Source organism: Struthio camelus, chromosome 3 (assembly GCF_040807025.1).
Source record: "Struthio camelus isolate bStrCam1 chromosome 3, bStrCam1.hap1, whole genome shotgun sequence".
Lineage (NCBI taxonomy): Eukaryota > Metazoa > Chordata > Aves > Struthioniformes > Struthionidae > Struthio > Struthio camelus.
In genome coordinates, this window is record NC_090944.1 from 38,779,204 (window position 1) to 38,923,382 (window position 144,179).

A 144,179-nucleotide genomic window follows, 5' to 3' on the forward strand; every position below is an offset into this window, starting at 1 on the left:
AAAAACTGTAGAAGCATGATTAAAAATACAGGAGAACCAAAACCAAATTTTTGTTTTTCCAGGGCCATTTATGACGCAACTGCACAGTGCAGAAATTCCTGATTGTGTCAGCACAAGTCAACATGGAATAATATCCATTGAGTAAATTTACTCAGTTGAACCGAGAAGCACTATAATTATGCTTGTGTAGTGGTATGACTAAACTGCTCACTTCATGAGACTTTGGTAATGGGACCATACTTCTTTCTTACCTATTTCACATTTATTGTGAAATAGTGTATCATGTCAGTGAGCATCCATGCCAAAGGAGCTCAGTCCCAGATTATGAATGTCAATTTGAAAAAGCTTAAACATTCCCTTAGAAATGGATTTGCTAATGTTGATGTGAGTGACTACGCCACTAGGCTATTGGTTGTTTGAATTGATGGGATTTGTCTCTATAGTAATAATAGTGGGCCAGGGCCATTCCTTGGTACTGAAGCCAAATGGTCAAACAGACCTGGCATCGCTGACCTAATTGGCGTTTCCAAAGTACACACTGAAATGACTAGACTTTCAACAAAGTAGCCACCATTTTATTTTAAATAAAGCTGGAAAAGAAGCCCCTTCTTTGGGCTAGAAATTAAAACATTTACCCAGAAAGTAGAAGATGAAGGCGGAGGTCTTCTTCATTTTTTATTATTAAAATTCCTGTTTCCCAAGAAGGTATTTAACCTCCACATTATATTTAAAGCAGAAAAATACACAATCATCAATGAAAGCAAAGACACCATTCAGAAGGGAATTCAGAACTCTATGAAAGAGAAAGAATCCTTATCCTGTTAAGACATTTGCTTGAGACTACAGAATTATTGTCCTTTTGCCTAGGACTGTTTAACACAACAACCAAAATCAAACTGTAGAACAGTGTTAGGACCTAAGAATCTTCGCTCACACATGAACAAGGACTGTCAAAATGGAAGGAAATATTCTCTCTAGGGACTTGACTCAATAGTTGCACTAGCGACTTCAGTGATGGAATAGAGAGTAGGAATATTGAATTTCCAGATAACACAAAATTAGTACAAGCTACAAGTACCTGGGAGATAGGATTAGAATTCAATTTGACTTTGACAAATTGGAAAGGAGGGAAAACTGAGAAAGTGCATGAAAGAGTAATTTAGGCCTAATCAACCTTTCATATTCTACATGGGGTATAGCTGACTAATATCAACTCTCTTAAAAAAATTCGGGAAAAGTTCCATTTTGAACATGATTCAGCAACATCATGCTCTTGCAAAAAAGATGAACATACTGTTATATATAGTAAGGATGCATAAGAGGAGAATTTGCAAGGCACATCTAGTCACCTTTCAAGTCTCCTCAATTCTATTAAGAACTCAGCTGAAATATTGTATGCAATTTTGAGTAATGAACTAAAAAGAAAGGTGTTGATCAACTGGAAAGAGCTCAGAGGACAGTAAGAATGAGCAGAAACTTGAGAAACATGACATCGATTAAGTAATGAGAAGAATGAGGGTGGGTGTGACAACTCTTATTAAATATCTAAGAGACTACTGCATAGTGATGTCTTTGTGGGAGGGGACATGCAGCAAGAGGCAAGGAGGATTCAAGTGAGTTAGTAGGAAAAAAAAATCTAATAATAGGTTAGTTACTAGAATACTTTAACAATTATTGTAATAGTGTAATAAGAATTTTAAAATCTCCTTCAGATGAGGTCTAAGAAAAGGCTAGGTTAGAAATGACATACACATTTCTGATGATGTTTGGTGCCTTTATGATAAAGTTTTGTGATGCATGAGAGGATTTCAAGTGGACAAATATCAGAGTGCATCTGCCTGCAATTCCTCGTGGCAGTGAGCAATGTGATAATGCAAAAAAGGACTCTGAATCTATGGACAAGATTTATCACATATAAATTAGAAGAGCTTCTATTATTGTTCCTCTTTTTTAAACTAGAAAAACAAGTCAAAGAGAGACAGAATTAAAGGTATTTTAAAAGTAAACTTCTTGAAGCTTCCTGCATCTAAAACAGAGAACTTCCTCTCCCCCAGGCATATTTTCAGTTCGGCAACACAAATTACACAGTCCCGTATGGGTCTCTAGAAAAGTATGGACCTCTGTGCTTAGTCTTTCTCTCTGTGTACAAGAAGTGGAAGCAGAGACAGGTAACCCAGGAGGAATGTAGAGCATGTCTGAGCATGCAGGGATGGGGTCAGGAGGGCTAAAGCCACCCAGAGTTAAAACCTGCAAGGGACATTAAGGGCAAGAAGAAGGGCTTCTACAAACACATCAGCAGCAAAAGGAAGGCTAGGGAAAGTGTAGGTCCTCCGCTGAATGGGGCAGGGGCCCTAGGGACAAAGGACACGGAAAAGGACAAAGTACTCAAAGCCGCCTTTGCCTCAGTATTTAGCGGTAATACCGGTCTTTAGGAATCACAAGCCCCTGAGACCAGCAGAGAAGTCTGGAGCAATGAAGACTTACCCTTGGTGGGGGAGGATCAGGTTAGGGAACACTTAAACAAACTGGACATTCACAGGTCCATGGGTGCCCTGATAGGATGCGCCCATGACTGCTGAGGGAGCTGGCCAATGTCATTGCAAAGCCACTGCCAATAATCTCTGAAAGGTCACGGCAATCGGGGGAGGTTCCTGGGGCCTGGAAGAGAGCAAACGTCACTCCTGTCTTCAGGAAGGGCAAGAAGGAGGATCTGAGCAACTACAGGCCAGTCAGCCTCGCCGTGTTCCCCAGGAAGGTGATGGAACAAATCCTCCCGGAGACCATTTCCAAACACGAGGAGGCCAGGAAGGTGACTGGGAGTAGTCAGCATGGCTTTCTGAAGGGGAAGTCTTGCTTAACCAACCTGCTAGCCTTCTCTGAGGAGATGACTCTGCCTTGGTGGATGAGGGGAGATCAGTGGATATTGAAAATCTTGACCTTATCAAGGCTTTTGACTCTGTCTCCTGTAATATCCTCATAGACAAAATGATGAAGTACAGGCTAGATAATTGGGGTTGAATCCCAGCTGGAACTCCAGCGGTCCCTTCCAACCCCAACTATTCTGTGATTCTGTATCTGAAAAATTCTTCTTGCTGGGCATGTCTGGTTGCTTTCAGGAAAGGCGGAATCTCTAGAGCCAGTTGCAAAGATCAAACAGATAGCCTTCCTCCCTGCTGTCCAGGCATGAAACAACAAAATATGCATTAACATAGAGTAAGTATGAATTAAGAAAGTAAACACTAATGGTCTGCTGCCCATTATCTAACTCTTAAGCACCTAAGTCATGTCACAATCTTTACATATCAAATAGAAAGATTTTTCAGAGATGAATTTCTAGTAGATTTGTTTAAAATGTATCTTGCTGCCTATTATTAGAAAGATAGATTTTTTAGGTTTGACTAAGTCAGTTTTAATATTGTCTGCTGACCCAGTGAGATTTGCCATGCACAACCTCCACTAGAAATCCTTGTAATCTTACTATTAGCTACTGATTAATATATTAAGCCAAATCCATTTTAGGTGAAGTAATGATATTTGTATAATTTCTGTCTCTAATTTAGTAAATGGCTGGACCCCTTACTTATTGCTTGAATTATAAAAATGTCTTTCAATAAAATAAATACAAATTGATACAACTCCATAGCTAAGAAATTCTATTGCATTCTGACTGTAAGAAATTTGAATTTGTTTTAACACTTCATTAGGAAATTCTTATTAACCATTTTCAATGGCAGATGCATTAAGTTCAAACTGCATTTACATAGATTGCTTTTCAATTCATAATGGCATAGTAATCGGTAGAGAGTATAGGGCAAGCTGTTGTGTTCAGAGGGGAGCAGAATTCAGCTCTGAAGAAGACAATTACTATTAATGTCTATCTGTCATATTTCTATCCTTTATATATTATCTTTTAGCTTATGTGATTATCTCTTCTCTCATTGCTACTTCCTTATTTTTTTCTAAAACGTTCTTTAATTTGAGTATTCAGTCAGTATACTGACAGTTTCATCAAAATGATACTTGATTTTCATTTTTTTCTTCTGAAAACAATTAAAATTTTTAATAAAATTTTCTAAATTATTAGAAACATTCTCAGTTTTTGCTGTCTTTCAAAGCAGAAGTCATTGGTGCTTTCCACTGTAAAGCTTAGTTATTAAATTCAAAAAAAAGTTCTGCCCATACAGTTTTGCTGCATTTGCTGCAGTTGTCTTTGCAAAGACATTTTCCTTATATTTGATAAATCTACTCATCAAAAAATAGAAATGCATAAGAGAAAATAGGTACCATTTTACTCTCTAAATTTCTTTCTTTTTTTGTTTTAATTTAGTTTGGCTTTTTAAATTTAATAGTGTAGAATGATACATGCTAGATTATCTTTCTGAAGTGCAATGTAATATTAAGCTAATAAACAGGATTGCTTACAAAGTGTAGTAATCACCAGGTTCAAGGCTTTGAAATTAATTAGCTATGTGTGCAAAAAGAAATGCAGAGCTTTCTTCTGACATTTTTGTCCTAAGGCTAAGATAGCAGTCATTCTTATCTTAAAATAAGTAGTTTTGATATTTAGTGTAGGATCTTAGAAGGTCAGTTTGGATTGTCCATGCATTAAACTAGACAGAGGAATAAGAATGAGCAAAGCTATAGCCTTTTATCTCATGACCAGTCAGACAGTGGTGTAGCTGTAGAGAAAAAAATGAATTCTTTCATCTACCTGGAGCTTCATACCTCTTGACAATTATTTTCTCTTAATCAGCTATCAGAATATAACCTCAGAATACAAAAATTATCTTATTCTGAAACATTCTATCCATGGACCTGACCTAAAAGGTATCTGATATTAAAGGGGGTTCATTACTCGCTTCCTTACATTGGCATATTCTTGAGAGTCACCAGCAGAAAACAGATTAAAGAATATTTTAGAAGGAAGTACCAATGAGAGTAGCGACTAATCACTTAAAAGAAAGAAGTGTGAACATTGTAATTTTTTTTCTGACAAATATTTTTAGGGATATATCTATAGTTATCAATGAAATAATATATTGATACTGTTATAGCTGCATTTTTCCAATTAATGAAATGAATAAAGTGCATCGGTCTCTGTTTGCAATACTTATATAACTAAAATAAATGAAAGATGGAGGCTTTTTCAATCATTCCAAAACTTTAAAATGTTGTACTTTGTCCACATGTAGGCAATCCCCTTATGTTTTCCCATGTTGCAATGGCTTAAACGAATTGTCCTGCTGGAACATGTACTTTTTCCAGGAGTGGAATCCTAGTTAAGGGCTTGACTGCTCTGTTCCAGTTATAGCCAGTAGAATATCTAAAGGGAATAGAATCAGCCTCCAAATCTTGAATCTTTACAGTGGAAACTCTATCCTAAAACCTTAGTAAAAACATAAATACATAAAACAGTTTGTTCCCAGGCAACACTTGGGCAGATCTTTCAATGTAATTACTCAGTCAGTGAAGACTGTTAACAATGGATTTCAACATAATGTCTTTATCAATTAAATAATATCAGTAAAAATAAGTCAGTGCATCATCATGTCAAATTCTGAGTTACTTCATCAGATCAATGGGAGGTATGACAATTAGAGAAAGGACAAAAAAAGTCATTGAAAGACTTTGAATGGTTTAACAAAAATTCATTCACTAAAGTTCAATACGTCATTTATACATTATATTTCTGAGATTCTGAATTAGACCCCTCAAGGTTCGGTTTGATATAAATTTTCTCTGGTGGCAAGAGAAGCTTAACAGCTACCTCCGTCCTTTGTTCTATCCTTCACCACTGGGTCTCACACAGCATATTATTTATATAGATATAATTGATTTATGAGAATGCACTATAAACCAGCCTGCATAAAAAAAAAATTTCCACAACAACAAAAGCTTTCATTACAGCACAGCTTCAGAGCACTGTTAACACAAGTGATAGGACAGTCTGCAGTGGTGAAGCATGAGATTAAATGACTAGGGAAATGAATCTCTTAAGATAGCTTTGTCCCTGAAGAAAATGTATTTAGCACATTATTTCTACTGCCAAAGAAAATGTGTGTGGACAGTATTTTTTTAACTTATCATTTCACTGATCTGGATTAGCATCATAGTCCCAGAAGAGTCTCCTAGTCAGTTGCATAGGTCCAAATGAAGAAGCATCAAACTACAAGAGGCACATATGAGTCAGTGGCTACAGAGGGAGCAGAGCAGAATCTTAAATGGTTTCTGCTGCAAGCAGAGGTGAACAATTGAACCATAGCCTGAGTCAGTTGGCCTGACGCAGGCCAGCTGTAATCAAAGTGTTATCAAAAAGCAGAGATGATTCAACAAGGTAAAGAAAAAAAAAAAGATCAGTGTATCTTCCTATGTTATATTCTAGGTGACAAAAAAGTTCTAGAATTCTTGAAAGCTTGGGTTTGGATTTGGATTCCTCCATTTATAATTCATTAGAAACACAGGTATAATATTAAAAATTGTACTTTGCATCCAAGCCTGCTTTATTGTTTACTCAGTCATTTTGACAAAGGAATATGAAAAGTCTAATTTTGGTTGCTTATTACACTCCCTTCTTATTTTCTTTACTCAGATGTAAATTATCTGTGGTGTGGACCAATAGAGAAACAGATCTAAAAACCTCAGAAGATTTTTGATATTCTCTCTGAGCTTTGTTTATTATAAAGAAAATGACTTTTTTTCTAATTCTGCTTCTTACCAAGTAAAAATTATATTCCTCCTCAGGGACAAGAAATATAAATATTTTGTGGAGAAAAGAAGTCTCTCTATATTTCTGCATGTATATTAAAACTGTATTTTTGTGCATTGCACCTAACTGCAATTTCCCTATACTAGAAGTAATAGTTTTACATTAAGAAGATAAGGACATTGGAATCTTTTTACAATTGTCTTTTTTTCCTGTCCTCCTTTTCTGTTCTTTTGTTCCTGTTATTTTCCATGACCATACTTCTCCAGCCACCCTCCCAACTTTGTTAGAACAATAGCTCTTTTGCCCAGAGCTTTCTTGATTAATGCTTTGGGAAAGTATGTATGAGATTATGCATATTAATTCATACTAAGAAAAATCTAGAATGACCTGAAGAATTTGTCTTGCAGAGGAATAAACATGACTCCATAAAATGAAAAACATTCCTCATATTATGCAGACTGATCTTCATATTTCTTTAAAAAGTATATATTTATGTATAAGTGTGTTTAGGGGGAAAGGGAGTTTGGAGAGGTGGAGTTGGGCTTTTTTCCTCAAATTACTGGAAGATTTTATTTGCTACTTAGCTATATTGTGTCAACATAGCTAATCAAGTTGTTTCTAATAGTTTCTAATCAAGCATATGCTGAGCAAAAAAATTATTGTCCAAAATATGTATTTTTAATGTTAACACTTTTTTTCACTGCTTCTCTTTTGCGTAATAGCCAGGTGCTGTTTTTCAGGTAAGTACATTTGAATGTAAAATAGGATTCATTCCCAATTAAGGATTAGGTACTATTAAAAAACATGATTAAGAAGAGCACTAGTAATGAACGACTCTAGGAATAAACTTTTGAAAGTTTGTTGTTGAACCTCTCTTTGACGTTCAGTTTTCTAGAAGAAAATCTGGAAAAAAACCTGGCTGCAGCCTTTTAGTTTCATTTATTAGACCCTACCTTTTTTTTGAAAGTAAATAGAATCCTCAGGATTTTGATTCCTTTCAATGTCACACAAAAGCGGATTTATAGAAAATGTCTTCCACACAGCTGTCTCCATATAAACATTTTTTTCCTATTAGGTGCACCTGTACCTTATACCTTTAGCCATATCACAGAATCATTGAGGTTGGAAGGAACATCTGGAGATCACCTCGTCCAACCCCCCTGCTCAACAGGGTCAGCTGGAGCAGGTTGCCCAGGACCATGTCTAAACGGGTTTTGAATATCTCCATGGATAGAGACTCCATAGTCTCTCTGGGCAACCTGTTCCAATATTCAGCTACGCTCAGACTGAAGAAATGTTGTCTTGTGTTTAAGCGGAATTTCCTGTGTTTAATTTGTGCTCTTATCCTTGACTCTTATCCTGTCACTGGGCACCACTGAAAAGAATCTGGCTCCATCTTCTTTGCACACTCTCATCAGATATTTATAAACACTGATAAAATCCCCCCAGAGCCTTCTCTTCTCCAGGCTGAACTCTCCCAAATGCCTTAGCCTCTCTGCATATGACAGGTGCTCCAACTCCTTGATCATCTCTGTAACCCCTTGCTGGACTCGCTCCAGTAAATCCATGTCTTTATTGTACTGGGGATAGCACTGGCAATAGCACTCCAGATGTGGCTTCACCAGAGATGAGTAGAGGGGAAGGATCACCTCCTTCGGCAAGCTGATGACACTCTTCCTAATGCAGCCCAGGATGCCATTGACTATTTTGCTGCAAGGAAATACTGGTTGCTCATGTTCAACTTATTGTCCAAGAGGAGCACCAGGTCTTTTTCTCCTAAGCTGCTTTCCAGCCAGTCATCCTGCAGCCTGTTCTGATGCCTGGGGTTATTCCTCTGAGTGGCAGGACCCTACATTTCCTTTTGTTGAACTTCATGAGGTTTCCCTCTGCCAAGCATATCAGCCACTCCTCCTAGTTTTGTAGTGTCTGCAGACTTGCTGAGGGTGCACTCTGTCCCATCATCCATGCCATTAATAAAGGTATTACATAGTATTGATCCCAGGATCAGGCACACCAGCAGTAATTGGCTTCCAGCTAGGCTTCATGACACTGATCATGCCCCTTTGAGCCCGTCAGTGCAGCCAATATTCAATCCACCTCACTGACCAATTATCTAGCCTGTACTTCATCATTTTGTCTATGAGGATATTACAGGAGACAGAGTCAAAAGCCTTGATAAGGTCAAGATTTTCAATATCCACTGATCTCCCCTCATCCACCAAGGCAGAGTCATCTCCTCAGAGAAGGCTAGCAGGTTGGTTAAGCAAGACTTCCCCTTCAGAAAGCCATGCTGACTACTCCCAGTCACCTTCCTGGCCTCCTCGTGTTTGGAAATGGTCTCCGGGAGGATTTGTTCCATCACCTTCCTGGGGAACACGGCGAGGCTGACTGGCCTGTAGTTGCTCAGATCCTCCTTCTTGCCCTTCCTGAAGACAGGAGTGACGTTTGCTCTCTTCCAGGCCCCAGGAACCTCCCCCGATTGCCGTGACCTTTCAGAGATTATTGGCAGTGGCTTTGCAATGACATTGGCCAGCTCCCTCAGCAGTCATGGGCGCATCCTATCAGGGCACCCATGGACCTGTGAATGTCCAGTTTGTTTAAGTGTTCCCTAACCTGATCCTCCCCCACCAAGGGTAAGTCTTCATTGCTCCAGACTTCTCTGCTGGTCTCAGGGGCTTGCGATTCCTAAAGACCGGTATTACTGCTAAATACTGAATGATAGGTTACTTTGGTTGAGACACAAACCTGGGACTACTGAGGAGGGGATGTATACACTGAGGGATGCACTTGGCTTACCTGTCCTCCTGCAGGACTGTCAGAGTGTTGCTATGGGTGTTCTGTGTATGGAATTAGGAAGTTTTCTGCAGATTCTAGATTTTAAGTCAACAAAAAATAAAATTCCGTAAGGTTAGTGAAAGCATTTAGTACCCATTTTTCAGAATCTTACTTTTGGAATTTAATTGCCTATCCCTTTAGGTTTTTTTATCCCCCCCCCCCCCCCCCCCACTGAATTGCTTTGAATTGTTTTCCTGTTTGTTTGTTTACCTTTTTTGCTTGTTTCTGGGAGGCTTTCTTGTTTTTGGTCTTCCAGATTTCTTTATCGTTTTAAATATATTCAGCCTTTAGCCTTTGCTTTCTCTTTCTTTTTATTATTTTTAGAATGATAAAAGAATATTTCCTTCAGACAATAACTTCAGTAAATCAACATCTCACCTAACTTGTCTTAAAGGCTGTAAATTTATTGATACTATAGTAAACAATTATAGAATTAATTAGGACTTTATAAAAAATAAAAGGGGAATAGTATTTTGCCTTTAAATATTTTATATCATATTATTAATAATGATATAATGATACAGCATTTTATGTCTTCAAAGCGCTCTGCAAGTAATTGCTAATTAATCATCACAAGATGTCTATGAATACTTTCTGCATTACTAACATTATAATACCAGCTTTCTAGCTAATGCCTTTAGGGCTAGAATGATAATAAAAATTTAGGTACCAGGAATCTCTGTAGGCACCAATGTTAAAAATTAGGCAATACTACTGTTTGTAAAAATCCCATCCAGCCCTGCAGTACCTGCAATCTCTAGCTGTTCAAATTTCTGATGGTAAAGTTTACCAGGTGCTTGCTCACCTTTGACAGCAGAGGAATTAAGAAGCAGTTGTCTGTTCCACTGCTCTACTGGAAATTACCAGGCTGAACATATCATGTATCTTTTCCTCACCCTTTGAAGTTAAAAATCTGCTCTTATCTACCACCAACGTCAATTTTAGTTTTTATTCTAGGTTATAACTTAAAGAACTGAGGAGCAAATGTATGTTATATTCATACCAGTTTAATCAGCTACAGAAAGGAGTTGTTCATATTGGCAAAGTACGTGAGTACAACTGCCGAATTCTTAAAGACAGTTAAATCTCTATATACTTTGCTAAAGGGAGCTAGCTTCACTCCTTCACCTGCTAAACACTCCAAGAACCAGAGTACACCAACTATTAAGGTCTTAGATTGAATTTGTTTACCTTCTGTGACACAATTAAGGGACATAGTAATCAAGGGCAAGAAAGCTGATCTCTTTGAATGCCCTGACCACTGAAGAAGATAATTATTTTCACAATCAACACACCACTTCACCTAATATTTATTTATTTCAGGGGTGCCTTGGCTTCTACCACTACGCTTTCTTAGACCATCTGAAAATTCGATGTTGCAACAAATGAACATTGCAAAGACTATGGTTCTCTCTGAATCCATCTAAAATATAGAAAAATGTTTACTTCCTAAAATAAATGTACCTCATAAAAACATGATTGTCACATAACTAAGTGGTCTTAACTTCCATTCTCAGAAAAGAAATTTTGAATTACACACATCCAAGTATAAAGGACTGTATCTGAAGCCATCAGTTGCCAGTGACTCCAATAGGATCAGATTTTAAGCGGTAACATATCAAGATGTATTAGCTCATTTGGATATAACACTTGTTAGAAAACTCAGACTCTAAGTCAAATGTCTTGAGGTCTTTTTCAACCTTTATGATCCTATGATCCTATGTCATCAGTTATCAGTTACTCAGGAATAGGGGACACTGGAATAAAATCACTGCATCTTGCATCCTTTATTACTATAAATAACACTGTACTGTTAAAAACATTATTTCACTCCATTTTAAAAACAGTTAGATTACTCCTTTTCCTATCCCTTTAATATCTCCTTAATAGTCTCTTTAAACCTAATAATTGGTTTAAGAGTCTCACTTCTTTCTGTTTCCTAGGCTGAATATATGATAATCACTTCCTGCAATTCTTATGTACCATTCTATAAAAACTGAGGAACCAGATCATGGCTCTAATTATATTAACTTTTCAAGTTCTGGAAGCTTTGGTTCAAGTGGTGTTTAACACACTGAGCATAAAGACAAGGAAGCCAAACATTAGTAAATAAAATAGATAACAATTTTAAACTGCAGAAAGTGAAAAGCAAAATTAGAGTACATTTACAGGAGAAAATAGTCTCATGCTACCAGGAGAAAATAGTCTCATGCTACCAGTAGAATCCCTTTTAATGAAAAACAGATCCAAAACTTAAAACCTCATCAAAGCCCGGAAAGTAAAAGAACTGCTAATAGGTGCTGTGTAGTGGTTTTAATACAAAATCTGCTGTATTTCTTGTGATTATCTGTGATAGATAGCAAACCATTTTTCCTATTCACTCATTGTTTGTGATGTATATTTTAAAACTTTTATTCAATAAGCCTACTGAGGATCTGCATTTTCACTCGCTTAAAGAATTACCTTTTTCTAGTTTGGTATCTTTTGTTCTAATAAAAGCTAGCTAGATATTGGAGGCTTTTGGTAGCCTTCAGCATAAGTCCAAGAAAGTTGGGACAGTTCCTTCTCATGGATCTGCTTGACTCATCCTGTGAAGAAACACTCCTTTGGACTATAAAATCATGAGAACAGAAAGGAATGTACGAGTGAGTTCCATAGCTAGGGACCTGACTCGATCCCAGATTGATTTCTGCACTGGGTTTCATACAGATAGCTGTAATATGTCTCCAAGCCTCATGTTAACTGAGTGAATGTTGAATATCATTATCTAATAGAGGGCAAATAAAGATTTCCAAGAAATACAATTAAAATACAAGATCCTGTTAGAGTGGCTTAATGTTACAGATCTTTTCTCTTGTCTTAGTGCAGGCAAGGTAGTCATATTCATCTTTTTCTTCAGAGTCATTACATCCTGATTTCTTTGTTCCAAAATGTCTAATGTGTATGCTTCGGCAGTTACAACCTCCATTTTCTCTTTTACTGTAAAACTTAGCATTAAATTTGTTGTTCTTGGAGGCTGCTGTAATACTATTTATCCAATGATCTAAAGGTTTAATCTATAAATGCTCAAAATGAATCTCTCTCTGTCATGATTTGTATGTAGTACAGACCCCAACAGTTTGTTAGGTGCTTTATATACATGTTAAGAAGACTTGATCTTTACTTTAGGTTGCATTTGAATTGGTCACCGTCACTGATAGCAAATTGCTACACAAAGATGAGGCAAAGACGTAAGTTGTGCAGTCATGCAAATTCTTTTAGGTATGTGTGCTTTGTAGTGTTTTCCTCAATCAGTTAATGAATGGTGAACAAGTTAGTGGCTGCCCCTAATTTGTTAAATTCAAGGTAATTTTTGTTGTCTACATATTTCTTTTCCCTTTAGAAAAAGATAGTTGGATATTTTTTGTCATGTTTGTACTGATATTTAGCTAAATAACTGCTTCAAATTTAACAGATGATTTTTTTAGCATTTAAAAAATGATAGTTGAAAGTAGCAATTGATTTTTAATATAGCATAGTAGTATATTAAAGTAACAGACAAAGCAGTCATTAAATAAATAATGGCTATTTCATAAAAGCCTTTCAGAAGAAAAGAATTTACAATAGAAATCAAATAATTTTTACAACACTTACATATGTAAGTGTTCATGAAAACAGAAACAAGTTAAAGATAATAAACTAGTAGGGAAATAACTGAGTCATGTCATTTCTCACTCAGCTATATAAAGACTTAAATCTGCAGTGAAGAACTTTTATCCCTTTGGCAAACACACCTAAATAACTGTTTAAACTTTTAATTAATTCACAATATTAATTTTATGCATTAGCACAGCATTATCAAAGATGAAACTGGCAGTCCTGTACAATGTATTATTCCCATCCATACACAGTCTTACATAATCTCCAATATATTTATTTTAATTACTTTGTGATTTCAGTCATCCACTCGATATATATCCCGTATTCATTAACAGCTTTGTAGCTCCATTACTGTCTCAATTGCCTACAATCTTTTTGTGAAGATTGATCAAATCCATGGGATAGTGTTATCTCTTGACTTATCTACTCATGAAATAGGTCTGGGACAGTACAGCTTCATCTTTTTCTTCACTAGTAACCTCTTACCTAGGGTTAGTTTAATATTTTTGTTTCTGTGGTATCTCTGATCTTGTTTAGCTGTCATAATCTCCGCAAGCCCTCTTTCATTCCTGTTCTTCAGTCATCACTTAGAAACCTGTATCTTGGAAACAACATCTGTTACTCCTGTCTCTATTTTAGAGTAAATTCTCAGAGACTTTTAGACATGACTTTTTTTTCAGTTTTATTTTGATAGCAACTGAGCTATTTGGGACTCAGCACACACTAGCAATGAGAGAAATTCTGGATGAAAATATATGAGTGTGTTTTGGGGAACTCCAATTTACTTCTGTCTGAAAAATCTCATTCCCACTTTAGAATAGAAATTCATTTGCTTTGGTATTTATGTGAACAGCAACCCAAGAAGATGAGCTTCTCATCCTTAAGAGAAGCTCAGCGGTGAAATACCCAATTTGTCAGAAGCTGCTGTCTTGAAGTATTCATAATACAGAATTCAGTTCATCAATATATTTGGAGTATACAAGGACAGGTAAACACTTAAGAATGACCTTCAAAAAAAGCTACACACTGAGTAATAAATCATCAAAACTAGGTACTAAGTCATGAATACAGAAGCATAGCAAATCCTCCTCCACCTTCCTAGGTTTATGCAAGTTACGGTGTGTTGTGCTCATGTACCTTCTTCCCCATGCTTTTGTGGAATGCAAAGCCAAAGAGAAAGTGTGACTCTCACATCTAATGGTTTAAGCAGTTCAGTTAGTAATATAATGTATTACACATCGGAAAGACTGGTATATCTTTCCACTCCCAGGATGAATGCCTTAACAGCTGAAATCACTTTCCCATTTTCTTTAGATTGATTTAGGTTTAATTTTTCCAGGCAAAATGAAGGATATTTGGGGAGGAAGTGAGTGAATTCTGTCTGTGTAACATGTAGTTTGGACCCTTTCTTGAGATGCAGAAATATAAAATGAGAGTTGAAACCCAGTAGAGAACATTAGGAATCACACTTACATTCTCCAGGTTTTTAAGTGAGTATTTTGACCTTTAATTGACTATGTAAAAGGGACAAAATGTTTCTCATGCAGTGCTATTTTTTGTGAAAATTAATCTATAAGTTATGTTCAGAAAATGTACATGGCACATCCTAGAAAGAGAAATTCATATTCCTAGAAAGTTTAAAGACAAAACTGAAGTGCTTGTAGAATATAGGTATCAATAAGTTTAGCTACGCAATGACCAGGAATTTTGGAGAAGCTTACAAACTGGCTGTAGCCAACAGTAATAACAGTTAGGCACCAAAGGCTTGGTTCAAAAAGATACTTTTTAATTAGCATGAAGTATGACCTAGGTGGAACTTAGGTGTGTGAATCTACTATTGCCTTTTTGGTAATGCTTAACCACACAAGTATCTAAGTTCTAGTTTAATGATATGTTTCTTAAAAGAAGAAATTTCACAATCTCATTAAATTCTTCCATATGTGTCTATAAAGTTCTCTGAAGTAAGTATGAGGGTACTACCTAAAGGAAATGAAAAGGGATGGCAATGACTGCTTTTAACACAATAGCTGAAGGGGGAAGAACACAACAGTTGTCATTCATTAATATATTTACTCAAAGGTTAGGACATTCTCCTGTGAAAGAGACAGATTAATTATCTTCTCTTTTTGAAAAAAAAAAAAATCACCTTTCTCCTCTCCTTTATAAATATCCTGGGCAGTAGACTGTTTTAAGAAAGTAAGACTTTCTATCCTTCTTTATGGAGCTGTTCCAGTATGTAAAAAAGGATTTCAATACTTTTTTCAGGGGTGGGAAAAAAAAAAAAAGTAACAGGCTGTATCCTAATGGTTACAGCTCTTTTCTGTAAGAGAGAAGCCTTGCTGCAAAAATGTGTATACATTCAAAATGAAAAAGGTCCATAGATAGAATGCATATACAAACCTGAAGCCCGAAATTTGGACACAGCACTCTGTCTGTTGGGTGACTGTCCTAAACCGCAGGGTCCTTTTTGCTCCTTCTATCTGATTCATTAAATCGGGTGTTCATTCTGCACAACGCAACGGTGCAAGTGGAACGGACAGCTGGGTATTAACATGTTCTTTAGAGTGTGGCCGAGTACAGAAATAAACCTAGCTCTTTACCATCTATCTGTTTAATGAACCAGAGGACAAGATTTGTGAGTGGTCATGTCCTTTCCCTCCACAAGCTGTGAACGAAGAGAAGCCTGTTCTCTGTCCCTGCTGAAGGAACTTCCAGTTCTTCTGGCTTCACCTGTGAGGTGCTTAATTCCAGCTGGGCATGCCCTAGGGAGCCTGGGCACTCAATTTTCGATGGTGAGTATTACTAGATAGCCTGCCTCATTCTTCTATCATTGGTCTGGTGCCAAACTGCAGGGGAGGGCTCTGGAAGGTCGCGTTGCTCCCTATAGTCTTTAGGGAAGAGGATAATGCCTGTCACCATCCTATCCTGAAAGGACTACGTGGCTGCTAACTTTTACAGAGAGTCGTAAATCCTAAGGTGGAAGGTGTTGCATCCTTTTAGTTATGAATAAAATGAATAGTTACAAATTAAGTTTATTTCTCAGCGATGGCTAGCACTTTAGACATGCAGTTTTCCTCAGCAATTTTTAAGGTTTCTAGGTGGATCCCCACTGCTTACCTGAATTATGTTTTGAAGCACCTACCTTCTTGCTTGCATTGTAAATGTATTGCACTTGATTTTTAACTCAGATCTGTCGCTTCCACTCCAATGGCTTTTAAAAGAGAGGTTCTATGTGGTACACTTTTAGCAGCATTTTGTTTTCCTGGTCACAGTCTCTTTTGATACTGCCTCTTAAGCAAGTATTATTAACTTTTTCATAATACTGTTGTGCAAATCCATACTCATTTGTGTCTTTCCCACTTCCCAGTATGACATCCAAACAATGTGCTAACTAATGCAACATCTATATCATTAAAGTCCATAATACTAGTATATAAAGCTCAGGTTTTTCTGAGCAAAGAATTTAGCTTGCTTCTACATCTGAGAATTAGTTTTGACTATTATAACCAAAACAAAACAAAACAAAAAGTCAAACTGAAAGATCTAAACACTCCAAAACAAATCTGAAAAATAAGATACAAATTATCCTTGGTGAATATTCTTGTATGTATTCAGCCATTAGTGGAGTGAAGCTGAACAAAGGTATTTTCCCACTCATAATATTATAGTTACTAAGCTTACAAAAATAATGTTCAGAAAGGATAAAGTTCAGACTTTAAAAAAAAGTAGGATAGGATTTTGTCAATAAATAGTCTAGGCTAAATAGTTTTGCGTGCTCTCTGGCCAGTGTAACGCTGTTTTACCTACAGCACTTGTTACAGTACTGAGTTTTCATATATTATATTTAATTCCCAAAAACACTCAGTGCTCAGGATTTCTGTAGAAAATTCAGTTACACTGCCAGTTCTTGTATCTTTTTTTTTTTTTTTAACAATACCATGGCAACAATAGGCTACTTGGCCTGACTCTTCTGTTTTCAGTTTCCAATGAAATCTGGCATTAACTACTTAAAGTCACAGATGAAAATAGTAATTTTAAAAACCCGCAAGCTCATTTTAACATTAAGTATTTGCTTTTTAGTGGCATACTTTCTAGTATGTAGGTTGCTAGTTGTTGCTCACAGCAAATATTATGTGTGGCTACGAGTAAGGATGTGACAAAACATGATAATTGATTGACATAGCTGTACGGGCTGAAGGCTCTGATCTAGATATTGTTCTGAAGCCTAAATACATTGTTCATATTATAGTTTGGTGGTGTGGGGTGCTGTCACCATTCTGAAACCCGTCCCAAGGGAGACGAGAAGGTCGCTGGTTGCTTGACTTGTTTGGTGCTGTTCTGAAGATGCCGTCGTTTCATGAGATGCTGGTGGTAAGGACAAAGCCAGCTAAAGAGCCTGCTGTACGCTCCTATCCCTTGCTATTCACTCCTGCTATAATATTGCAGTTTTCCTACCCCTTATTTGTGCTAGTACAGTTGTACTGTGAAATGCTCCAGTTTTTTCGAAAGGGATGGAAAGTGAATGAATGACAATGAACTACGCCACGTGAATTGGCATGAGCTACGAGGTAGGCACAACAGGAAACGCCTCAGACTAGGTTTCCTTGAGCCAGTTTCTTGTGAAACTGTGGTCTCAAGGGACAGTAGGAAGCTAAGTACAAAATGTACCTGGCTTCTTCAGTGCTTAGACTGTGAGACAAGGAAGAAGGATGCTAGTAGGAAATATCCTAATGAAAAGTTTATGCTATTCTGTCTGAGTTTCTAGTGGTTGAAAAAGGAAAGCAAAACCACACAAACAACAAAAAAGGAACACACAGGGCATAATCTTGTCACATTTTAAATAATTTTACTTCCTGCCTAGTCTATCACATGAAAACAAAAGCCTTCGGCAATTGGACCTTTTACTGATTATTTAGCACTAAAGAATGGCAAGTAGGATCTAACCATAAAATTCCAAAATAAAAGAAGAGGATTAGTTTTTGAAGTGTCAAGATTCTGATATTAAAACAACAAGTGTACAGTACTAGTTAATCATTAACTTGATATACACTGGTTTTGCTCATTATTTTTTTTCTATGGTCATTTAAGGTGTTTTATGCTCTAACTCCCCTTTTTACTGAAGAACGAAAGTTAAGGTATAGTATGTTAAGATGTAATATGCAGCCTGTAGAAGTGAGTATATTCTACTATATAGGAGGAGAAAATGTGCAGTGTTGTTTGGTAATTACAGAACAACAGATCCTTGGCAGTAATGTATAATGGTTTAACAGCTGTCAGGGAAAAACAGTATGTATCTTTTACCTTTTTGATTAAATTTTCACTAATTTTTTTTAAGAAAAGTTTGAAAAACACCAACAGATAATTACTGAGGTAGAAATAATTTATCTTGAAGCTGCTAACATGTTTCCCATTGACTTCACTAAGGCTGGGATAATCCATAACTATAATGTCATGATGAGTGATCTGTATAGGAAAGAAAAAATGGTTGCGGGTAATCTTTTTCAGATATCTGCTTTTAAAATGAGTAACTTTGAAAAATAATTTTTTGGTGGCCTAAAGTTAATAATAAAATAATTTCAATTCAGAAATCTGGAGCCTGCTTTTTAACCTTAATTCACACGAGTAGATTTTCAAAATTATTAATATTTAAATAATTAAGATTATTAATACAGCTTCATGTACACAGAATTGTGGGATCAAGATAGTAAAGCAACACAAAAAATGAAGAGGGAAATCTAGGTATCCTGTTCTCATTTACTTTGTATTTTTGTGGTAATTTTAAAAAGACTATGTTTTACAATTTTTGCAGGATTTTCTGAGGATTACAATTTAAAACAAAGCTTGCAACTTCACTTTTTCTTGTTACATGACATAAATGGCTACAGAAAGGACTTGGGTTCTGAAGATTCAAACCTGAAGATTATAATTTCACCAAATATTCTTATATTAAAAAAAATTGAAGTCACCTATATATATACTTTTCTTTTTTTAAAGAAATGGAAATGAATGGCAGAAATCTTCCGAGCATATATATCTTGGTCTTTGAGTATATTCTGGAATCTGTTATTCCTTTTCAGTAGTTATATCTCACTTATCAAGAGTTAGTTATATTTCACTTACCGCTATCACTTAAAAGGATCAGAATCCTTTTTCTTTCAAATACAGGTTAAATATTGACTTCAGAAAACTCATTTAATATTATTCAGCAATGGATCCGTTACAAAATCTGATAGCGTTTTGCTTTTTACTGTTACACAGTACTAGAAAATATGAAAAACAGTTATTGACTGCTTTTAATTGTTAATGCCTTTTGTTTTAAATTCCTACATAATTCACAGCCTCAACTAAACTATGAAATATAAAGTTCTGGCTGAGGACCATGGACATGAAAACATGACATAAGTAAGAACAAAAATGTGAATATGGAAGTGAAATGAGCTATAAAGGAAACAATTTGTTCTCCATTGCTGAAGGAGTTCAGCAGTCTCCAGAGGAATTTTCTCTTTTTCTTTACTTTATTGTAGTGTCTTGTAGTCCAGGATCTATGTGGGAATGCGAAAAATGCGGTAAGCTATCTAATGGCAACACTGATGGAGCTGCACAGCTACCGGTTCTTCAGGGGCTACTCTGATTTTGTGTTACTCTAATCTCCCACCGTGGGGAGCTTTGACTGCTGACAGGTGAGTCCCAAGGACAAAAAAATTGTTTGGAGACATATTGCTGTAGAGTGGAACAGAACAATTGCAGATATCTAAAGCCACTAAATTGTAGTAAGACCATTGACAGTTCTCTGAGTTAGGAAATTTGCTTTCATTACTACCATCCTTTTGAGAAATAAAAAGAAACTGCAAAGGTTTCAGGCCTTCTCCAGTAGGCAAGTTGAATAAATCTTAAACCAAGTTGTAGAAATGTGCCTAAGCTTATGCAGCCTCTTGAAATGCTACAGTCAATGGAAAGAATCTTTTAATAAATGCTGCCTTTCCAAAAATGCTTGCCATCTTCTTGTATTTGAAAAGAAGATGTATTTCCTGTTGGTCATCCCTATGGCTCCTTTGTCCTTCTTCACTTTTTTTTTTTTTTAATTATCTGATTTCTAAATTCTGAACTTTTTGAGTTCCTAAGTGTGAGTCAAGTTTATAATTTTAAAGTTCCTAAAGCCCATAACACTCCATATTCTTTCAGATAATATGCCATATAATGAGCCCCCATGTTTTTCTCTACTATTTCTACATCAGATAACACCTAATACAGAAAAGATATCACCTGGAAGTGCAAAAACTGCCTTTAGCTTTCTATTTGATTCTCTTTCCTTTCTGATTTAAAAACTAACTGCTATTCTTGAAAATCAGCTGTCTCCCCAACCAATGACACTGCCATACCCGTAACTTACCTCCTTTCTTACTTCATAAATAATCAATTGCAAGCAGGTCCTCCTCATACTTGTCCTCATCTCAAATTCTTTTTTTATGTTCCAGCAGCATTCTTCACCTGATTAGTGTGAATGCTTTTCAACAAAAACTGCTGCTCCCTAATGAAATGCACGAATTCTCAGTCTCGGGAGTATGAAATCCACAGTATGTGTACTTTCTTCTCTGGTCAGCAGTATAGAACTGCAAATAAAGTGTTCAGAACTTCTTAATTTCACTTGCATCATAAGTGGATTAACATACTATCAGATAGAGATTGTATTGTTTACATAATCCAGGAAGTTCAGCACTGCCTTGTAATTCACTACTACGTATCTAAATCCTTCACAAAGTTCAAGTAAAGTTTTCAAAATGTTAGACAAGAAACTCATGGAAAGCTATTTCTTTTTTTATCTATTTGAGAACAACCATCAGACTCTTCCTTGTTGCCACTGCTTCCACAGCATCCCACATCTTATTCATACCACAGGGGCGACCCAGTTCTATCGTATCTGTACCAACAGATTCCAAAGAGCTGGGAGGTCAGAGTTAGTTCCTATTCCTTTTAGATAAGAGGCACTATTGATATTTTGTCCCTAGATCCTTTTCACATGCACCTCAGGCCTTTTCTTACTTCGATGATCAACATAAATTCAGTGAACCAGAAGATCAAGCTTCATGATAGCAACTGTTAACCCTGAAGACAGTGTCATAGGCTGATGCAAAGTAATTCTCCGTTTCACACCAACAATTGTTAATCTTTTACCTTAGGATGATCATTAATCATCCTTTTTACCTCAAGAATTTACTAGAGAAGCATAGTGAGGAACCTTGCCACGTGAGGCTGTAGATATCTGGGTAAAAAGAGACAAAAAGCAATAGTGCACGTGATCTCTCCTTTCTGGTTTCCTAGGATGTTGAAGAAGTAACTTGGTTAGCTCTCAGACAACCTCTGGAAAGAATGAGAAGTGGGTAGATTGCATTTATTTCTCTTCTGCTTGTCTTTATGAAGAACTTAAAGACCCATGTGAAGTTCTAAGGACAAAATTTGTATTTTCTCTTCTTCCTGTGAGTTCTGTGGTGCACAAGAGTACATATACTTGCACATAGACATATATGTTTGCACACAGATATGCACATTTTAACATTGCTAATCTAATACACTTTCTGCAATTTCTTTTTTAGATGTAAGAATGAATTTATATGAACAAGTTCAGGTCAAAATCAAAGTAAGACTTTTCAGAGTATAAAAACAGGTATTTCCAAATAACTTGCTTGCCCTGATTTGTAGATAATTGGTATAAATTGGTAGAATTATCCAGGACTGCATTCTTCTGCAGAAAAATCCTTAGAGCATATCCTCTGAAAATTCTCTCTCTTTTACTCACAAATGTTCTTTTGTTGATTAGTAATTTCATGTTCTCACGGTAAACATCTGCAAGAAGGTCCTTGGGAAGGGGCACTGCTTATGCTCTGTATCAAGTGGAGAAGTAGTTCTCCTAAATAAACACTGGAGGGGGACTGTACCATATAAACTATACCACATAAACAGGCTATGACCTTTTTCCTTCAAACAATATTGCTTTTCAGACCTTTTTTGAATTATCTTTCCATTTTTTTGTTTGAATATCTGACTAGAAACATGAGAGAAAGATAATGCAATGTGATCATATTGTTAAAATTACATACAGAAATTATGACATCCCAGTAGCCTGTATAATCCATTTTAGGGAAAAATGGCTAATCTTGTCAATGTGCATTACAGTTATGTGCAAAAGTCCCTAACAGTAGGATGGAATTTTTTTTTGGAATTAAGAAATGTAACACAAATGCTAAAGAGATTAAACTGTTGAACTTGCCAGTTCTGAAACAAACTGCCAAAAGGAAAATTCTGCTCTAGGCAGAGAAATATATCTCATGAGAGAAAGGTACTGTGTGCCTTGCCTCAATTTCTAAAACATGCGTTTCTAATATGCTACTGAAGGGTAAAATATGTCTCCCAGTAGAACACGACATGATTCTTCTCACTTTATTTTATACTTCCAATCTACTGCTTCACAGAGTGCTCAGAATGGAGCCATGTAGAAATTTATGATCTCACTCACCTGTAATTTTAATAAACTAGCTAGGTGAAGAGATTTCATCCAAGCGTGAATAAATATGAAATACAAACGAATATTTGTAAGAAATAAATGATAAACACAAACTTATTGACTTCACAATTTTATGGGAATATACCCACAATAAATGCATCAGCTATTCCATAAAAGCACCATAATATCACAATGTTGCTAGTGGCAAAATTTGACAGTTTTTTTTTCCGTAGGATGAAAATGCCCACAGCACAGTGATTTTTATCTCTCAGTTAGAGGTCATTAATATGACGTCTACTGTGGATCAATATGGGATTGTGGATTAATGTGGGGAATAACTATCAAGGATAAATGCTAGAAGCAAAAAAACCTGATGTTTCTGTACCTCTGATTAGTGAAACAGAACCATACTGGTGAGCTTCACAGACTCATGAGCAGAACAAAGAGTTATGAAAACAGACTCTTGGGTTTACAGTTTCCTTATTGTCTGTGATGACTCCTGCTTTAATATGACAGAAAATGCACACAGTTAAAAATGAATTGCACATAAACAGCTTGATAAACAAGCAGGACTGGAATGCTGTCATCTCCTAATAGTGCTACATATTGAAAACATAACAAAAGCTAAGGCTCAAAAAATGTTGTACAGTGGTAAGGTCAGCACAGGAATAATGCTTACTTCCATAGCATCTCATCTGTTGTTGAACATTAATGAATGGTATTGCCTGTTCAGATTGCATTTATTTATCACAAGATCTTTGTTAACAGCTTAATCAAATAAGGACTCCTGGGGTCAGATCTGTGAATAAACTTGCATGTGGTGATATTCAGCATCTACAGCCTATATTCCTTATATCCCTATACTTTCTATGGAATGCATGGATAGAATTCAGGATAGTGTTCTTATAGCCAGGTTTTTCATGGTGAAGTAATATCTTTTATTAGGCTTACTAAAGTAGTTGAAAAAACAGAGTAGCTTCTGGGTTCTTACACCTGTGGTAACTGAAGTTTGAAATAGAAGTAGCAAATTTCAAAACTAGGTATGAATTAAGAGTGTGTTCCAAGCTGAACCAGATGAACTGATCTGTCAGACCAAGGCGAGAAGAAAACTTAGTTTGGCTTCCATAGACTCATCAGCATTATCACTATTATTAACAGTCGTAGTCAGGCCAATTAACCCAAGCTGGGTACTAGTTGAGTCTTTGCAGAGCACTAACCCACTGCTTGATTTCTTCCAAGACTCAAACAAACTTTGCTGGAGATTGCTCTCTAAACACTACATTGACATATTCTCAATCTTAATAATACTTTCAGCACCTACACAAGTTTTGAGTTAGACTTAGGATTAAAATCTTTTTCCCTAAAAACTCCCTTTAAGATGATTCTCATGAGGCTAAGCTTTGGCCCAGATGTCCTGATTTATATTCAGTATTTTGTTTAATACTAGAGATGTCAAATACGTTTGGAGAAAAGATATCTATATTGAATAAAGAAAGCAAAGATCATTTGTCAGCAAAGTCTTTTTCTGTCACACTGCAGTTACAAGCATTCGTAAGTCATGAAGAGATTGTTTGCTTTGACTAGTAGAGAAGGTTCCCATAAAACTTTCTAGTCATTTCTGTGCCTAAAATGCTTTAAAGTGACTCCTCTGTGAAAAACCTTAAGAAAAGGTTTGTTCAGCCCATTTAGAACTGTTTCTATGTATGACAAAAGATATATACCTAATTTCTGATTCCTCTCTTTCTATGTATGTTTTATGGGGCTACTATTAGAAAGAGAAGAAAAGGCAAAGCCGTTTCAAGACTCCCAAAGTCCACACTCCATTTTCCGTTTCTTGTGTCTTTAGAGTGAAATTTTTGTGAAATATTTAAAGTAGTCTTTTTCTGAAATTGCATGTAGTGACAAATGATCTTGTATGAATCAGAAGATCGGGTGATCGCTCTGTGTTCAGTAAATTACTTAAAAAGAGAGAGGGAGATATTGATGATGATTCTGATCATGAGGAATAATTCTGAGCATAAATAGATAGTAAAGGTGGCTAGGAAGTTGAGCTATTCTGTGATGTTTTAGCCATTGGTAATCTTATCTTGCCAGTAGGTAAACAGCTTGTTTCCTTAAAAAGTTTCCCTTAAGAAATACAAAAAAAATTGTACTGAAGCATGTTTAAAATATTTGTATAAAAGTGATAATAAATTAAGTGTTTAGGTGTTCCACCAAACTTAATCTTACCCGAAAAATAATCCTTAGAGAAGAAAACAAATCACTGTACTGTTGAAGTAACCTGTAAATACAACTATAAAATGAGACTTACGTCTGTTTGAAAGCAATAAGTACATTAGGTTAAGGAAAAAATAACACACAAACTGACATTGTTGATATAAGAATAACCCACTTGTGTCTGAAAGATGTGGTAGATGCTTCTAGATTATTTATCTCTGTAAAAATACTGCTTTTTTGTTATTGGGAAGTTCATTTTTAGTATGAGATAACAGTCCGATGAAAAACAGCTGAGTAGATTCAGCCTGTCCACAACTAGTCGAGTTATGTGTTGGACTTCTAAGAAATGCGTTACATAAAAAAAAAAAAAAAAAGCAAAAAACAAAAAAGCTGTGTAAACAGTCTGAGTCCTATGTGCCTAATCATTAAACTTGTCTTATTTTGATGCTATTGTGTGAATTTGTAATTCTGGTGGGATTCCAAATGTCAGGTAATTTGGTTAAGTAGATTCTGTGTATGAATCAGCATATTTAGAAATAAAAATGTGTTATAATGATAATGTTTTGCTGCACAAAGTACAAAGGAGAAGGGGGCTTTCAGTTCATGAGGACAGTATTAGCTTGTATTCATTCTTGACTGCAACATACTTGCACCAAAAATTATGAAAATTTACCTCACTATGTATAATTGTTTGAACAATAGGGATTGTATCCATATTAGACTAATTAATTCAGATTATGAGTTATAAATTGTACCGGGGGGCTGAATGAATGCACAAGGGATGTGCATGCAGAAGAAAATCCCCTCCAAACAGCTAGACTAATTGCAAGTCTTAACCACAAGTTATGTCCAAGGAGCATGAAGAAGACAGAGACTAGCTCAGCGCTTCTTCTTAGCTGATTGTTCTTCTGACAGTCCATTTGTGCAGGCCTATTAATTCAGCTAAGGATCCTAAATCTTCTTTTATACAGCCTAGTATTGATGTAACTGCTTTGTCACCAAGGCTGGAAGGAAGCTGCAAGCATTAATCAATACCATATCTATACCAATGACTACTAATTCCAGTATCCACTAGTATATATTATTAACTTTTGTAATATGTAGACACACAGGCTATGTCTGCCCTAGTAAATGAAAGGATCTTGGGCATTGCGAACAACTGGCTCAGCAAAGCTTGTGTCACAGTGTCCATACAGCGAAAGTCTTTTACTTTCCAAAACAGCATGGCTGTATCCAAATTGTTATTTGGAGTGATTTCCGGCTTCTGCTAATTCCTAAACCTTGCCTGGCCATTATCTGGGGGACTGCTAAATGTCCTGGGCCAGAACAATGCAAGGAACATGCTAACAACTTACAAACTTGTTGTGATAGGAAGTGATTTTAGACATACCCAGAAATTGCGTAGAAATGAATCCTATCTCCTGTTGCTGGTACTTCTGTGTCAATCTATGAATCTGATTCCAGAAAGAAGAATTAAGAATTAATGAGTTACTTCTATGATAAGGACAGATACTTGTTATCATGTGAAAAAGAAGAACAAACAATTTTTTCTAAAGAACAATTTTATAAAAGGAAAAGCCTGACAACTGTAATCTAAACAGATCTTGGCTGTGAGCAGGGCAAGATTCTGCAACGTGATAGAAGAGATCATGTGAACTTGCTTAAAAACTTCCTTACAGATTCAGGAATTCTCTGTTGTACAAAATACTACAACTTAAGACCTGTAGAGGTGGTGGGTATATCTTTTTAACCAAAAATTAATCTGACCATAGGTTCTATCACTGGCATTTACACCTATTGAAAGAGATGAATTTAAAAGTTTAGCCACAATTCTTTTTGTGAACTATTAAGTTAAATTAGTGAGGCAGTAAAAACGAAGACATGCAAACCAAGCCAGAGCATAACAAGGAGGGTTTTATGTTTATATTAATTCTTACAATACTCTTTGCAACAAAAAACTATGAAGAGGAACTGTATATTGATATATATTAATAATTTTGAGACCCCAAGCCAGAGGAAAAACTGCTTGTCTTTAAATCATGGAGTTGGCTTGCTGACAACACAGAAGTGCGAACACTTCTGTGTTCACCAAAGTGAATAGCGCTTAGGAAAATTGCAAGGTGCAAGGAAAAGTCTGTCTAGCTGTCGGCAGACAGCTAGAGAATAGCCATGTGAATGAATTGGAACGGTCCTTAAAATATATTCTGTATCCTTAGATTTGGAAATTTTCAGGCCAGAGCAGTTGCTAGGTGATGAGATTTTCTTCTGGGACTGTTTACGATGCCTCTAGTATACTTCCATAGGGAAATTGTAAAGATATTCTCCATATACATCTTTTTGCCATACGAGATGAAGGGTCTGTTAAAATTCATACAGTTGATGCTCATACATCAGCATTTAATGTTGTCTGAGATGCCTTCTGCTGGGCTCTAGCTGCCTCTTCAGAACGTCACAGGTGTCCCATGCATCCTTTGTCAGCCCTAAGTGGACTTGGACACCTTTAGCGTTTGAGAAACTTAAACGAGCTTAAATAGTTAATGCAAATGGGATGAATTAGGCTCACTGGGGATGATAGGACAAGAAATTGACTTTTTTAAAAATATTCTACAAAAATCACTTCCTATTTAAAAGATCCGGTATGTTCCTCGCTGTGCTACCTTCAGCATTCATTTGAATAGCTAGCTAGAGGAATTATCTGTCCTTCATGGCTGAACTTACTTACAAGGATTTGGAACCAGAATCTACAATCCATAGACTTTTACTGGGGAATGTGAGTGTCTTATTAGTATATACATGCACCATTGTGATGTCCCCTACTAACTCTGATATAGATATAACTGTTATGATGATTCTTTTCCCTTTCAAACCCCTACTGGAAATCTAACTTACATAGTTTTATATCTGCTAGCACAGGCAAATCATATTTGTTCCTATTAGTATTTTCCCATTAGTATTTTCCCAAATACTAATTCCCCTTAGTATTTTATTCCAACCACCCATGACTGAATAGGAAACGTTCTTGTGAGTTTTCAGAGACTATTAAACGTGCAGGACCCCATTCAGGGTAGAAGTTTGGTTCTCGTTAGGCTTGCCAGCTTTTTAAAGCATTGTTGGCTGGTCATGCCCTGTCTGACCAATTGACCAATATACAGACAGACTGGATAAGTGCCAAAGGGAGCAGTTAGAAATGTAAGAATTAAGGTTTTGCAACAGAAAGGCAGAGACATGCATTTGAATAGGCAGTGCTTATGGTGAAGCTTATCTCCTGGCATGCTGCCATACTCAGTTACAAAGACTGTGTTTAACACTATGCCTGCTTGAGTAATGCTTTCTAGTTTTCATTTCATTACCTTTCATTTTAATGCAGAAAGGGGAAAAGAAAAAGAGGGGTATGGCCTATTTTTCATAGCAGCTGTCCCTTATATCAGTAAAGATAAAATAACATTTGTAAACTGATAATCAATAAGAATTCACTAGGTGAGAGAAACATCTATGGCTAATCATTTTAAAGCAAATTCTCTATCTAAAACAAACCGTGTACACAAAAACCAGAGTTTCCCACCCATGTAAGAATTGCAGCTGATTAATAATTTTCATAATTTTTTCTCATTAAATTGTATCCAAGTCAAGATCTGAAAATACAAAATAAATAAATTTCAATATAAAGCTTAAGTGGATTTTAAGGTTTTGTAATGTATATGAACTCATATTTTGTATTTAAAATGATGACTAGCACTCCAAAGGTAGCTAAAGTACTTTATCGAATATTTGAGAAAAATTACCATGCATCCCAAAATACCCAAGCAGCTTGTGTTCATGGAGTGAGTTCTGCTAAATCCTAAGGTACAGAAGCAGATAGTTGGGTTGGGCTTCTCAGAAAAGGAAGCTAGGCATTGTCCAGGAAATCACACACTGGCTGCAAAATATTGTCTTGAGGACCTGAAAGCAGACACTGAGACCTGATACAACAGGATGTTGATAAGAGTCTAATTTTGTATTTTGTTTCTATCATGCTTAACAGGCTGGAGTCTTTCTCCAGAACTGTGTATCTTTGCTGTTACTGTAGTCATTAATCTGTTATAAACTTTACCATATTTAACGGACGTAGTGTAGTTTATGGGGTTCCAAGAAATTACCTTTCTTGTTCAAATATGACTCACCACAACCACTACTGCTACTATTACCACTATTGCTACTATTATTCTTTTTGCTTTTGCCTCACACATTATTATGCCCAAGGATCCTAAATCTTAATATTTTTGCAAATACAACTATTTAATTTAATAAATATTAAGACATTTTAAGAAGAATATATATTACCGGAGATTATAGATGCGGAATGAATTATTTATTTTGCAAGATGTTTTCTTCATTCTTTTTCATCTGAAATCTATAAATTCAAGAATGCATAGTATAAGAAATTAATACACCATTTTTGTTATAAAGCTGCAATTTTGTATTTTTGTCATGTTTAATATCATTCTACAGCTAAAAAGAGAATACTAATGTAGACATTTTTATTAAATAACTCATTTATTATGGGTATTTTCAGCTCATCACTCTTAGATTGACCCCTGTTCTACTCATCCACTAGCAGACTCCTCTCTTAAAAAATGTTCTGTAAAACTTCTTACAGTGTTCTATGAATTCAGGCAGTCATGCCACCATGGACTGTAATCCTGTCAGACCTAACAAGCTAAACAGATTCAGGCTGAATTAGTAGTACAGTTGGAGACCTCCAAGGAACACTTCAGTTTTACAGCAAGTTTTCTAGTGCTACTGACTCAGTGGGAGGCACTCTTCTATCTGAGTTAGCATCAAACTAATGCCCCAGCTAGGGAGTTCTGAAAGATACTATAATTAGGATGCAATAAATTAGAGCTCTCAGAAATACAGAATGGAGGAAAAAATGGCCAATGTGGCTGCAGGAGTCTTAAAGTATGGAACAGAAAAACACAATCAGAAAAGATTTTAAATAAATCAATTTTCTGTTGCTCACTGGAAAATTAAGGAAAAGACTAGCTGAGAATGTCAAAATATCTTAAGTTAGATATTAAAATATAAAAGCATTAAAAACTCATTTGGTGCGATGAGCTGCAGATCATTCTAGTGATGCATATCATGAATTTCTAATGGCATATCAAGGAAAAAGTACTAGCTAAAAATAAAGAAGGATAAAATTCATTCTTAATTAGTTTTAGTTTGTGTTGCTCCCATTATATATTAAAAATGGGCTTCAACAGAATCAATCCACCAGAGATCTTTAAACAATTAGTAAGAAAGGAATATTCTGCTGCAAAACTTAACTGTTTGTAAAAAAGACAACTAAGTGGATATTTAATAAATGCTATAGTAAAGAATTGAATTCTAGGAAAACCCTACTAATATTTTTTTTTTTTTTTAACTAGTGGGCAATTAGTGAAAAGTTATTTTTATTTTCATATATGATTTCAGCTTCCAAGAATGAAAGGTCTCATTTCCCTTCTCATAGATAAATCTCCTACAATGAGGATAAAAGAAGGTGAGCTCTGTATCACAAAATATTTTCTTTGTTTTACCAGGTAGGCAGTATTTGTCCACGTGTAGCTATGTCTCAGAACTAGCTCACTTCTTTTCATAACATGATCAGCAAAAAGCTAAAGCCATCTTTAATACCATACATTTCTGATTCTCTGCCTGGATTATATTTTCTTTAAACTGAAGGTGGAGTAGGTAGCGTTCACAAAAATCTACAGAAGTTGTTATCTGAAGATGCTGTTGGTATTAAATGTGTAGGCTGTCTGGATATGACTCCTTCTAGACCTCAACAAGGAATATGTCGTGGAATTCTGTGTTTGGGAAAATGGCTAAGCAGGATGATATTCTGCATAAGACTGAACTATATGTATAAGCAAAGAGGAAAACAAGAAATGGGAGATACAAAAATACATGTTGTGAGAGTCCTGTTAAATGTCCCTGAAGGACAATAAGTAGAAGCAGTACATAGTCCTTCCATTAGTGTTTCGGTGGACGCCATCTACATACAAAAAAACAAAAAAACAAAAAAAAGAGGAGGGGATTTACCGTATACATTTGTAATACTGAACTCCATTGGTCAGCTTTCTAGTAACTCAGATGATAAATGATAAATAAAGCTGACAGAATTCTTAGAAAGACACTGCTCATTTACATTATTAAACGTTTGCTGATGTTATTTCAATGAAGAGTATACAAGAAACTAGAAGTGCATTGAATATTTTAAGAATTAGTTGTCAGTACAACTTTCCAATAAGTACTAAATTTATGTGGAAGGTAATGTTTTTAAAAGATTACTATGGATGTTTTTAAAGTCATATATAAATGCTAAAAAAAATATTAAAACTCATGTTCTTGAAGACAGTAAAAAAGACTCCAGAACCAACAGCTTTCTCTCCCAAATATTCACAGGTTAAATAATATCACTCAGATTATTTTTATGATTGCAGTGCTACTGGAGAGTTCACACACGAGAAAGCCTGTTTGGACATTATTTTCCTGACTAAAATCCTTGATATTTTCACAGCTCATTGTAGAAAATAGTTGACCTTGGATATTAACAAAATTTCCACTCTCAAAAGTAGAAGTTCATTTAACTATTGCTAAAAAGAGCATAAAACTTTTCCTTGTATGAATGTAGCCTCAGAATTGTGAATAAATCATTATTACTGAATAATGATTTATAGATTGTGTGTGATGACTCCTTCCTAAGCATCATCCAAGGCAGCACTGTTGCTGTTAGCAAGTGAAAAAATGTGGTAGATGAAGGGGAAAAGTGTTATGCATTGTTGTATGTTACTTATTTGCATTCTACTGGTAACACTGAATTTGGGAAGGAATTTACTGGTATAGCAACAGTAAAGAACATTTTGAAAAAGCACTACATTTTTAAATAAAATATTAAGTGAAATAAAAGTTTTATTTAAGGTTTTGCGTTCTTAATTATCCAACTGATCACATTCCATTTGGACAATTCTATCCTGTCTACCAAGAGTTTTAATTCACTAATTACCAAATTCAATCTATTTTTTCTCATTTGGAAATGACTACTTTGATGTAGAAACTGTTTCTCAAGCAGGACTTGTGTCCAGTGATGCTTTCTCACCCACTCTCCCCATTACAGAGGCGCCTTTTTTCCCTTCTCTTTGAAGGCCTCTTAAATTCAGTGAGTTTTCTCACCTTTAGTTGTAAAGTTATAACAATGCCTATCTCTTTTACAGCACTTTTTCTCATAAAATCTCACGATGTATAACAGAGGAAGCCAGTATTACTTCATTAAATAACTATTGCATAAAACATATTCCTGAATTTATTGGCAAATGAAAGGTGCCCTTATGGCTGCTTTTTCTCCCACAGTGGGGGTAATAGTTGCTGCTTTGCAACACTGATACATTGGTGATAGATTCTATACAGTCTTTGTATATGTTTTTTTTTTTTGTGTGTGTGTTTAGTATCCATCAAGAAACATCGAGTAGTGCCCCTCAGTTGAAGAGACCCTCTTAGTACCTGCTCTGACTGCAGCTGCTTTCTAGCAAAAGACTATTGTAAATCTTAATTTATCTGAATTTATAGTGCCCCCACAATCCTTTTTGAATTTCACTATAATGAATAAAGGTACTGCATCCCCAGGGCTTTCAAGCCATTATTTCTGACGTAAAAGAGAATATGTGATTATCCCACTCCTTTATTGCTATTTTGTGGTTAGTTAACGTGCAAGAATTTAAGCATGAAGGGTGCTACATGGAACAAGACAAGACTGATAACGTGGGCTCTCTTCTATATACAGCTACTGCATTCCTTTTTTTATTATTGTTTACACTCTAGTTTTTTTATTCTGACAGAAAATTTTATGCCTGTGAACAGCAAAAATAATTGCTGTGTATACCTAATAAAATATACTATTTAAAAAGTTGTACTCCATGTTTACCCAAATTTCATATTCTGTATTTTTGTGTAAGTATACATTCTTAAATGTTTTTTGGTGGCGTGCTCGTGTTTCTACCTCTGCATTTTACAATGTGTGTGGTGGTGTCAGAGCATAAACAAAGCTGTAATGTTAGAAGATAAGAGTAACAAGGTTGTTTCTAGGCTTGTGCATATATATACGTCTTGTTCTCTTTTAGAAGATTGCTATTACTTTGATAATGTTCTAGCACATTTCCTGAAATACAAAGGAGTAAAAAATCCTTTCCTGAACGTTTTCCAACTGTATCACTGCTTTTGTTTCTGTTTTTATTTTGAGGAAAAAAGCCTGCTTTAGATGACAACATAAACTTCATATATAGCTAAAGTTTTGTCTGAGTGTGTATAATAGTATAATTTTGAAGAACCTCGTTCAGATATGAAGTTATATCCTGACATATGAATTCTCATGTAAAGTGCTGGTCTAATCCCTTTCAGTTCCATTTTATTTGATCTAGTCATTTAGAGTCTTCTTTTGATAAGGGGTTTATTGTTTCATCTCATTATTCCAGTAAAATCCTGATTTTCTGAGGATCTCTGCTATGAAGCAGAAGGATAGGCAAAAAAGCTGTGGCCAACTCATCACCATCACAATGCTGAATGTTATAGGGTCCTAACAGAGTTCCTTGCAGTACTTTGGTGATGGTCTGTTTCAACTGGCCACTTACTCCTAACTTCTATTTCTTATTTTAAGCAATTATTTCTCAATACAATAACTTATTTTTCCATGGCTGCTTAGTTTACTTAAAAACTTTTGCTAAGAGATCTTGTTGCAATCTAGGTAGGTTTTATCATTCAGATTTCCCTTACTTACACACTTTTTCCCGGAAGAATTAATAACCACTATGAGTAAAAGTATCAATGTGCAGTTATGTTCCATCATGTGCATAGATTTGCAAACAAAAAGATTAGGCTTATCACATATTAAAGTTTTTACATTAAAAACAGTTCCCAAATTATCCCTGTCAATGACTAATTTCTCCTGCTACGGTCAGATCTCTTTCATGTGGTACAATGCTGTGCTCCTATTTCTTGCTGACCTAACATAAATCTAACGCTCCCCAGTGTTGTACGTGTGAGGAATTTTCCAAGAAATGTGCTTCTCCTTTGTATACACTAGAATCAAATGTGCTAGAGAATAAGTAAAACCAGTTTTAGATACATTTAAGCCAAAGTGAGGCAGTGGAGAATGGAAGAAAAAGTAACACTTGTGTTTCTAAGTCTGAACATTCAAGGTGAAATTTCCAGGTTATCCTTAATCAGGCATCCATTTCTCAGGGTGGATGTTGTCAAAGATTTATGTTTCTACATTCCTGGCAGCAGTGGCAAAGAGCTGCAGGCATGGAACTGCACTACGAACAGTAAATGGGACCAATGCTTGAAATATCTAGCCCTTTGAGCAAAAATGAAATAACTAAAAATATGCTCAAAATACTAATAAAATTCTTAAACATAATATACACGTAGAAGCTAACACAACAGAAATCAACACTCTCACAAATCTTTTCCTGTTTGTACAAATGAAACCTAAGTGGATCCTAAGAAGTATTATGTGATCTAATTGCACCAAGCTAGGGTCTGAAGTCTTCATTATTACTCTACTATTTTGTAATGTTATTTCCCCTATTAATACCACAGGTGACACAGGGAAGGTTGCTAGTAACTAACTGTTAGGTACTGGCTCACAGTAAAATAAACTGTAATCTGAATTGAGCACTTCATTATAAAAAGGTATGCCAGCATTAGATGTTCCAGAATTGGACTACAAACAGGCAGCGAATGGTGTGAGAAGCTGCTTATTAAGCCAACAAGAAATGCTGAAGAAAGCATATATGTTTTCTGTTGTTTTGGAACCTAACTCAAAGTCTCAGAGATGCCACTAGTTAAGATTCACAACGTTGAACAACTCTTTGAGTTAGTATTTTTCATCAGAAGTTAAGGAAGGTAGCTGCAAATTTTAGAACATTACCATAAGAGGAATTTTTCCCTCTTTTTATAAAATTGCCTAGTGGTTATAGAACTGAGAGATGAGAATCAACTTAGGAACAAAATTTCTTATCTGCTTATGAATTTCAAAAAGTCTGTGACTTATTAAGAAATGTCCTTTGGAAAACCTCATTCTTTCTGTAATTGAGTATGCCATGTTCTAACCCTGGGAACACACACTAATGCGGTCCCAGCAGCAGCATTTTAGGGAACATAGAGATGTGCCAAAAATGTCAGCAAACACATTTTCTTTTTGGTTCATTTTTGTTTGGCATTAAGTTTTACTGAGCCATTAGGCCTTTGTCTCATAAAAGAGTTCATTTAGTATTAACAGAGAATTCTTCAGAAAAAAATTTTTCTACTAATATGAGTCAGTTTCAGCACTTAGTGAGAATTGTCTCCAAAGGTATATTTGGAAAGGCTACTTATGCGCCAATATATTCCAGAGACTAGTTTATCATTGTGCATGATTTTCTTCTCTTTTAATCATTTTTTGTTGTTGCACAAAAGGCTGCTGAAGGGTTTTTACAGTATTGTTACATACTTTCTTCAGTCTTACTTTTTTTCTCTCTCTCCTCTTTCTAGAAGATTTGTTAAGTCTTGGGACCTCTAACATTTGTATATGAATGGAACTATTTTGTAATGCCCCAGAAAGCACGAAACAAACGTAGAGCGAAGCACCAAGTATAAAATAGGCAAGTGCATTAGCTGCATGTCTCTGCGTGACAAGGTGTAAATAATGCTGGTGTGTTGATACGTAGAGTGTGAAAATGTAGCACGCTAATTTGACTGACAGCGACAGTATGGTCGAGCTGAGACTTGTGGATGCCCACAGGGAAAAATTGTCAGACACAGAAACAACAGATGTCAAAGAAAGAGCTGGCACTGGACAAGCCACCGAGCCGGAGTGGCGTCTCTGTAGCATGTGTATGCCAAGGCAAATGCAGGCACTAAACCCACAAAGTGGTGTGAAGATAAGAAATAGGGCCAGAGTATAAAGCTGTGACTGTGTTTAGGACTGATGAACACTACTGTTACATTCCAGTTGGGCTGGAAAGTTGAAGGAGAACAAAGACTGCTGAAAGCCAATAAAAATTGGATCAAATACATGATGAGTACTGGCATGTACAAGAATGTGCACAGTGATAGGTAGGCTGTGCCAGTTTCCATCTTCCACTAGATTAATTCTGCTCACTGTGCTCTACTTTTCTTTTCTTTTTCTTTTTCTTTTTTTTTTTTTTTTGCAAATGACCCTTCTGATTTTTACATTTTATTAACTTCTTCTACAGCTTGGGCAACCTATTCTTATCCAACACTGATCAATGTATTCATGCTTCGTTGGTTGTAACTGTGGCTGCCTAACTTTAATGATACTCCCAATCTGCAAACACCTGTGACTTTTCAAAGCTTCTTTTCCTCTTTGATTCCGCCAAGGTGGTTCAGGGTAATTACCATAAAATGGCTTTTGCAGGACAGATTCTTAAGCTGTACTAGGTCCTGAGTATGGCTGGGTATGTAGCATTACAAACTTACTATGCTGTAGTTCACTATGTATATAATTTAAAGCAGAGGATATACTCTGAGCTATCACAGTGGCCATCGTTGTATTAGTTCTTCCTTAGAGTTAATCTAACACTGTTAAAAATGAATCCTAATTTCTGATTTCACTGTTGGTATTCAAAATCTTAGAAAATAACACTAAAGTTTCTAAGCATTAGGACATCCCACGATGACTGTCTCTGGATGCTGTTTTAAAATTATGAGCTAACTGATCTGCTACCTCCCACCTGATGCTTTTTAGTTTGAAGATATTCGTACAAAACGTTAATTGCCATGGACTCTTACCTGCAGAAATCAGATCCAACTTTGAATTCACATTTCTCACTCATCTAAATAAGGCATATGATACTGATCCTTCCTCCCCATCCTCGATACGCTCCTGCACGTGAGGTTTGTAGCCCAGTAAATATGACTTTTGTCATTGCTGGTGAAAGGCCACAGGCTGTGCAGGGGGCTCAGGACTTGTCTGGCTGGGCTGAGCGCCTGCGCCGGGGCCCAGGGCCTGCTGCCTGCCCTGCTCCAGCCCCAGCCGCAGCCCCAGCCGCAGCCCCAGCCCCAGCCCCAGCCCCAGCTCCAGCCCCAGCCGCAGCCGCAGCCCCAGCCCCAGCCCCAGCTCCAGCCCCAGCCCCAGCCCCCGCCCCAGCTCCAGCCCCAGCCCCAGCCCCAGCCCCAGCTCCAGCCCCAGCTCCAGCCCCCAGCCCCAGCCCCAGCCCCAGCTCCAGCTCCAGCCGCAGCCCCAGCCCCAGCCCCAGCTCCAGCTCCAGCCCCAGCCCCAGCTCCACCTGCAGCCCCAGCCCCAGCCCCAGCTCAGCCCCAGCCCCAGCCCCAGCCCCAGCCCCAGCCCCAGCTCCAGCCCCAGCCCCAGCCCCAGCTCCAGCCCCAGCCCCAGCCCCAGCCGCAGCCCCAGCCCCAGCCCCAGCCCCAGCTCCAGCCCCAGCCCCAGCCCCCGCCCCAGCTCCAGCCCCAGCCCCAGCCCCAGCCCCAGCCCCAGCTCCAGCCCCAGCTCCAGCCCCCAGCCCCAGCCCCAGCCCCAGCTCCAGCTCCAGCCGCAGCCCCAGCCCCAGCCCCAGCTCCAGCTCCAGCCCCAGCCCCAGCTCCACCTGCAGCCCCAGCCCCAGCCCCAGCTCAGCCCCAGCCCCAGCCCCAGCCCCAGCTCCAGCCCCAGCCCCAGCCCCAGCCCCAGCCCCAGCTCCAGCTCCAGCCCCAGCTCCAGCTCCAGCCCCAGCCCCAGCCCCAGCTCCAGCCCCAGCCCCAGCCCCAGCCCCAGCTCCAGCCCCAGCTCCAGCTCCAGCCGCAGCCCCAGCCCCAGCCCCAGCTCCAGCTCCAGCCCCAGCCCCAGCTCCACCTGCAGCCCCAGCCCCAGCCCCAGCTCAGCCCCAGCCCCAGCCCCAGCCCCAGCCCCAGCCCCAGCCCCAGCCGCAGCCCCAGCCCCAGCCCCAGCTCCAGCCCCAGCTGCAGCCCCAGCCCCAGCCCCAGCTCCAGCCCCAGCCCCAGCCCCAGCTCCAGCCCCAGCCCCCAGCCCCAGCTCCAGCCCCAGCCCCAGCCCCAGCCCCAGCCCCAGCCCCAGCCCCAGCTCTGGTAGGTAGACATTCTCGAGTTTGAGCTATTTAATTATTTTAGTCACAGCCATACAGAGTATGTAAGGACTTTTCTAAGAAAAGGTGTAATGAATTAGGGTGTTACTTGCATACATTAAACAATGTACTGTGATATGAAACTATCTTTGTGAGCTTTCTGACTCACTAATGGCAGCATCCCATCAGAGACTATCGAGACCAAGAGAAATGAAAGCAGTTGCACCCTGACAAAGTATCTCACTCTCTAAAGAAGGAGCTGCCACTACAGAAGACCATATTTTTTTCTGTGAAAAATCTAGGAGTTTTAGTAAAAGCTAGATGACTATGCTTGAATCTAAGTCAACACTGACAGACTGGGACAAATAGTGGAAATGCGGAGTGACAAAGACACTGAAAAGCAAATGTGTGAAGAAGAATTCTTCCATTTTAACCTGGCTAAATGGATGCCCTGTTTCCACAAACCGAGAACCTTTTTTTTTACTCTCTGAATACAGCTCAACTATTTTCACTGAAATATGTTCAGTTTCTCCTGCTTGATTTGAGTTTTATGGGTCAAGGATTAGCTATCTTGTATCTGTAATTTCATTTCCAGCTACAGAATTAACCTGCTTCATTGACTGGTCTGTCTTTTCAATCTCACACAATTCTTCTCTGGGGAGGGGGGTAACACCCCCAGCAGTCCCAGCCTGGCAAACAATAGCCTTTTGTGTGTGTGAGGTGGAGGTGGGGTGGCTATCACACTGCCCGAGGGGGAGGTGGGCCGGGGTGGGGGAGATAAAGAGAAACCTCAGCGCACCCCAAGACTGAGGAGGAAGAAAGTCCCACCATGAACATCACACTCCTGCTGGCAAAGACCTCAGGATGCCACCAGCCTGTTTTAACATTCCCCTCACCTCCATGCCCCCTGTTCTTCTTGAAAAAAATGCAAACAGTCCAAAGGACATTGGAAAGGTGAGGATAACAGCAGAGAAAAAAAAGAAGTCTTGAAGGGCTTTTTGTATAGCAATTTTAACTATATTATTAACAGGGCTTTGCTATATTATTTAGATAATTTGTGCTATTAGACTATTGAAATACTAAGACCAAATTCTCAGTTCTCTATATATGAGGTTTTCCCTTTTTGCCTGTAACAAGATTTTGAGTGTAACAGATTCCTGCAGATTTTTACCCTTCGAGATATAGGTTATTATTATGTTAACTGGTAGGGCATTGTGTTCAGTGTAATTGCAATCATAAAAGTTAGAATTCTGCAAACCAAATTGTTTCATACTAAAAATTAAGTGAAGCAAAACGCATATAACAGAGCAGTCTGAGTATTAAATTTTCACATAGCTTTTCCAACAAAGTGGTATGTATGAGGAAGTAAATCATATTTCATTCTAAACTTAATCTTATATGAAGTGTCCAGAGGATTAGTTCTGAAAACAATTTCCTTGTCATCTTGTGAACTGGTGCATTATTAACTATCAACCAAATAGCTAATATTTCAATCTTGATTATTTTGTATTGAGGCAAGGATGTGATCCCAATATTTAATAATTTGTATCTGAGTATTCATAGTACATCTTTTGTTAATGCATTTATCAGTGATAGAAATTAGTTATTTAAGAAAAGTACAGGTAAAGGGCTTTTGACTGCAGTGGATATTCTGAGGGCATGTTTTGTCTTTTCTAAATCAGAAAATTAAGCATCTGTAGATAGTGATAAGACAGATTACCTAACATATCAATAGTAGGCAATTATGTTCATGTAATACCCCTTTTTCACCATGGGGTCAATATTAATACCTTTATTATTGAATTAGATGAAAGTCAGAGGAATTCCCCACACAGTATGCATTTTGTTTTTTCTGTGTGTAGAGAAACTTACGGTAAACACTGGTGGAGGTATGAATAATCTGGAGGTGTTCTGCTTATCAGCATAGTGTAGCACTGCATGCAGTTTCCTCCGTCACCGTTCTCTTGAGGTCAAAGAAGCTAAGATATTTTATTTTACCTCCTATAATATGTGGTGTTAGTTCTTTTTTTCTTGACTGGCAGAAAAAGAATTTAATATTTGTTCCTGAAATCAACTTTTAGCAAGATTTCATAACAAGATGGTGGACCCATCAGGAATCGTGAGTGTCTAACTTTTCCCTTTACTTTTCCTTCATCAGCTTGACTATATCCAATGATTGAATCTGTAAGAGATTGCAGAACTGCATATATATGTATCTTGCATGACTATTAAGTTAAGTTGTCATCTTTCCCTGTGATCATTTATTAATTAGTTGGAGAAACAAGTAGATGAAAATGAATGTACACAGGCCATTTGCAATCCAAAGCAGATGGTAATTTATCTCTGCTTTGCTCATTTTGGAAACAATTTTGTAGAAAAGTGTAGAGATTCAGGGACAGTCTTCATACTCCATGTAACTATTCCACAGCAATCAGTGGAGGCGCTGCTAGCCTCTGAAGCAAGATAGCTCCGGGATTTTTTGATGGGTATTGGGCATGACAGCTTTGACAATTAGTGCCTGATATGCTCAGCTTGTTGATCCATCTATACTCTAACAAACTTCAGGGTGTAGAACTTCAAATTAGTGCAGAGAAGGAAGATAACAAAAGACATCTTCTAATGAATTCTAACATGAACATACAGACATGTTTGGGATTCTAAAAAAGGACCAAGGATCTTCCAGACATTTTTGAGAGGTTGATGAATAAAGACTGTATTTCCTAATTACTACATGAATCTGATCCAAATCAACCAAGGCAACAAGGACTAAAGATTTTCCTGCTGATTTCACTGTGCTCTGAGTCATAATATTTTGTGCATGTTTCAAAGATTCAAATTACGATGTTATATAAGAAGCTTCACAGAGATACCCACACTCTTTTGATTTAACTCAAATATTATAGTTTCCCCAGGCCTGTGCAGTAGTAAGCACTTTCTGTTCAGGAGGCGCTTAAGAAAGCTAACTACTGAGAATGCAAAGGGAATGTTCTAAGCAACGCAGAACTTCTTCATGACACGCTAGACAATAGAATTGTACAATAAGAACAAAATGAGTTATTTGTATTCTCTTATTATTCTGGAAAAATCAAACACTGTGATTACATGTAGGCTTAAAGGACGTTACTTTCTGCAGTTTAAAATCTGAAAACACAGTCAGTGTAACAAGAGTTAAAGCAGTTGATATTCAGAAACAAGAACCCTGTCAGCGCTAATGGGTTGCTATGACATTTACTTAGTGGAGAAATAAGACAAAGAAGTATTTGCTTTTCTCAGCAGCCCAGCTACCAAGTGGGACATGAAGTGAGACCATCTGTGATGCTAATAGTGAGATGCAGTCCTGATTTTTCTCTACTTTCCTCACACTGAGTAGTTGGCTTTGGCTCAGAAAGGTGACTTGCATGCTGGTCACTGTGAGCAAGGGTAAGAGAATCGTGCCTTATACTGAACTGAGCATTTATATACTACTAAGGCCTACTCCAAAAAAATGGCCATCTTTCTCACACTGTCATATATTCACTTCCACGTCCACAGTAACACAGAATTTTACAAGAGAAGACCTCAGTAAAATGCCTAATTTTACTGATTTGGATGGAGCTTGATGATGCATTTTCCAGTACCTACATGTTCTTAGCAGCGCAGTGTTTCACTGGGAGTGTCCTAGACTCTAAATTCACCTATGTGGAGGAGTATCCAAGGCAATTCCTGGGGGTTTAGCAACAAGAATTGATAGGAAAAAAAAATCAAGAAACTACTGAGATGTAAGGCGAAGTGGGAAATATGTCCATAGATCAGAAGAATGAGAGAGTACCATCAGGAGGGAGAAGAGCTTGTTTGCACTGGGACACAAACCGGCTTTCAGCAGTCAAGTTACAGACAGAGTCCTGCTATTACTGGTCATATCTCCCTTTGCTGTCATGAGAATAATCAGTGTCATTAGCTGACGGGTGTACCAGCAAGTGGAGGAGGGAGCAAACCTGACATTGTGGCATTTGATCTTGCACCTCTCCACCAGCTCCTATGGATGAAGAATTGTTCTGTAAAGAAGCTATCACACTGTTAATCTGCAAACAGGCACAGAGTTTTGTTCAACCTTCCAGAAGCCAGTCAAGGTTGTAGGAGGTTTCTTTCCCATTCTGTGGACCTGGAATGCAGAATAAGAAACTGGAAATAAGAATAGTAGTAAAAAATAAAAAAGCTATATGTTAGGTAGGTTGTTTTTTTTGGTTCTCCTAAATCAATACCTTATTTAGATATCTTTGTAGATATCTGGAAAAAAAAAAAAAAAGGATGATGCATATATTGCATCAAGAAACCAAACAGAAGAAAAGTAATTTTATATGAAAAAAACTTTTTAAAAGTCTATGGAAAATGAACTTGTGGTGTATACAGAAGTTGGAGTAAATAGGTAAATGAATTTTCAGGATATTCATCAAAAATAGTCTTTACATGAATGGAAAATCTTAAATAGATAAATGTATTAAAGTTACTTTTATTGATGTAACAAGGAATTCTTTACTGGGAATAGGAATGATTTTTGGAGCTCTTCTAGGAAATATAATACCCAAAGCCAGAACAAGAGTATTAATACACTGTCTCACATTGTAACAGGTGTAGTCAGGAGGATCTAGAACCTGATAAATATTTTAAGATCCAATACAATATTCAGCACCAAAATAAATACAGTATAAATCACAAAATCATTCTTCTAGATTTTCTAATCTAAATTATCATAAATCTTTAACACTGTTTGAGGAAATGAATCAGTCTAGAATTTTGATTTAGAAGTGGCTGTGCCTTCTTCAAATAAGCACAGTAGAAGTACCTTAAAGACAACAGTACTCATCCTGCTATTCCAAAAAGGGCAGGAGATTTTCCTTTCTGAAGTTTCACATTACAGATAGGTGATGATTGTGCAACACTTACAGCCTGTTAGAATTTTTTTCTCTTTCCACTGAAACATGCCAAGAGACCACTTTAAACATGAGGCTGTATTTTTATATATAGTGAGTGAGGTGGTTATTTGCTGCTGAGCAGACAGGAATGAAATATTCATAGCGGGCTCTCATGTCGGCTGGTTAAGGCATTCATTTGGGACTGGAAGGGTCTAGGTTGTTCCACAAGCTGCTTATACATATTACCCAATGTCTACCTCATGCAAAATGTATAGTCTTTGGAACACTGAACAGAATCCAGGTCTCTTTTCTCAAGTGAGATTTTGAACCACCAGGTATCCTTATACTTGCTCTCTTTCTGATCCTATAAATTTTTAATTCTTTTCAACACAGTGAAACAGCTTCAAAAAGAAGAAGGAAGAGTATTCTTAACCTCAGAACAGCCTACAGCCCAGGTAGGACGCTGAGAGGCTTGGGTTTGAGGTTGCATCTCCTCCTTTCTAATTATTATATCACAGTCAAAATATGTAGGTGAGAATGCGTTTTAGGTAAGTACATGTGGCTTTATTTTCCTCCAAATGTGCTCTAGAAAAGGAACAGCTGATGCATTTTGTGAGTAGTCTGTTCCTGTGGAGATATATATATATTCACAGAATATCTAACCACTATGGGAACTTGACTGGATAATGTCTAATTTTTCCATCCTGATTGTGCTTAGACATTAGGTGTGTCATGAGTTCTTAAGCTTTACCAAGACTAGGACATGTGTGTATGAACAAAAATAGGATGTGAAATTAAGGAAGAACGTGCATGTCAGAAAAAGAAGCTTGAGTTCAGCGTTGAGTGGGTATCATTTTGCATGACTAGTAGGCTAAATTATATCTACAGTTTACTTTAGTCCCCTATGTCTTCTACATTTCAAGTGAAAGTCTTAACCCCTGAGTGATTAACCACTCCATCTAAGAGGGTTTATCTTTTTTAGCTTTTTAAGAAAAAAATCAGCTTAGCTATTTTTTCATCTCAAAGGGGTTTTTTTTTGAAAACGATACTGATGATCAACAGGTGAAGCCCATTATCTGAGAGGCTAAAATTTTACATAAGGTGCCACTTTCAGAACTAAGTGTAAAATGCACAATTTTGTTGATGCAATTTTACCAGACTTCTTATAATTTATATGGCCATACACATCATATTTATTCCCACACTGACACTTAAAATTAAAAATATAAAAATGTCCCTCTAAACTAGACAAGGCATTTAACATTCATCCTGGAAAAGAAAAGACTTTTTAGTTAAATACTTGGAAATAAGAACTCAAATTCGAATGCAATGAAGTTCCATGGAAATACCTGGACACATGGAATTTCTAACGTTACCATTACAGTTTTATTTTCTGTATCTTGAAGTCTAATGAAGTTAAACTGCATTTAGTCATTTTCTTTCTTCATACACTTTTCCTTTATTTTCCTTATGCCAAAAAAACTTATTTTTTTTACTTACACTAATTACGGAAAAAGTTAAGACAGAACTCACTAAAGAGAGAGAGGATGAGTGTGTTTACTGTAGGTCTCCTTTACTGCTCACTACCCAGGTTCCAGGATGCTGCTCCTTGCTGTCATTCATTAGGTTGCAGAGAAGGGGGTACTGAATATCTTGGGCTGAAGGCTCTTGATCTTGCATTAAGGATTACAACAGTGCACTGGAGCTGGCAGAATATCTCGTAAGGGCAACAGCTTTTATGTAATATTGGTGTGCGACCAAAATTGTAATTCATTGTAGACTAATTGAAAAAGTAAGGCCTGTTTTTAACAGATCAATCTGAAATGCCAAAAGTGATTGGTATACATTACATGTAAAATTACAGTATGATTTATGTGTTAAGGGACCCTAGGAGCTCTCCAGTCCAGCCCCCTGCTTAAAGCAGAGTCAGCTATGAGATGGAACCAGGTTTCTCAGGAGTTTATCCAGTTGTGTCTTGAAAACCTCCAAGGACAGAGAGTGCAGAGCCTCTCTGAGCAAGTTGCTCCGCTGCCTGGTTGTCGTCATGGGCAAAAAGGTTTTCCTCATATCCAGTTTGAACCTCTCTTTTTTCAGTTTATTCCTGCTGTCTCTCATCTTCCCTGCCATGCACAGCTCTAAAGAGCCTGGATCCATCTTCTTGCTAACCATCCCACAGGCACCCAGGGCTGCTGATAGGCCCCTCCAAAGCTGTCTCCTCTCCAGGGTGCCTAAGACCAGCTCCTTCAGCTTCTCCTCACACAGAAAGTGAGAAGAATCCCCAGCCATCTTGGAGAAAATGTTTCAGGCTGACTGCTGTCAGGCTTTTTAGGAAATCAATATCCCTTCTGAGAGATCAATAGGTAATTGATGTTTGTCTAGTTCTAATATCATGGAATTTGAGCAAGATACACAGTTTTATTAATTCTGTATCTGTTCTTTTTCAAAATAGATCTAATGTATGTTCCTTTATAGAGAATTTGGCCTGATCTAGCCTTATATTCATGTGTTTTTAACCAGAGGCGAAGTTGAGTACCTACGGTGGGATTTGGAAGAACTTGGCAGCAATGTCAAAGACTACAGTCCTTAACACCATTGACACACCTTTCATGCCTTTAACGCATCTATATTTTAAGCATGAAAGTTTTGCAAATGCTTAAAGGTTAGGCTTTCAGATATGCCTAGAACTGCTGCCATCTTTGAAGGAAACTCATACTCAGCATGCATTCTGACTGTGAGGAGTATTCTGTTTGAGATCTGTAGTCAAACTACTCAGGAACTAAAAGTTAATCCATCTAGAAGGTAGTCATTATCTTTCTTTGTGGCCATTTCTTATTGGCTTGTTAGATTGTACTCAGACGTTCGAGTGTGCTGGGTTATGACAATCTCAGTCCCCTTATTTTCTGAATGTATTACTTGATAGCTAGTTGCTTTTAGTAAGCAGTACAAAATTTTAGACATAAAATCTGCAATGCTCTCTAAACTACCTCTGGTGAATTTTATCCTAAGAACTGAAACCAATGATAGTATACCTGTTATGTTAAGAAGCTCAGGCCATGATTAAGTTGAACAGGCAGAATTTGTTATTCAGGTAATCATCATCTTTCATCTGCTCATTTGCATATCTCTTTGCAGCTGATTTTCCTAATATATGCTTCTTAGTCCATCCATGAATGTATGGCTTACCTGGCTCGTCTATTTTTTTTTTATTTATTCTCCTATCCATGTATTCCTTATATTAAAGTACCAAATATTAGGTAAAAAAGTAATGATGGCACAATAAAGAATGACTTTATGGGGTATACAGATTTGCAGAATCTGTAGCAACATTCTTGGTACTTCTTGGTGCTTGTTGCTTCAGGTGATTACTGAGTAATTCAGACTGTACTGGCTGAGATGATCTTCTGACGGATAATTTGAAAAATTCCTTGATGCCCATTTTAACATATGTTAAGCATGGGTACATCTCCAGTTTGTCTTCTCCACCACAGAGAGGACCAAACATCAACTGTGTAAACCACCCTGTCCCTAATATTTTAGAGACTATAAGTTCTGAGGTCTTTTCAAATATTTATGTCCTGTATGCCAGCACAGAAAACTGCTGCCATGCCAACCAGCCAGCAAGCATCTATTTTCCACAGACAGAATGCATATCTCCCCTGCTGATTTTGCCCAAAGCCTTTTTCATTCTTTTGACTTTCAACCTGTATAAGTTGACAATTAGAAAACAAGAGAGCAATTATTAACTTTTTTTAACAATAAAAAGTCTTATTAAAATAAAATATTGTAGTTTTCTCTTCTATCTTAATATTTATAATTTCAGACATTTTAGTATTTTATAATTATTCTCATGAGGTGCAGTGTGTGAGCTGTTTACATGAGATGAATGGAAGCATGAAAAGTGCATGCTCCATTACACTCATAGTATATTGCTTCTTAATTTATATCTTGCTTTGGGGCATGCAGGGGGCTGTTCTGGCAATTTCTGTATGGCTGTTTCAAATTCTGTAGATTTATCTCCCAAGGCTGCTTTTACTTCTGATTTGGAAACCGTTTGGTAGGCAGAAATTTCACCATCCATTTGTCAGATAAATTTCCTACTTATCTTATTTTGCTTATGGCAATATAGTGGTTTAAGGGAGGAGAGAAGCGTAATGACCATGACTTACTTTAATGGGACAGGAAAATGTAGAGCTTGAAGACAATGAATATAATTAAATTTTTATGAGCAATCATGTAAATATATTATTAAAATACCTCTCTTAAACAGCATATTCAAAATGAGAAAAAAAAAAGTCAGTAAAATCAGGCTGAATAGATCTTCAGTATATTTCCTAGATTATTCCTTCTGCATAATCCAAACCCAGGATCATTGGAAATAATTAGTTAAGTGAACCTCAATCTTATTAGGAAAATGCTTCCTTATCCAAAGTATACTTTTCTCAGAGTAAACCGCTGATACGTATAAAAAGCAGTTTTAGCAAGAAATAACAGCCTAACACAGCAAATTGGGGTATCCTTGAGATTCAATTTCTCTATTTTAACCAGAATATGTGGTACACTTCTAGGATTCATATAAGCAGCTTTTGATAAGAGAAATTCTGCCATGATAATGGGTATTTTTAACTTAGTCAAAGCAAAGATCTGTTTGGAATGAGAAGGCCTTCCACTCCATGCCAGACATCACACTTCAATAGCTCTGAGAGCATGAAAACTCAAAAAAGAAAGTAAATGTAGGAAAACCATGACTACGATATGAAGACCAATGCATCTTAACATGATTCAAGCAGAGTTTACTTTCAAGATAGTTTACAGAAAAAAACTATATATAAACACAACAATCTTTGAGTTAGCTTAAGATATTCAATTACAATGCTTAAGGTAGGAGCTCAGCTATACCTGAATTAGTTTCTGGAGTAGCCTGTCAGGGTCCGTCAGCTACAGTGTAAGACAGAATGGCAAGCGTCTAACTTACACAGCTAATTGCCGAATGTCAAATGGGATGAAACTGGCCTTTGCTCTTATCCCACAGCATTAATGATGCTGAAATAGATGTAACTAAAAAAACTTAATCACATATTTAAAATAAAAACATACGAATGAAAAGGTTTGCCACCATTGATTCACTCTATTTCTAAATATACACTTCAGAATGTTTAAACTGTTTCACATTTCAAAATCCCAAATATAATATTTATCTGTTTTGCTTTCATGTTTCCCAAGAGACTCTCCCCATGAGGAGCAAAGGAGAATTGTTTATGGTAGTGCAAAGAAAACATTTAAAAGAAGAACAACGCTGAATTCAGAAAACAGAAATTGAAGCTTCAAATTCAAGGAACAAGCTGTTCTGGAACTTTTAGAAAAAGTTTGGACAAACCCTAAAATACTTACTATAGAATAACAATTCAAAATTGGTTTAACAGGTCATTTGAATCTTATATTTCTGTTACTTCCTCAGTTTCTCTCTCCTGTGCCATCTTGCATGATACATGCAGGTGTATGTATATTCTCTTTTGCATCCCCATCTGAAGAAGTGATCCCCTCAATCTTATTGCATTGCACTGTATGCCAGTGGGTCTTAAACTACTAGTATCTTATAAACAGTTTGGCGTAACTCCAGTATCGGCAAATAACCTGCGGCCAGCTGTGGCACTGTACCCCGCATAGGTGGAAGCTTGCATCTTCCTTGCTGGGGCAAGGAAGAAAGTATGATGGGCTGGCAGTGCCAGCATGAACAGGTAGTTTCTGTATTTAGAAGCTAGCCTGATTCACTTCTCAAAGAAAAGGTGAGGAACTGTCATACTTGTTTGTAAGTGGTCTATTTTGATGACTTCTCCACATTTTATCCGTACAAGGTATGGGCAATGTATTCAATGGCTTTCAGCGATTTGGAGATTTTAGAATCAGGTTTGGAGTATCAGGAAAGCTGGTCACCCTGGATAAAATAGCTACTGAAAATTTTTAATAGCTCAGATGAATAATACCAGTTGTAACAGCATTATATAATTTATATTACATAATAATAAATATGAACAGCTGGGAAGTAATCATCTTTTATAACCTCAACTTCTGTCCTATTGTCAACTTGTTAATCTTAATTCAGAAGTGAATGAACTGATATAGACATAAATGAAAGGAAAATCACCACAAATGGTGATATTGCAAGTAAAGATTTAAGAGATTATGATTATTTAGCCTAAAAAAGAGAAAATGGGGGAAAAAATACCTGCATTATGAGATCTTAACAAACATGAATACTATCTTAAAGTTGGATTAAAAATATGACTTTTATATGTATATCTGGATAGAACGTATAACATGCAATGTATACATGTCTGGATTCACTATGAATGATGTAAAGGCAGCCATGAAACCAGTTTATCAGGATTCCAGGAAGGTTTATGTTTATGTAAATATGATTTTGTAGCTAGAGATGTGAAAACAAATAAAAGCAAATGCATTTTTAGTACTTATTGGCCAAAACCAGGATTTTAGTCATTCCGGAATGTTTTATGAATTCTTTTCAAATGTCTTTATTGCATCCAATAGGAAAAAACGTATTTTTTCTGCCATAGCTCACAATACTATCAGAGGAAACATAACGGGTGGTCTTCTTTTAAGAAGTAGCTAAATAATTACAGTTCTTATACTCAGTTAGAGGGGTTTTGAAACCTCTTTCCAGAGAATTTAATGTGAAACCATAATTGCAGTGAGGTAGCTACTCTCTCTCTCCTCTTAACATCTTTCAGCCATTCAGACTGACTTGCTGTTTCATACCTATCCGAATATCTGCAAAGACTAGAACTGCTTTAATGAAAGTTTAAAAAAGACCTTCTAAAATGTTCAGCAATTAGAACATTGCAAGTAAATCTGAGTCAAATGCATACGCTAACAGGAGCAATGCTACATAAAACGTGTAGACTGGTGCGTATAGATATAATTTGAACATTCAAATTAATTGTGAGGTCAAATTTATGACAAAACAAAAAAGAAGTACAAGCACAGTCAGAAAGAAATATAAGGACAGTGGGAATCATCTTGTGCTGTACATAGCTGAACATTCTCTCTTATACCTCTCTTATAATGAAACACATATATGTATAAGTATATACATATCAAACATATATTACTTAAAATGTCTTTTTATTACACCATTTTGGTATGTCATTGGTGATGTTATGCATTTGAGATGGTTAACTTGAAATACTTGGATTTAACTTTTGTAAAATTATTTGCTTTATCACTATAAGAAAAAAAAAAGTTCTATGAGATGCCTTTATAAACTGCAGTATTCTGCCTTTTCCTAACACCTTTAAAGTTTCAAACCACTCACATAAAAACATTGTTACTGAAACAGAAAGCAATTGTGTCTCTTCCTTAGCAAATAATGCTTCTCGTTCCTCTTTCTCACAGTAGTATTCCTCAAGACAACTATTATTATGAGGAAAGACATAAACTCAACTCTGCCAAGAAAATGTAAGTTTGAGATGGGATTACTCTTTCATTTAACATATTTTTGGATAACTGGACTATTTAAAGAGTATTGTTTAATTTAAACTTTAATGTTTCAGCAATTACTTTTCTTTCAACGTTAACTTTTGTCTGAGAGCAGAGAAATTGGGTATTAGTCTTATACTTAGGTTTAGAATTGTCTGATTTGATAAGTGTTAACTCTGTGGTATAAAAATAACATTCTAAATTGCTGCTCAATTATATATCAATTCTGAAAGGGCTATTTTGTGTTTGAATGTATTTCTAAATGCTAATATAGAATAATATAAAAATAATTTCATCATTTAGGAAAGGCACTTGAATTTTTACAGTAAAATCATGAGCAAAGAAGTTTATGAGATAATGTCTTGCAGTGGTACTTTTAGTGATTGACACCTAATTTAGCGATTGACTCATCACACCTACTGATTAGTGACCTAATCTGAGTGAGTTCATACTGGTATAAACTGAAATTGAACCACTGGCATGCAGGGATGATTCAGTTTCAAATGATGGGGTCAGGCATCCATTTCATTTCCAGAACTTCATTGCAAGTATACAGCAATACGGGACATGGAACATCTGTCCTACTTAAGGGGTGTTATATACCTAATATACCCTATTGCTATATATGTAAGGCCACACAACAGAAAAAACAGAATAAAACAAATAAACAAACAAACAAAACCTGCACCTTCATTTGTAAGCTGCTTGGTAGTAAAACTCCTTGAGAAGGATTTTCCACTCACAGATAACATTCAGTTCTATTTATGTTCAGCTGTGTATGCCTAAGCCAACAGTACAAAGATAGTCCAGTGCTCAGATGAAAGCCAGCTGCTAGAAACCACGATAACAGTACTTAAACAAGAAAATGATGGGCTGTGGTAGACAATTTGAAGAGTTTGCAGCGCAAATGTAATTTCTGATGCTCAAAGAGTAGTAAACATCATTTCTGGTCAAAGTTTAGGTGTACTCCTATGTTCTTTACTGACAGTAAGTTTGCACAGTAGCATCAATTAAAGAAGTATTCTCTAGTATTTCCAGCTGGCTAGAGGATTCTGGCATATGATGATCTGGCCTTGGTTATTCACATTTTGATCAATCTCTTGAATGGATTACGGAAAAGTGATATACCTGGGCATGAGGCCTGGAGTGTTTAGGAAACTCCAGCTAAATACAGAACTACAAACCGTTAAAAACATATAAAAGCTGTTTTATACTGTCTATACTGTTACCATAAAATTATGTTCACAACATTTTATGGCTTGGTTCCAAGATATCTAAAAGACCTCCAGAAGTTCCAAGTTGAAGATTGACAGCTTGGCTCTTCTAACACAGTGGACCTTTTTGCAACAAGAATATAACCAACATCTTTTAAGAGGCACAATTTTCTTAGGACTATTGAATAGTCCAGACTATGGAATAAATTCTCTTAGAGAATAAATCTCCTAGGGAGAATAAATTCTCCTAGGTACTATCACAGAATTATTAGTTGTACACCACAGCTATCATATGCTGAAATACTTTATAGGTTACAGTTAATATCCTCCCAGGGTTACTATTTAACTATCTGTACTGGTAGGATGATTTTCCATAAATCTACTGAAGTTCCTTATTTGTGATTTTTCCCATTACTTCTTGTCATACCACCGTGGCCATCTTCTTTAGAGATATATCTTCATATAAGAAGTCTCTTAAGCTACCTCGTTTTTCCCTTCTCCATTTTCCCCCTCCCATCTTCTTTCCCTTTCCTTCCTCCTTTTTTCATCCTTTCCTTGTAGATCATGTTTACTAGACTTCTGATCATTCTTACTCTTTTCTTGGCTCTTTACAATTTGTTTCACTTTTTTCTTAAGCTGTAATACCTAAAGCTAGACACTGTAACCCTCTCACTGTATCCCCCCCACCCCCGGCCAAGTATTTAGCTGCCTTTGAACGGGGATCCAGCTTTGATATGCCCCAGCTGCAAAACCTTGGCTCAAACAGCTGTGAGAAAGAGCTGTGAGAGAGTCTGTACAGGGATAAGAAAGGTGAAAATTACAGAGAGTGGTAGGGCTGCTGGTAAGTGATTGTTAGCAGATCAAGCATTCAAAAGGGAAATACCAACATGAAAAGGCAAAATCTCAAAGGTTAAAAAAAAAAAAAAAAAAGGCGAGTCGCCGAAGGCTGGATGGACTGATTGGGACCAGAGAGGAACTATGGGTCCTGGGTCAAGCCGTCAGGGTTGTTGGCGTCGGTGGAGCCTGAGGAGGGCTGCAGCTCCCCACCACTGAGGATCTGCTCCTGCCAGTTGTGGTGGCTGACCCTTCTCTCCTCACCAGTGCCTGCCTGGCCCACAGGGACTCTCTGGCTGCTGTACCACATGGCGTGGGCACGCCAGTGCTTAGCCCAACAGCTCCCTAAATACTAGCTGTCTTCACTCTGTGTTGGCCAATAATTGCTCTATAGTTATAAGTTAACCATATTCCGCTTGCAAAGTGTCTTTGTGCCTTGCTAAAGCTGCCAGAACAAAACGACCAAAACCAGCTGTAACGACAGTGTCCTCAAATGGAGATCTTACAAGTCCTAACTACAGCTGCTTAATGACAGATAATTGAGTCTTTCAGCCAACTGTCTCTGACTTTGTGTACATAACAATAAGTGTTTTAAAATAAAGGCAAAAATGAAACTGAACAAAACTAAAAAAAATCCCAGTATACCACCCACTTTATTTTAGAAGTATGGTCCCTAGATAGAGGTGAAGTAAGAAACAAAAAGTGATACGTATTAATGATACTGCTGAATGAACTCTTGGTAGGAAAAGAAAAACTTAGTATAAAGACTAATATAGAATAAAATACAACAGAACTGAATTATTTCAAGGAGAGAGATGAATTTGGCTTTATTTATGAGAATGCGAGTACTAAGAATAGACTTGAACCATACTTCATGAGCTTTAAACCAGATATCTAACTTTAGATCCTTATCTTCAATTGCCATTAACATGGTCTGCTTTTTAAATCTGGGATTAAGTTCTATTCATTTTTCAGTTTTCTTCCCATCGTGATGTGTCAGGGAAGTACCTAATAACTAAGGAAGCATCTCCTTTCTGTGAGGGCAGTTTCTTTTAATCGCATTAGCAACGATGGGCGATTTTGGTCATTTTGATAAAGGGCATTTGTAACAGCTATTGGCAGCTCTTGTAACCTCACTGCCTTGAGAACAATAGACATTTTGAGAAGGGTACTCTTAGAGGAATTCTCTGTATGTTAGTCACTTGTTAATACTGCTAAAGAAAAAAATATATGTAAAGATGAAAGGAAATGATAATTCTTCATAAAAATAGCAAGCAATAATTAAAAGTTTACAAATGTTTGTCGTTACATATTAATTACTTTTTTTATGATACAGAAATTTAAAATGTCTCTTTTGGTCTTATGTTAAGCTTATTTGAGACAAAAAATAATAGCTTGGCTCAGAGTGCTTATTTTTGCTAGGAATTATTATTAGTTTGATTTAAAAATAATTGGTTTGCTTATGAATCTTCAGACCATTCGTATTCTCCTCAAAGATCAAATGCTGGATTCACAAGGTTTTTGTATTTCTTTATTCATGACATGCAACATTTAGGAACCTCTCATCAGTCTTAAAGACTTCAACACTTCTCACATGCCTTGTTTCAGCTTGTAAAGTCACATAGAGATATATGTGTCTGCTTAACAAAAAATACAGATCTGTCTCATGTTTTCTGGGATTATCCATGAGTTGCTGTAGTATGATTCCATTAACCCCCCAGGCCTGTTATGAATCTCTTTGTTGTATTAGACGTCTTTGGGGAAAACACTGGCTAGCAGAACATTATTGTGACATTTTAGTAGTATTTGGGCAAGTTTATCTTTATTCTTAAACAACAGTTTGACCAATGCCTTATTTTCCTTTATGATTTTTATGGCACTATAGTGAATCACCTACATTCCACATTGTTGGTTTTATCATCTAAATCCAACAGCAATACCTTGTTCCGACAAAATTAAAAAGCTGTCATTTATAGTCTTTTCCTTCTTCTCCTGTACCTAGTGAGAGCCTAGAGAATTGCTATATTAGAGTCTTGTATGTTTTTATTCCCTTTTAAAATAACATTACAAAAATAATCATGAAAGGATCTTATTACTGTTGATTTATACTAGGACAAAAGCACCATCCTTAAAAAGTGCACAGAAGATTAAATGATACTGTCATACAAGGCAGTTATGGGTACTAAAATTATTTGCAAGTCCCTCCACAAAACTTGTCATTCTAGTCAGTTGGCTCTGAGTAGTCTTACAAAAACATAATGATTTAAATATAGATAGTTTCTGGTACTAATTATTAAAATGATGTCAGATTATTTGAAGTCTAAAATACTAGTTGACTCTAAATCTCATGGTTTAGGTATATTCTGACATAAGTAATATAGTATTTTCTCGACTGTTTTATTTCTCTGAGGGTGAGTTCACTTCAGATATTTACTCAAGAATTACTAGAACTGTAAGAGTAACTTTTTTGATCTGAACATTTAGTTTAGAAATCTCCCTAGGTCTAGTCTCCCTACTAAGTTTCCCGTCACTTTAATTTCAGTCTTCTGATGGTCTGATGTGGTGCAGCTTGCTCACATATTCAGAACTCTGCTGGTATCTTGCATCACAGAGATAACTCCCTAAATCCTCAATTTATTGAGTCCCATCCAAAGTCTTTATCCTAGGAAAAACTAACCTTAAGGTTTTTTAAGTATCTATTAGTCTATTAGCAATATGATTCCCTCTTCCATGGGGCATTCAGATATTTCACTTTAAGGAAGGAAATGGCACAGAATTCCCACTTTCCTTTTAGGCAAGGGGGAGTTTCATTTTCATTTACCATGCGTGGCAAGGCGAAGGTTCTCGAGTAGAATTGTGGCCTTCTAGAAATTAAAGTTATTGTAACAAGGTCCTGCCATTGTCATTCTTTTATTTTCTATAAAGGAAGCCACAGCTATAGTTTTTGCACTTATCTGAGTGCAAAAATGCTTATCGTTTCTTTATTCCTGGGCTTTCATCATTGAAAATGGTCTGTTGAAAATAACCAGTGGATGGAACACTAACTCTGATTAACTGCTTTATTTGAGCAGAAATATTCATCCCAAAGGTATCAAATGCAGGACTGCATTGTTATCATTGGTATTCTGTAATTTTGAACACTTTCCCAGATGTGTTTTTGATATTCTCTTTGACTCCAATAGTATACTGTGTTATATTTTCTTAGACACTAGCTAAGAATTAGTACTACTCTAAATTCAACTCTGTATACTGTGATTTTCTTGTAGAGGGGAAAAAAAGAAGAAAAGAAAGCAGAGAATTTTCCAAATGTGTGTGATCATTCCTTTGTTTACAGATAATAGAACAGTGAGGTGGATTGTGCTGATTTTGCAGTATTTATCTATATATAACTTCTGAATTCTAACTGACGTTATAAAATTGGAACTATGACAATATTCTGGACATTTTCAGTGTATATAAGATAGACTTTTTGCTGTGCATAGACTTTGTTAAGGCACATAAAAACGAAGAAGGCAAAATAACTCCAGGTATATTGCTTTGTGATTGTGTTTGTTTCTTTTCCTAAGCAAGAAGTAGCTTATATGAGACTTGTGTTAAGCCTTTATGTATTGTATATCACAACTTCTGTGTACTTCTGTAGAGCAAAATTATAAACACAGACTACCCTTACAAATGCATGTCAAGGAAAGACTGTGCATGGTGTTTGAAGGATCTTTGCTGTAAAAGCATGGCCATCTGGGATTCAAAATTTTCATTTCTTCACTGTGTGCACAGGGGATACAGTAAAGTAGCTAAGGAAAGAAACACACGAATTAAAAGAAGATTCAAAGCATACAAGACCAATGACTTGTACCCTGTACTGAGAATAAAAAAGTGTGATTAATAACTATTTTCTTTAACCGGTGTGATATTCTCTTTCAGATGAAAGCAGCTGATCCAAAAATTCCATTCAGTACTCCTGTGAATGTAATGCGCGAAGAAAAGGCAGCTGAACAATACGTCAATCAAGTGATAACAACAGTATATACAATTTGTTCTACAAATCATCACGTCTTTTTTTGATCAACTAAATCCACATTTTACAGCTTTGACATGTGAGTATGTATTATTTTTAGTGTTTGTTTCCATTTTTATTTTATTTTTTTCTTATAAATTGATCTCTCTGGAGCCCTTAAAAAAAGAGAAATGATGAAGATACATAGTTGTGTATCACACTGTGTGAGAGCCTTCAGAAGAGCTAGGTTATGAATTATGTGAATTGCTATACAAGGCTGGAAATAAGCTGTTTTTGAGTTACGTAGGATGGAAAATTATGCATGCTCACATGCATATGCAGATATAGATGTACATATGTATGTAATACTGAATCTAGTATCTTCCGCAGAGTTTACAGATAGCTGAAAAGCCTGAGGAAAATCATTCATTTCCATATGTCCTTACAGTACTAATAAAAAGAATAGAAAAGCATTAGAATATTGCCAGTTATTGCTAGTTTGGAACTATTTTACTCTGTAGCGGCTGCCTCTGACCTCAATGGTTTGTTTTAGCACCAGGCTATCAAGCAGATGTAGACACCCTTGAACAAGAATGGCCATTTCTTATTATCATTTTTAAGCAATATTTCCTTTTTTCAGTAGGGAATTTTGCTTAAAATGGATATTATGATTTAGCTCATGGGTAGGACAGATTTAACATTTCAGCATTCTTTCTTTAACATTACAATATAAATAATGTTATGTGACTGTCAGAATTTACCATCAGCTGAAGAGGTGTAGTATAGAGAAACAGTAATACATTTTGAGATTATTTTCTTAATCAAAGTCTTCAGGGGCAATTATGAAAAATGTAATATGAAAATTTCTCTTTTCCTTTGCAAGGTCATTTCTTTTTCCAGAGTGTCCCTAGGATAAAATTTAGAACTACAAAAATGTTATTTTTAAACATTGTTTTGCAGTCTTCTAAGATTTTGTCCTTAAGGTATGAGAGTAGATTTTGGTGCCATATGGCAGTAGGAGTTGCTATGGGAATTATTCATTGTTACTGAACTGTAGGGTAATTACTCAAAGCAAATTCCAGCAACAGACTTAATTCATATGCTCCTTTTTCTTTGAGATTTAATCAGACTTTTTAAAATATGTGTGCTATAACCACAAAAACATAAAAGTATCTTGGAGATTAAAAAATGTAAATTCACTGAGTAGTTCACATTACTTCTCTGTTCGCTTACCTTTTATTTGTGTAATCTGAGTTCAGAATTAAAATGACAAAGACAGGGAATGTATCAAAATTCATCTACAGTATGATGCTGATAAATGACAACACTATAGCTTCCATCAGCTTTGATGACTGGGGGAAATATGATCCAAGCTAGTACCCAAAAGACACAAAGCATACTGGAGGCTCAGAACTGGGCTTGAAGACAGTTCTTTTTTAGGACCTTGTATAATTCTACGCAGTACTTACACAAGCATTGAAATTTCAAGCACTTTACAGTAAATACAATAGAACTGAATTATTTTTCTTTCCAAATAAGTCATTTATTCCTTTTCAAAATTTGTGTTCTCGCAATGGTGAATTTTTTTATGTGTGGAAAAAAGAAGCTTTTTTAAAAATACATGGCCTTATGAATCAAAATTTCCCTATTTGTTTTTTTTCTGTGAAAATGTATATGTGGCATTGATTTGCATTATGTACCTGGCTCAGATATTGTTGAGAAAATTATATACGCAAACCATATACGATTCAATACTCTCGGATGCATCAACTCTGTCAAATTGACTCACTTAACTCCAGGACTTTAGACCTGTAATCATTAGGTTAATCCATGTTAGCTTGCTCTTATGTTCCAGTTCTGAGTAGCCAATTTTTTGCCTTGTTGAGGTAACCTAGATACATAGCTGCTTCACCGGGGTCCATGCTTAGGTAGTAGAGGTGTACCTCTTGGCCTGAGGAACAGCATTCACTCACTAGCATTTCTAGCAAAGACAGTTCCCTCTTACTTTAGAGTTGTCTCAGACACCCTTAGAGGTGTCTTATATTTTAAATATAAAATAAATTTGCAAAGGAGTTAAGAACTAGATTACATACTCTTCCCTCTACTGAGACTATATGGCATGAAATACCTATTTCCAAGTATAACTTTAGTTTTTAATTTGCAAACATGCTGACTCTTTATAAACTACCTGGACTAATTTATTCTGAGGAAATTACAGAGTGGAGCAGAGTTTGCATGTATGACCCACAGTGCACATATACAGCTGACCTCTACTGCTGTCTATATGTGAGGAAGAATGAATTTTCAAATCAAGGTCAGGAAAGAATTCTAAAATCATAACAGTTTTCATGGTTATGAATGTCTAGCAGAAGGAAGAGACTTTGTCATTCAGATTAAGTAATTTTCTGATTATGAAAGTGCACACAAAAATATCTGTACATGAAAAAATACAATATAATTTGATAAGATCAAAAATAATCTGGTGGTTGAGTAAAAGCTTATGGATCAGGAGAGAATGTATGATCTTGTGGCTTCAGTGCAGATTTGAGCTTATGTCCTATTCTGACAGGGAGATCTCAAGGGCCTTTAACATAGTTATCTCAGGCATGATCCAGAATCCTATTCTGATAACTAAAATAGGGGTTCAGTAGAAATCATGCATGTAGGTCCAAAAGTAAGCAAAAAGATTTTTTTCTAATGCTTATTCAACTAACATGAAAATTTGGATGCAAGTGTTTATATTTCCCTGGCACAGAAATAGATAGCATCTACTCATACGTAGAACAACTCCTATATGGAGACCTGGGTACTTGGTTTTCACCTTAGCGTCATTGCAATCCAGATGTGAAGATAAAAGATATCTAAACTTCACCTGAGGCTGAATGGACCAAGGGAGAACTGAAATAAGTGCAAAGGACAGCAACATCAATCACTTTCTGTAGAAGATATGGTCAGTAACTGTGCTACCAGCTTTTGTACATTGCACTTATGGTTAGGAAATTCATATAGAAAGTTATAAAAAAAAAAAAAAAAAGGTTCAATTATATTTCCCTGTTGAGTGGACTCAACCCTCTTCCACTTATGAGTGTTGTACTTTTATCGCACTCTTTCTGGTGGAAATATGAATGTCCCTTTATCTGAAATTCTGTGTTTGAAAGAAGAAAGCTTGAGCTTGCACTTCTCCTTCAGAAGGATATAAAAATCTTTATTTCAGAACCATTTGTGTGTGATTTGCATCCCTCTGAATCAACCAGTTGATCTCCTTAAATGGATACTGCTATAGCTGTCTCTGGCCTTGCTTCCTTGTTCCAAGAGTTTTCTGTGGTATAGCATGTTTTTTGTTGCTGCAGACAACGGTATTCTTCATCTTCCTGTTTCCTCAGATATTTCATCAGCAGGTGCCTCTTTATTGGATGGCTTCTCTGTCACTAAGCAAGAATATGAGAGTCACAGTCCTTGCAGGTCCCAAACAAGAAGTCTTTGGTTATGCATGACACCCCATTTAAAGGAAGATACAGCAACTGATTTGTCTCTGGTAGTGTGTGCTTTCTGTCTGTTGGCTATTTCCCCTGTATATTCTTTCTAAATTTCTTTCTTAAAATATTTTTTCACAACATTCCTGTCTCTAGCACCTTCAGTAAAAAGAAAGCTATATGAATTGCATTGCATTATTCAGTTCTCCTCCTAAACCTAGCTCCAAACAGTGTAGGTGAATTGAGGGATACAAGCACAGCATTTCTGCATGAATTTAGAAGGGCCTTCTGAGTACAGAAAAGCTTGTTGAGTACCATTTCTTCTGTCTGCATAACTGATTTTAAAATTTGATCAAGTAGATTGTTCTAGCTTTAGAGCTAACACTGATAACATAAACAGGAAGGAAGTGAAATGATTATGGAAGTTTATAATCAATAAATAATGAATAGTAATTATTTATTGGACAGTAAATCAATGAAAAAAGCTTGTGCCCATTTTCCTGTTGTCACAAACATAACAGATAAGTAGGCATAATCAATATAAAGCTAATTTCTGGACATACTAAGAAATGATTGATTTTATGAATATTTATATGCTCAATACATCAAAGTGGCATGAACTCTTTCTGAGCAACTAAACATTTTGTAAATTGCTCATGTCTCTTCTTATTTCAAATCATAGTCTCTGCATTATAACATAATGGAAATACCATTTTTGTCTGAATAGAAATTCTACTATTTTCTTGGTTATTATGCCCTTAAAGAATTCATAATACATTATTAATAATGTTTAGTTTCCAGTTATGTTTTGGGATTTTTTTCTTCATATATTATTTTGTGACAAAAACTTCCCATCAGTATAAAAGTTTGACTCATACCTTTCGTCAGGTATTCAACATTTCTCCTGAGAGACTTTTAATAATCAGTAGATAACTGTGCAGATATCAGTAAAAGGAAGTCACAAGATGTTTATGAATATAACGGTGAGGAAGTGTACTAAATAATCTTTTAAAGTAATCAGCTATGATACTATAAATTAGTTTTCCTTTTTTGTCTATCCCATTAAGAGGGACATGGAAAGTCAAATATAACTAGTAATTTTAAAAATTGTGGTAAGGAGACATTTTCTCCCATTTTGCTTTCTTTTTTTTTTTTTTTAATTTAGAGATTTATAGAGGGCATTGCACAGCAAGAAATGCAATTTGCATAGCAATGTATGATTGAGAATCACGATACTGTTCTAATCCTGCTGTTTTATATTGATATTACTGCGTATATTTCAGTAGACTGCCAGCAGTGTATTTTTTTAGATATTTTCTCCGTTTGATCAAGTCAGTAAATTTTCCAGCTGTGATATGAATAGGGTGATGTAGTGCAGTGCTCACGATTTATTATATATCACCTGATTACCCACACAGGATAAGGTCACATTTCTGGAAGTATGAGAAAAATGTAATGGTGCTAATTGATAGTGTTTGTCTAAACAAATCCAGTGGGTAATTTCACACTTTCTTTACTGGTTCATATTTATCGCCGGATAGGAGGAATGTATGTGTGTTGATTATATGCTTAATTCTACAAGCTAAAAAATTCATATGGCAGGTATACAAAAAAAGAGAAAGGTCAGCAGGATGAATTGGCAGACTGCACTTTGCCTTAATACGACTGATAAAATAAAGTGCACTATTTCAAACTAGTTATAGACATCATATGATTTGTATATCATGTCTATATCACTGTTTGAAATTATTTGAATGTGTTAGGCAGTAGGTCATACCGAAATTGTAATGACTCACTTTGTATTAACATCTATCTGTCTAACTTTCTATCAGGCTAGGAGTCATCACTATTACATTTCAAGGGCTTTCAAACAGAGTGATTAAGAAGAGAACATTTTTACATATAAGCAGTGATGTAGCTTCGAAATAAAAAAGCAGAATCAGAATTATCCATTGTTAAGAGGCTTCATAGCAGTGACTGCTGCTGTTGCCACCAATGGGCTCCGGGACTGGGATCCCTCCTGCCCAGCTGCTGGAGCCCAGGCCCATGCACCTGGACCTGGGGTCTCTCCGTCCCAGGCCAACTAGTAGCGAAATTGAGCATGTATCCTAGAGAAACACAAATATGCACAGACACACGGAGGACACTGACACAGCTGGTTACAGACAAAAGCAATTAAATAACCGTCTAAAAAAATTTTACGAATTGCCCTCGAGTTTCCAGCTGACCATTGTCTGTTTGCTCATGTGAAAAAATGAAGCAGCACATTGCAACTGCAGAAGGGTCTTCTAAAAAACAAGTCAGTCATGTACAGGGTATTACGACATTGCTGCAGGATTTTACTGCTAAACTCCACAACTCCTCATGAAATTGTAGGAAAAACTAAACAAGCAAATATTGAATTTAACAAGGTTTCTGTTGTCTTGACAGTTTTTGATGGCTTAAAAGAGATTCCTTATAAATTTGAGAAAATGCATTCTTAAGACAGTATATAGCACTGATTTTGAAGACATTTCTGCCAAAAGTGAAGGAAGTGTTATCATTTTTCTATTTTTAGGAATATTCAGGGAATTTCTGAGGTAAGCTGACTACATATGAAGGAAAAAAAATTGTAATAAATAATAGTGGAATAGATGCTAGAGGATGCTTGAGACTTTTCTCTCAATGCCTACTTGATGTAACTTTTGTATATCATATTATTCTCTTTATAAAATGGGACTATTAACACTTGCTACTTCTTTCATAAAGCTAATGAGTTATAGTATAAGTACAAGGTGTTTGGGAGGCATTTTCAGGGTTCAGAGGTACATATGACCACAATGGAATACACCATACCCATGGGACAAAGAATTTATTTTTAGTCTGATTAATGTTTTCAAATTAAAATAGTGTTAACCATCTAGATAACACAAGAAAGATTCAGTAAGAAAATGGTTGAAATTGTTACACAAGAAAACTTACTCATACAATTCCCCTTTACTGTGTTTTTCTCTCATTTCCAATGTCCCTCTTGGTCCCAAGGTTGACAATTGCAGTCTTCCCTGAGCAGAATGGGGACTGAGGAGCGGTATGACAAGTTTTCAGGATCCTGCCATCTTTGCTGGGAAGAGCAAAGATGCTTTCTTCATCCTAACTGAATACCTTTCTGAAATTTCTATCTTATTTTTAGAAGATAGAGACCAAGTGGAAAAACATGTGAGATAAGGGGAATAGATATAAAGAATTATTAACTTGTATCAGAGTCCATTTTTCCCAGTAATCAGTCATAACAAAACATGATACCATGATTGTTCCTCTGTCGCGCCTTCTGGCCATCACTTCAAGAGTTTCCACTTCTCTTCCCTAGATGCAGCAGCACCAACACGTATTTTAGTTATACCTGACTTTTTCCAAAAACAGTAAGGAGAGAAATTAGTTGGATATGTCCTATGTATCAATCACAGATATACTTTACATGGGTTAGCTGGTGCAACTGCAAATAGATAGCTATTGCTTCATCTTTGATTTTTCTGGGATTTTGCTCTTTCCTTTTATGAATTTAAATTTTTTAAGGATATGAAATAGTGTATCTTGTGGTAAAGAAAAGTTGCAGCGCAACTGTTGTTTCAACATCATATTTATATGCATCTGTGAAAGATAAACGTAGCATTTGTGTGTCAGCTGGGGCAACAGAAGGACTGCCTTTTCTATTTCACAGAAAATTAAGTGTCTACTTTGATTTTATTTCTGGGGATTTGTCTTACACAATGTGTGGGAGATCTAAAAAAGGGGAACTAAGTTATGTGAAATGTTTAATTTAAAATAATTTAAAATAGAAGCTTAGTCACTCTTTAAAAATGCATTATGTACATTACTTAGTTTACTTTTCCTTTTTATGGTTATTTCTGTCTCTTAAGTCACCAGTTGTTATAGATGTCATATTTGAGAAGCTTTCTTTATCATAGACTTTCTCCTCTTGCTCTTTGATCACATTAAGGGATTGTAATTCTTTTTTTATGATCTTGCAGTCTGTTACTTGGAGTGCCTGTAATGTCAAAAATAAGAGTGCTATGTGCATGACTTGTCAATTTGAACAAGTAGCAAGCAGATGATAGAGCAGGGATACCAATACTGAATGTCAGTATTAAACAGTTCCAGGTTCTATTAAATACTTTAAAAAGCAATACTGTAATGATAAATTTAATAGGTTTATGTTTTAAAAACACCATGGCTCTTCCCAGGAAAAAAGAATCATTATTGTATGTCTTCCATATCTTAAAATTGTATAGAATTATACCAAAAAAGAATGTCAGTAATTAAAATTGTTTTTTTCTTGGAATTAAAGGTAAATTAAGGCTTTATTGATATCAAAACTAATTTTTTGTTTTTAACCTGGACTCATGCAGACTGTTTGGAAATGTGAGCAACCTGTTCCGTAGAAAGCCTATATGTTCCACACAAATATGAGGATTTGGCACCTAAGAATTTTTTAGTAAAGGAGAGCTAGGTATGGGAACGACAGCAACTGTAAGACAAAATGAAGTGAAAAAACTTCAGTCTATCCTTCTTTTCCTCTACCATTTTTCCTTCTTTAAAGGCTTAATATCAAATTGATAACCAGCAGTAGATACCATATTAAATGAGATCAGTTCTCAGTTGTAGGGTCAGTAAAATCCCAAATCACAAAACATGAAGAAAGCAGAAAAAAACTTTAAAAAGGTACAATTATTCTTACAGAGAAAAAATACTGTTGAGTCTATGTCTTATTACTATGCACCTCTGTCAGAAGTCCCAGACATTTTACGGTAGTCTACAATCCCACAGGATTTCCTCTTGATACCAGTTCAAGCCTGTTGCTGAAGTCAACTGAACCTGTTGCCATTTTCTCTCGTTCAAAAATTCCCTTAACACTGTCTGAGATCTGCTGCTATGTCAGTTTTATCCTCAGTGCAGTGGTAAACTGCAGCCCACCGCACTGCAGTTCCTGAGAAGGGAAAGAGCATTTGGTCAGTTAATGCTTATGTGATTTTTTTCACAGAATTTTGTATGTCCAGATATTTTCATGCCATATGGCACTAATCCATCTGCAAATATAAATACCAGTAGACTTTTCAGTTATAGCAATAACATAACTAGAATATGCAATTTCATTAAGACTGGAAAATATTAATGCATTACTGACCTATATACACAGCAATTATTTTCTCCATCATTGAAATATTCATTTATTTCTAAGTAGCCGGTTGAGTCACTTAGGAAAAGCCTGGGTATATGCTTAAAAATCACTTATTTCAAGAAATATGCAATATTTCTAAATGAGATTCAACTTGCACAGTAGCTAGACAGCGTAGGAAAAAAAAAAAACTTACAAAACTATAACTAGCAGTGAACAGTGTGAGTGACTATGGGGTTATTCCCTAATCAATATTTATCACTGGATGCTGATTGTCATTTATAGCAATGCAGCAGTCAGTTCAGTATGCTCATTCTGTTTATTAGATAATTGGTAAAGAGGATAAAAAGGCCAGTGACTCATTTCTGAAGCGGCATAACATAAAGTGAATTGATTGTGAATGTAGCTAAAGTAATCAATACTGCAAATGCAGATACCTACTATATAAAGATATAAGCCCATGCAATTAAAAAAGTTGGAACTTGCCTCACAAACTTGCAAAGTTATATGAATAATCTGGCAAAGCAGAAGTTGTTCCTATTTCTGGGAAAACTAGTTGTCTCCAAAAGGATTTATCTTAGTGTGACAGATTATGATACTTTATTTCTCCACAGTTTCCTGAGGTAGAATTACCCTACTGGATGATTACAAATCTATGCTCTTTAGTGATGTGAGTGGAGATTATATAGTCAGTGTGATGTTATATGGAAATTAGAGTTTCATTGCAATGTATTTCGTGGTTTATCTTTGAAATATACCTATCAGAGAAAATCAGATTTTTGGTTTTCACTTTTCCTACACTGATTTAGAAAACTCAAGGTGAAAACTTCTTCTCCTATTACTATATGTATAATTCTTCCTCTTAACATAACTCTATGCTGTCTCACAGCCAGGTGAAACAAATACTTTAGAAACTTTAATATCTAATTGTTCTGTTTGTACTGCTGCTAAAACTTAGTACATAAACAAGAGTAAAGCATTCTTTTTTCCTAATTTTGAGTGAAAGATTTTTATCACTTCACTGATATTCTAGAATACTGATGCAAGTTTTCAGAGGGCATTTATGATGTTGTTTAAAATAGAAGTTGAAAACTAATGAAAATATTTGAAAGAATTGCAGTTGTGCATTTAATAAGAAACAAAAACTGATTTATTATTCAGCAGTGAAAGTGTTACATTGACCCTTAGATTCCATATCCAACCTCAGCATATTATTCAAAAGTGAATCTAAAATGCTGACCATGAGAGCCATCATCTGATTGAAACTATTTTTTATCTTTTAGTGTATTAACAGGTTTTTTTTTTTCTTTATAATCTGCTTTAAGGATAAACCATATTTCAAAAGAATGATTCAGGAAGATCTGGATGTCTTAAGTTTTATCCTTTTATAGCTCAAATGAACAAGTGACTTGCAAGATAATGTCAATTATTGAATAACTGTTACTTCAGCATGGCATTTGGAGTCAGCAGGCTGTTTTTTGTTTCTGGAATTACCCCAGATTTTTAGCGTGGTCTAAGTTTAGTTACTAGGTAATATTTGAAAGTATCAAAAGAAAGTAATAGCTGACCTTTATTCTGTTTTTCTAACAGCTATGACTTAATGATCCAGAAGCTTAATTTGAGAGAATCAAAATCTGAATCCAGGGTCTTTTTGGACGGAGCTCTAGAATACCAGATTTCCAAGGACAAAATGCAGTCTTTTAAAACGGAAGAACTAACTGCTGTAAGAGAAGGAGTTACTGACTGGGAAACTTACGATTTGAATGGTATTTCTGAGAAAATCACTGGAGGAATCTAGCTGAAGTGCTGGAAAGAGATAAATTTGTAGATCAAATATACTTTAGTCTCAAAAAATATATGCATTTTCTTGAAGAAGAGAGTTTCCATAAAATAATGTTCCTAACACGATCTGAAGAGAATATAGAAATTTTGCGTTTATTCTTCAGGTAACAATTGACCAATGCCAGTAAAATTTGAAGTAAAATATTCAAATAGTATATAATACAGAATGTTGTGTAATTATCTTTCAAATAGTAACATTCTTATTGTATACATTGTAAATTTTGTTAAATTTGTAAATCATAACAATAAACATCAGGGAGGGAAAAGGAGAGGTAAGGAGAGGAGAGGAGAAGGAGAAGGAGGAGAAGGAGAAGGAGGAGAAGGAGAAGGACAAGGCGAAGGAGAAGGACAAAGAGAAGCCAAAACCTGTATGCTCTGAATCAGAAATTTCCCAAGAGGATGTCTCAATGAGCGAATCCTCATTAAACATTTTCAGATTTCCACTACCAGCATATTTCTAGTGGAAAATATAAATAACTTAGAATAGGTCATTTTCTCATTTTCTATTGAAAAATATGGTTCACAAGTGGACTTAGGATTTTTGATGCCCAGCATCAAAGCAATACCAAAATTCTGTTTCTGCCAAATCTACTGTTCTGACTCTGTTTTAGAGCAGGTGGGACTTATGCATTTGACTTCCTCCAAGATGTAAGTATTCATATGGTAAGACCTGTCCACATATGCAAGAGATTCCAAAACTTGTGATGAGAACCCCATAAGAATACTTCATTGTTACTAAAATAACTAGGGAATAATGCTATATTATTCCAGTTTTTGTTTTGAATTAAAATCTTTAACCTTCAAGAGGCAATAATTCCCTAAACACAATAAGCTTTAGTCCAGTTCCTTATATTTCATAATGAAAAAGCTACCACAACAGAACGCTAAGGTTTTACATAACACCTTTGCAACTGAGCAACAGAGAGAACATAATGTTTCTAGAGACTAGATATTGCCAGTCAAATCTTTTCAAATCATAAATTTAGTCAGAAAGACGAAAAAACTTCTCTTAGTGTCTTATGAATTTTCTTTCATGGCTGATTGACAGCTCATTTTTCTGTTATTTAAAGACTAATGACAAGAAGCTGAGAGAGTTTTTTGAACAGAGACTAACCAGACCACTGGTAGACATGCAGTCGTTCAAGCTCTTCTCCATCCTGACACAGATGTTCTCAGTTTCTTTTGTTTCACCAGGAAATAACATTCTCAAAACAGAAGGTATACATTAAAAAGCAGCTTAGTGTGAAACTAAAAGTAAATATATATTTAAAATATCTTTTTTATTTAGATTACTTTCGTATCCTCCAGAGATTAGCAGATTTAATTACCTATGAATGATGATGCTGGTAAACAGTTTTTGAGACAAAGGGGAAAACGACAACCTTAATCTGTATTTTGGGATGCCTGCTACCAGTGTTCAAGGTAATTACTCTGTCTTAATTTCCAGAGTGTATTATTTAATTCAGTTTTCACAGCTGTTGAGGCTCCTATGAGGTGAGATGGTTGCAAGAAAGGACCAGACTTACGCCTAATGTAATTCAGTCTGTGACGCTGGAATTCATATCAAATATGTCAAACATTAAATCAAGCTAATTCAATAACTAGTGTTCAATGGAAATAAATTTCCTCTTACATTCAAAGAATGCTTACTATAATATAAACAACTACTATTACAGTTACTACAGCAATAATAATTCATCCATTAACAAAACATGTCTGAACTGTATGTAATGAAAGTCTAATGTCATTGTCTGTGAGTTATCTTACATATATCACAGGGTTACTTGTAGTAGTTTGAAGAAGATACCATTTTTTTCCACTAATTTATTTTTCCTTTAGTACTGGGAAAGTCATACCAAATTTTATTTTTGGAATAAATCTAAATTTATTTTGGTATATCCTTAATGTCTCCATAGCATTCCAGTCCTGAAGAGCACTAGCTTGATTTTGGCAGTGCTAGATTAATTTTCTCAGATCGCTATTACTGATGACTGGCAGAAATCCCTAGGTCTGGAAGCTCCTTATTTGAAATGGCATATACAGTGATGTGAATCAGTAAGTAGCATTTGCTTCCGTCAGACAATAAATTCCAGTGCCAAAAAGGGTTCTTTTGCTATATGCATTGGGAAGAGGGAGGGGGGGAAGTTAAAAGGTCAGACAAAAGATTTGGTGAGATCCTGAGGCATCAACAGTGAAAATTCTTAAGGGTGTTGGAAGGAGTCCAGAGGGCGTCAGTGGCAATCTGCGCTACTTTACATCTTCATCTGCATCTCAGTTCTTTTCTCTGGAGTTAATATCTGGAGATTTTTTCTTCTTTTTTCTCTGGCAGTAAGATTATGACTTTCTGTGTTACATCACTCTATCTGGTCACAAAGTGAAATCCTAAAGAATCTTGTTTTCATTATTTATTACTACTGGATCAAATTTCTGTTCTCACCGTTTTTAATATGGAGGGAAATCAAAGATAAGCCAAAGGCATCTTGGTAAAAACAGATTTAGGGCCATCAGTTCCTCCCACAAAGCATCAGGCCACTTTGACATTATGCATCATAGTCTTAACATGTTATAATTTTTAGACTTCTAGATTTGTCAATGCATTCAATAATTTTCAAAATATGTTATCCTCATACAAAGAGTAAAGAAAATTTAATTTAAATAATTTGTTCAGATTTTTCAGCTATTTAAGCAAACCTTTCCTTATATTAAGAATATTCACCTATATTTTTATGTAGATATTATATCTTATGTTTTCAAGCTGCTTCATGTTTTGGGGTGTTTGCCTTCATAACTTCTCCCATAGTTCTTTCTCTATAAAGTAATTTATGGTTATGATATTACTTTCTTTAATATATTTTAAAAAACACACATTATACACACCAGATTCAGCTTCCTTCCTCTATCTCATCTACATATATACATTCTGGTAACATCTCATCAACTGAAGTAAATTGCTTTGTAATTTTTAACTGTATTTTTATAACGGTTACTTTAATTGTTTCAGTAAAATCATACTGTCTGAGTCTACTGGGCTTTAAAGAGCATGAGACCGCAGCAACTAGAATCTATGGAGTATCTGAATGAAATCTGATTAAGAAATTGTAAATATGCTCTCCTCAAGCTCTCTAAAACAAAGTAATATAATTCTTTTCAAATACTTTTGGTTTGCCTAAATCTTTTTAGCTGTCTTTCTCTATAGCTAATTCAGTTCTGTACAATTTTCTATAAATTTTTAATTATATTAACAGATATTGTTGCCAGTTTCTGATGTGCCAGCTGAAGAGAGAATTTTTCTGAGCAAGGTTTCTGAACTCACAGAGGCTTAACAAGCTGTTTCTCTAGCAGAGAATTGGTTGTAAAGGTTTTCAAATGGCTACTTAAATGTGATATTGATGTTAGTACTATACCTTGATTATCCTGTTTCTTCTAGTTTTACTTAAAATTCTACACACAGTTTCATAATATATATTCTTTGTTTTTACAAAGTCTATGCTTTCCAAAATCTAAAAATCAATGAATTTAGGAGGGAGTAGCAGCTCTGAGAAATAGCTTTTATAATTCTGATTAACTGTATAGCAATAGGCAGATAGATATTGCTGCATGATTAATATCTCAAGTGTATTTTTTGAGTTAGGCAGAGATAGAGGCAAATGCAACAACTAAAGGAAAGCCAATGCAACTCTGAGAACATTTCAGATTTACCCTTGTTTTCCCTGGGCTAGATAACCAGCTGGTGTATAGCTATCTCCACTGGCCATAACAAACAAAGAAGAAGATGGAAAAGTTCATAATGCAGTAATCTCTAGATGCTTATGTGGAGATGTTGAAAGCTCAGACATGACTGAGATATCATAGCTTTAAAACTTATGAGGTGACAGTTACGCCACGGAAACAGTGTGTGTTCTTAGCTCCCAAAACAGTACGGTAAAATGTCTTAGCTTAAACTTTCATGGAAGACATGCTTACGGATGAGTCCACCCCCTTATGTGTGGTTAGGGGACAAAAAAGCCTTGAATTCTTCTCTTCATCAGTAATTAATCATATGAATTTTACCTCATGCCAGTTATCAGAATAACATATTGTCTCTTATATGACTAACATATATATTAGTCATTACAGGTATATCTCATGTATATATATGTGTGTATATATATGTTATATATATATGATTCTACTGTGGGAGCAGGATCTAAAACCTAGATATCTTTTTACTCTTCCATTGAAGAATACCAAACAACAAGATTAGACTTGCTTGCTTCATCTACATAAAATCTTTTGGGTCTGAGCCGAGCAACAAATCAACTTGAAAAGCTGTATTTTGTCCTTCATCAGTCTTACCTCTGTCCAGGCAGATTTGCACACTCCTGAGGGAGGAGCAGCGCATTCAAACCTGCATGTGACAAGGAGTGCCCAGAATAAGGACTCCAGCGACAGACTTCTGCGAAAAGGGACAGCACCAAACCATCTCCATTGACGTGATCTGGAAGGAAAGCACCTGGACTGATTAAGTCCAAATAAATTAGGCATATTCTGAACACAGTTAGTAGGCAGGCCTCTTCTAGATCATGACACCATTCTTCCCTTCTCTGAATTGTGACAGGATCTTCACAAGAACCTATGTTTAAAAATGGAGGAACTGAGCCCAAAATGGAAATGCTCGATAACTTAATGTTCTGGAGACTAGACAGTATGAATCATTGTCTGAAAGTTAACTGCCTAATATGTACTTATGCTGGGATTTAAGTGGAGTTTAGCTAGTCTGCATTTAACCCTCAGCATTTTGTTAATAGATGTATTACATTTTAAAATGGAATTTCTGATTTGTATTACATTACATATTTTTTAAACTCACAATCAAAATAGCACAGCAATATCACTACATTACAGTACAGTAATAAGGCTAGTACTGTGTATCTGCCTTAGGAAGATTAGATAGTACCTGGACAGTGTATAAAGAAATGTGAGATACTGAGTTTGCTGCTATTCTGTCCTCAATTTGCTTATTAAAGACTGGTCTCTATTCTATCCTGCTGCTGATTATGGCGTTCACTACAAAATCATCTTTGGATATTGCTTGTGCGCTTACTGATAGATATACTACTTTTATTTAAATTGTTATTTAACCAATTCTTGCTACAAAACTTATTTCTTTTTTTAAAAAATTATGCTTATAGTTCACAAAAGTGATATTATAAACCTTTTTTGCACTAACAAAATTATCCATTTGATAATCGATCCTACTGATTCAGTACTGGATAGTGGCAGTATTCAACTCTCTTGCAGACTTGGTAAAAAGGGAGTTGAAACTTGGTTTGTATGGAGTAACAGATGCACTTTTATGGGTGTACTGGATGAAGGGAGGGCGATGAGCTTTTTGAACTAAAAGATAATGTTATTATGAAAATAAATGGCTATATACAGCTACGTACCTTTATGCTGAAAATTTAGAGAAGGTTCTAATCACTTAATTAATAGGATTATGGAACAACCTTCAAATAAGTATTAAAGAACCAAACCCACCTAACTTTATTGTGGTGATTTCTAGAGGCAAGGAGAGTGCAGATTTTGGATGTCCTTCCATTGTTTTCTTCTCATGTCACAGTGTGTTTTGTTGTTTAATATTTCCTTCTCTTATTTAAATTTGTAGAATCAAATTATATTTGGAGATATTACAGCAGTTTATTTCTGGAGACAGTAATTGCATTTCTATTGTTAAATGAAATGTCTCTTCTACCATACCATATGAAACCTAAATATTAATTGAAAAATACAGAATAAACCTCATAAATGTATGTATACATCTTCTATAAGAGTCCAAGCGGTATACCTGCTAAATGTTAGTACTGCAGGACTAAAATAATCTCTTCTTTTCTTTCCAAAATACAGTACAACACGTGAATATTATTAAGTCTTTTCTGTGAGATCCTATTAAGCAAGACTTTAGATATTATCTTTTTCTTTTAATGAAAGATAATATTTTGATAATTTTCAGACGTGAGCAATAGTTTCTATTGAAATGGCTTAGAGTCCTTCAGGATGCTTTTTCTGAAGAAATTATCATTTTCAAGCATAAATGTTCATTTCTCATTATAAATCTAATGCTCTACAACAGTATTATCTTCTCAGGTGAGGTTTAACTGATTAGTTTTAGACACCTTCACTGTAAATCTCTACAGCTGAGTTAGTCACCTAATTCTGACCTTTATAATCAGTGAAAAAAGCAGGCACTTCCTAAGTAAGATTTGTCCTATCCTAAAGTAAATGTCTAAAAGACACCTTAAAACACCTTAAAACTATCTATTTCTCTCTGTTATGTGCATGAAAGGGCCCTAGTGAGATCAGCTCAGCTATAATACTTTGGGTATAATACACCCATCTAGAAGGGGTGTATCTTACCAAGCTATTAATGTTTATAAAGTAGATATCCTCACCAGAGCTAGATTTCTTAGGTATCATTATACTCAACAGGAGTTTAGTTAATACAGTCAATAATGGTTAGGGTGAAAGCTCCAAACTAGCATAGGTTTCTATTTAATGTGAAATTAGCCGTGTCCAGGACTCTGACTTCTATGACTGCACTAGGAGCCAAGACACTTAGCTCAAATATGGGTGCTAACATTGTAGATGGCAAGTGAGAGGTTTTATGACCCTAACCCTTTTGTCTAGCTAAAATTCTCAGCTTGTACCGTTAACATTTCTTCAGTTCCAAAAGCTCAACACGAATAACATTTTTCTAACGCTCGTCATTGCTTCCTCACTGGTATCTCTATATGAAGAATACAACAGTACTTGCTATATCTCGAGCTCCTAATCTGCAGATTATATTTAACCCTTACTTCTGTCTCGGGTTTCCCATCTGGTTTATGTTTATGCCTTGCCTTACAAAGTAATTTGGCCTAACGTCTCTAAATAACAGCCTTTCTTATGTAAACATTCAGCCAAACTAATCTCTACAGTCTCATCATTTTGTATTTTCCATGATCATGACAAAGGTAATCCATTAGAAAACACTGTACGTTCCTAATCTCCTGCTTTGACTCAGTCATGGCTTTCTTAGCATTCACTTGATCCCTCTTTCCATCATATCAAATGTGACCACTTCCTTTCAAATGCGTAGTCTATTCACACTCTACCCGCTATCTTTCATTTAGTGGGAATAGTTTAGCTAATGAACGAATCATAGAATTCTATGACACCTTTTCCGAGCTGAATTTGGTAGGTGGCCCATCCACCCATGTCACGATAGTGAAGTCATATGGGGACCAGATCTCACATCCCAAAATAAACAGCTCAACCACATGGGAGCTGGGCAAAAGCAAAATTCAGTATTTCAGAAGAGAGAGCAAGCACATGTCATCTGCGTGAAGAATTTTGCTGTTGCCATCCACAGAAGGACTTTGTGACCAGGTCAAATAAATCAAGTTGACAAATTAAAATTGCACAATCTTACCTTTATTAGTAAAGATGTGCAGAATATCCACAGAAGATAGGAGAACACACTGTGGGAAGAGCCTTGCTACCTTATTCATGTGGCTGGTGGAGAGTCCGAGGTTGGCGAGGGGTCCGTCATTGCCCTTGTACCACTTCCCTCTCACACCAACCAGGAACCCCAGGAACTTGACCTTGACAACTCTTGACAACTCCTTTCACTTGTTCTTCCACATGCTGGTATTTCTGGACCTTCTCCACTGCTGCGTCACCTAGAGATGACAAACTATTCTCATAGCGAACTGTAACGTCCACTACCTTTGCCCGAGACCCCTTTACTACAATCAAGTCTGGCTTGAAGAGTTCACTGCTGTTACCTCTGAGGCGAGGCTCAATGTATACTTCCCACCTCAGCCTCTTAGCCTCTTCTGCCCGCGTACCACACAAGATGTTGTGCCTCTTTATCTGGGCGTCTTGGACAGCAGGGCAGTAACCAAAGATATGCAAACAAGTTTCCTATTCTGCAGGACAATGCCTGCACCCTTTTGGAACCCCTTCTCCCAGTCCTCATGCCAAATACTCCCTAGTGGGATAGACATTGGCACGTAACTGTATCGCTGTTAATAGCTTCCTGTGAGGAAGCTATTTTACGAACCATAGAAACTCTATGGCACCTTTTCCGGGTTGGGATGACAGGCGGCCCGTCCGCCCTTGTCAAAATTAGTAGTCATAAGGGGACAAGATCCCAAAGTCCCAAAAGCGAAGCTCAAACCACATAGGGAGCTGGGCAATAGCAAAATTCAACAGGTACAGAAGACAGAGCAAGCTCAGTCGTCTGTGTGAAGAATTTTACTGTTGCCTTTCCGAAGAAGGCGTACAATTAGTCATATCAAATTAAAACTAACACATCTTACCTTTACTCGCGAAGATGTGCAGTATATCCACTGAAGGTAGGAGAGCTCTCCGCGAGAAGAGCCTCGCTATCTTCTTCATGCGGCTTCCGGAGAGCCCAAGGTCGGCGAGGAGAGTGTCATTGCCAGCATACCACTTCCCTCTTGCTCCAAGCGGAAACCCCAGGAATTGGACCTCCCCAGCTCTTGTCAAACTTCTGACTTGTTCGTCCAAATGTTGGTATTTTCGGACTTTCTCTCCTGCTGCGTCACCTAAAGTTGACAAATTACTTTCAAAACGGACAGTAACGTCCACCACCCTCGCCCGGCCCTCTTTTACCATAATCAAATCTGGCTTGAGGAGCTCGTTGTCCTGTCCCCTGAGGTGGGGTTCAATAAATATCTCCCACCCCAGTTTCTTGGCTTCCTCCGCCAGCAAACCACATAAGACATTATGTCTCCTAATCTGGGCGTCTTGCACAGCAGGACAGTAGCCGATGATGTGGGCACAAGTCTCCCATTCCGCAGGACAATGCCTGCAGCCCTTAGGAACACCCTCTCCCAAGCCCCGAGCCAAATACTCCCGAGTGGGATAGACATTGGCTCGAAGCTGTAGCGCTGTTATTAACTTCCTGTGAGGAATGCCCCGGTGATGATCGCTAAATCTGATCTGCGAACAGTCCCACGCTCTACCCTCCACTTGCTTTTATACAAGCTGTTTTGTGCTTTCTCATGTTGCTTAATGTGCTTTAGAGGACATAAACTTCCAGTAAGCATCAGTAATGTAATGCCAGTTTCTTCCCCTTCAGATTATCTCTTTAAAACTCATTATTAATTCAGATCAGTCCACCCCGAAACTAAGAAGATGGAAACAGTTTGGCTGCTAATGTGCTGAGACTACAGCCTGACATACATGTCTCATTGTTTCCTTGTATTCCGTTATCTGCATCTATCTGTTATTTATTGCTGTAAACTGCAAACACTACAAGGTGGCCACCACATTTCTGCTTGGTATTTGTGTGGCAATGAGAATAAGAATTAAGTTCCTGTGCACAAGGGAACACAAATCATCTTCTTCACAATCATCAATAATAAAGAAATGTAAAACTAATTGATTTCAGTGATAAAGGATCTTGCTTCTACACTGCAGAAGGTGAAAGATAAAAACTTAAGTATGGATCTGAATCTGAAATCAATGAGAGTTGGAGGACCTTAGCCCCTCCACTTTTAACACCCTTAAGTCCTCCAGACTGCATCAGCAATTCTTGCAGGGATTTTTATTTTGTCTCCAATAAATTTTCTTCTGCTTTGATGGCAACATTTGCCAGGACGTAACTTTTAAGTAATGTCATTTCTCAGAACAAGTAATATGAAGATGTTTTCTATTACCTTTGAAATAAGGCTTCATGGACATTGTTATTCAATTTAGGTTTGTAATCCAAAATCAATTGTGGCCCAATCAACATTTCTAGCAACAAAGGCTTTGTTTCACAATGGATTTGGACTTTAAACAAAGGAGGAGGATTCATTAGAATGACAATTAGTTATATGAACACCAACAGTGGCATTAAATCAAGGTGCTCTAATGTTAGAAAGCGTTTCAAAGTTTTAAATAATTCTCTGCTACAAACTTTTCAGCAGCTTTCTCTTACAAAGACGTAACACACAAACAACGCCTGCCATACCTCTGAGTTTCATCCCTGTAGCTAGATCTCCCCTTTCTGTTTGAAATGGAGGCTCAGCGCTTTCCAAAGCAGTACTTATTCCATTGTACCCTCTGAAGATTTCTTTACCTTTATGAATTTAGGATTTTTTTTGAAAAATGTAGACAGTCAGGGCTGAAATGAAGGCATATTTTACATACTTACCAGGCCACACATCCCTATCTTTGACTTAATTCTATGTCATCTGTTATAGTAGCATTTTTAATTTTTTGCAGGGGAAGACAAGGGCAGGACAAGTTACTGCTGTTCACTGTGAGGAAGGACTGAGGCAGATGCAATCTGGAATGAACAGCTAGGACTGAAACACAGCTCTGTGCAGTTGGCTGTGGGTTCTTCTTCTTTTCAGTCACTATTAAATGCAAAATGAGGGAACAGAAAAACAAACAAAAGCAACTGTTTGAAAGTATCCTGAAGAGAAGCATTGTCAGTGATGTCATGACAGAGGTTTCTTGAGTTCCAGAGAAAAGATCTCAGTGTGATTTGATTGTGAAAGAGATATGAATGTACAGTGATGCCAGACTCTATGACTGATATTATTCATGTCATTTAATATATTATATCTCTGCAATAGTTTTCTGTCACAGTAGCTATTAAACTCCAAGAGAAGACAAAACTTTAGGAGCTGTTGAATGGATTAAAACAGTAAAATATATCAAGAAATACTGTCCTGAAAATCAATCATATTCAACTTGTACTTTATTGCATTCTATTCTGGTTTTAGTTTTACATATTTTGTTTTGCATTTTGAATATTTTAAAGACGATAATGAGAATTATAGTATCCTGTTCTCTCATTTGATTCAGTGGTCTGTAACTAACCTGGTCAATAGCCTGCTTCAGCTGCTGAATCCAGTATCTAGTTGGGCTGTCAGGAAAAATACAAATGAATCAAAAAATGCAAAACTGAATTTAAAATATTTAGAGTTTTTTTACTCACAGCAAGCAATCAATAGGTTTTACTGATATAAAAGAAAGAATTTGTAAAGAAGGCAAGGGCAAGGGCAAGGGCAAGGGCAGAGAGAAGAAGGGAGGACAGGAGAGGAGAGGAGAAGAGAGGAGAGGACAGGAGAGGAGAGGAGAAGAGAGGAGAGGAGGAGCCAAAATGCTCAAAGAAATATTCTTTCTAAAGCCTTCAGAGTTTGCTCAGTTTGCTTTGATGTGGGAAACCACACTGACATTTCTATAGACATGGACAAAAGTTTTATTTTGCTTTGTTTTCTGTTTGTTTTCTAAATGAAAATGAACATCAATTTCATCTGAATTTCGTCCTAATCGGTTTAGGATGATTGAAGCTATTTTTTCATTATTAGTATTGTTTTCTTATTTATGGTTTAAGAAAAACCTTAGCTGACTCAATTTTGTTAGTCTAAATTCGTTTAAGATTACATGGCTTGAGTCTGAGTAGCTCTTTAACATGGAATACAAGAACTAGTAGATTCTTATTTAATAACTGAGTCAGACCTGATTTTTGTCTGTATGAAATAGCTTTCAGTAGAAAACGGGTATGAAATTAAATGTAAAAACGCATATATTATGCATGCCTTTCACAAAAAATACTTTTGTTTTTAAAAGTGAATATCTGTGGAACAAATCAATTTCTATTTAAAAGTAATGACATTTTTTCCTCAAAACTAAAATATGCACATGCTCTTGCCATGTTTCAGGAAAGCTAAAATCACAAGTTGATTTTTTTTTTTCTTCATAGCAATTATGTCTTGTGGTCTGGATATTTTCCCATAGCAATACAGAAGATGTAATTCATTCTGGAGACTGTAATCCATCCAGAAAGCTCAGTCCATAGAGGATGAAAGTATGGGCCAATTGAACCACAAATTTTATGAGACATGGAAATAGCTTTCCTCATTTTAAATCCTGCTGCAAGCTCTAACAAGGAAACTTAGAAATATGTATATGCATATGTACGTCTAGTGTCTTCTTGGTCAACTGCCCCAAACTGATATGTATAATACTTTACTAAAATACATTTAATATGTGCTGTACTGTTATGCCATATATAAGTCAAAGTTTAAACAGGAAAAAAAAATGTTAAGAGAGAGAAAGCACTTCATCCGCTATACAGTTGGTTCATGCAAAGAATTCTTCCATTAAATGTATTAAGCTGCACATCTTTTCTAATGTTGCGGTGGGTTATGTTTCACCTGTGGAGATGACAGTTGGCAGTGGGATTCTACTGAGAGTCATTACTGGTCCATGCTACTCTTAATTCTTGTGCTTTCACCGAATTCTGTAAATATGTTGTAACCAGCTGTCTGCCAACAGCCATGCTACAAGGTATAGGAAATGGAAAGTGGTGTTTAGTCTACGGCATTTTACTCTCTTCTTTTTGCACCTTTCTCTTCTTCCTTCTCCTACCTTCTTTATGTATAAGTGAATACTTCCATATCAGCACACTCAGTTAGATATGGCGGTGGTGACACAAATAACGTGCTGACCTTTAACAGTTACAAAAGGGCACAGTTTGGGCTTCTTTGGATGCTAAAAAGCTTTGGCACATCTTGAAGGACAGCAATGACCCCGCTTCCTTTCTTGTCATATGAAACCAGCCGAGAACAATATCATCATACATTTTTCTACGTCTTTCCTGGTTGACGACTACCTCTTTGGCCAAGTGAATATGCATTGTGGTGGCAGGAATATAAAGAAATATGATAAGATTCATATGCATAAAACATGACGCCAAGAGCGGATAACTTTGCTTGTGATCACATGAACTGGGTCACTGTTCTAGGAAAGTTAAAGGCACGTAAAGATGCCATTTAGCATCTGATCATGCATTTCCAGATATGGTAGGTAGCATTTGACTTGCAATATAATTGAAATTGGATCATAAACATTGTATCTATCCTGAAAAGAAATTACAGCATTAGGCAATTAGACTAATTTTAAATTAAAATAAGGAATTTCACAGGAAACAAGATTGAAAAAAAACCCCACTAAATAATCCCAAAATGTTTAACAGCAATGTGATTAATTTTTTTGATAATATTGAAAGATAGCTGTATTTAAAATATACAGTCACAGTACCCTAGTTATGTTAGAATTAAATTAAATGCTACAAAGATAGTATGTTGGAAGAAATCAAAGGTAAAAATAAATAAATGTTCTGAAAGTAAAAGTTTTGTATTTTAAGACTACTGAAATGAAATTAGGAAGCCGATACAGTTCAGTAAGTGCTTGTCAGAAATTTTGTATTAAATGAGACTATTTACTGAAGAAAAATTGTTCCATGGATTATTTTTTCTAACAGTTTTTTCTGTGGTGTGATACTTACTTTGCTGAGTGCACCAAGATATGGGAGATAACTATAGCCTCTGAAGAACAATTTCAATATGCAAAAGTTCAGTGCCATAGCATAACTCTACGAGGAAATTGTTCTGAATGTGCTCCTGCCCTGGGGAGACACAGATATTATTTATATACAACAACAGCATCAGAAGAAGGAAAAGAAGACAAAGGACAGAAAGTAAAAGACGACATTAGCCCACAGGGTTACCTGAAGCAGACAGATGCAAGAACAGCACTCATGGGACCACTTGCTTGCTTTGCGTGAATCATTTACAGACACTGAAGACAATTGTAGCTCTTAAAGGAGAACATTTTGACTTACTTGTAAGAGTAAAACAAAGGAAGAGAGAAGAGATGTTAGTGTTCACAAGCAGAGCATTTGGTAGTTACATAGGCCAGTTTTGACAATAAAAGATGCCAAAATTGTAGTTCATCAGTTTGAGGTTTCTTGATATTTAGACTGATTTAAGCCATTGTTTGAAGACAGGAAAAAGCACAGGTGGAGCTACTTCTAAGTGCAGCAAAAACTAATAGCTGAGTTTTCTAGAGTTTTAAGGTCATTAATGATTAGGGCTTTCCTCTTTGTTATTCCCCTTTAAAAGCAGTGGGAAACAGAGATGGTGGATATTTGTTGATGTTTGGTGGACTGTGAGTTGTTAGAACTATTGTTCTCTTTCCTTAACTTGGCCCTTTATGATTTCTCAGCTTTTAGCTACGAAACTTAAGACAAGAAACTGGATATAGCTATAGGTCCATCTCCCATTTGGAGCTGCTTGGGTAGTCCAGCTGTCCAGGAGTTTTCTGTAGTGATGATTCACTAAGAAAAGAATGATAATTCAGCAACATTGAAATATGCTATGATAGGGAAATGTTTACCCTTCTGATTAAAACCTTCAAATTAATTATCTATTTGTTCACCAACACTATCAAATATATTATTTCATTTTGGATTAGGGCCATCTCCAACAGCATTTTGATATAAGAGCTGATGTAAGTGGTTTGATGCCACTTTAGCCTGGGTCTCTGTCACCTAATAAGGGCTGGTAGGTTTATTTCAATAAGATCTTTCATTTGTGGCTCAACAGTAAGTGGCTGGATTATGTCTCCACTCAGCAAAACCCCTCTGGTGGAATTGCTGCACTACATCATGGGAACTCTGGTCCATAGGTGAAACCAGGAACATGAAACAGCACAGATGTTCAATCGGTCATTATCCCCAAAGGCTTTTTTTTCACCATTAGAAATGTCAAAATATTTCAGTTAGCAAACTCCAGAAAGGAATATTTCTTTAGTTTCCAATGGATATATTTTTTCCTGAACTTTACATTCTTAACAATCAGAAAAGACATTAACCAAAACCAGCCAGCCAACAAAACAAGCAAACAAAACTTCTCCTCTCTAGTCAGAAAAAGAAAAAAAGTTCTCAAAATATATGATTTTTTCCATGGAAAAGAGATTGTTTTAATCAGCTTGATTATTGCCTTCATTCTAACTAATACCCCTCCAAGTGTTTCTGGCAAAATGAAGGCAAAGGATTATTTCAGGCAGATCTGCCTCTTTTAACAGAAAAAGTAGAGGAGATATCAGAAAGAATTGCAAAATTTATCTTCTGTTTTAGGTTTGTAGTGCTTCAAATGGGACTTCAATAACCCATATTTTCAATTAAATCTGTGTAAAAGCACTTCACCTCACTCTTTCCTAAGTTGCACCTTCATGAAAGGATAATTGAAGTTTGCAGAATTATATGAATAAATGATATTATTTAAAAAGAAGACACTTTTTTGGCCTCAAAATATGCATGTCAGTCTACTCTTTTTGCTTCAGGAGTTTTAATTAAGTCCTCCATCCCCAGTATATTGGTTAGGTGGGCTTTTTTCTTTGGAATAATCACCATAACTCCATAAAACCAATGACTCTTTTCTGTAAACTAATCATCAGAAGGTACTGATCTTATTAATATTTGGCTTTGCTCACAAAAAAATACATTTTTGTCCTTTTTTCTACTAAAATTAATGAAGCTTTAAGATTTTGTTGCTAATAACAATTTTTACAGAACCCTATTTATTACTGGATCAAAGAATATTTTTCTCTTGTAGCAGAGAGGCCTTGATCCACCTGATTGGTCATTTTAGTAATGGCCATTTTAGTAAATGAAGTCTGGAGGAAAAGGCGTCTCAAATTATGAAGAATTCCTGCTTAATAAATGAATGTTTTTGTTTTTGTTTTTGTTTTTTTTATTTTACTGTAATAAAGGTATTTGTTAAAGTATGGCATATTGATGTTAAATTTAGTCATTACGTTTTTATATTTTCTTTTAGCTGTGTATTTGTTTTACATTTCTGAAGAAATATGGTTGCATGTTTCCTTTTCATTTCTTAGAGCATTTCAGAAATTTCAGTTTGTGTTTTGCTTGTTAAGTGGAACATGAACGAGGAGTAGATATTAACTTTTCACTTGTTCCGTGATTAAAACAAGAACACAATTGCTGTTATAAAGTCAAGTAGTATTTTCTTTGGTTACTTGCTAAAATGCAGCCTGTGGCATGGAATTACCTTCACTTTGCATAAATATTAGACCAGTCACTTAGTCTCATGGTAGACAGAATTATTATTGTAGCAAATCTGAATTTTGTATGTTTAGGATTGGATATGCCTTTTATATATTACCTCCATATACGTTTGCACCGAGGTTTTTAAAAAATTAGGAGTCTATAAGAGTAATTATAATTCTGCCTTATGTTTTAGCTTGGTTGCCTGAATGTGCCTCTTCAAGTTAGTTGGTGTTCCATTTTTCAGTCCATGAAGACATGCCTATCCATAAGAGGACTTTCGGTTTACCTGTAAGTCAGAGACCACATTTTACACTATAATGATTTTAAATACTTTCATATTATATATATTTATAACATCAAATGGAAATATGTTTTCTGTATTGGTAGACATTGTATTGGTATTGGTAGGCATCTGTTTTTTTTTTTTTTTTAATATATGAAATATCAGTCTTTCACGGGGTTACAGGGAATTTTTTTTATACATAACATCAAATGTAACTTTTTTACACATAGTCCCTGGTCAGAAGGACAGGTTTATATTTTTCATTATTTATTTTTTGTTGCTAGCAATGGTTGGGTTTTTCTCTTTAATTCAAAATTCTGTAACTATCTCAGGCCAGGCTTCCTCTTCTTCACAATATTTTCAGTGGAGCCAGTTGCATTTTCCTGACTGAAAAACTGGTTTCATCCTTCAGCCTAAAACATTCTATTCTGGGCAGGAATTGGCCCCTCCAAGAGTCTACCAGACTGCAGCATTGCTCCAGCTGTGATCCCTTCCATCGCTGCCCTGCCTCCGGCATGTCCTCTGCACTCAGAGATGCAGACAGAAAACTGCTGGCTAACAGCTTCATCAATGTTGCTAAATGAACTAGTAAATCCTACATCCAGTATTTCGGTATATACCTTTTATGTCTAGAAAGACATGAAGCCAGTACAGAGACCAGGGGATCTCTAGCTCTGAGTAATCTTCTGACACCTAGTGGCGAGGATGAGAGAATAAAGGTATATGAGAAGAGCAGTTCATTCCTTGCATAGATCAAGGTACAGATTTAATGATTAGTGAAGTAATGATTTATTTGGACTACTGAGACACGTTCAGACAATCAGGAAGGAGAGTCGATTATAATCATAATAGAGCAGGATTATAATGGATTCAATTATAATAGGACACGATTTAGCTTTTACAACCGTGCAGTGAGAAGTGTTCAGAACCTGGGAAAGAATCTAGGGCGTGCACTCTGCTGGACTTGACTTTATATGTTCGTGTAAACCAGTAAACTCTCGTTTTGACTGATATATTGCAACACAGTGACAATATCCTATTTCTTGTCTAGACAACATATTTACTCTCAGGTGTGATTCAGCTGCCCAAACAATATCTATTGTCATTTGCAAAGTCCCAATGTCTCTGACTTATGCTGATAAATATGACACAAGACTTGAAGGAGATGCATGCCCTCCTGGATTAACAAATTGGAGCCAGGAGGGATACCCCAAGGCATCTCAGCTGGCTCTACCTGCCTATCAAATTAGACTGAAGCACACTGATACAGCTTTCCTTTGCCTGTGAATGTTTCTGTGTGAATGCCTGACTTCAATTTATGCTTGTGAGTCAAAAGTCCAGATAAACTCTTGGTCTTGTTACGTTAATGAGAGCTGTGCAGTTTTACTGCCTAATATAAAGACCACTGTTCTGAATAGCTTATGCAGAAAGACTCGCTATATATCATATACTGCACTAAGTGACTACTGTCCAGTGATGTTAATAGGAAAGAGACAATCCTAACATCCCACGTAAAATGATGGACTCTGTGCTAACCATTATCACTCAGGAATGAGAAGCTGAGGAATGATAAATAATTCAGGAAGATGTTAACTCGCTGCTCAGCAGCAATCAAAAAGCAAAATTAAGGCAAATATTAAGGCAATAACAGAGCACAATAAAGAGTGAAAGAGAACAAAATAGAAAACATAGTTATGGCACTGTACAAATATTTAGTTTCCCCACCCCTAAATACTTTGTACAGCAGTGGTTTCTCCATCTTACAAAAGATGCAGTTGAACTGCAAAAGGTTCAGAAAAGGTGACAAGGGTGATCAGAAGCATATAATGGCTTATGATTAAGGAATGGTTAAGTAACCTAGGACTGTTTGGTCTAGTAAAAGAGATGACTGATTTGAAATACGAAAGAATAACCAGAGTGGCATGAGGAGAAGATAGAAATAAATTGTTCTCTGTGTTTTCTTACCAAAGGAAGCAGGTGGAAGAGGTTAAAAAAGGCAGTTATTCATACTGCTTGAAATTAAACTGTGATACTCCGTAACTCAGAGTATAATAGATGTTAACTGGGTTAAAGGGAGATTACCGAAGTCCATGCAAATCCACTTAAGGTTATGAAATAGCTAGCTATCTGTCATCTCTGGTACAGGATGTCCTTGAAGGAACACGCACCCACAGGACTTGCTTGAAATAGAAGACTGTGGGATTCAAGGCAGCCCTCCTATTGGGAAGACATGTGGAAGAAATTGGGTGGGACATGATGTACAGTAAGCGAGCTGTGTGAGATCAAGTCTGTAGTCTGTGTGATGCCCATGAGGAACAATCTCCTGCACATTGATGGGGTATCTACCACCCACATATGAAGGTGAGGTGGTGCTGAGATTCAGCGAGTGGATCTTCCTCTGTGGTTACTCCAGATAGCTTGCAGATGTTGAGGAAGCCCTGGTAAAAGATAGGCAGCTCAGAGATATTGTGAGAAGGACCTCTCAAGTTAATAGTAAAGAGCTGCCAGTTTTCCTGAAGCCTTCAGAGATGGAGAAGGAAGGTGCACACCTGCTTGGTCCAGGCTGGACTTCCTCCAAAGAACAGAAGTCTCCAAGGGTCCCGCAGAGGAAGGTTTGGGCCTTATGGCTTGTCCTTCAAGGGGAAGCTCTTGCTATGTGAGATGATAAAGGTTTACAATCTGCTTTTTTTTGGTGGTGGGAGGGGTGGGGGTGGCATTGGTGTAGGTGTCAGTGACACTGGCAGAAGTGTTAGTAGCACTGTAAGAAGTAGCAGTGCAGTTTGCAGGGTGGTAAAGATTCTTGCAGTGGTGGTGAAGTGCTGCAGTGCAGCGATAGACCTCCCTTGTTCGGAAACAGAGAGAAGGGCGGAGGGAGAGGACAGGGTGTGCAGGACGGGGCAGCAGCTAGGGTAGAAAACCCAGGAGAAGCAGGAAGTGAGAAGCAATGGCCCTCCTCCTTGTCCTCCACCTCTTCCTTCTCCTCCTCATGGTTGCCTCTGCTGCAGGGCAATGCTGGGGTAGATGGATCTTAGCTTGACCCAGCAGAGATCCTCTTATGATTTTATATTAGTGTCATGCTTTGCCCACATATTCTTTCTTACAAAACTTGATAGAAATGGACTTCTTTTTCAAATTAATATGGTGAAATTAAAGGACATACATACACTTGCCCTGAGCTTCTTACAGATATATTTTACAGACATTTCAGGACAAAGCACAATGTAATTACTTCTTCCCGGCATCCATTTGCTTTACTCCTCCTTTATGCTTCTTTTCCTCTTTTCCCATCTCTCCCATGAAAAGTGAAAGATAAATACTCAATTTTGGTTTTCAGGATATGCTTAGTTTTTCACTAATAGAAATATACAGTGACAAAACAAGCAGAGATGTACTTCCAGTTGGGTTTTGGTATGGCTTCTTTCAAGAAATGATTTGATTTGGAGTCATTTCTAGGTAACTGTTAGTGGATTTAGGAGTAGTTTTCAATATTTTTTTTCTATAAACATTACTTTAGGGGAAAAAAGTAAAATTGGTATTTAAGAAGAGTTAAATAAGCTGTTTCTGAGAAAGTAGGGTTCCACCTGCAGTTCAGTTTCTTAGCCTGTAAGAATAGCTATGTAACTACTTGCTTTTGAGAAGTCCTGCAATTTAGATGTAGGAAACACTCTAAAGCACTTTCTCTCTTCTGGCAGAAAAATGAATGGAAAATTTTAATTTCAAAGCCTCTGGTAAACAATACTTCCACTATTAATAAATTATGTGTTTAAAAATAAACCCCTTTTGTCTTCTGGGTTTTCTTGTTTTTTTTTTCCCAACTAGTTAACTTAAAAGGAAGAATTTTAATCTAAAGAAGAAGCAGCTATATTACAGCAGTAATCATTTTTAGAAATTCTCAACAGTTACATTGCTTTTAGTTTTCCTCATTCAGATAGAGAAAATAAATATGCTGCAAGTACAAACTGGCAGTGCAGTTATCATGGCATGGCATGTCAATGACATGCAGGAGTTAAGCTCTCAGTAGGAATACTGCAATGACTGCATTGAAGCTTTACTATATCATCGATACTGTTGTAAAAATTTTTAAAACACTGCACAATTTTTTATTTGAATTGTTATTTCTACTAAAATATCAAACAAGCAGGAAAACCATAAAAAAAAATAAAAAAGACTTTTCGTCCTGCATATTTTGTAGGTTGCAAATCCAATTAAGTGATAAAGCAAATCCTTAGCAATCAAATGACATTTGGACTTTTAATACTAGACAAAATACCTTCCGTGCAGTTTATAATTATGTCTTACTGTCTATGCAAATTCCAATTTCTGCCAAGAAGAGCTAGCAAACCAGCTAAATATGGCAGACAAAACATGGAAGAAATAAATATCATCAACAAAAAAGATATATTTTGCAGTTAAGCATGTGCACGCATAATATAGATGCCAGACAGAAAAACGGTGCTTAAGGAACATTAAAGGAAAATAAAGCTAACATACACAGTTGACAAAAGGGAAGACACTATGTATATGGAGTAAGGAATTTATTATCTAGTGTTGAATAGTCCAGACTATCTAATTAAACACAGAAGCATCATTAACAGTGCAGTGAAATTTGTTAGAAAAGAAAATCCTTCAAATCATCTACCCTTTTATGCTCACCCTTCCAATGTCCTGCTAAGTCCTAAAGCCAACGCTTCAGTCTTCCCCAGGAAAAAAGGAGAGGCTGGTTATGGTGAGCTGTCTCTACCTTAAGGACTTTTGTTTTGGGAGTATGATCTGTCTGGTGGAGATCTCTTCCTCCTTAGCTTTGGGTCCACTTGGGTGTTATTTCATGATTTTTCTTACCCCAGCCTGCCTCCTCCTTGGGCAGTGTGGCAGCTGCCGCACCTCTGCCCCACACACCCAGAGGGCTATTGTTTGCCGGGCAAGGACTGCCTCCCCAGAGGGGCCTGGCCCGGAGCTGGGGCTGGAGCTGGGGCTGGAGCTGGGGCTGGAGCAGGGCAGGCAGCAGGCCCTGGGCCCCAGTGCAGGCGCTCAGTGCATCCAGACAAGTCCTGAGCCCCTGCATGGCCAGGTCAGCATAGAGCGTTTGGTGTTTTCATAGTAATGGCAAAAATCATATTTAGTGGGCTATGGGGGATAACTGTGTCTAATATTAGGGAAAGAGTAGATCATGAAAAGATGTTTTTGATAGTTGGAGGTATTAAAAACTTGCAAACGCTGAAGAAAAAATATAATTTTGGAAAATTTAGAAAGAATGGATAAAAATTAGGAACGGAAGATAAAGGCAAATATTAACAAAGTTTCTCAGTGAAACAAATTTCTGAGCTGATAAAATTTTTTGAAGAGGTAGAAATCCCACTGATTCAGGCATTCAGAACAAAATTTGAGCAAGTACTATCATAATGTTAAATACAAAATCCATAAATGACTATGAGTATGCATGAATGTGTGTGCTTATTTGCATATGTGTGAATATTTGCCAAAAAAAAAAAAGATTCTTCATTAGCAAAGAGATAAATTAGATAATCTAAGAGGTTCTTTTCATCTCTTTTGTAATTCTTCTTGTCTGCATGTTAATGAACCCTTATTTATCACCCTACCATTAATTTGCAAGTTATTAAATAATTACAGTGCGATTGATGAAGTAAACAGAGGATACAGTTCTAGAAAGGATTATTGCATGGTCATGAAATGTCCTTTTAAAATCCATTGCACATTCATTTCCATCTGTGAAAGTATTCTGGTGTTTGCAAGTATCTGTGAAACAATCTGCAGCGTGTGACCTGCTTTGGAATACTGTCCTATAGCATCCTTATGCATGCTTTAAATTCTTTTACCTTTCTCTATATTTCTGCTCTTTCAATCTCTTCTTGGACTTTCTCCTGTGATGAAATGTAAAAATAACACAGGTTTTTGCTGTTAAGGTGTTTTTTGAGCAATCTGTCTACATATGTGAAGTTTTTAATTCTCTTTTTTCCTTGCTAAACTCTTCTTTATCTTATCATGAAACCAGTCAACTGAGCATGTGTATTGCCATTTAAGATACTATAGGATATCTTACTTGATCTCTAGCTGCCACCAGAATATGACAGTCTCCTGTACTTCCTGTGTCATATCTGCCAACCACATACAGACATCCTTGCATACGCTAGGGTATCTCAAAAGGTACTAAACACTTATGTTCAGAGGGCTGAATAAAACCCTGTATGCCATGTTAAAAGCTACATAACTAATATAATGTAGCTTTCATACCTAAAAAAGTGTTATTGTATTATATGGGGGATTTTCTCTCATTCAGATAAGTAGTCTGAATCTCATTCTCAAATGGAACCTATGTTTCTCCACTGAATAGACAGAGACAACCAAACAACAGTTTGGTTTAGATGCTTAACTTTTAGATAGGCTTTATATAGGCTCATCTTCAAAAAATAAATTTTGAAATTTTGTAGACTTTGCTAATTGGAGGGATGAACATCTGCAAAGAGGTAAGAAGCAAAAAGTTCCCAATATTACCCACTAGGAATGGAATTAGGAAGGAAAAAATAATCCATGAGGAAACAAGGCTAATATAGCGCACAAGTCTACCTGCAGACTCTTCCAAACACTCTGAAGGGCCGACCTGATTATTCAGACATATGAGAGAGTGAGACTTATTGATGATTACATTTTAAACACACTGGAGGTGTTATACTTTATTTACAGGAGAAGAATTTCTAAAAATATATTTTTAGGAGAAAATATGATTGAACTGGGAAATAGTAAAGAACCAAGAAATAAGAAAGATTGAAGTCTCCCTTCCCCTGTAAACGGCAAATAGTAGGCTTCCAAAGCAGAGCCAATGAAAGAGAATTGTAAACCAGGCTAATCTCAGTAATCTGTGAAAATTATCCACTCTTTGATTTTTAGTATTCCAAGACGCAATTAAAAAAAGGTATAGTTAAAAATGGTTTCCACTGAATCTAAATGTAATTTAGAGGCTTGCGGATAAGATAAATTATTTTATTTCCTTCAGTACCTGACTATTTATTTCTCATTCTCATGCAGTGCTTCTGATATTTCATAAAGTTTCCCTGTATTTTTTTTGCCAAACATAACGAGGCCGTATATTCACTGCTCATACACCAACAGCCATTTTAGGTAGCAGTGTCCAACTGAAGTGATTCATTTTTTCTGCTAATGGCTGCATATAAATATTTTCCCCAGTGTCAAGTTATCAGCTGTTGAATGTTTAGAAAAGCATTACTATTAGTTTTATTACACTGATTCCAATTTCCTTTTTCTCTTGGCATACTGAAATATTAGATGACAAAATAATAAATAACTGGCTCTATTCTACTGCAACCTGAATGTAAAGCTAAATCGTTTATTTTATAATATTTTGTTTACAAAGTATACTAGATGACCTCATATAACAGAACTGCTTATATTAAATGTTAGTCTGGAAATTATTTCTTAATTTTTTAGACTTCATATAAAAGTTATATGCCTGCCACAGCAGGGACAGTAAAGGCCTTAATAGACATGGGACAATACTATTTGCAAAATGTAGCATATAGATTTTTATTAGAGATACTTGGGCTGACACTTCTTCCATTCCATTAAAGACTGGAAGAAAAGGACACACGATGACAATTGCAGAAGACCAGTTGCTTGTGGTATTTTCTTGATGCAGATTCAGTTTGTCTGGATACTAAGCCAGCCTCATGTGATCTAGAATCAGCCCAAAAATTGTATAGCCGTGCAACTGAAACATGAAGCTTGAGCTACTAATCTCTGGAGTATGTATTTATTAGCTTAGGTACAGCACAATTTGTACATAGCTTTTTGTAAGAGCTGGCCTTGCAATGGGAAATAGGCATAAACTTACTCATTGAAGCAAAAAGATCACATTTCTTTAATATGTTTGTGCAGCGTTAGCCTAATGCAGTTCTTCACAAGCATTCCAGATTCAAATTTTTAAAACACCTGGGCCTATGTGCAAAAAACTGAGTAGCCATATACTTAGAAGTATGCTCTTCTACAAAAGCTAGTGAAAATTATGAGCCCAGTTGTAAGTTGGAGCTCCTTTGTATAAAGGTTCAGCAATACTGGTAAGGTAGTTGAAGTAAAGGATTCAAATGTAGGTAATACAGAATGTTGTGTAATTATTTTCAAATAGTCACATTCTTGTTTTATGCTATCATCTCTTTGTAAAACAGCTCATAATACATGAGCAAAAAAAATCTGATGTCATATTTTACTAAAAATTAATAGTAAAAGGTGAGGGTGAAAGATGGATTGATGGGCTACATTTTTGCCTAGTGTATAGGGTATTAGCCTGGAAAGAAGTATTGGGTTCATCTCCTTGTCTTTGTCATAAATTAAAGGTCTAAATTTTCAGAGAGCAAGGCGTGAAACAAAGCTATGTCCTTTCCCTCCTGCTTCATTAAGTCATGGAGTCAAGGTCTAGTTTATTTTCTACCTTTATGGCCACCGGGTTTTCATTTCTGGCTAAACAAAAGACCTATTTTGACTGGAAAGTTTGTAGGTACTCTCTTCTAAAATTCCCTCCTATCAGGCATCTAGATGATCATTCTTCACCTGAGAGTTATGCATTCACATTGTAAGTTCACGAAGAACTATGAATATTCCCTTCTCTAAGCATCTCACTAATCATTGGCCTATTATGATGAAAACAGACACTTCTATCAATCAGCTGAATTTTTTAATCAACCTCATGTTTTTGGCCTGGATCAGGCCACTGAGGAGAATTTGGCATTGAGACATACAAACTCAATAGTGTAACGTAACTGAGAGCAATCTATAGTTTTCTAAATGGTACTTTTATGTAGGCACAATAACTAATGTCAGCAACTAGGGAAAATACTGGCCTAATCAGATTAGCAAATTTTAAGGTCCCTAGCTCCTTCAAAAGAAGGATTTGTATGTTGCAGTCTTGAATTTAAGCACCTAAATTCAACCACAGAATTATAGAATAGCTGGGGTTGGAAGGCACCTCTGGAGACTGTCTGGGCCAATACCCCTACTCAAGAAGGGTTAGCTCAAGCAGGTCACCCAGGAGTGTGTCCAGTTGGTTCTGAAGGATGGAGACTCCTCAGCCTCTCTGGGCTACTTTTTCTAATATTCAGCACCCTCACAGTAAATGAGTGGGGATTTGTTTGTGTGTTCGAGTGGAATTTTCTGTATTTCAGGATTGGTTGTAAATTCTGTCTACATCTCAGTTTAGGAAGTTTATATCTTGGTTTATAACACTCTTCTGTCAGTCTCTGACGAGGATCTTGTCTTTACCTTAAACTGCTGAATAACATCCTCAGAAGGCCAAACTTGTAAACATTTCCCTTTGGTTTGTGGGAACCAATATACAATGTTGCAATCCCCTTTTCTTCCAGTCACCAACACCAGCACTCCTCCTCGATGTCAAGACAAGGTTACCTGTTTATCTGAAAGAACAGAAACATAAGGGCCTAAGAAAGGTCTTTTTTTTTTTTTTTTTTTTGGTCATAACTAGAATGTCTACCCTCTTCTGCTGCTCTAGAGGACTTCCAATGAACTTGAACACATCAGTGAGGATGTTACAATTCTAATTGTAGATTAAACAAAATAATTTATCTCTGAATCTAGAGATCAGTGTAGCTTTCTTATAGACATTTGCTTATGTATGTAAAAAGAGTCTTGATGCATGGCCATTTCCCTGGGCGAAACATCTAAGTGCTGTGAAAGTATCAACTATAATCAACAGTAAATATCAACAATGCTAAAACCAATATTATCAGTCAGATTATTATTGTCTTGTCATGAAAGTGTTCATACAGCTAATCGAGAATCACATTCTACAATCACTTTCCATTACATGCATCTAGAATCACATCCATATACTTACACCAGGTTTTGGCTTTTAACAGCTATCTCTATGAATGGTTTTCAAAAGGAGCTAAAAAAAAATTAATTCAGCCTCACCTTACTTTAAAGAGGTGGAAACATTCTCTTATATGATTCAGATGATTTCTAGTCTGTAAGGGAGTATAATCTGAAACTAGAATTAAATCTCAAAATCTGGTTTCTTTTGATTTGTATTTTTGCTGTGAAAATCTGTTTCAAGTATGCTCAACATTCCTCTTGCTAATCTTTTAGTAAATTAATGAGGAGTTGGTTACTATCCTTTATCTCCAAACTGAATTAGCAAAATTAACATTTGCAGCCACCATTAAATTTGATTATAAATAAACATACTTTACAGATAGCAATTTCAAATCATACTGTCTTTGTCTTATTTAGTCTCTACTAATTGGGTCTTTATAAAACCAATATTTGTAAAATAAATAGTTCTGCTCAATTTAACTTCATTAATTATACACTAGGCAGTTGTGCCCTTCCTCCTTCAAAGATGCAACAAAGGTGGAAGTCAGAAATCTTCTTATATCTTTCTATAGCAAAAAAGAACTGATAATGAACCTACCTAATGGTGATGAGACCTTCTCCATTCACAGAATTATTTTTATGATTTTTATTAAAGAAAAAAAAAATACATTACCTCATTTCCATTTCGTTTTGACCTACAGCAATTTCCTTCATGAAGACATTAGCATTTTGAATCTATTTTTAAAAACATCTTCCAGCAACCAAACAATCTCATTTGGAGTTGTTGGCTTTCAGCTTTCTGCTCATCATTCATATACATTTAAATATTTTCTCTGTTAATTTAAAAATATCAGCTTATGAAAAATTCTGCTGTTAATAATTTAAATAAAATACATAAGATATGAAATTATAGGTTACTTGAAAGTGTTTTATGAAGATGTTCAGATGAAGGGCATTGTCAGGCCCTCATGGATACTTTAGTGATGTATGCCTTTGAAATATATGTAATACAGTAGCAAAGATTATATAATTTAAGTGAAAATATAGTTATTTGGCCTAGCTCTTGATATATATGTTTTTCCCCATAGACTAACTGTCTGGTTTAAAATTTTTAATGTGCAAAGGAAACATGTACTACCTTCCACAGATTTTATGTACCAATATATGAATGTGTTTACTCTTCTAGATGCTAGATAGAACATTAGAAACATGAAATTCTAGCATCCCAGAAAGATTTAGATAAATATTCAGCAGGTAATAAATAAAATGTCTTTTTTTCCACTTTGCGAAAACCAGAAGCAGAAATAGTTGTTCTCAGACAAAATTATATTCCTGTCTGCTACAAATAGGGAAGAGTCCTGGAGAGATGTCAGTTCATAAAGGGATACCTGCTGAACAGATGTATATTCAGCAGATCTGTGGCTTTTCTCTATCCAACCAAACTACATTTCCAAAAGCATAGGTAAAGGACATAGGTAAAGGTGGGTGGAAGTGTCATCATCAAGAAGAAAAAAAGCCAAAGTCCCTGGATCAGCCATATCTACAGACAGCATGTCTGAGGCTAGAATAAATGATCTTTTGTTGCCTTTTGGGTCCATCTTCCCCCAGAAAGCATGGGGAAAAGAACTAAATGCCCTGTTGCTGCATACCTATTAGAGATCGTCACTGTAGAGCACTGAAGTGAAGTGTCTGCAGCTTACTAATTATCTTGTTCCTATGAATTTAAAGCGGTATGTAATCTATATCTATTACTTCATCTAATGTCCCCAAATCACAAATAATGGGCGTTATTAATAACCTAAAGTGAGTGTAATGAGATGCAGATCAACCTAGAATCAGCTTAACAGATCAGCTAGGCACAAACAGTCCAGGAGGTTCCTGCAGAGCATTGAGGATAACTTCTTGACATAGGTGATGGAGAAGCCAACAAGGAGAGGTGTGCTGCTGGACCTTGCACTAACAAAGAAAAAAGATCTGACTGGAGATGTGAAGGTTGGGGGCAGCCTTGGCTGCAGTGACCATGAGATGGTGGAATTCAGGATCCTACGAGGAGGGAGCAGGGCAATAAGTAGGATCGCAACGCTGGACTTCAGGAGAGCTAACTTGGGCCTCTTCAGGGACCTACTTGGAGGAATCTCATGCAGTAGGACCATAGAAGGAAGGGGGGGTCCAGGAGAGCTGGTTAATATTCAAGCATCACTTCCTCCAGGCTCAAGATAGGTGCATCCTTCTGAGTAAGAAGTCCAGCAAAGCGGGCAGGAGACCTGCATGGATGAGTAAGGAACTCCTAGCCAAACTCCAACAGAAGAAGGAAGACTACAGAATGTGGAAAAGGGGACAGGCCACTTGGGAGGAATACAGGGATACTGTCAGAGTCTGCAGGGATGCGACAAGGAAGGCTAAGGCCCAGTTGGAATTAAATCTGGCAAGGGATGTCAAGGACAACAAGAAGGGGTTCTTCAAATGCATCAATAGCAAAAGGAAGACTAGGGAAAATGTGGGCCCGCTGCTGAATGGGGCGGGTGCCCTGGTGATGAAGGATACAGAGAATATAGAGGCCACACCTGGAGATCTCTGTCCAGTTTTGGGTTCCACAGTACAAGAGAGGCATGGAGCTCCTGAAGTGAGTCCAGTGAAGGGCTACAAAGATGATTAGGGGACTGGAGCATCTCTCCTCTGAAGAAAGGATGAGAGAGCTGGGCCTGTTGAGCGTGGAGAAGAGGAGACTGATGGAGAATCTGATCAATGTGTACAAGTATCTGAAGGGAGGGTATGAAGAGGATGGGGCCAGACTCTTCTCTGTGGTGTCCAGTGACTGGACAAGAGGCAACAGGCAGAAACAGAAACACAGGCAGTTCCATGTGAACATGAGGAGAAACTTCTTTGATGTGAGGGTGACAGAGCATTGGAACAGGTTGCCCAGAGAGGTAGTGGAGTCTCCTTCGCTGGAGATATTCAAAACCCGTCTGGATGTGATCCTGTGCAATGTGCTCTAGATGACCCTGCTTGAGCAGGAGGGTTGGACTACATGATCCCCAGAGGTCCCTTCCAACCTTGGCCATTCTGTGATTCTGTGATCAAAAGGGGTACCTCAAGCTGGAGTAATTTTGTCCCCTATTGCTTTCTCTAAGCAAAGGACATTCAGTCTCATAGAGCTGTTTTTGGAAGAGGTTAGGAGGTAGGGTACAGATCTAGAATACCAACACAGGATTCTTATGAACTGTGCTTTACCTTAAGTTTTTGACAGCTGTATTCTAGATTCCTGCAAGGGGAGGCAAACAGGAAAAATACAAAGGAAACTTCAAGAAGATTTTTTTCTCTATTATTAACAACCTGATGATCAGAATAGTCAGAAAATGGATAACTGATAAAAGAAAATATGAAATTCATATAACACAAAAACTCATGATATGGATCTGATCTTACTTTCATTTAAGTTAATACAAGTTTTGCCACTAGGTTTAGTGAAAGAAAATTAGCTTCTGTGTGCTCTATGACTGAGATGAAAGCATACGTAATATATATTTTAAAATGGAAAGAAAAATTGTTGGCATATGCAATTATCCTTTATACCTATAATTACTTTGGCACTCTGGAGAAGAGAAAAAAAAATTACACAAAAGTGTAATAGTGAAATTGATTAGTTTTCAATTTTGGAGGATAATTTATTGCAAAAACTGGCTATTACGGAACAGCGCATTTAATCTCAGAGTACTGTGCTATTAGGACACTTAATTGCTGCTTATATGAAAATTTGTAGAAGGTATTATGGAGAGCCGTATGAGCAAACTCCCATGTTTTTCTCATCACTTTCACGTCATAGAGAGAGAAATAGTTTCTTCCAAATAAGAAAAGGCACTATATGATACACAAACAAAAAAAAAAAAACTGTGGTGGTGCGACCTATACTCATTTGCAGAATGATGGTAACTTCCCTTCTGGAAGGTTGATTCTGTTGCATCTCACAGAGTATTTTTATGCAAGTTAAAGTATTATCTCAAAAGTTGAGAAACTGTAAAGTAGGAAAAATGTAGTAGGAAACCTAGCCAGAAATGTACAGTTTACTTGATCATTTCACTTGTTTATTCCATGTAGAGTAACATGCACTAAGTGATCATGATTTTTTAGCCCTAGGTCACAGTACACAAGTAATTAGAATTAATTGTCATAGTACTCTGCAGTGTGAATAAGTTTAACGATGTAAGTTCAATGCTTTTATCCTCAAAACAGCACCACGGGGCAAACTAGTGCTCTTTTCTTGGTTTTACATATTGTTAATTAAGCTGGAAAGGGGTAGGAAGGTACTTCCACCACTCTAGAGTACAGAAGTACTGGCTTACCATACTTTCTGGAGTACCCTTACTACTAGACTGTTCAAAACATCCCTTCTTGGCAGGTGCCCTTTGAGTTCCTTAATGTTTCTAGCATGCTCGAGCAATTATAAATAAAATAGTACTAACAGCTATTATGCCACCATATATCTCACTTATTCCCTGCCTCCTGCTAAATTCCATGCAAATCAAAGATTTCATCTCTAGTAGTTAAAGAAGGAGGATTAATGCCTGCCTTCTGACCTTAAGGGCAAGTGATGTGGCACAGCCCGCGTTCATATGGTGCTTTTCTTTCCTAAAGCAATCCCAGTTGTGTCTCTGGGACATTGTCCCAGACCTTTAAGTAAATTTCAAACTTTACTGAGGCGTTATTTGGGAGAATGCTACCTGCCTGAGCAAAATCATCCCTGCTCCTGGCCTAGTAATTTAATTATATGGATAATCATGTGCTAGTGCTTGGAGCCATGTCATGGTCCTGTTTATTGTGTTAGTAGAGGACATGGTGAATGAAACAAAGAAAGGTCTGGTGATCCTCCTTGTGCCGCAATGAATCAATCTACAGGAATGTTATTGAGGGAGATGCTTCTATGCCATATACTTCTTCTGCTTGGTGTAATCTTACCTACTTTGGTATGGCACCACCACCTAGGACTATGTTTCTAAATATAACATTAAATGTGGGTAAACTATTGTATTTTAAACTATTGAGTTTAAAACTTACTCACTGAGGCAAAAAGACTGTCATTCTGTAATGTATTTGTGCAGTATCAGTCTAATACCGTTCTTCACAAGCAAATAAGATTCGTATTTCTAAAAATGTCAGTATTTGTATGCTCTCCTGAACCAAATCTTTCTCTAGTTGAGTTCTCAGAACTCAACTAGAACTGAGTATTGTTTTGTCATTTTTCTCACTGTTTAAGATCACAGTGAGATCATGAGAATCATGAGGAAACCAACTCAGATTTTAGGTTTGTTAATTTGTTTATCTGTATTGTAGAGTTTTTAAACATATTTTGACACTAACAAGTAGTGATAATGCTGTTTATGTTATTCACCTTTGTAGTTAGTTTTCAATATACTTATTCTTCTGTCTATTTCCCTTCTTATGTTTTCCAGCCATATTCAGATACAAAAGCTGCAGGAAAAGTTGTGTTGCCATTTCCCTTTGCTGCAGCTGGTTTTAGATGTTTGAACTTCTGCCCTCTACATATAGCGCTACTGTTTTCAGCAAAAGTCTAATCAAGAACAAAAAAATGCAGCATAACATTTAAGTGCTTTAATTTCTCAGGTTTACCCATCTCTGGGTTTCATTTAAACTCTACATCAGGAAATTAAAGCCTAGCCTATTTTGATGAGTAATAAAAATGGATTAGGCACTTTCTAGGTTCATATTTTGGTCACATATTTTATTGAATTATTAAATAATCATTGCATTTGTCTTAGTTGCGTAGCAGCTCAGACCTTAACCCTTCATATGTTGCACAGGCACACAAGATAAAAATTTTGTTTGATTTACAGTTAGACATTGGCATAGAAGGATCAAATGTTTATTTCCATATCTTAATTACAAAACTTTACTTTTATTTTTATTTTTCAAAACTGAAGAAAAACAAATCTTGCTGTGAACTCATTTTACAACTATAATTACGCCAAATTGCATAATTACCAACTAAATACCTTCAGTCACATTCTGACAGCTTGTAATTATGTAATTGCAGTCTGAACTTACGTGGTTGCAATAGACAAAGCTGTGTAATATTGTGCAATTATTACCTCTTTATAGAGTTCACTTATAACCTTGGTTATTGTTTTTTAAAGAAGGTATTTTATAACCACAAAATTGTTTAACAGACATGTTGCTATATGATATTTGCACCTATACACATGGAACACTGTAAACATTTATAAAATATTAAAATTCTAACCCCTCCCAAAATATATCTATATGCATGCCTAAAGTAAAGTGCATACCTAAAGCCTAAGGCAAAGTATTTCAAAGGATGTCCAACATTATGTTTCACAGGTGATCCCAGTTGAGAAAATGCCATTATTCATGTGCTTAACTGTAGGCATGTACTGAAATATCCTACAGAATTAGAGTATCAGGACTTTTCATTGCAGTCTGCTAAACCACCTTGTAAAGATTATGGTGGGAGTATTTGCCTTAACCAGGCTCGCATAATCATTCCAGTCCACTGTTTTCATTTCTCTTTTTCATTTCAAAGTTAATTGTTTTACAAGTGGATTTTTCCAGATCTGAGGAGTAAAATTAGATTGGAAAATTTTAATGGTCCTTATGTATACTCTTCGTGAATTATTCTGTTGTTATATTTACTATCACTGGTTACTCTTTATATTGAAATGGCATTCACTATACAAGCATATAGTAAATGACCATCCTTGCCCTTAAAAACCTACAGCTAGCTTTCAAATAGATGTGGACCCTCAGAAAGCAAGCTGTAACTGTAGTGGTTAGAGAATATAATCCCTAAATGTTCATAGCAAGTTTCAGTTGGAATATTCAAATAAATTTATATCCAATGAAAACAAATTGTGCTAGATTTATTCAGAATACAAAAATGAAAAAAAAAAAAAAAAAAACCCTTTCCTAGTGTCAAATAAGTTTTTTTCCTGAGAATACAGCCTTAAGAATGTCATCTTAGAGTCCCTCTGAATCCTGGTTATAATTTGGCTTAAGATATTGGTCACTGAAAAAAATCACACTTAGATAAAGTATTTTAAAAAAGGATCTGAGATCCTCATAAGTACTTATATTTTATATCTTTATCTTTCTCTTCGAATCAGGTTGGTAAGAAAGAACGTGTTCCTGCTATGTACCTCATATCCTGTCTTTTGGCTTGATTTACTCTGTCTCTCCAGGAACATTTCTTCACAAGCAAATGAGGAAAAAATGAAAGAAGCCAAAGAAAGAAGCCAAAGAAGGAAAGTGGAGCCCTGTATTTAAACTGTAAGTGAAGTGTTGTTGCAATGAAGCTTCTTCTCATTGTAGAAGTGAGGTATATATGTCAGTCAGCCTTTTGAACAACAGAGAAGTTGTTCGGGAACTAAAGGAAGCAGAGCATACTTTTGCTTTTTGCTTAACGTTGATAGGATAAACAGTATTTTCAACTAAAAAATTGCAGATGTCTCTGCAAACACTAAATATGTTGTACATATTTAGTACAGAGGCATTAGTGTATAGCAGACAAGCTTTGTTTATTTGTGTGAATAAACAAAGTGATTCAGAACCGCTGGAGACCAAATGAAATCTAATACAATGTATAGATAGTGTGAAATATTATGAGCGGATGCAGAACAATCTTTACAGGAAATCAGGAACTCTACAGTTTGAGGTAAATATGATAAACCTACAATATTAAGAATATTAGAGATCTGCTCCTGCAAAACTGCAGTTAGGAAAACAATCTATTGAGAAATAGCCTTTTAAATCTGACAAGTTCTTTGAATAGTTTAAATTAGGCTTACAGTAATATTATGAATATTTAAATTTTAACCATACCTATATAATTTCAGTCTTAAGTGAAGTTAACCCATTGTTTCAGTCATATGAATCAGTACTAAAAGAATTATGAAACTTCTTGATAATGCATACTTACGTGGATATATTCATAAGCTTAGCCACATATGGATTGATTTCTAGGTAACTTGACCCAACGCATAGTAGCTACCAATAGTACTATAAGTCTCAGATCAACTAATGTTTTGATGTTTAATTGTGACATACATAGGTAGTCTCACTAGATTCAGTGGTCAGCGTAGCCTCTAGACCTGGCTTGACTTCCTCCCTGGATAATATTAACCATATGTTACTGTAAGGGGGCACACAGCAAAAAGCACTTTCTTCCACATTTTCCCTTGCCTGACATTCCTCATTCAAGCAATTTCATCTGTGAGGTACGAGCTTTCTGGATGTGCTTTAATGTTTTATTCCTGTTTATTATTCCCTATGAGCCTCAAAGTATTCTGTGTTATACAAATGAAAAATGAAAGACCTTGCTGACCTAAGTTGCTTACAAGTTCAAAGACCAGCACATGTGAAGAACACATGCATTGAGCATCCCAGAGTACACAACGTTCACAGTATATAACTTCCTCTGAAAATGGGAGATGACCTTAAGCAACAATTGTGCTTGCATTAATGGTGTAAGCTCTTTGAAAATTAGCCTTTAATATCTGTCTTAAAAGTGTTTTCAAAATTCTTTTCTGTACCAGACTATTCAAAGTATCCAGTAAGCTGTATAGTTCGTCACCTATCATATTTTTCTCATCTTATTTTGTTCTTTCTTCATATAAATGTTATATTCTAAATGCATGAGCCATGACACAAAGTACTTTATTGTACCGCATGGCTTTAATCTTGATATTATAGCAAGACTGAGTGGAGGTTTTGGCAACATTAGGTTCACTAAACTGAATAGAAAGCAGCACTCACTCCGTTGCATTTTCTTCTTCATTCTCAGGTATTGTTTCTGGATGTCATGACCCCAGCATGTGTATAAGATACATTTTGTTCTCAATTAGCAGTCTTAATATCTTTAATCCTGAATCTGCATACAGCTTATGTTGCTATTAATAGCCAGATAAAGAATTATGACTGATCTGGGCTTCAAATTCAGCTTATTTCCTAACTTCAGCTGAAGTACTTTCATGAAATTTAGCCATTAAAATTAATCACTTCACAGAGTTTTCAAGTTATCTGGTTCTGTAAGGTCCCACATATGGTGATCCCAGTGAAGGTTGCACGGAATAAAATTGTTCAGAGTCTTGCAGGAGGCTCAGAAAACTTTAGAATGTTAGAATCATTTCCCTTATTAACTTGTCTTTACAAATGAGATTGGAATTTTCTTTAGTAAGAAATATAACAATTTATTCATACTTCAGATGTTCTTTCTGTACTGGGATTTAAAATGAGCATATGTATGCTCATTTAAAATTGATATATCCACAAAATCAATGTGGTAGTTATCATTCTAGCAAACTGTCTGGCCATTCTCTAGGTCAGGGAATAAACTCTGGCCTAGAATACATGGCTGTACTCTAAGACTGTAATCCATTGAGTTGAAGGGCATAACTAATCTCAGATTCTGGAGAAAGCAATATCAATAAATAGAACCTGTTAAGATCTCGCAATTACTAAACTAGCTTTTTTTTAGCAAGATTTGACCATTCCAAAGCACCGGAGAAAAAATAATTTAGAAGAGAGTTTCCAGGATCTCCAAAATAACTGCTTTAAAAGTGTTCTGCAAGTTCATCAATCATCCAAATTTACATTTGTCTTCTGCAATAGCGGTTCTAGACGCATTTCACCCTCTCTAACCAAAGACTCATTTGCCAGCTCCTCAGCTGTCTGCTGAACTATATCTCCAAGGTTTTTGACCACAATATACTACAAGACAAAGCATTCTTAGTAGTCAGTAACATACTTCTTGGTTGTAGTTTTGGGTTGCTGTGTTTCAAAAACTATTTAACATTACAGTAGTTTATAACAAAATTAGTCACACCATGTTATTTGAATAGTGCAATTTAGAGACCCTATCTTGATGAAGGGTTGGTGATAGTAACCGGTTCTGTCTACAGTCCAGTGATTATCAGACAAGGCACGGTAACAAGTCAGGTCTGGAATCCATCCATGAAGTCCAGTCAGTGAGTCAGGACAGCAGAAGACTGTGCCAGAGATGGGACTGGAGATAGGCTCAGAGACAGGGCTGGTAACATGTACAGCGTAGTTCAGGCAGGGATTGGGTGCCTCAGCTGAAATGGATCCCCTGGGTGGACCCAAGTGAGGCCAGGCAGGGTCATTCAGCCTAGTAGTGCCCTCAGGGCCCCGACAGTGACCTTCATTTGCTTGGTCATGGCTTCCAGGAGGATTTGCTTATTGCTCTATCATTCCCTCAATTCTCCTTTTTGGTGTTCTGGAAGATGAGTAGGATATTTGTCTTTTTTCAGTTCTCAGGAGTCTCCTCTGATCACCATGACCTTTGCAGGACAAAAGAAAGTAGCAATACAATGCCAGCATTCAACTCCCTCCCTCACTGGGATACATTCCATCTGGTTCCACAGACTTCTGTAAGTCCATTTTTCTTAAACAATTACTAGTTCAGTCTTTCTTAACCATGGATAATACTTTAGTTCTCCAGATTCTGTCACTAAGTCAGGGACCTCTAAGGCCTGAGAGCAGTAAAGACTGAAACAGAGATGACATTAAGTACCTCAGCCTTTTTTATGTCCTTTGCCACTACGTCTCCTGACCCAATGAGCTGCAGGCCCATTTTCCTTGACATCTTTTTTGCTGTCCATGTTCTTGCAGGAGCCCTTCCTGTTGCCCTTCACCTCTATTGCCAGTTTCAACTTCAGGTGTGCTTTGGCTTTCCTAATATTGTTACTGTATGCCTGGGCAATGTTTCTATATTCCTTCTGGGTAGTTTGTCCTTCTTCCTACATTCTATACAATTCCATTTTATGTCTAATATCTGTGAGCATTATCTTGCTCAGCCAAGGAAGCTTTCTCCCATGGCTGCTGTACTTCTTCCACATCCAAATAGACGCTTGAAGATATTATCCTTGAAATCCAAGCAATTTGATTTTCTGAAGGGCCCCTTTGTACTTCAGAGAAGTCTCCTTTGGGAGCAGAAACCTGCTCTCCTGAAACCCAAGACTGTAATTCTGCTATTTCTCTTGCCTTCTCCTCTCACATCTTAAACTATACCATCTTGGGCTCACTACAGCCAACATTGCCATCCATCTTCGCATCACTGACCAATTCTTCATTTTTTGTGAGGAGCGGGTTCAGCAGAGCACTTCCCCTATACTTTCCTCATCCTCAGAGATGGCCCCATGCTCACAAAGGCCAAAGTTCTGTGAGTAACGCCCTGGGGATCCAGGTGCAGCCTTGTGTATGTGTCCACCCCTATGTGAGCCTCTTCGGCCGCTAGCAGGGTTGAGAATAACATCATCAGGGCCCCCATCCCCTTGTAGTCACTCTTGATATGTTAAAAGTATTCCTTGGCAATATCATGAGTTTGCGCATGTATGGGCAGGCAGGGATACCAGTCCAGGGGCTGGATAAGCATCCACACTCTCTTTGCAACATTGTAAGCCTCTGGAAAGCAATAAACCTCGCAAAATAGCACGTCTGGTCGAGCAGATGGGTGCCTCCATTCCCCGCAGTCTCCAGTCATGGTCATCCCCTGCTTTCTCTTGCCTTTGGTGCATAGATCAGTCTCATCTGGCATCAATATCTCCTCTGAGGGACCTTGTTCAACCTGATCTGCTGCCAGGGCTTTATGCTTATTCTGCAAGTGCGCGTCTGTAGGGGAAGAAAGATGCTTCTTCCTGTTGCTAGAAGTCATAAGCTTCCAAGATCCACTGTCATGGAAGGCTTCATCATCTGCCTATTTGAGTGTAACCTCTGGCCATTTTTTCCTTGAGTTTTGGGCTCTGACCTCCAAAGCATCTCTGAGAAGAAATTATCAGTCTTCTTCCCTGATGTTGTGCAGGCAATCAACAAAATGATAGGATATTATTATTTGGATATGTTTTTGTTCAGTTTCTTCTTTCCCCTAAAGCTCTTCGCTGTGCAGAATATCTGGGGAGAAAGCCAGAATGACAATAGCTCTGCCATCTTCGTTGGATGATTTGCCTAAAATGTTCACTTCCAAAGAAAAAATATTGTCAGCCAGAAGAGCTGTATGCTATAAAGAACAGACTAACTCCATGATTATAGCTTCAGGGATTTTAGTTGCAAGTCATATTATTCTGCCTGGCAGTATCTTGTGGACAAAATAATGATGTGGCTCATTAGCATAGAGGTAATCATCAATTGTTGAATCATTCCTTATTCACCATTCTTTATTTTATCATAACCAAGAATCTTATGTTAACATTATTTTTTATTATTCTTGTGTCTATGATATTGCTGTTATTTACAACAATCTAATATCTAATGCCCTCATCAAGGACCAGTTCTCCACTGTGCTATTGTAAAAACAATAGAAAAAAATCTCTTCCTGCTCCAAAGAGCATGCATTCAAATGTGAAAATAGGAAAAACAGAAAGAGGACATAAAGAGGAGTAAATATAATCATTGAGAGAATGGTTAACTTAGTAATCCAAAGAATTTATTTTAAGACTTTGATTTAGCAACCTATTGAATAATTAATGCATATATTTTATATGGTAGAGTTTCATATATACATATGTAAATATATTATTCAAAACTCTATAAGGAAAAGATTTTAAGCTTGTTATGGAGTGTGTCTTTTTGATACAAAATTCGTACATTTAAATCTGTATCTCCAGTCTTGTAATGCTTTCTCTACATTTTGAGTAACGCTCAAGAATGATTGCACAGGAATTAAAAGAAAAATAAAATAAATTTGGTAATCTGCTTAATTTCAAACCTTAGAGGGGAAAAATCTGTTCTGTATAGAAAACATATGGCATAGCTCTCACTGAAGTTTACTCTATTAGAAGGATTCTTATTGGTCTGTTGGGATTTTTAGAAGTAATAAATACATTTACATGTCCATTATGAAAATACAAATTTCCTAAAATCATCAAGGAATGAAAATGAGATGAGTACCAGCATATGTTTGTGCTCTTACAGGGTTATTGTTATTATGAAAGCATTAATGTTGAAGCACTTACAACTTTGGAAATAGATGGGTTTTTTTCCTAAAAGGAATAAAATGAAGATGAAATGGGTGGATGGGCAGAACTTAGAAAAATATTTTTCACTAATATATTAGATATATTGGTTAATGAATCAAAATACCTAAGAGATTTTTTTTTTTTAATTTTTATCTCTGCTTAACATTTACTTTAAGCTTATTTTTTCTGTATGTCAGGAACACAGGAGGAGAAGATTTTCACAGGCCCTATGTTGTGCTTTGGTGTTTGATATTTTTCCATAAATATCATGGAAAGGGACCACGTACTTTAACGTACTCCATTTGCAATAAATTGTATGAATACTCATCCAACCCAAATGTTCCCATTATGCACCTGAATGACCTCCATGGAAGATCACCAAGCAGAATTTAATGGAAAATGAAGAATTCTCCTTCTCCTCTTCTGCTGAGAACTGGAGTTATTCCTTTGGGAAATCCAGGCTTCTTGTCTCCCCCCTTGCATCTTTGGGTTGTTCTATGTATTTGATATCTAAATCTAGAAAAATGGTCCAAATCGACAGAGAATAGAGTCCAGAAGAAACAACAAAGGATAAAGGATATAACTAGCCCTGCTGTTCTTACACTCCTCAGCCTACCCAAATGACCCATCGGAGCTGCTGCCAATTTCAGAAATAGGGACCAAATTTTTAATAAGTGTAGTCATAAAAAAAATGACTTTTTTCCTTTTTCTTGCAGAGCAGAAAGTTCATAGGTAGAAATCATCCTCCAGGCAGCATATATCTCCTTTATGAGACAATATTCAGTCTGGTAAACCCTGTAACTGTATATTGTGTATCAATTAAATAATGAATGTATTATGCATCACCTTATATCTTTCCACTATGTGGATATGATACATACCTACTCAAAATATTCATCTGCCTCATTTGTGACAGCCATGCTTCATCACATTTTTGTGCTTTCTCAGATTCCACTTCTAACACATGCTATTTTATGGTCATGTAGACAGAGGTACTCCGAAGCCTAAATATGTCTACAGTTGCTAGTAGAAAAAAATGATAAGTATATAATATATTACCGTACTTCAAGATGAATGTGTTATAGATACAGAACTGTCATCTCACCTCTTAACAATTCCATTTTCACCTGCTCACAGAATACAGGCAGACCTGTGGAAGTAAGCACGGCCATATATCAACCCCTGGGTATTTGCAGCACCCAAGAGCTTAAAGATACCATTTTCTTTTGAGAAGTAAGATTATCCTCTTGATCTGAGGCTTTCTTGTGTTTTTTTTTTTTTTTTTTCCGTCTCTGTTCCACACTGGATGTTTCTCTGCAGTGCGGTTGTCTAAAATAAATCCTGCCTTTCTGGACACATTCAGCCAAATCATTCCTCATGCAATCCTAGCTTTAGTAGTACTCAAGGGATGAATCTGGTACATTACAATAGATATTTCAAAATTGCCTAATTATTAGAGTTCCAGTAGTTTTCAGAGTTACATATAACAAGCTCAATTAAAAAACAAAAAAAGAAACAAAAACTAAGCAAACTTTCTGAGTTGTTTTTGTGTTAGTGAATTTTCATTTTATTCCCATGGGCAAAATTCTGCTAGTTAGCATTTTATGTTGTGCTGCCTATGGATATGTGGGGCTGCAAACCAGGTTTTCCTATACAAACTTCCTCTCTGCATAGCTATAGAAATAGTGATAAATCTTTAAGGAGTCTCCAAGGACGTTATTTCATTTTCTACCTTCTTCTCCCTTGCCTGCCTCTTCCACTCAGCTGTTATCAAGCTCTGTCCTTCTGTTCTCTTTGACAGCTAGACAAATACAGAAATATAAAGGTGGTATTTATTCATACAGTCAGATAACTTGCATATTTTGGCATTCATAACAAGAAACATATGCCATTCAAAATTATATTGATTAGAATATTTGAGCAATGCAAGAGTGAAAAATCAATCTAAAAATCTAGATGCTAGTGTTTTAAATTCTGTAGTATGGATCCTGATACATTAACATATAGATTTATTAATGCACTGTTTCATGAACTGTATAACAGAGAACCGTGATCCTTTGAGACAAGAAGAGATACATCTCCATATTTCAAAGCAATCTGCATATTAGGATTTCCACAGACAGGATGATGGCCTGATCAAAAGAAGATTGAATTATTCAAAAACTGTCTAAGCATGGCCTACAATTCCAAGAGGGTCATTAGAAAAAAAATGGAAAAAACAACAAACAAGCCCTCAAATATAAATGCCATTTAATAATACTTTCTTAATTAAAAAAGAAAAAAAGACTTTTGAATTTTTAGCTTTGAAGATAATATTTTATTCATGTTTTTAATTAAATAAAACATTTACATTCAAAAGGTAGCATTATACAGCTTTGGCACATTTTCTGTGGGTTTTCTTTTTCTCAGCTATAGGATCTTGTGGCAACTTGGACACTAAAGTACTTCATTTACTTTAGGCTACCGAATAAATAAACCTAGACACACACTACTGATTCAATCTATTCTATTTATTATACAGCTTCTTCCAATAGACTTTGAAAAAATGGAACTTAAGAGCAAAAGTAATATTACTCTTATAAGCTTCACTATACTACTACTCTATATAAGCTTCCATATATAGTTATGGAGACTCTATTTGCAGAAGTTCCAAACACTTCAACTTCTTTCTGAATATGGTTCAAAATGTATTTCTGTACTAATCTCCTTGATTGCATGTGAATATGTTATCCATCCCTGTTTCTTTGGTCATGTAATTCCACCAAATGGATCTGTTAAGATGTAAAATGACAATATTCTCCTTCTAGAGAAGACTGTACCTGAATTTTCTTAGAAGCCAAAGTTACACAGTTCATAAAAGCCTATGGAGCTCTGCGCTGAATTCTGACAAAGCTCTTTTCAAATGATGATGTATTAAATGCCCCACAGTCTGAGCCACAGACCGATACCCTTATCTCATAAAAGTCATCACTAAACTAACTGCCGCTGTAACATAAAGTCGAGAAACCCACATACATTTTCATTGAGATTTGTTTAATTTGAAAAAATGTATCAGTATAAATGAGTTATATTGATAATGCAATGATGATTAATTTATTTTCTACTTGTAACTTTATAAAGGGTTAAAAATTACCTCCAGTCTTGGTTCTCTCCAGGTTAATTAATTAGTTATTCTCTTAGAAGAATTTTCTTTTCAGCCGAAAAATACTGGGTCACTTTGTGAGGAACTTCACTTCAGCAGCAAGTGTGTATCTCAGCTATCATCCAGCTGGTTTACTGAACTTCTCTGTAAGGGCAAGTAGGAGGGGAGCAGGAGGTCTTTTTACTACTGTACTAAGTGCCACAAGGCATCTCTCCAAAAATAAAACTGAATATCTGACTACTACCACCAGCACAGGTCAGAATGGGGACTTGTGCAAGTGAATAACTTGACTTTTGTGTTTTGAAGTGGAAGGTTCAAAAACAAGAAGACAATACCACTGCTGTTGATAAGTCACAGCTTTGCGTGACTTTTTCCCACCTTTGCTTACAGCCTCTTTAAATATATGTAAATGGATTGAGATGTGAAAGAAAGTTTGTCCAATAGAGTGTGAATTTCTGGCAGAAGACTTTGGAGATACCTCAGTTTAATGTTCTGCTGTCCTGAATTTACATTTAATTACTTTGAAAAAGTAGCAGGTCTTAAAATATCCTGAATGTTATTAAATGGAGCTTTACTTAAAGGTTTTGAGGTATGTCTCGGTCAACCTGCTCCACACTTTCTACAAAACATTACAAAAACATTAGTAGCACTGTAAGTTGCTAACTCCCATGCAGTCAAACTAGAAACAGCTTACCTCATTCTTGCCATGACCCCTTTCTGAACATACAGGACTGTGTCTGGAGGAATAACATAATTCTCTGTTTATGAAATCTCAAACCTGAGTCTTTCCTGATCAAAAGAGGCAAGCTGAGCCAAACTGTTACATGTATTGCATCTATGATGTAACTTATCTACAAAGCATTGAACAGATATCATCAAACTTAATTAGAGCCTTATGCAGTATACAGGTTATCAAATTCGAAAGGTGGAAGGGTAGCATTTGAGCAAGTAAGCTACTCTGCTTGTGAAAATTCAAAGCAAAGTTATCTTTCTGTAGCCCAGTAATAGTGACACTAGGGCCTTGAAGGCAAAGAAGGGCACAGAGCAAAACTAGTCAGAAAATATTAATCCTCACTTTCTTTTTGCATGTTTAAAAATGTGTTTTCTTTATAGAAGGATTAAGTAGATGACACTAAATGGAGAATAACATGCAATTTCATTTAACAGTCAAAATCCAGATTTTTCATAGTGCAACAGATTGTATTTATCTCTATAGTCTAATTAAAAAGTTAAACATTAGCATTTTGTTGCTACCTCAACCACAAAATTATGCAGCTTGAAAAACAATAGTTAAGGGGAGTCCTAGTGGTTGGTATTTCCAAGTGTGACATGAAGCATCTGCTCCCAGGGTTTCAGTCTTCTTGTACCATCGTTATCTGCAGTATGAACAAACAGAGAAAGATATCTATATGCTCTGTAATGCTTAAAGACCCTTATGTGCAGTAAACAGTTGGGAAAAAAAAACAGATCTGTCAAGGGCTATCTTGACAACTTAGAAAGTTAAGTTCAATTTGGAGCAACCTTTATTGCTGCCAGCAACCACAGGTGGGATAGCAGACGCAGTAGCTTCAAGTTTCCTGTTACAGTTCTTCTGCTCTAACAGATACATAGACTTTTTTTTCCCTCCTGATTTCTTAGCTGATGTTTTAAAAAGGTAACAGTAGAAATGCACTTGGAAATATATAAGGAAAACTATAAATGTCGTGTGATGAGAAACATCTTACATTGACAGAACATGTTTCTAAGAATAGTTTTTAAAGCCTTGTTGTGATGAGCTTTCCTGGAAACAAAGGTCATACAAATACTTGAAAATCTTAATCATTTTAAATTTCAAGGACAGTGTACTAGAAGATAACTAAAGCAAACTGTCTTTGAAAGACAAGGGCACAGAAAGGCACAGAATTGCCATACTGCATTGGCTGTCTAACCTAATATACGGTTTCTAGCGATGGCCCAGCAAGATTAATCAGAGACAGATGCGCCAAATTCTGAAATACACAAGGAATAACCTGTCCAGGGGAAAAAAAAAAATTTCTAACTGCTGTTGGTTTGTGGTTAATTTATATCTTAGAGCTTAGGGTTTCATACTAATTTTAAACTATTTTATCCTCTATTGCACAGATGTGAATTTTCTTACATTCCATATTGGATTCCTCATTATTTTCTGGTGGCAATGAATTTCACTAGTCAATTTTATGTCAGATACAGTCTCAGATACAGTCATATTACCTTTTATCACCTTTAAATGTATTGCCCCTGATTTTGATTGTTCTGGTTCCCAATTTACCTTGTACATAGTATTTTTTAAACCCTATGACATTCACATAGTAGCATTTTGCTGGTCTCCCATTTGAAGGCATATAGCCCCTCTCTCATATTTTTTTCTCTACTTTAGTAGAGCTGATGGTGACTGCTTCCTGTAGCAGTGGCAGAAAAACAGTACCTTAAGTATCTTACAATATTTGCAGTCTGTCTAATCTCAAAACAAATTATAATGATATTTATTGCATCTTTCAGTATCAAGTGAGGTGGCAGATAAGATGTAGAAAAAAAAAGGTTTTCTCCCTTTATTCTTTTTCTGCTCCATTTTACATGTGAATTTTCTTGTTTTCTCTTAAAATTCTAACTGCAATAAAAAGAGTTTCACCTTGAATCGAGTAACTGTACCTGAGACATTTTAAAATGTAAAGGTCATGAACCTTAATGTAATGGGTACATCCAAGATCTAGCTTTAGATGAAGGCAGAACATAGTTACTAAGGGAGTTAGATTATAATAGATTTTCTGCAGTAAATGGTGGCCTAGCTCCAATTCATTCTCTACCTATCCTTCTTCTCTGCTGTTTAAAAAGCATGCCAGCAATAGGGTTAGGGTTGAGATTTATGGAGTAGAAGTTACATTTAGTGAATGAATCCAAGTTTCTTTATATTGCTATATTATTTTAGGATGTTACATCTAATGCTTGGAACAGAGATAAAACTAGACTAGCAGGACCAGATTTTTAAAAGGCAAATACAATTCTAAATAATTGCAGCATAAAAGAGTCTTTTCTAGCAATATAAAAGAACTAGTGCTAGTAGCTTTTAGTACCTATTTCTGATTATGTTTAATAAGAATCAGCTAAAAAAGTTAGATTTGTACATTCTAGCTGAGTGAAATATATTTACTTCTTCTGTAGTGTTATTTTTAGTTAATCGTTCTTGTCAACTATTTATTGCTACAAAGTAAGAAAACTGTGGGCTCTGTCTAAAAAAGTAATGCCTATTTAGGATAATATGATATTCTTTGTATCAATATATATGGTTAAACGTGAAGTTTGAACCAAGGCAAATGGTGATTTGTTCATACTATTTCTTAAACTGAAGAAACAAAAATATCAAACTCGTGAGGACAGCCTACAGCTAGTAATTGAATTCACAGTTTAATCACAAAGTCGTTGTCCATTGCCCAAACACAAGGATGAATTTCAGAAGTTTTAATTCAGGCTATAATTTAAGCCTTCATTTAAGTGAACAAAAAATTACACATAATTATTTGTATTACTAAGGGTGCATTTGGGAAAAAAATCTATTTTACTGCATCTCTTCCTTTCTTTTTACTCCTTTCAATTTGTTCATAAAATGATAATTCTTCTGTTCTGTTAGTTCTTCCACAATGAAGACAGTAAATATTTTCTCATAGTATAAAACTAATATCTTCAATGTCTCAGTTTATTGGAAGATACAGATTGTCAGGGGTACACAGCAGATGTCACCAAATAATGATGACAGTAACAAAGACACGTAGATAGTTTTGTACATAAAATAAGGCTGTATATATTAATACGTGAATAATCACAAAATATAATAGATTTTAGTTTGAAAATTACCCATTTATATAAAAAAAAAAGACTGAAGAATATTGTGACGATTACTAGATTTTAGTCTGTAGACTTTCTTCGAAATCATCTGTCTAATGTTCCTTCGTCTGTAGGTAAAGCATGCTGCTGTCGAAGACAGCAAGCAGTAGGATGATGATTTTCATTTTACAATATGCATGATACTCAATACCTTTCTTGAATATTCTCTCCCTCTCTTACTTCTTTTGCTCTTCTAAAGCCCAAATATCTGCTTCACACATCAACCTCACTTTCCCCAGTCTCCAGTGTGTCTGTTAGGTTCACTGGTAGTTTTCTGACAAAACATTTTTTTTCCATTTTAAACAAAACCTAAAACTTTTAATGTTAATGTGAGTCAAGCCTTGACAGTAGTGGGCTTCTTAAGTCCAAGAATTTATGGTCAAAAAGAAACAGTGAAGTGGTTACAGAACTCACCTCAGGTTAAAAGACCAGCTTCAGAGTCCTTGTTGCTTCGGCTTCTGGTCAAGGATTTGGGCATCAGTTTTACATATTTCCAGAAAGTGGCCTGGTTTCCCCGCAGCTGCTATTCTATAAGTAGTTCTACTATCATCTCCCTCTAGAAGTGTTCTGTTTTATATGAAAAAATTAAAGCTTACTAAACCAATGTCACAGACCTAATGTCTCTGTGTGCTATAGAGAATTCTCCATGGAGAGTACTAATTCCAGGAAGAAGGCAATTCTCCCCATCTCTCTCCTTCTAAAAATATACAAAGTGTTGTGGGTACACTATAACTATTGGCACATGTGAACAAAGCATATACAGAAGTCATGGCTTTATAAAGCAATTGCTATAGTGTAAGAAAGACTCATAACATTGACCTATTGTAAAAAAAAGTTTGTTCATCCTTTCGGTGAAAACAAACAACAAATCTCTAATTTTTCCTGTTTACAAAGGCTATTGGTAAGTAGCTACTGGGAGTAGCTGAAACATTGTAAATTGGCACCTTTATTTAGTGTGAGCTAATCATTTACATATCTGTGTCCTCAAACTAAGGCTGGGCAGGTGACTGCAGAAATATCAACACTGTGTCTTGTTTTATAAATGTTGTCTAAATCAGTACATTTCAAAACTGGATGCCATCATTATGAAAACACTAGATAGTACTAAGACTAAAATGCACTGATACATGAGGGAAAAGATATATTTAAAGAAATTACCAAAATTGACAGGCTGCACAATATAGCATTAAGTGAAGTAACAATAAAACTGGCAGCTGCTAATCTTGTGCTGCTGGCAGTATACAGATTCTCTACTAGCTACAAAAACCATGGGGAATACTAAGGAATCTTGAGAAGGCTGATTCTTCATTCTGACCAGTAAAGAAAACTAGAAAATACTTATTTATTTAGAGACCACATGCTATCTGGAAAGAACTGTAGTGCCTGACTTGCTTTTGAGTTAAAAGAACACATGCAGTTACAGGTATTACTATAATCTATGTCAAACTTACTTTCAGAGATACAGGACAGCAGGGCAACACTCCCTCCCATCATGAGCTCAAGAGCATCATGAGTATCTGAATTTAGCTCAAAATATGCTGATTACTGTAACCTTAACATCTTCCAAGGCTTTGCATTTAGGAAGACCAGCTTTGAATCTTGTGATATCTTCATAGTAATAAGACAGGTTGCATTCATCTCACTCAGATTTTTACATATTTTATGTAGATTTCTGTTTATAATTTAGTGATCCTTTCATGTCAATTGAAATAAATAGTTGCTTCTTCAAGGGCATCATCTGACAGTTTGTGGTGTCAGCCTGCAATGAGAAGAATCATGCTATGAGACTACATTTCTGAGCTGATGGACACTGGTATTCTTGATGGTTAATAAAATTTAATGTTTGAAAACAACCTAATTATCTCATTTTTAAGATACTGAAAAGGCAGAAGGCTAGATCTGTAGCAGAGTCATTACACAGTTTTTATTTATTTGTTATATAACCAGAAATAGAAGTCTGACAGCAGTTATGCTAAGTTGCCAAAGGCAACTTTCCCATCAAATTTTTTTGATCCATAGATTTGCTGCATGATATTTCTGATATATATTGTCAAGGATTTTTCATCATAAAACAATTGTCCAAATTATCTGTGGGATTGAAAATTCACATCTGATAATAGAAAAAAGATTTCTACATACTTTTAAGAGAAAAAAAAAGAGAAGAGGAAAATGGGAGAAACCCCGACTAATTAGCACAACAGAAAACATGTCATAAAACTAGTAACAATAGGTCAATAGCCATTTAACAGGATTTTATACGAGGGCTATCAATTCAGTTTCAGATATTCTCTACCACAGAACTTGAAATCATTTAACCTAAATAAAAAGCATGAAAATTCAAAAATCCTCTGAACTCTAAAAACATCTGTGAAAATTTTCAAATATTTTCTTTGGATGTGAGAAAAGAAATATAGAAGAGGATCCTGCAAGGAAAGTCCAGGTTGCTGACAGCTGGAAAGTGTGTGGAGAAATACTGCTGTAAGCAAAATACTAAGAGGGAGGTTCAGAAAGGAAAAAAATATATATTAAAAAAAAAGACAAATGGAAGAAAGAGGCATCTAGAAAGGGAGCTGAGGTGGTCAGAAGGCGATAATTGTTACTAAAAGTAAATCCTTCAGTCAGTTCAGAAGGACTGGGAGATGGGAGTTAGTGAGAAGAGAGATCCTCATCTACAGCACCGCAAGCTGTGACCATTTAGCATCCCAGTGCCTCTCCCAATGATCTGCCACCTCTTCTCCAACCCAAATCTTCTACTGAAGCCACCCTTGACTCCTGCCAGAAAATCTAAAGCCTGAGAATAAGGAAAAAAAGTTCTATCTTCTTCTTTAGCTGCTGAATTTCAAGTTTACCTAGGTTCTCAGAAGCTCAGAGTTGGCCTTCATGTTAATAGCTGAAATGACCTGGGAAGCATGTAGCATAATTGTGATTTTCATCACAAGTTCAAAGTCTTCCCTTCTTCGAAACTGCAGGAACTGCATTTTGCACAGCTCTACTACTATAGTCAATAAACCTCCAATATAAACCCTGCTGCAGGGGTCTAGAGACTGTAATGCTCTTTTCAAAGCTAACGTGTTAAAAACCCCTAAACCTTACTGATTATTTAAATGTTCTTTCAGTAACATTCCTTTAACTATTCGGAAAACCTTTTACATAATCATGGTGTAGTTGACACACCCATTAAAAATACAAACATGTTGTTTATTATTACATATTTTTGGATACAAATTATAACAATGTGTTTGTTTCATCTTTCAAATAACAGAAAATATTAAAAGGAGCAAGATGGAAGAAAGATTAATTCTGATTTTCCTTTTTTTTTTTTTTTTTTGAGTAATTAGGTTATAACCAACTCATGAAAGAGAAATGTTTGTAAATTCACATGATCTAAGAGACTAGGGATTTATTTCAAAAACAATATTTTTTTCTTTTTGTGAGAGAAAAAAAATTGAGAATGTTAATTACAGGTCCACCAATGAGATTTAAACAGTAATGACAAAACTAGACTTTACTGGAAGAATACAAATGACATTCCACAAGATATTAAAATTATCACTAAGTGATTATAGTTTCTGTGAACTGATTGTGCATTTCCTTTGTTTGCCTTTATACTGTCAAAATTACCAATTTTCTAATTAATGTGTTATCAGTATTCAACGAAATAGAATTTTGATAGCTTTACAAAAGTACGCCTTACCATACAAAGCTTCAAAACTTTGCAGCTGACAGTAATGTGGAAGGTCTTTAGACTTTGGAATGTTGAAAATTAAATAGCAAAAAAAAAAGAAGAGGATGAGAGAAAATAAAGATTAAGATGAAACAGATTTTTATGTTACATCACACCCAGAAAAAAATATATGATTGTGATAGTTTTCCTCAATCACATTTTATGTGGATGTGGCCATTGTCTAAAGTCTCCACCTACCCAGTTTGTACATGATTTCATCCTTTTCCAGTCCATAAAAAGAGAAATTTCTACTACTTTCTGGTCTTTGTCTAGCTTTTTGCTTTTTTGCTTTTTTGCTTTTTTGCTTTTTTGCTTTTTTGCTTTTTTTTTCTTTTTTTTTTTTTTTTTTTTGGCAGGGGGTGGAGAGGGAGAAGGTAGCAACATTTAGCAGGTAGTTAATCCAGTTCTTTATGAATTCCTGAGGGCGGTTCTGGGAACTTGTGCTCTATTAACTAACAAAGGCTCCAGTGCTCCTTATGTAAAGCCACTTATTTCAGACAGATCACAATGCCTTACTTTTTCTGCTTGGCTCCTTTTACCCATTTCAGAGCTTTAAAAGGGAATATCTAAACTGAGACATCCGATTGCACTCCAGCTGCACACTAGGATGAGGTATGGGTGCCTCCTACCCGCTTGTGTGTTCAGGTCTCCTTTCGAAGGAAATTGTGTTGCAGGTGAGGAAGGAGCCACTATGAGTTCCAGCTGGGCCACTGCTCTGGGCAACAACAGGACTGAGAGGGATGCTGTGAAGCTCACTTGCCCCATAGTGTAAATACAACTTTCAGAAGCTATTTATGTTTTGTTCCTGCACAAAACACTTTTTCCTCACAAAAGGCGCATTGGTATGAATGTCATTACATGTGCATATACATGTCCATGCATGTGTGTGCAAAATTTTATATATATTTTATTCTTTGCACATTTTTAAATGCCTGCAGTGCTCTGTGCGTTCATTCTTGAAAGAGTAGGCCCAGTTAAAGAGCTAGGTCTGCAGCTGGTACATTTAAGATATTTTTCACTACCAGGACTGCGTCCTGAGAAGGAGCTATCTTTTGCACCCATGTATTTTGTCCTTACCATGGATAGTTTCATTGTTTTTGAGGACAAACATTGTTAACCATTGATTTTATCACAGTAATCTAGACAATTATCTTTGCCCAGACTTTTAAATGTGTTGAAAGTAAGGACCCAGGGCTTGAACTGAGCTATGGGAAGCCAAAACGGAGAACACAGGGAATGCAGGACAGTTACCTAACTTATGTTAGCCTAGGTTTTGAGAAAACCTGATATTCATTCTGTAATAACCATAATAAAATTTATACCATCAATTATTTTATGAACATAAAGATAAGTAGGTTCTCTATAGCAGAAATAATTCTGAAATAACATTTACAAGATGTTGTAGGGAGAATATTTTCAAAGGCTGAAGACTAAGCTAGAGATTCAGAGTTTAGATAGACAGAACAGACTGAAACAGAAAATTTTTGTCCAAGAGCTTGGAAAAATAGGTGGGCTGTCAGGCCCTAGATTTCAAATTAGGCAAGAACTACACGAGTAGGTAAGACAGGAGTAAGTGGTTCCCGGTGATTCTAGGCTTATTATCTAAGTAGACATCTAAAATATCAGATGAAGTTAATTGGATGATAGAAAGCTGTTACACCAAATGATTTTATATAGGAATACTGAAACATATTCCATTAATATGATCAAATTTATATAGATCAGTATTTATTCCATATGTCTTTTTCATCAGTAAACCATGCTAAAGAAAACAAACTAAATAGCCAAAACCAAAGCAAACCCTCTCAGGAAGGTTTGGATTATTCTTGGATCCTGCTGTGCTAAACTATATGTTTAAGAATTATTTTCCCCCACTGCCTGATAGTTATATTGCAGATTATTTTCTTCTCTTCAAAATCTCTGTATTTGTCTAACCACATAGTGTTTGTGATTTAAGATTTGTTAAGTAGTTGCCTGTGAACTACAGTAGTTGTCAGTACAAACCTGATAGTTTCAGGACATGTGAACTACTATTGTTTCCAGGAGAGCTGAACTGCATCTATCACACAATTTCTCTGAAATGTACTGTATTGCTAACTTCAGTCTCATCAGGCTTTATTTTAAATGCCTTTCAAGGTGTTGCACTAAGTATACTAGCAATTCCAGGGGTAATCATTCAAAATCAACCGTTAGGTAAGATATTCTTTATTCTCTGTAAGGATGAAGATGTGCTTATCAGCATCTAAGCCTTTTATCTGTCTCCACAAGGTAAGCATTGTCAAGGGAAATGGAGAGTGATATGCCACTCATACATTATTGAATTGCTGAGAGGCACCATCAAACTGCCCCAGATGAGATCAGGCATGCCATTCAGTGCAAACAGCAGAAGTACACCAACACACCCAGCAGGCATCCAGCTGACACCGCATTCTTCATTATGGGATGATTTTTCCCAAAGGTAACTAAGAAAACAGTGGGTGTTGATTTTCAGAGTTCTTTTTCTTTACTTTAATTTAGAAGTTCTGGTCCATTCTCATTGTATGGCACACTGACAATCCAAGTACAAATGTCATTTTCTTTCAGTTCTGTGTTCTATTTGGCATTCAAGGTATTTCATTGTTGCCAGATTCTTCTGCTGGCATATAAGAAAGGTGGAAGGGCAACCTATCCATACTTCAGTTTCATTTTACAGTATTTTGACATGCAGTATTTGAAACAGTGCTAATAAATAGTATACGGCCCAGAACTCCTAAAACAATGAAAAGAGAGTATCAGAAAAAGTGAATGTAGAACTGGTTCCATGTTGCTCCACTAAGCTTACTAACAAGTATGACTGTGGAAAGCAGAGCTAATGGAAGCTAATTCCATGCGGAATGGTATGTATTGTCTTGTCTTGTACTGTATTTTGGTTTTGCACCAGGAAGACTGTGCTCACATTGAGTTTTGCTATACATTGGCTATCCTTATGTATGTATACATAACGTAAATATATATGTATAAAAGTATGTACTGTCTTTTATGTAGACTCTGAAATACAGTAAAATGTTTAGCTGCATTCCCTTGGGGTGCCATCAATAAGATACTTTCCCCCTAACTGGCTCTTAGAAGCTTTTGATAATATTCATCAAACCAGATGTGGACATCTATACCCGACTTAGACATGTAGATTCACTTTACAATCAACTGATTCTAAATTCTTTAGAGTGTAATTCAACATTATGATGTCTAAAACATATTGTTAAAGAAATTTCTAATCATCTTTGAAATCACTTAACACTGTCAAATATGACTGAAATTGAGCAAGATGTTCAACACTTATGTTGGCCTTGCACAAACAGAGATACAAATACACACACAAGATGTTCAACACTTATATTGGCCTTGCACAAACAGAGATACAAATGCACACATACTGTCACACGGGAGAGCCATTTCATTTGCTTAAGAACCAGGATAAAATAATGAGTTAAAAATCTTGCTCAGTGAGTGTTATTTAACAATTCTGTGATACGCTGATCATATATTTATTCATAGTCATTGAATATACGTGAATTCTTTTGTTAGGTTTAAAATGCCTGGGTATGGTTTGATTAAAGCTGTATCATATAAAACAGACAGGCCTTGCAGTACTAAGTTAGCAATTTAGGAATGTCTTTCATGCAAGAGTTGAATTCAAGACCCATTGGTATGTGGCTAGGCTCCCCATAAAATGCATGAAGAGTGCAGTCTTACAGTGAGAAGACATTATGCTGAACAAGAACTGTCTTAGCTAATTAAGTGAATTGAAATAAAATGTAGATATATTTAAAATATCATCTCTCTGCAGGACTGGCATGCCTAACTCTAAGCTTCTTTACTTGACTCAGATTTCAGTTATAATCTTCTCCTGAACTTGAGTTCTTTGAAAGCTCTTTCTTCACAAAAGGTAGCTGCTGAAAAGGTAGGAAGAGCTACGGTTTTATTCAATAGCTCAGCCATTTCCATATTTCCTCCGTATGTGAACATCTTGATGTTATGTTTGTCATAATACATAGTGTGCTTGAAGCAAGAATGATCCTCTTTTCTGTGAAACTCAACTGTGCTAGTATGCTGTCTTCATATTTTTTATTATTCTCATGTAAAAACATATTTATATTGCATTAGAAGTTTTGTTGTTAAGACTAGTTATGATATTGCCTTCAGCTCTCAGCTGTGCTTTCAGATCTATATGAAATAATCTTCTTTTGAACCTTCCTATTATGTTGTTTTCGGTGCTTACAAAATTACAGTCTATATGCATGATTATTTTACCTAAAGTGTAGACAGACCTTAATTGTTGACATCCCAGCCAAAGCTCTGAAAACAAAGCATAATGAGATCTCTCCCTTCTTCTTGCAAAACAAATAATAATATATTCTTCCTGCTAGAAATCACTTGTTCTTCTAACTCCTAGGTTTTAATCTTCATGACAAAACTATTGTTCATGTTTAGTTTGCTAGGCTAGAAGAAAAAATAAAATCTGCAAAGCCAACAGTTTGGGAATTCTTTTTTCTTAATAAACCTAATATATTTGCCAGAAATGGTTTATCTAAAGCCATGTTTAACTTCTTTTTCTCTTCCTTATAATTTCTCATTTAACTAAATAAACATAACAATCCCAATAATGATGCTTACCGATAATAGTGATAAATAATAGCAAAGCTCCAATTAAGTCACACACAAAATTAAGGAAAATATAGTGGAATGCTTAAAATTTCCTATAGAAAGAATTTGATAGGATGTTAAGAGGAAGCGTATGAATGTTGTTAATACTGATTTATGCCTTTCAAGTAGTTTGCTAAGAAAATATACATGTTGTCGCACAGACTAATTCATTTTTCTTATTGACACAGATGCTGAATTCACAGGCAGACTGCAAGAGAAAATACTGTTAAGAACCTGTGGTCAGTAAAGGGTGATTGAAGACAGCAGCTACTCAGATCCTGAAGGTGAGATAATTGGCCCTAACTGTGCTGAATTACAGTGAATAAGCACCTGGGCAAAGCTGCTAGCAAGGTACAAAAAGCAGCCCTGTGCAAACCCTTGTATGAAAGTGAAAGTCATGTAAAGTGTTGTGTTATTTTTATCTTTAAAGTGACTTGCGTAATAGAAATGATGGCTCAAGAATAAATGCTGGAAAGATATTGATTTTTAGTTCTAATTTTTCATGTGATTTTTCCGTGGCAAATATGCTCTATGTTCTTCCCCTGGTGTTAAGGAGCAATGATCTTTTTCTTTCCAATATGGTACAAAATTGCTTTTTTGTTCTTTTTTTGTACTGTTAACTTGCAGGACCTTGTATTTTTTTGATAGATGTCTGCTACCTGATGTTAAAATCCTTGATCGTAGTTGAAAAAAACTGAAATATAATTTTTGGCTACTGTGGAATTTGTAATGGTGCCTAGTACTAGAGGAACTGTATGTCTTTTATGCATTGATATGATGAAAATATTAAGCCATACAGTATGGAACAGAATAGAACTTCTACATTGGGATTTATTGGAACAATTGGTTAGTTATGTCCTATCAGAAACACAGCTGAGGTTCATTTGATGTTTTGATTGAGGAAAGTCAATGACTGTCATGTATATCCAAATTACTGTATATAACAAAGTAACAATTTCATGGTATATCAGAATGTTATATAATTTTTTTTATATTTTCTCAAAGAACTTGATATTGACTGTCAAGGATTTCACTAAAAATAGAATCAGGAGCCAGTGATGAAAACCAGCAATATATCTTAAAGAGCTTGCAGTTTCACAGTCTTGATTCATTCATCCAGATTTATTCTTCTGTGTGCTGAATTAAGGACTTTTTCACACCACTCATTTTCCTCTCCCTTTTGGACAAAGGGGAAAAAAAAAAAGATAATGCAGAATATATATATAACTAGGGGACAGATTGATCTGCATTTTATGTAGAAATAGTACTTAAAATCAAAATGTTTCACAATCTCAGCGGTAACGTGACATTATAATTCAGCAGGTGCATGAAATGACAGAATTATTTGATGTTGTTTGTGAGACAGTACCTACAGCGGGAACTGAAATACTACATTTTTTTTAGTGATTATATGTATTTGGCGATACGTTTTCATGAGGAAACCTGGGAATATGTGGATTATCTTGGGGAGACAGGAGAAGTTCCCTTTCCTGCCTCAAGAAATTAAAATAGGTACTTCCCATGAGAGTTTTCTAGCCAGAAAAATGAGACATTTGCTAGTCCTTATTTTGAAATGGAGAGATTTCATCTGAGATTCATTGAGGAAAATGGCTTTGTAGCCTCCTAGTTAAGTGAGTACTGTAGTATAAGCTCTTCACCTCAAGTTTATATTCCCAGGGTTGTTATCAATTGAGATCAAATATATATTGCATAAAATTTATTTTTGTTGTTAGGTTATTGGTTATATAGATGTCTGATAACTTTAGCTATACACCACTAAACCTTTCACTTGAGAATGATATGTAAATGAAGTTACTTTCCCTTCTTATGCACCCTGGAGAAATTTGTTAAGATCCTACTTTTGTTTTGATTTTTTTTTTTTAACAGCATAAATTCCAAACTATTTTACATTTAACTGGTATGAAGCTTTGTCTTTAACTTTCTTTGTCTCCCTTTCTCAGCAGTCACCATACATATTTATGGTAATTGTAAAGTAATATACAAGGACTATCATCAGAATATCTTGCCATCCTTTTTTTCTTTATCTTAACTATGTTTCGCTTGTATAATTTCACTTCAACCTTCATGTTACAAGCTTGTAAGTGATAGCTTTTACTAAGAAACCAGGGGCTAGTGTGAAACATTTTGTTATGTCTATAACCACATTATCCTTTGTATATTATTTAGCTCTACTTTCAATACCACGAATCTCTTAACTCTGTGTTAATTTTCAGGTGAAAACAGACTTTTTTTCAGTAAGTATTGCCACTTTCATAGTAAGAAAAAATGTCTGACATGTATGGAGTACTATATATGCTCGAGATCTGAATGTAGTCAGATCTACATATTCAAGTATTGAAGAGTGCATATTGCGTTGCTTATACTTACCCTGTCAGGCAAAAGAGGAAATGAATGTTTGAGAATTAGTTTATGATTATCACCGGTACGAATAAAGACAGCTGACTGAATCGGCACTCTTCCATTCTTTTCAGGTATGTCTACCAATATGTGATATTTCCTTTATGCCTGTTTGCTTGAATTTTAAAAATATAATGATTTCTTACATTGGAGCAGATCATTCAACTATTTGTCACTCAGTGCCATTATTTATCTTTCTCCACTAATAACTTTTTTTGATTGTATCCTTTTAGTAATTTTCATTATTTATCCCTGGATGCCACAGTTGTAGAATGTAATATCCAATTACATCTAGTTCTGTCAACCTGCAGTTCATATACCTATATCAAAAAAACCCCAAAAACCCTAATTGAAACAAATTAATGAAATGGCATCATATTAACATATGCTAGTATGAAAATATGAGCAACTTGAAAAGTACCCATCTACTCATATATAACTGCATGTATCACCTCCCAATGCAATCGCTGTTCACAATGTAAGACATATGTGCTAATTAAATGCCACAAACATGCAACTCTCTCCCCCTGTTATCCATAAGAAATAATGGCAATTAAGATACCAGTTTGTTTGTTCTCTTTTATATAGAATGTTTCAAAATACATAAGAATACAATAATTTTGGATTTGCCCTTCAATATTAGGAATGCAGGAATGCAAGAATGATTCTACTGAGATTATAAGTATCCTGACTGCAGGAATGATCATTAAAAATAAGGAACAGTAAGAATAGGGCAAGTATATATAGTATTTTCCCTGTCTTCAAACTCTCGCTCATTAATCTCCTATTCCCAAACTGTTTCAGGGAATTTCCTGAGCTAGAGGTGTTTTCTATCTCTTTAGTAACCAAAAGCCTGTTTTCTTCTGGTTTTTCCCCACTCTCTTGTTTAATCCTTGTAAATATTACCTATCCACAATGTCTTTCCAGTTTCACAGGTCTATTACTGATTGCGTGGAGAAACACTTCCTTGCTCATTTTGGGAGGGGGTGGCCAAGGAGAAAGCGGTGTTTTTTTGGAATCTGGCTCTGTCTACTTGCATTTGGCATCCCCCTACTTTTTAAATGGGAGAAGCTACGGAACAACCAATCTGTGTTCCCCCGTCAGTGCTCCACATGCTAAAGAAATCTATACAAAGTATAGACTTACTATACAAAGTAGTTCTATGTTTTTGATCACTCTCTTATTATTTTTCCCTGACTCTTACCTACTTCTGTTATATCCTTTGTGAGATGAGAGGAATAAGATTGCCAGCTTTATTCAAGATATGGACAAATTATGAATTTCTGCATTGATTTAATGATTATTTCTGTTTTGTTCTCTATTTCTTTCCTGATACTTCCTAATACTTTATTCAGTCTCTGGCTGTTACTGGGAATTAGATGACCGATCTAATTTAGACTTTAATATTTTGTTTCTGAGCACTAAGTCAGCTCTGACTCCATTGTTGTCTATTTGAAATTAAGATTATTTCCTGTGTGCAATACTTTATTTATCTACATTGAATTTCACGAACGCTTACATTTCCCCGGTCCCTCAAAATCATACGGTCTTTCTGCAGTTCTTCACACTGAATAATTGTAGATCATCAGCCAACTTTCTACTCACTTCTCTTTCCAGGTCGTTCCTGAGTACAGTAAATAAAACAAGTGCCAACACACTTCTCAGAGTTCACTAGTGATCTTCCTTTATTACAAGCCCTGTCCATTTACTCCTAGTTTTGATTTTGCAAGTATTAATCAATTGGTTACCCCCATGTATATAACCTTGCTTTTATTTGAGGCTGGAGTGACAAAAGATATAGAGAACTAAAACAACTTAGATCCATGTAGTACATATTCACAAAAAAGCCCAACACCTTCTCTTCCCCCAAAACACAAAAGTAAACCAAAAACCAAAATCTACTCTTAACAGCAACCAGAAACTCTTCAGGAATCAGTGTAGGAGTAAATAACTGACATAACATCCATGGAGGGCAGAATGTATGACCATTCGATTTGAATGGGAGATAGTACGTAGAAAATAGTAATATCCTTTCTTGGACCAGTTAGGATAGTTTCCAAGCATGGAGCACTTCTTCAGATCACAGAGGTCGCTGTAGATAAATGTAGGAACAAACGGAGGTAGAAATATCTATCTATCTATCTATCTATCTATCTATAATATTTAGCTAAAGCTAATGCAGTGAAAAGTCTTCATTCTGGTCTTTTGGAACGAATAAAGTCTTAGTGATTAATAGTAACCTCTAAATGAGAGGACACTAACTTACCAGAGCAAGAATTCAAAAGCCAAAGATAAATGCACGGAACTGTCCCTTCAGTTATGAACACATAAATATTCTTATTAAATAAACAAGACTGTTCCTATAATTTATCCATAGCATCTCCATGGATATTTATAAGATTTTTTTTACTAGGTAGAGAAAATGTTCAGAACTTGCCTAAATGCTGGGGCATTGTTACGTTACCTGCATCTTTGAAAAAAATCTAATCAAACTGATTGAAATAGGCATTAGTCTGATTATGTCTTATTATTATTTCATCCCTTATATACCTAGCTCATAAAACATTATTCAAACATCTTCAGATAGCTAGGGCATGCAATGTGCATCTAAACACACTCTATTAATGAGGTTAGATCCTCAGTGTTATAAATGGTTTTAGCTGGTGTCAGTGATATCATGCAAAATGTCAAAGACTTGGAGGATGGCAGACATGAGGTTCTTCATAAAGTCACCTCCAGATCAACAGCTGAATCAACAGCTAAACCCTTGTACTTCTGTGTGTTCTCAAGGTATTTATAGCTTTCTGATGCTACCACGTTCATATGTACAGCCTGTGCATTTTTTGATTTGTCTACAAATAGGTCAAATTGGAGAACTGGTAAGATACCACTAGTCTTACAGCTCCCTAATGGAGCTGGTGTAGCTCAGAGTAAGTGCTTTAAATGCTCTGCCTTTACGCAGATTCCAGAAGAGATGTCAAATGGAGATTTTATGTCTTGTGGCCTGACTAATAATTGAAAAAAAAACATGAACCTTGTTTTCAAAGCTTATGTTCCACTTGTTTCCATGGTAACCAGAACATTCACTTACATCAAGGTTTCTATTTTGTTAAGTCTAAAAACTCGCTTTTCCTGATAGTAATTTTTTCCCTGTTTTGACTTAAAAATGATAAGATGTAACATTTATTAAATTGTATGTTGGGTATCTCAAGGGACCACTGTGTGAAGAACATTTATTTAATTTCATGGGAGTTATTTAGTTACATAATAAGACTTAAGAGAAAAAGGTTTTGATTTCCTGAAACACCCCACCTCCACAATAACCATAATGTAGCTAAACCATTCACATTAGCAGTTCCATGCCTGCAGTGTCTGAGGGGCAAAACATCTGATCAAAAGGCCCACACATCATCATGCTATTATTGGCAGCTGGGTCATGGGGAAAATATGGCTTCCGATTGTCATATGTGAAAAAGGTATGCCATTGTTACCTTCTGTTGTTAATAGAAACTCAAAACTTTCATCACTGTAAGAAATTTTATTTTTCTGTTTGTTTCTTAACATATATTGAGATATCTAGTATTATACTCTTAATTTTGAAAGTTTAGGTCACTAAAGAAATGACTTTTTTTTGCTTCTCTTTACCAACCATATATTTCCTGCTGCAGTCTGAGAATAATGCTGAGGAAATATATTTCTTTAATATCACCCCAGATATTTTAGAACATATATTGACATGTATCATATAAGGGGGGGAAGGGGATGCTTTCCTCTTTGTTTTTGTGACAAAAAGCTGATCTGACTTTCATGACTAACTCAAAGACAATGGCAGTAAATCCCAGCAGAGACATAGGATTCCTTTGTTCTGGAACACTTTGCAAGTCCCTAAAAGGATAAAGCATGATTCCTGTGTTTGATGTTTCCTGGGTGTAGTAATACTTCCTTTCTCTGCGTGGTAGCTGTTGCAAATCCTTTCTCTCAGGTGCGTCCTCTCTCCTCCTTCAGTAAGCCAAGACGGGAAAAGGCACTGAGATATCCTATGACACACCAGTACATTTGGTGTTAGTGTACCGGAAAGTTAGATAATGCAATGCTAAATTTGAATTTTTCTGTGAACCTAGTTTAGAATTTTTTCGAATGATCACTATTTGATCACTATTTGATCACTCAATGATAGAGTAAACACCAGGAAGATTTAGAGATTATTTGTTGAAAAGTATAAATCCCCTTGATACAGAGTGGCTCCAGTGATATGTAAAATCAAGCATCCATTTGTATTTTTTTCTTGTTATTAGGTTGCTCCTATATTATTTAAAAATCATTTTATTCATCTTGCAGAATGTCTGTAAAGATAACTGAAGATAGATTTTAAATTCCCTTTCTGAGGAGGCTGGATACAAATGACTCCTACATGCAAACTGTACAGCCAAACTAGCTCTGTGTTGCATCATCAGTATCTTGTTTTGCACAGAACAACAATTATTTATTTTATATATGCTGTGATAACTGCTTTTTTTGTTTGATTTTAATGAACCAGTACTCAGCTATTGTCACGCATATTTTCTATTTAAAAAGTAGTACTTTTTGAAACAGAATCACAGAATCACAGAATCGTTTAGGTTGGAAGGGACCTCTGGAGATCATCTAGTTCAGCCTCCCTGTTCAAGCAGGGTCACCTACAGCATATTGCCCAGGATCACATCCAGATGGCTTTTGAATATCTCCAGCGAAGGAGACTCCACCACCTCTCTGGGCAACCTGTTCCAATGCTCTGTCACCCTCACAGTGAAGAAGTTTTTCCTCATGTTCAGACGGAACTTCCTGTGGTTCAGTTTCTGCCCATTGTCTCTTGTCCTGTTGCTGGGCACCACGGAGAAGAGGCTGGCCTCATCCTCTTGACACTCCCCCTTCACATACTTGTACACGTTGATCACATCCCCTCTCAAACTTCTCTTCTCCAGGCTCAACAGGCCCAGCTCTTGCAATCTTTTCTCATAGGAGAGATGCTCCAGCCCTCTAATCATCTTGGTAGCCCAAACGCACATCTGCAGTGAAACTTAAGCTAATACATGTGAAAGACAAACTCACAGTATCCATGTTGAAGTAAAAACATATATTATTATTTTAATTTTAGATTCAGTCCAAGCATTACTATCAGATCATCTCCTTGATGACGTAGTGACTGCAGAGCAAACTTCAATTTAGAAAGATACTACTTTCTTGAATATTGGGCTAACTGCTCTTTGTGTTTGGTTTATTAGCTATTAGTACAAGAAACTTACTGGAGTCACTGAATCCCCCTCCTCCTCTATGTATGCATATGTATTCAGTGGTGTATGTAATTTGATATGTATGCACAACTTAAATGGTAGGTGTAAAGCTTTTTTGCTGTTGAATAATTAAAACCAGATTTGCTTCTAAAGTTTGGATTTGGCACACATCTAACAGTTAATGAGAGGCAGATTGTTAAATGAATTTGTGGAGAGTAAAGAAATTTAAAATGGCTGCAAATGTGATACCATGCAGGAGGCACTTTATTTGGCAATTTAAATGCACATTAGGGTCAAGGCTGTTACAACTGTGGCAGTATACACAGAAAGGGCTGCTGAAAGGAGAAAAAACTCTTTAGTTATTTGCAGACTCAGATTTAACAATAGAGTTCATAGAATTTTTGCCCATCCGGTAACTCTTACATGCCTCTCTGCACAGTTATCATTCGAGTCCTGCATAATGGAGCTCCCCTGTCAAATGCCTTGACTGGGAGCCATATGACTGAATGTGTGGCAAAGCTAATACGTACGCAGAAAGGAGGCCTAGCACAGTCCATGAGTTTTGGTTGTCCTGTCCCATGGTGACAAAAAGGCTGGCCATTTAATATGACAGAGCGCTAGGGATATCGTGTCCAGATGTGGAATATGCCTTGTATGTGCAAGACAGAAAGAGAAAGCAGTATAGGAAATGCCAGGTAATTTTTGCTTTTTTAAACAAATAGTTTCGTCAAGATTCAAGTAGAAAAACTCTGAAAGCATAGTCCTGTTTCTACTCTTGATTTTGCAGGTCCTGTACCTAGATTATTTCTAAATATATAAGGTTCTATGATATTCTTGGTGTGAAATCTTCAAAATAAAAAGGAATATTCAAAATAGATGTTTGCAACTATGCCTTTCACTGCTCCCACAATATGAAGAATTACTGGGATGTCAGAAGAGTCAAAGCATTCACAGCAGTTCTACCTGGCTCAGATTACCAGTTTTGCTGTCTGATTTCTATTTCACTTCATTTCTCTTTTATACACAGTCATTCTATTGAGTGTTCTCCTGAGCAAAAATTAAAAAATAAATAAATAAGAGGGAAATGTGGAGAATATGTTATTAAAATCCTAGAAATCTTGACAGATTAGCACTATTCTCTCCATTTGTTGCCAGCTTCCTTATTAACTAATAATCAGTTTAACTTTTACATATCAGGCTATGCGTAGCCTGAGATTCACATGGTCATTATCAGTTTTAGCCAGTACATTGCTTCAGACCTTTCCAATGAGGCAAACTGACAACACCATTACAAATGAGTGGCTTCTTGATTCAGTTTGAATATTACTTTTCAGCTTCTGAAGCTCAAGTTAGTGAATCATATTTAAGCATCTTTACTGGCTTTGCTCCATCAGTATAAGGATGTTTTCCGCAAATATATTCTCTTATTCCTCCATTAAAACTTTCACATCAGAGTAAATTAGACTGGATTCATCTGTTTGTAACTTCTAGTATTAACTCTACAGAGTTCAGAGGATTGTTAATGTTCCAATAACAATATGACTCATATAAATGACCTTTTTCTGTGATCTAATTTTCTCCTCTTAAATATCTTGTTTAATGAAAATTTATGAATTTATGGCTGCAAAGAAAGAGGAAAAGTGAAGAAGCTATAGGGATTGAGGAAAAGCATAATGGCATGGTAAGTAAGTGAAGAAAAGAAAAATAGGACGGGTTAGCCAAACTGAGTGCATAAATGAATATAGATCCTAATATAAGATCAGAAATAATAAGAAAACAAAACAAAAAAATCGGCACCAACATCCTGAAGAACAGATCATCCTTTTTCACTTCAGAGTTTGCCTTCCATTTCCTAGGTGTGCTTTGAAAGCCTAATTACAATATAGAATATACCACCAGATAAAAACTAGGGAACTTTCACTGTAGGCAGCATTCCCTGTTGGATGGAAATGATGATTAATCGGCCTGGTAGAAGTTAGCATGGTAGGGAGTAGTGAATGGGGTAAACAAATGGTGAAAAGCTTTTGAATGGTTTAAAGTATCTGATATGAAAAATCAGGTAATTGAGAAAGGCTTCACTCTTCATAAACTTTCCTTAAGAGCTGGTGACCTTAATGGTTACTATATTAAAATGTTAAAAGTTCATAGTCATCCCTGCTGACTCTGAGAAGGAATGCTACAATGGGGTAAGTTTTGCTTTGCTAAAAACTGACTAATAGAACAAAGGAGAATGGAAGGAAGAATAAACGTTTCAAGGTCCTTTCAAAAGCCATAGAGGACAGTTCTGTATTCACAAACCTTTGAATTAGGACATAGACAGCAGAGGTCTCAGGATGCTAGGTTTAAAGGTTAGACAGGAGAAATTCCACTTCAAAAGGGCCAAGACAAAGAGTTCTTTTAATTTCAGTCAAATAATTTAATACATATATTAAATACATATTAAAGAAAAGGGGGAATGAGTCCAGCAACGGGCTGCTAGGATGATGAACGGACTGGAGCATCTTTCGTGTGAGGAAAGGCTGAGAGAGCTGGAAGCATTCAACTTGGAGAAGATAAGACTGGGGGGGGCGGATCTTAGCAATGTGTTTAAATATCCGCAGGGAGGGTGTCGAGAGGATGGGGCCAGACTCTTCTCTGTGGTGCCCAGTGACAGGACGAGAGGCAACGGGCACAAATTGAACCACAGGCAGTTCCGTCTGAACATGTAGAAAAACTTCTTTGATGTGAGGGTGTCTGAGCACTGGAACAGGTTGCCCAGAGAGGTTGTGGAGAAAAGTCAAAAAAGTTGTAAAGATGGATTTACTTATTGTTGCAGACAATACTGTCCCCCAATAAGAAGCAGTGAGTCAGTCAGCAAAAGAATGGGTTAAGATACACTGTATGAGGGCTGCTTTTTGTGAGCTCACCTTGAGACATCTGTATATAATCAAGTAGCTTTTTTGCAGGAATTCTCTTATCAGCTGGATAATGTTGTTAGTGGAGAAAGATGGGGAGGAATTAAAAGTTTAACTGCTTTTGTGGTCTATTGAGAAAGCTTGCCTTCATCTAATGTTTTTTTTTAGACTGGTTATTACAATCTTTGGAATAAAGTGAGCTCAGAAATTTGTCATGCAGAGAAGTTGTTTTTCAGAGTGCCTTTTTTCTAATTAAAGCATCACTGACTTCGTTCTTTCTTTTTTTCGCTTTCTCCCATAGAAAATTCTGACTATTCTCCAGTTTGGTAAAGCCTATCTCATGGTAGAAATCTTCAGGATGTAGCACCTGAAGGTTGGGGGAGAAATTGCACTAAAGAAATCTTTGTTCTAGACAGTAAGATTGCTCTTTTTAACAAATAAATGGAAGAAGTTTCTCTCTCTAATCTATTTTCCTCCTTTTCTTAACTTGCAAGAAGGTAGCCAAATCATTGTACCAGCGAATCTGCCAGTAAGTTGTTTTAGCGAAGGGCTTCCTTTGACTGCTTGTCTTGCACAGTGTTGTATCATGGGTCCTAGACAGTGTCTCTGAAAGAGGAACTGACCTTTTGGAAAGTGTTTTTAGCATCCTGTAACTCCTACATTATCAGATAGTGAAGTCATTGCTGCTTCACTGGTATTTGACAACATTTTTGTGTCTGCTGCTTTCTGAAAAGCAATCATCTGTGTACTTTATAGCAGGTATAGGCTTGCTGGTAATTCTCCTGCTTTTCTGTTTAACTAGTGATGGGATATATTGAAACTACTGAATATATATTTTTATAAATTATAACTTATTATATATTTATAAAATATGATATATATATTTTAGCTGTGGGTGTTTCAATTCACTTCTATGGCAGGTTGTGATTTTTGACGACTTTTATGACTTGTTGCAAAGCTGGAATGAACTGTATTTTATTGTGCATGTACAATTTATCCACCGTTGTTATTTACTCCACATTTTCCCTTTGTTAAGTGCAAGTAGATAAATAGAAACAGAGCTCAACAGGCATTTTTTTCTCTCCTTCTGCTCAGTGTGTCTTAAACAATAACACATATCTGCATCTGTGCTTTGCTAATCTAGGAGTAACTTCACCAAAAAATGTTTTGAAATTCTTAAGTGTGTACATTCACATACGATTATTATATAAAATAACTATCTTTTATGTCTATTTCTGTCTGGCCAAAATGATCACCTTAATTAGGAAAATAAAGTGATGGGTGAAGTCAAGGAAATACATAGTGAAAAATTTGGTTCTAATGTTTTTAAACTATTCAACAACAAGGTATGTCCCATTTTCAAAAGAGCTCTGCAAATACCTGCTTATTTTTGCTGTTATGTTCAGAATACTTTATCTGTTAATCTATAAGTACTATCAGAATAACTTGTACTGATTGCATAGCATTCTCTGAAAACCTTATTAAATTCAGTGAATTAAATATTATTAAAATTAACTTATATTTCCCCTTTATTTAACTAACCATTTAAATTTCAAATCTTCCATTATAAAGTGCTGATTTTATTTGTTTTTGTTCCTTTCGGCTCTTTCTAGGGTGTTAGAGTCAATTGATTTCAACTGATTGGGCCTACATATATTTTCATCTAATTCAAAGGTATCAAATTTCCTCATGCTATCACAACTATTCAGATTTATAGTTTATTAATTATTTTATTATCCAAAAGAGAAATCTAGAATATCATTTCTCTTGTGTCTTAAGACATATAGTAGCCTTCTTTAAAAAAGGAAGTACACTATTTTCTTTTATATAGACATGTTATGAGCAATTCAGTTAGGAAGCAAATGAATTCCAGGCTGCGTAGTAATAATGTGATAACTGCACAGCTGGGAGCAAAGCAGATTGCTCCATGCCTCTGACCCATTTTAATATGCAACATTCTGGTGTATCATTGTTACTAAGCAAAGTCCCATTGAAGTCAATGATTCAAGTCCCTTCTTCATGTCAAGGGAATTTTGCATAATACAAATAATACGTAATGGAACAACTGCCCAAGCTGCCCACCGAACCGAATACGGATCCTGCAATACACAAGAGCAAAAATCTTATTCTTTTTGTGTAGTAAGTACTGTACCTATTCACACAATATAATATAGCACACAAAAAGTTTCATTACAGCAGTATTGTCAGAACATTGTCAGAACTTACTCAGTGTCCTTGCTCTTGAAAAAGGGTTTGAAAACAGTTGACCTGAGGCAGATTTCAATGTGGCACATTTCAGTAAGTCTGAATCATTAAAGTCTGGAAAATGTATAAGCAACTAGAATGAGTCTTATAATGGAAAATATCAAGCAATCTTTTAATAGAAAAACCTGTTGCTCTGCCTATAGCACTGCAATGTTATTAGAGGTAACTGATCTTACTGAGTACAGCTATCCAAATAATTCACACTCATCCTTTAATTTTACAGCCAAGCACACGTCTACTTCTAGTTGTATTCAGTGATAATATTTTTATTTTAAAAACATTAATTTCTCTAATCTTTCTTTGGATCTTTCCACACTGCCAACCGTGCAAAGCATATTGCTCATGCCACCTGCAACTAATATCACTAAACCTCACAGCATTATCAGTTGATTTTATGACCCTTCACTGCAGTTTAATTGCATTATTTGACTATATAAAGCCTTAGCTGAAATTAACAGCTTCAAGAGTCTTGTATTTTTCTAGGGATGTTTATTATATACGTTATAATATTTTACTACCAGGGAAATGAATCTAACCATCTGGATCACACAAATTGCATAATCATGGGAGATATATTGACTCTGCAGAACTAGGTACACCCCCTATGGTAAGCAGTGAAGAATGGGTGAGTGAAAAATCTACCGTTGGTGCTTGAGGACCATACAGAAGGAAAATCTGTAGCAAAAAGATCAATATTGCTTAAAACAGGTTTGTTATCTCTTCTCTTCATAACCTGCTGATAAACCACTGGGTAAGTGATTTTTACTTTTCATTTATGGGGAGGAAGGGACACTTAGAGGAGGTGACTGTCTTCAGTTTTGGGACCATCTTGAGAATGCATAGTTGACTAACTAGATAGTAAGGCAGTGCCTTTCATAATCTATGCATTTAGATCATGCAACGTATCATGCATTCTTTTTAATTTTATTTTCCTTACAAAACAGTGATCATGCTTATTATCTAAGCCTTCAAATTCCAATATGATGACAGAATTTCAGTAACTGTGCCCTTTTGTTTGATTTTTTTTTTTCCTTTTCCTCCTAGTATTATTTAGCTATATTTTGAAAAAGACAATACTTTCCTTCTTCCCTTTTCTCTCATTCCTGCTTTTCTCTTCTTTTTGTTTCTGGCCTTTTCTCGTATCTGGTGCTTTTCCACCTAACCCCTTAACTTCCATTTTCAGCTGTGGCTGCTGAAATGTTCAGTGGAAAACATGGCTTTACCAGCGCACTCTGTAGCCTGTGCACATCTCCCGTAAAGTGTCCCGAGTCCTTGGGCCCATTGCCCAGCAAATCCTGTCCTTACCCCTTCTCCTGAGCTTCACTTGTCGGCCTGGCAGTTTTGTGACTCTGGGGAACGTGGATGATGGGGCAGGTTGCCTTCCTGGAGAGGTGGGAACAGGCAGCGTTGAGTGGGGCAGTATAAGCCGGGTCAATGAAAGCCCAGAAGATTACAGCCAGAATTGTACCTCAGTCAAGACAGTGAAAAAATAGCTATTTTCTGAAATAAAAGAAACGTCCTAAGTTTTCTAGACCGGTTGAATGAAATAATCTAAATTTGCCATCACATAGCTATCGGTGGATTTGTACTTGCCCCTATCTGCAGTCTCCTAACTTGTTACAAACGGCAGAAAGTGTTTGTCCAGAAGCTGCAAGGAGCTGAGGAAGACATGAGTTACCTGGTCAACTAACAACATGGGACAGAGTCCTCCTGCAACAGCGGCAGCACCCACTGCACTTCCATTTCTGAAGTGTCTCTTTTATGTAGGAATGCATATTAGCGGGCTAATTTTAAGCAAAAATCGAACCAGAAACAGTTTCCCCCCAATGCCTCTCCCTCCAAAAGAGATCTCAGGCTGTAACAGATCATTAGAAGGGTGGAAGATAGGGCAATGGTAAGAACATATAGTACTGGTCTGGCTTGACAGTTTTAATAAGCAAAGTATTAGAACTACTGAGAGATATTCCATCTTGAGATAATTTCACAAAAGTAGTTTTTGAAATATTTACTTTTACAATGGAACAACAAGAAAAATTCTGAATGCTTCTGTGAATGAGTTTTGTCAGAATATCTATTTTCAGACTGAAAATATTGCCTGGTAAATTCAATCTTTTGGTCTGTTTCTCTTGCCTTTGGATTCTTGTTTTGTACTCTCTTGAGAAATAGCAGGGCATTTACAGTTATCCTAAGAAATCCTCCTGTTTACAATTTTTGTTGAAACTGTTATATCTCTGTAAAATACATCAGATTTAATAAAATTTCAATTCTCGCTCCGTCCTAAGTAGCTAAACAGCTGCTATGTGGCAGCAGCACAACCTGTTTCCCCAAAACGCCTTGCCTTGCCTTACCTCAAAGAATCTTTTGGCTATTCTTGAACAAAGAGACAATGTGAGAACAAAAAGAGTCTTACCAAGATTTGACATATTTTAGCCTTTAAATTATTTTTCAGAGGAGAGAGAGAAGTTCTGGGCCAGCTGCTCGTGTTTGGTTTTTTTTTTTTTTTAATTAGCCTGTGAAGTATCTCAAGGAACAATTATGCATGTCTAGGACTGTGACAAAGGGGAACCAGGCCTAGTAGATATTTATGAACAAGGCAAAGTATATGATTATTTCATTAATCACTTAAAATGATCCTGCAAGATTTACACAGCCCTAGAACTTACTCTATAACAGCTACAGCAAAGTTACTGTACTGGAAATTCTTGCAAGTGAATGGAGAAAAAAAAGGTGCATTTTCAAACATTAATGAAAAAACATTAGCAAAGATAAATGTAGGTTTTCATGTTTCATTATTAGATAAAAATATTTTCACTGCATTAAAATTATATTCATTTAACTTTGTGTAAATTATGTTTAAAGTAATTTAAGTATAAATGTTTTAAATCCACTAGTCTTAGGAACTGATGAAAGCACATATGAAGTACTCTTGTTAGGTACTAAGACTGCTGTCCATATGAGATGAAGATGTTCAGCACCTCACATGAATATTCAGGACTGTGCGACATGAAGTTCTTCAAGCATATAAAAGCTCTTTCTCTTAGAGCTGTTTTAACATCATTTATAGCACTACCAGTAAGATTAGTTGCATAGTAGAGGAGATAGATAGACAAATATATGTATAAATCATAGTTTTGGCTTCCATTGGAAACAGAAGAGGGAGAACTCCCACACCCTTTTTCTAAAAAGAAAACTGAAAAGTTATTAAGGATAGGAAATTTATTTTCTTGATCATTTTGGTTGTAATATTTAGGGTTTTTTCTCCCATAAGATAACTGAATTTTAAAAGGTTTAAAATGTCTTTACAATCTCATTTTGATAAAATGTTTAAAGTAGAGGTCTTGAAATTTTCTAGTATTTTATATTAATGTGTTGTATTTATAGCATTCAGCTTTCTTTCATCATTACCGTACACCACTACACAAAGTTAAAAATTCCGTTCATTCTCTTTCTTTCTTGCTTTATATAAAACAAAAATTAGGTTATTCGATTAGAATCATTATCTGGTAGATCTTTACGACTTAGTTTTTAAGTGAAAAGACTTAAAGAAACATTACATACAGCCTTATACATAAACATATATGCAAAATACATTCAAATATACTTAAAATTAAAAAGAAAAAAAATCAATGATATGTTAGCCAGACAGCTATCACATAACAGTCCAGTTCGATATAACTCACTGCTAAGAAATGGAACATCAAATGTTCCTGCTCCCCTTCAAGAATTCCTCACCTGTACACAATCCTTTATTCCTTAGGTTTGGCGTTTGTTTTGTTTGTTTGTTTGTTTGTTTGTTTGTTTTTAATTGGAATAATGAACTCTGTCTTGCAGGCTACCAGGGTAAACTCTTTCTGGGCAAAACCCTGAAGTCCTCTGGCGTATGTATATACTGCTAAGGCTTTCTGTTGTGTAGGTCTGCTCATTTCATGTGACCATAGAGAGAAGCCTTTTTGAGAACAGAAGCCCAGGTAAGACACATAGGATTACCATAGTGAGATTCCCTGCGGCAGGATTTTTCAGGGACAGCTGTTCTGAGTGGTTTCAAGGCTTGGGCCCATCTACAATGTTTCTTGAGGTAGCGATGATAATACAGCTGTATCGCCACTGTATGTTTTATAAATGTCTAAGACGGCATGCACATGAATTTTGTAAACATAAATTCTCACAGTAAAGTATATAACTTTTAAAATTATGAGTTTTCATTTTTTGTTCTGCATTTATCTAAGTCCTTAAAGCAGACTTTTTCTTTAATTACAATTACTTATTTCAGTTAAAGCATTCTGGTATTCCTTTTTCTTCCTGAGAGGGCCTGGGTGATTATGTGAGGAAAGCCTGACCAGATGAACCAAGCGGATCATCCTTCCTAGTCTGTTAAAAATGCATGCTGGGAAAGTTAAGAATATAAATCTGTAAATCTGACCTGGACTTATGCTCCATCTGTCTCCCATCTGGCAATCTGTTTCCCCGTGAACCTTAAGAAAAACTCACCAGATGAGCATCAAAGGAAGATCTCAGAATGCATCAGAACGTATCCCGCGAGATCTTGTCTATCGTCAGATATAGTCAATCACTGATGCTCTGGGAGAAGTGAAGGGAGTAAATCTCTCCAATTGTTTAGCATTGAAAAAATCCTGCACTACTCTTAGTGGCTGGCTGAAACTCTGCAGTGTGAGACTTGATTATAATCATTACCTTCATGAACAGCTGCAAGCATTATGAACATACTGAGGAAAGTACAGTATTTTCTGCTCTTTCCATGACTGCAGTAATATGGACACCAGTGCAACCATCGGCACACACCAGAAAGATCACTGGAGCCAGACTTCGTCACAAACACGCTGCAGATTTTTTCCTGGAAATTGAATCAAAATATGTCATTAAAAATTCTTTTTTTCTCATGAAACCTCCAAACAATGATGAATTGATTATCTACCTTTCTACACTGTTTTCAAATCGGAAAGCACTCCCTCTCAAAATAAGATTTCCACTTCTGCATCCCCGTGCGTGCTAAGCAATACCAGGAAGATGGCACCTCTCTTATTAGTTAAATAGATTTCCTCTATTAATAAATTATCACTACGGGAAGTTTTTTCTACACCTGCATCTTTAGCTATGTTTTTATGCCTAAACTCATAAGCCACTTTTTCATAATAAGAAGTTTCTTACTAATGGAGAGATTGTGTCAGTAACCTACCCAAATCTTTATAACCATGTAAAAGTTTCTCTCACCTCCGGAATCCTTAAGATCCCTGTGGCAACAGCAGCAGTTGCTTACAAGGGAAAATAATGTTAGAAAAATATTTAAGCCATTTCTAGCTGTCTTTAGCTCAATATAGCAGCCGGGAACAAGGCAGGAAAAGCTGTTATCCTGTGACCAGATAGCTCTCCACGGAAAATCATCAAGTGATCCATGGTTCACTGGCAGTGCACAGACCACAGCTTGCCTTAGGAGATGAATGACTGGTCTCATTATCATGGTAAATGCCTTGGGGCAATGCAGAAGCAAAGAATCATTCTCTTCAAGTAATATACTTTTAGGAAAATATATGTAACTGGAGTGCCTAGGAGTCCTGAGGAAATCCTTTCCTATACCTCGGAGACTACCTTATTACCTTTGTGACCGTACTATTGTTGAATTCAGCAGAGGAGCTTGAGCTAGCATATAGATGAGGAGAAGATGCGGAGAGTAACCCTATTACTTTGAAATTCATCTCCGATTTATGAATAAAATGGACCACATTTAATAAATTTAAGGGCTTCTTACAAAATTATTCTTTCAAAGCTAAAACAGAAGCACAAATGTAAAAATGGGGTAGATTTGCAAGGGTAAGAAATTATTTGAGGAAAAGAATTATCAGCTTTGCATGTAGGAGGTTTGTCATTTAGTCTTGGTAGAAAAGTGTGTGGAATAGCAGCACTTATACAACTTTTACTTTCCTAAAACTATGTCGTCTATATCTATAAATACATGTTTTTACATGAAAAGTCTGGGTCTGGCAATTTACACAAAAAATAAGCTTTAAAAAAATTCTTTGGAACTTTTTTCTAAAAATTCTTACCCCTTGGAGGGGGGGGAGGTTATGATTTAGATATGGATAGCTATTCCCACTCGGGTTGAAAAACATCCTCCCTCAGTTATATTTCCAGGACTTTGAATGCAAGACTCCCTTGATCTATTTCCCACTGAGCAAGAGAAGGATGCTATTATGAAATTAACCCTATTGATGCAAGGAAGGAATCTACCAGTGAGAGTGGATGTTTCGGTGACCTGCTAGTTATCTGTAAAGACACTAAAAGAAGATTCCTCACTGCATATAAAAATAATTTTTTCACACAGTTTCTGTACTATATTTTTGGACAATCTGTGATAAATATTAATAACAAAGTAATCTGCATTCAGAAGTCAGTTATTAGGTTTTTTCCTTTGTTTATTCTTGATTAACTGGCCAGGCATTCAGAAACTTCAGCCTTTGCTTGAAATCCTGTTTCAGCACCACTCCTTCCCCAGGACCCTGCTAAACTACCTAGGGTAGATTGGCACCTAAGATTTCAGGCAAAATCTTTCTGGCTATAATCCCTACATTTGCTGAAATGACTATCTAGGTCCTGTCGCTTGAGGGCATTTGGGATCCCAGACCTAAGAGCCCTTGCCCAGGAAGCTTTTGAATCAAGCTGTAAGCCACTTCAGCGTAAGGGTTTGATTGATGAAACTCAAAACATTTCTCAAATCCCGCACAAGTTCTCAAACTGCCAAATTATGGAACAGTCAAAGAGGTTGTGCTCTGCACTCCATTGATGAAAAGAGATCATTATAAATGAAGGTTGAAGGACTGATACATCCAAAAGAAAATGGATAAGCAAACTCTTGTCTTAGTAATTGCTGAACTGACATGTAAATTAGAAATCTTATGCTAAAAAGACACTTTGGACAGCAAGAGATGATTTTTTGTTGTTATTTTAAAACTTAGATATTAGGTTGTCTGAAATATCTGAGCTTGATAAATGAGCTTTTCTTGGACTTCTTTGCTGAACTATTAAATTCTGTCTAAAATTAAGTTCTTAAATAATTTGTGGAACCTACAATGAGATCTAAAAATCCTAATTTCACAGTAGCACTTACTGAACTAGTCTTCCGAGGCCACAGTGGAGTTTCAAACGACTTTCTACTGCCTCTGTCATCCCTCCCACTCGGTGCGTTGCCTGCTGCGATTCCCAATCTGGGAGCAATTTTCATACTTTCTCTACAAGAATTTCTGTATAGGAACTCCTGCTGGCTCCTGAGACAATACTGTATGTTTCTTTCCTGCAGGTGGCTCTTTAATTTTTAGGTGCTACATCGCTAAGCATCACAATGTTTTAATCTCTTCATTTGAATTTCAAAGATTTGAAATTCCTCTAGTGAAATATATGCAAAGCAACGTCTATAAAATCCAAGACTATACTGAAAAGAATTGCTCTCCCTTGGACTGCAGAAGTGTCTAAAGCTAAGTGCCCCTTTCTGTCAAGGGCAGTTCATGAGGAGAAAAGAGAACTGAAAGTCTCCACTGTTCAGCTATGACACTGTGCTATTCAAGAGATCATTCTCATTTTGAAAGCCCCAACAATTCCAGTCCTATATCAACTATCTGTATCATTACAAGAAATAACTCAAAAGGAGTAAAGGAGTTAGAACTCTTTCTCTGTACCTTTGAGTTACAGGAAGGCTTTTTGTACCTCCATGTCTCCATGAATTTGTGAAGTGCATCAGTGTATATGTATAATTCTTTGTGAGAAAATAAGCTCTTTCATAGTTCCCTAGAAGTTAACTGTGAATATCCAAGTTTTTCATCTATATTAATGGGTCCATCCTGAATTCAAAATTATTATTCAGGAGCTGCTATTATATGGTTTATTAATAAACGTTGAGTTAAACCTTTATAAATTCTGTACTACTGTGTGCAAAGCGGAGTAGAGAAAAAGCAGAAAAATAGCTCTTCTGACACTAAGGAGATTTAAGGAGAAAGTGTTAAGTGGTAAGCTGCTGAGAAACTATCCTTGTGTCTATAATGCCTATAAACTAGCCAAGGTGAGTTCATAGCCTGCCCTGGGCTATCTTGTTCAAAGAGTGAAGACCCAAATGGACATTCAGGTCCTTCAGTTAGTATATTGAAATGATGATGATTGTTAAATGTTATATGAAGTTTTAGAATTATAGAAAACATTTCAGTTGTGTAGAAAGCATGCATACTTATCTCTGATTTTGGACAAGAAATATTATCAGAAATCAGTTATCTGAAATAGAACAGAATATTTCTTACGTTGTCTGAAATTAATTCAATGGTGTTGCCGTATCAAAAACACGAAAAATAAATCTGCATATTTAGAGTGAGAGGTATTTTTTCACTCTGCATCTGGTTTCTGCTTTATGACATTCACATGCAGTTAAAAATTTTGGACGAAACGTAAACACCAAATTTCTTACCTTATGCATCTTTTTTTAAAAAAAATAAGTTGATGTATATATCCTCTGTGAAAACCCAGGCTGATAGTAAAGTACTGCTATCTTTTTAATTGCAAAATTCTAATGGGTAGAAAACAATTTTAAGGAGTTGCTTCTCAGGATCAGGATAAAACTTTAGGTCAAAATCAGACTGCCATGTATCCACCCTCTTACCTGGTAAAGACAAAAACATCTGAAGAATCTAGATTGAATCAGAATTTCACAAATCTCATGTAAGTTTTTAAATGACTTGCTAAGCTAGTTCCATTCTCAAAAGCTCTTCTATTAGACCTACTTCATTTGAATAGATAATCACAGAATCATTATAATGCCGAATGGAGCTTTTCCTCTTCCATTAATCTAATAAGTGCCCTAAATATTGAGCTTGTCTAAGAATAATTTGTTAGAAAGTTTTTTCACAGAAGACTTGTGAAATCTTGGTTTCCTCCCAGTGGACAGCAGCAATTTTTTTTAAATCTGTGTTCAGAACAAGAGAAAACATCTCCTGTTCAGCTCTGCTAAAGACTAACATGGTCATCACATATGCTTTCTTGAAGCTAACTGGAGAAATGTTTGGATTGAGATTAATATCGTAGCTCTATAGTCTGCATAAATTTACAAGTGACTTTAAATATCTAGCCATTAATTCTGTAGCTCATAATGAAATTACAATCTACTGCTCAAAATATAACAAGAGGCCGGTAACTTGCTAGTAACTCGCTCAGAAGTTCTTTGCATCCCTCATCACTAATGATTTGCAGAGTCTACATTTTTTTAACTTAATCAGTATATTTCAATGTCAAAAGCATTCCAGTATTACTTAGATGGGTTTTATCTCACCTATAGGTATGTGAAAGAAAAAAAAAACAGTTATAGCATTCAGAAATTGTGATTCACTCATCTGTTCTTTGAGTAATACTGCATCTGGGCTAAGTGCCTCCTTGAAGTATAGCTGATATCATTCATGAAAATATGAACAAAATATTGAAGCAATTTCTAATTACTGAAGTTTACAAGACTTTACTCTGACATTACAAGATAAATGTAGGATAATATAAAGCAATTTAAGGTTACCACCTGCCTTGATTTATTTGGGCTTGTAATGATAATTAGAGAAAACAAATATTTTATGGAACAGTTTATAAACTACTGATAAAATTTAGAAATTGGAACTTTGCAGTATGATGGATGGTGTTTTATATTTTCCTTTTTCAGTTTCTGTTCATAGTTCTTAAGGTTCTTTAAGCATTTAATACTCTTATTAATGAAATAAAGAAAGGCTCTGGCTGGAAAAAACTGATCCAAGCAATGTAAGGACAAAGAGCGGGGAGGCTACACCTTATCGCCAAACAGGTCAGCATCTGAGCCTAGGAACCGGCTTACAATTGTCTGTACTATTCAATTGTTATAAATATGGTCCTTGTTGTCATGCTGACCCAGATCAACTAGTGCTCTCTCTGGCAGTACCTAGGGAAAGTTTAGAGG